Consider the following 119,173-nt stretch of genomic DNA (forward strand, 5'->3'; position numbering starts at 1 on the left):
GTTTTTGTTTTTTCTTCACTCCAAATATCTAGGTAGTTGTTTTAATACTGTTTATTGATTAAGTCTTCATTATTTACTGATCTGTTAGGTTATTTTTATCATAAATGAAATCTCCATGTGTATTTGGGTCTGTTTCTGGACTCTATATTGTTCTATTAAAAATACACTGATTTCTGAATCCATCAGATTCAGGAAAGTTTAGAAATAGCATGAAGGAATCACTTTTGGGGACTGAATGGTTCAGGGGGCCTTGGACACTCAGGGCTGCAATTTGGATTTAGTTCGTTGGTTTGCTCATGGAACCACTATTAACGTGTACGAACTTCGTAGGAACAAGTGTATTGAGAGTTTCGTTCGCCTGTGACAATGTCCATTTTAGCGAGAATGATAATCTGGAACACTGCATATATTGAATTCATTCAGTGGTTACTGGAAGGTGCTTTAATGAATGAAAAATTTGAGGGTGGCTAAAGGGAAAGAGTGATGTTGTGAGCTGAACTTAGCTGGGTGGTACCTGGCTCTGAAGTGCGATGGCTTCTGTGTTTGGACCAGTTGTAGAAAAATAAGCAGGTGGAGTGGTGAGTTACAGTTTCCACCATCTACAGCACTTGGGTGTTTTCCGTGCTGTGAATCTTTATATTTTTCCCCTTCAGTGTGAGTGGGATTACTTCCATTGGAGTTAGTCCAGAAAGTGCTATGTCAGTGGGAAGTGTGAGTCTAAAAGTTAGGGATACATCGAGCTTAACGTGTAACACAGTCCATTTAAAATGATCCTAGGGCTTCCCTGGTGGCGCAGTGGTTGAGGGTCCGCCTGCCGATGCAGGGGACGTGGGTTCGTGCCCCGGTCCGGGAGGATCCCACATGCTGCGGAGCGGCTGGGCCCGTGAGCCATGGCCGCTGAGCCTGCGCGTCCGGAGCCTGTGCTCTGCAACAGGAGAGGCCACAGCAGTGAGAGGCCCGCGTACCGAAAAAAAAAAGATCCTAGATCCTGGGTTCTTCATCTCCCCCAAATAGTGAGCAGGGCTGGAGTTCTTCTTCGTGACAAATTAATGCTTTCTGATGCCTGTAGCTCTGGACTGTAGGGCATATGCTCCGGTCAGGGAAGCGATGACCCCACATCACGGCGGGTCCAGCACTGCTTGTTGCCAGTCAGGTGGGGCAGAGGCTGCTTCCAGGAGGACGCACTTCAGTATTGAGGGCGAATCCAGAGGCACAGGTTCGCCTTCTTTCTAGGAGAATTCTGATTCCTCCTTTCCTCATGGAGTCCCAACCCGAACCCCAGCCTCCCATTTTCCTGGGCCGTCATCACTTCCAGGAGTTGCCCAGGAGGGGTGTGGACAGGCTGCCGCCTGCCTTCCAGTTCACGGCCTCTGCTCCTGCCCTGGGGGGCCAATCCACGTTCCCTCAGGCGCTGTGTCCCAGCCCCTCTGCCGCCAGCCTCTCCTCTGTCTTCAGGCTCACCTTCCCTCCCGTGAACCCTCACACGTGAATCCACGCACGTGACATGACTGGTGAAATTTCACGCGTGTGAAACAGGCTCATCGCTCTGTGACGGAACTCACTTTAGCTGGAATGTTAATTGCCCGTCATTCTCAAATATCACAGGATGGAAGACTTGCTTGGCTTAGTTTCAGATCAAACGTAGGGAGAGAACGATTCTCAGAGCACCTGAAAAGTGCCTGAGGAAAGAGCTGCTTCTCCTCTTGAACTAAACTGAATTTTGTCTGGAGTTGGGTGCAGTGTCCAGTCTGAGTTGTATAAGCCATGGAATTAGATGCAGGGAATGTGGTCGATGCTTGTCTTTTATTTTAGGAAATTCCTTGTAGCATTACTTTCAGAGGGAAGCAGATCCTGCCTTCTGAATAGAGGCGAAAAAGGCCAAGAACCTCTTTGGTAGCTTGGTCACGGGCAGGTGACCTAGTTCGACCAGCCTGGGGCCTGCGCCCTGGCCCTTGCCCAGCAGCCGCGATGGCAGTGACCTTGCAGGCGGCTGTGGGGAGCCGTGCCTGGCAGACTTCCCCGGCCCGCCTGATGTCCTGGTGTGATTTCGGCTGCGACCGCAGCTCTCCAGCTTCCTGAAAATCCTCGGTTAATTGGTACAACTCACCCCACCCCCCAGTTGTGCTCTTAGGTGCTGAGGGTTCAATGGACACACCCCTCACCTAATGCCTCGTCAGCCCAGGCCCGCCTACACCCTCTCTCTCATTTTTTAGCTCGAATTAATTCATTTTCCTCGGGCCCTCAACCCAGCTCCGAGCATTCTGCTGTTTATTGTGCCTTTTTGTTTCCAGGCCGACATCTTTTCAGGAAATCTCTTTTAGCTTGAATGCCCTGCGTGGAGCCCTGGCCGGAACCGCAGGTGTGGTGAGGTTGTCGGCATCAGAGCCGGGTCGGCAGACTGCAGGTGTGGACGACTAGGTCCTATCGAGTGAAGGTCATGAGCACACGACACCTCCCTGGCCTTGGCTCCCAGCGGCTCTGTGGGCCTGTGCAGGCCACGTAAGGAGCGGGGTGAGGGGCCAGCCAGCTGACGACGTGCAGGGCTCAGGGCCTGAAGGCCACACAGCAGACCCGACCTCAGTGACTAATGCAGGGGAGATGGAAGACACAGCCATGGGTGACAGAAGGGGCACCGGGAGGCGGTCCTCGGCTCTGGCCCCTGGAAGCTCCCTGGGGTGGGGACTGCTCTGTGTTCTTGGGCTCTGGGACCGAGTCACCATGCAGGGACGGACTCCCCAGGTGATGCCAAGGCTGTCTCATCTGTGTGCCAGGCGTGTTGTGTGTGATTTTATTCTAGCAAAATCTATTTCTTCTTTTGAAAAGGGGCCCTTTTTCCCACTCTTTATCGTCTTGATGTAGAGAGCAAATAGCATCTTCTCTGTCACTATTGAAACTTTTAATTTTGATTCTGGACTCTAGATCCTAAACCTAGAACTGAAGCTCTAGAAGCTTGCTACCCACCGTTGTCACTACTCTGTCCCCCTGTCGGGACTGCAGAGGACAGGAGCTGGCCCGGGGCCTCCAAGCAGGTGACGCTCAGTGATGCTGGAGGTGAGGGAGCCTTCTCTGTGACTGAGGGGGGTCCCTCTTGTTCATTTATTGATTGTTAGAGCTGAAATTTCCCGATGTGTGTGGATTTGTATTTGTTCATTTGTAAATTCCTTGACAACTCAGAACATCAAAATGGTGGCATTCATCCTGGGAATTTTTGGTAAATATTTGCTGATGGTGTTAACATGATATCAGGTGTCTAAAGCCAATTCAGCAAATGTTAATAATTAGATTTGCCAAAGACAACAGAAGTCTTAAGTGGGTTATGCTTTCAGCTTCTAAAAAGCCTTCAGACTATTACAGTGGTGATAATTTTGCTTGAAAATGGTGTATAATTTGTGTTAGAATATACAAATGTATATTAAAAGCACAGTACTGTTTTATGTGAACTTCCAAGTTTTCCCCGACTAAAAAGTAGTGCTTTGAGATGTTGGATAAGAGGGACAGGGGCTCATTATTTTTGTTTTAAAATCTGTGTTGTCTCTAGTTTACTCTTTCAAATGTCTATTAAAATGTATTACCTGTCTGCACTTATGTATGTTTTATATGCCAATTGTAAGGATGGATCAATGGATTTATGTGTCTAGCAGAAGGTCGGTTAGTTGGTTTTGAATGGTTTGCCAAGGTGACACTGTCAGTTTTATGACTTTTCATAGATGATGGATTCTGCTCCTGTGACAACGTCACGCACATAAAAATTCCAATCAAACGCCATAAAAAGCGCAGTTCCATGTGCCAGTTTAATTCTGTCGCAGAGCTGGCAATGCCATCTGTTTCAATCTAAGGTTAGCCCCAGTCCTGCCTCTGTAGCAGGTGATCACACAAACACCTAGTTTCCTAATACATGTAATATAATGAAAATATATAGCATAGAAAATAATGGATGTATAGCATAGGTCATTTCAATCTGAAAGTGTATTTATGTTGGTTGTAGTTGAGGCTGAGTGGGAGGTAGAGTGTAGCGTCCGTAATTCAGGATGGCGAGGGTCATGCTGGTCTCTTGTGCTGACAGTCTGTTGCCCCTCTACTGCTCGGTATCGGGTGGGTAAACACTGCTGTTAATTACGTGCTGCTCCTAAGGGGCAGATGTCTGTCCTTCTCGACTGCAGCTCTTCACCAAAAACGGAGTGGCCAAAGTGAATTGGTTGTGTTTAATTATTCTGGTCACGGGACACAGCAGGTGTCACAGCAAATCAGTCTCAGCTTGGTAATAGGTCGTTGAGAAGGCAGAAAACCGCAGACTAGAACAAATTGACCCATACCTGTCATAAAATCTCAGGTAATGACGGTTGGGTGGTTACATGTGGTGCAGCTGAAGTATATAGCGCAAGGCATCCACGCTGGGGGTCTCTAAATGGGTCAGAGGGTTCCAGCAGATACCCCACCCCCTTCTGCTGCTTTTAAGGGCTGTTGTTGCTGAATGGTCATAAAAAGAGTCTTGTCTGCTCTAACGCTAACCAACAAGACAGGACTATCAACGACTTGGTCCTGGCATCCGGCCTGCCAGCCAGCATTTAAAGGATGCTTGCTGCCGTGGCAACCCCGCTGGGCCTTATGTGTGTGAAAGTAGATGCAGCTGCTGGAGAAGGACCAGAGCCACCCAGCAGGGCAAAGAGTACCTACCGCCTGGTTCAAATGATGCCCTGCCAGCCTGGGCCACTGGGAAACTGGGTGGTGGACAGACCACCTGCAATAGCTAAATATGGGTGAGTGGCATTTTCCAAAGAAGGACATATTCTGGGAAGAATATGGGTTTAAAGAAATGGTATATTGTCATACTTTACAGGTAAATCTCATAAATTGGGATTCGGAAATTGTGAGAATTCAGACACAGGGCCAGGATGAATTTACCTTATAAATGAATGAGGAATAAACAGGTGATGAGGTTCAACAAGCTCTAAGGATAATTCTTAGCCAGTGTAGAGGGATATGCAGGTTTTTAAGTTTCTTCGATGTGCTGTATTGAGGATACAGGCTGAGCTGCTGAAATAAGAGATCCGAAAGTCTGGTGACTTAAGCAGGAGAGAAATCGTCTCTTTCTTCTTGATCAGTCCTGGTGGCTGGTTCAGGATGCTGGTTCAGGATGGCGAGGGTCATGCTGGTCTCTTGTGCTGACAGTCTGTTGCCCCTCTACTGCTCGGTATCGGGTGGGTAAACACTGCTGTTAATTACGTGCAGTGTTTACCCACCCGATATGTGTGTGATACAGGGTCAACACATTGCCTCTGCTTCCACCCCATTGGCCAGAACCAAGACCCCTGACCACCTCGACCAGCAGGGGTGGCGGGGCTCTTTTTCTGATGGTGAAGGGGAGCGTGGGTATCGTGGAGCGATGCTAGTTTCTCCCATAAGCACCTTTTGTGTTTCAACAAGGTCACTGCCGGACTATGAATTTGAAGACTGTGAGTTTATGGCTTGATTGGAGCTTTGACTTGATTTGTCCTTTCAGACTCTGGACTCGAAGGAGAGAGAAGCGAGCTTTAAGCTGGCTTGTGGAACCTCTTCAACTCAGATCCCTCACTTGTCAAACGTTGATAACACTGTCTGTCTCAGCGAGTTGTAACGGTTACACAGCACAAGTAACCTGAGAACACTGGGGTTCCTGCCTGTCATATGATAACTTCTGGGTAGGACTAAGTTTGTTCTTCCTCTCTAGGAGGACCGGTAGAGGTCATCTACTTCCCTGATGCTTCTGGAAAAACAAGTTGACTTGCTCAGCAGTTACTTTAACTTGCCTCATTGCACCAGGATTACACCACTTTACAATAAAGGTATTTTTAGTTCTCCAAATGCAAATTTTAAAATTCTGTGATGAACTAATGTTCACCCAGAGGCAACTCACACCATCATGACACATCTTCTGGCCCCATTGCACCCGTGCTAGAAAGAAGGGATAACAAAAAAGCAAGTTTCTTTGGGAAATGAGGTATGCACGCTGCCTTGTGGGAATCTGCAGTGGCAGCCGTGGCCTCGAAGCAGGCTTTGGGGGCCGTGAGCTGTAGTCTCCAGGCAGTGCAGACGTGCTTCTCCTGGCCGGTACCCTGGGGTCCCTGGGTCTTGAGCCCAGACCCTGTCAGGGAAGCTGCTGGTCCTGGGCAAGACCTCGGCACGTGCTGCTTTGAGGCAGGTGGGACTCCTGCTGGGGCATCGCATGCTGTGAAGTGTGAGGTGGCCAGTGGCACCCTGGGATGTGGCAGACAGGGTCCTGGGATAGGCAGCTCCAGAACTGGGTGGCATCGCTAAGTGACAAAGACACATCACAAGAACTGAAGTCGTGGGGTCGGAATCGATGAGCCTTCACTGGGAGGACCTGCCCTTTGGGAAGCCACCTTCTTTCCCATCTCTGCCTCCCCGGCCGGGGTCACACATGTGGGCTACCGGGTGGCTCCCCTGGTGCTTTGCTGGCTTCGCAGGGCTGTGGGAGGGGGTGGGGCCATGCATCCTGGCCTGGGCTTCCTGTAGCTTCCATGTGTGTTTCAGTTAAGGCACTGTCTGCCTCCTGGCACTTCGGCAGCAGTGCTGCCACCCCGGCTTTGGGAACCCCTCCCCCGGGTGTGGTTACTTTTCACTGGCGTCCTGATTGCCGTCTGGGGGGACGGCATCTGGAAATGCTCCCCTGCCTTCCACGTGGCACCTGTGTCTTTGCTGAGCTGATGCAGTGCCCACAGGTCCTACTGCTGCGGGGGCCCTGATGTCAGGCAGGGGGAGTCGGTGGCCTCTTGACGGGAGGCCTGTGGCGTCATGGGGGCTCCGGCTGGTCACCCTCTCTCCTGTCCAGAGCTGTCCTCACCAACAGCCTGTCTAGGAGATACTGAAGTTCCCCGGCAGAGCCAGTGTTGGCAGCACCAGTGGAGGGAGGCAAGGTCCGACGCTGAGAATCAAGTTTGATTTAAGGAGGTCTTTCTGAGCAGGAGGGAGTTGTCGTTGGGTAAGAATCACTGTCACGATGCAGGATGGGTGCAAACAGCAAGGCAAGGTTTTTGAGGGTTTCATAGAATCCTAGGGTGCAAACTGCCTGTGGATGCTTCCCGTTGAAGAGCTGGTGGGCCTTCTGGGAAGTTCCTGTCACAAAACAATCACCCCGTTTGTCCCAACAGGAAGAGTAAAGAAATGCTAATGCCACAGGGAACAGCCGAGTCCTGATGAACTGGCCGGGAGGGGGTTGGGCCTTCGCCCCGCCAGCTGCGTGCTAAGGCTATTCTCAGTTCTCGTCATAGCTCTTTGTCTTCTAATAAGTGATAGGTTTTTATTCATAAACGTAAATGGGAAGATGCCCATTTAAAAAGCAGTGTAGGGACTTCCCTGGTGGCTCAGTGGTTAAGAATCCACCTGCCAAAGCAGGGGACTTGGGTTCAAGCCCTGGTCCGGGAAGATCCCACATGCCGCGGAGCAACTAAGCCTGTGCGCCGCAACTCCTGAGCCCTCGTGCCACAACTACTGAGCTTGCGCTCCTAGAGCCCGTGCTCCGCAACAAGAGAAGCCACCGCAATGAGAAGCCCGCGCACTGGGACGAAGAGTAGCCCCCGCTCGCCGCAACTAGAGGAAGCCCACGCGCAGCAGCAGAGACCCGACACAGCCAAAAAAAAAAAAAGCAATGTAAACAGGCTCTGAAGACCAGTGGCAATGCTTTAGTAAGTCAACCCCTAGACCTGCTTTGGATGGAAACAGTTTTGCTTAAAATGATTTATTTTCCTTGAATATTGTGATTTTCTTTTTCAGTTGTGTGTGATAACTTTCCCTGTACAGGTATTACCAGCATATGAGGAGAAATGATTAACAGATGCGCAAATAATTTTCATATGCTTGAAAGCTACAAAGCAATGCGTTTGTTGCAGGAAATAAAGAGGACAGATGTAATAACTGAAATATTTATATATATATCTCAATCACTTAAAGAAGAAGTATTGCATTAAGTCAAATAATAATACCCGAGTGTTTATATGAAGCCAACCTATGACTGCCTAGGTTTCTACAAGGGCTGGTTCACACGAGGGCCAACTCCCCATCCGGGCTCCCAGGTGCATGCCAGGCTGGACCCTGGGTGGGTTTGGGAAAACTCCTGGGTCTCCACTACCCACACGTGCTCCAGGGAACCTCCCTTCCCAGCCCAAACCCGGTCTTTTAGTCTTTCCTGATGCTTCTGGGCCCTCACACCCCCCGGCAACGGTGACAGACCTCTGCACTGTCCGACTCAGTGCCAGGGTTTGCCGTCTTGCAGCCCCGGTTAGTTCTTTGTCCCGTGTCCACTGCCTTTGGTGCCCTCCCTTTTAGACCAGGGTCTTGTTTGCAAGAGAGATCTCCTCGTTAGCCCCCAGATTTCACCATGTGGACTCCCGTGGCATGCGTGGCCTGTGTCCTCCGCAACTGTACAGCGGTCCTGGGACCCCATGGTGCACGTTGGCCCATTTATCTTTTCCCATTTTAGTTCTCATTTTTATTTAGTGTGGAGTTGCCTCTCCTAGTTCCTCTTCTCATCCACACCTTTAGTTTTTTCTCTTTTTACTTCCTGTGTCATATTGTGAGGAAATTTGGAATAAGCAGAAAAGATTTCTGGGTGTCCCCAGTGGAAAACTATACATCATGTAAAGAGCAGCCTTCCAGGGTGTCTGATTCTAGGCCTTTCTTGTCCTTGGTCTGCTTTTTGCCTCTGTAAGTTATAGATAACTGATAGCGATGCAAAATAATTACAGTCTACAGACATGGAAAAAACATCTATTTGTGTGGTTAAAATGACCTCCCCCAGCATCAGGAAAAAAAGTCAGTTTCTTGTCCATTTGTAAATTCATTTCAACATTTAATTGGATCATTCCTTTAATCCATATAAATTTGTGCTTCTCTGACTTATGTGAATTGGTTGTAACACCTCACGAGCACTCTTATTAGTAATGAGGTTAATAAAGACTTTAACACATGTTCATTCTATATCTACAAGCCAGGATTTTGCCTATGGTAATTCTTCTTTAACATAACAAATATGTTGAAGAATCAAAAAATGACAAAGGTGCGCTGTGCTTCCTGGTTAACTAGTGACAAGAAAGGACCCTAGTAAGAGGAAGTTGGATGCAGAAGAACTAATTAATCCTAAAGGGTTCAAGACATGGGAAGTTTTTCTCTTAATACTGGAGACCTCATATATGGATAGCGGAAACGTAAGATGTGCAACTGCTGTGGAAAATGGAAATTTGGCTGTTCCTTAAAAAGTTATAGACAGAATTACCCTGTGACCCAGCGATTTCACTCCTAGGTATATACTGCAAACAGTGGAAAACAAGACCTCAAACAAATACTTGTAACGTGAATGTTCACAGCAGTGCTATTTACAACAACCGAAAATGGTGGAAACAACCCAAGTGTCCATCGGTGGAGGCTGGATAAACAAATTGTGGTTTAGACACAATGAAATATTATTCAGCCTTAAAAAGGAATGAAGTACTGATACACAGGACGATGTGACTGAACCTTGAAAACATGACGCTAAGGGAAAGAAGCCACTCACGAAAGATCACGTACTGTATGATTCCATTTGTATGAAATGTCCAGAATAGGTAAATCAATAGGGACACAGTAAATGTATGATTCAGAGGCTGTGGGGCCGAGAGAATGGTGAGTAATTGCTTAATGAGTATGGAGTTACTGGGGATGAAGAAAATGTTTTGGAACTCGATGGAGGTGGTGGTTGCATAACACTGTGAATGGACTGCGTGCCACTGAATTGTTCACTTTAAAATGATTAATTTTGGGTTATGCGAATTGCACCTCAACAGCAACAAAGATGAGCGTAGGCAACTTCCGTATCTGAAATAGTTTACATTTGAGTAATTAGGAGGGGGAGGGTTTAGCTCAGCAGTTTTAATGTTTTCCCACCAGAAACACATGACACCTAGGACACCGACAGTGGAGTTGACCCAGGAAGCACACTCCCACGAGTTCCCAGGTTCATGCAGTTTCCAACAAGTTTCCTATAATTCCACCTCGTCAGCTTTGGTAACGCTGATTCATACAGATCACACGAGCCATACCCCACGGAGGCAAGAATCTGTGATTTGGGTGATGGCCATTTAAAATTTAGATGATACGAAGGGGTCTGGGGAGAAAATGTTAGCGTAAAAAGTTACGTTTATGTAGAGAAGCTTAAAGAAGAATACAGAATTTGTACCCTGATCCCTGTACCTGGATCACACCTGTTCATACTTAAAAATAGATACAAGGAACGCTTTGTATAAGATTACAAAGTTCAAATGCGTCAGAAATGGACAGAATAAAATGTGCAGCCTTCCTAACCTTCGATCATCACTGTTAATGTGTCCTTGTGATTTTTTTTTTTTTTTTTTTTTTTTGTGGTACGTGGGCCTCTCACTGTTGTGGCCTCTCCCGCTGCAGAGCACAGGCTCCGGACGCGCAGGCTCAGCGGCCATGGCCCACGGGCCCAGCCGCTCCGCGGCACGTGGGCTCTTCCCGGACCGGGGCACGAACCCGTGTCCCCTGCATCAGCAGGCGGTCTCTCAACCACTGCACCACCAGGGAAGCCCCTTGTGATTTTTTTTTAAAGGAAATGTTTCAGGCTTGTGTGCTTGTGCTCACACACCCAGATTTTTTTTTTTTTTTTACTAAACGTGTCATTACAAATTTGTAAATGGATTTTTTCAATCAGTATATCTTGGAACGCTTTCCATTCGTATCGGCTTCTACAGATGGACTTTATTCTTTTGAATGGCTGTGTAATCGTCATGATGGTAATCAGCATTTATGAACATTTGCGGGATGCCGGCGCTGTTCTAAGTGCTGTGGCCGTGTTATCTCATTTAATCTTCACGACAGTCCTATGAGGCAGGCCCTCCTATTGCTCCTCTTTTACAGAGGAGGGAACAGAAGCACAGAGAGAACTAGGAAGAAACTTAAATTTCATGCGTCTGACCCCAGACCCACACTCTGACCACCCCCAGATTCTGCTCCCCTGTGCAGTTAGTTTGTGGGAAGGCGGGGGTTATCACTGCTTCTGGTTTACCCCTGACGGTTATTTTCTCTTCCTCCTTTGTTACAGCATCCCCTCGGATGTGTGTGCCTGTGTGTCTCACACTGCAGGCTATGACCTCTTGGGATCTCTGTTTTATTGGAGTTCTCTTCATGTTGTCCTGCAGTTAAAAGAGATAGGGAATAACTCAGAAGAGCAAAACAATTATGATTAAGGTTTGCAAAATTATCCCCAAGAGTGGCTATCAGATTTTGATCTTTTAGCCCAGAAAAGAGAGTGTGTATAATTTCTATAGCTTGGCGTGCATACAGAAAGAAATCTCGGAGACTCTTCTCTCCTGTAGGAGAGGCAGGTCCTGGTTGTCCCTGTGGGATGCCACATGGCAGAGAACCACACTGGGACTTTCTGGGTGTCCCCTGCCTGCCCTGCTACATGGTGAATGGGTCCCCAGGATAAAAGGCGGGGCCGAGGAAGCCCCTAATCCCTGGGCGCCTCGGCCCTTGCTGTTTATTTCTTCCTTTTCTTTGCTCTGGGTCATCGTGTCTCCCCAGCTGATGAGCTCCAGATTGAATTGTAGCTGGTAAGCCGGCCCACGGATCAGAGGGTGGGGCGCCGGGGCACTCTGTGAGTTCGTGGCATTATCAGATGCGGGGATATTGCGTAGAACAGTCGTGCACTGGGGATGCACATTTTGGCTTTTTCGGAGAAGGAGTGTTGCCAGCCAGCCTTTTGCTACTGTGTTGAGCAAGCATAACAGCGAGCCGGTTTGGATCTAGAGTCAAGATTAAACGTCATAGAAAACTCAAGCTCCAGCATGTTTTCCTTTGGTCAGCAGAACAGCAGGATGCTGCCGCTGGATGCTGCCGCTGGCTGTGTGTCCTGGCTGACCCTGTGTTTCTGGCCGCCAGCTACAGTTTGCCATTTAGATCCATTTAGCAGAAAAGGATCCCGTCTCATAAAAATGCAGGCTGGGCGTGTGCTGGGAGCTCATTCTTAAATATCCTAATCCTTTTCTGGGAGAGAGGCAGGCACACAAAATAGGAGACTGTGTAGGCGGATTTACCAGCGTGTTTTCATATGCGTCAGACGCTTGGGAAAGTCTCTTTTATGCCAGGTTGGGTAAGACACAGATTCGTGGGCAGGAAATCAGAGTTTGAAATTAGCTGCTCAGGTCACGTGGTCAGATCGCAATAGAGCAGACGTTTGTGCTCTGAGGGCAGAGAAGGTCTGCAATCCCTTTCCTCACCCCTGAAGGTGTCCAAACCACCAAGTGAAGAAACACACTTCCTTTGGTTCATCTGACCAAATTATTCTGTCAACTTTTGGCCTGGTTGCCTCAATCTAGCTTCAATCTTCCTGCCTGCTTGAGAGAGAATTTGGTGGGGGAGGCAGGGCAGTGTGTGATGGGTCCCCAGAGTCAGAACATGAACAGGGTCCAAATGGAAACCAGAAAGATGATTTCACTCCTGGAACAAGTCATCGTCTTTCCTAGACTTTCCTAGACAATGATTTTTTTCCTTGTTTCATTTTCTAATGAAGTCAATCAGTTGTCTTTTTGTAAAGCTAGAAGATAGAAGTGGACATCTCTGAACAAATTAGAGGCTGCACATGGCTTTCTGTCTCTTAGATTCTGAGTGCATGTGTAGCAATGCCTTTAGACCGTGATGCAGATGAAGTCCACCCAGGGTTAGCGAGTGGCCGAGGGATTGCTCCTGATGCTTTGGCTGGAGGCAGCCAGACGTTGCTGTTGGCCAGGCCCAGACATCAGGTGGCCTTGTCCAGGCTCTCTTTTGATGGGAGAGCAGCACGTTGTGAAGTTGTGGTTTGGCCGTAACTTCCAGCAAAAAAATAGCATGTGTGATGACGTGATGACAGAGTCAGGGGCGGAAGGAAAGGGGCATGGAGATGGTGCGATATGACCAGGGGTCAGCTGTAAAACCCTTACAGATGTTTCCTCCTGGGGGTCAAGCTTCGGATGGGCAGCCTCCTACCGTGCTGCTGGTGGCCATTGGGAGGTTCCAATGTGCACTTGAGACCCGGTTAAAAAAGTAAGAAAGATACATGGTGTCCCACGGAACCCAAAGCAGGAATGCAGCTGGGCCTCGGGAACGTAGGGGATGTACCAGAATCCCGTCTTTGGGCTGCTTGGCTTAACGTCCCTCTGCACAGCTGCTTCCGTTTTCCGATGCAGGGAGTTGAAAGGTGGCTGCCTCCAAGCCTCCACTTCGCACGGTGTGGCTGTAGCCTCAGAGGGCTTCATTCCTGTGTTTCCCAGCCTCTGTGTGTGTGTGTGCGTGTGTGTGGGTAGCGGGGCACACTGAAAGTCCTTTCCCCCAGCGCTGGCTTGTGTCGATTGTAAGTCTGTCTGTGACACCAGCGATGCTGGTTGGTTTAGCAGAAATGTGAAATCGGGGGCTTGGGGGCAGTTGCAGCTTACGCCAGCCTCAGCATCCAGGGATTTTCTGTATTTGGTGGCACAGTATTGAGAAGATCCTAATAGATCATTCTCTTAAAATTTCTATTTCTGATTGTATCTTATACATTGTATAGTATCTTAGTACATACAGTATTGCATGTGTGCCACTTGTAAATAGATATACACCTATCAGAGGATACACAGCTCATTTTCTGCAATGTGGGACTTGTCCTTTGTTCACATTACATGTAGGATGTTTACCCACAGTGTCTCTGGGAATATTCAGTGATTCATACAAGGGAACAGCTCCTATCGTAAGAAGCATAAACTGCATATTTTCTTTCTTGACCCTAAAATAAACTTCTTAAAGAGATTTATATCCACAGATCTAGAAGTATCCACAAGCAGAATTTCACAGTGTTGGTGCATGAAGTTCAAACACGTACTGATACCCTCCCATCAGCGTGAAGAGGGAGGTGACCTGCGCTGTGGGTTGTTATCAACGTATCTATACCTATTTACATAAAATTATGTTTTAATATAAAAATTAACCAAAGTTGTTCACTTAAAGGAAACAAACCGCCTGTTATTTCACTTTGACCTTTCTTAGCTCTGGACTTTTTCCTCCCTAACTTTTTTTTTGGAAAGAATTCTGTTTTTACTTTGCCCATATTTCTAGTTAAGATAAGTTATCTGTACCAACATGAAATAACTCTAACATTTTGTTGAATCTTTTTTAAAATTGCAAATTATTTTATTAGGTTCACGCAGCATATATTTGCATGATAAAAGCATTTTTATTTCTATGAAAACCTGACCAAGTTCTTTTTTAGCTTGCATCTTTTTTCTTCTTTGAGATGTAATTCACATATAACATTACATTAGTTTCAGGTGTACAACGTAATGATTTGACATTTGTATCTTGTGAAATGATCACCACAATAAGTCTAGTTAAGATCTATCACCTCACATAGTTACAATCTTTTTTTCTTGTGATGGGAACTTTTAAGGCCTACTCTCTTAGAACTTTTAAATATACAACACAGTATTGTTAACTCTGGTCCCCAAGCCATCTGCTGCATCCCCAGGACTTGTTTATCTCATAACCGGAAGTTTGTGCCTTTTGACCCCCTTTGTGCGTTTTGCTTTTGAAAGCCCTCCTGGCCTCGCACGCTGAGATTCTCTAAGGATTTGTTGACCTGGGACTGGAGATGGTTTCGTGTTTGGGAAAGAACGTACGGAGAGGCCGAGGCCTGGAATTGGCTGGACCTCCTTTCTGCCAGCAGTGTGCTATGACAGGCACTGGGCCTCAAGCTCTCCATCTGCGAAATGGGAATGATGACCTCACAGGGTCACCATGAAGGCCGAATGCAGTAATGAATGTGAGTGCTCGGCCAGCTGGAAAGCCTTCAGAATGCAGGTTGAGGTCAAGAAAGGCCATGGCTTCAGTTTCTCCTGAACTTCTGAGCAAGGGGTGCCAGAACATCATGGAAAGGGCATCGTGAGGGGCCAAGGAAACCCCATGGGCCTGAGCAGTCTTCCCCCGGGATGGGGGCATGTTGTCCTGGGCGTGATGCTCCTTCTGTGTCACGAAGGGGAAACTCCAGACCTTGAGGTCTGGCTCTGCGTCATGTCCCTGGGTGTGTCTCTCCTGCGCTTTCAGGAGAGGGTACATCCCACTGACTCGCCAGCGCCCGACACGGGGCCTGCTGTGTCTCAGACACGGGATGGATTAGCGAGCGGGAGAGAAATGCATCATCACACCTGTCGCAGGGTGGGGACGCGGGTGGTGTTTGTCAGGAGGCACTAGGGTAAAGGATGGAGGTCAAGAGCTCGGGCTTGGAAGCACAGACTGGGTTCAATTGCTGACCCTCCCTGGGCCTGTTTTCCCAACCGTGATGGGCCACAGTAGTACCTCTCTCAGAGATTTGGGCTGAAAATGAACGAGGTGATGCAGGTTAACGTGGAGTCTAGCTGAACAAAACGTCAACCGTCACCATCACCATCGTCACGTGACTAACACGGTCGGTGTCATTAACAGCTCATCAATCATCGTGATCCGGAACTTGGAAGCCCAGAAGCTCCATTTGTCCTGGAGCTTTGCCTTCTCTTCCCTTTTCCCTGAGTCATCACTTTCGTTGTAATTTTGGCTCAGCTGGGCCCGTGCACTTACTCTTTAGCTCAGGTTCACTGCGGCACCCTTGATCTTCACTGCCGTCGGCGGGAACGTGCTCCTGTCTGACAAGGTTTCAGATGAGTTTTCCATTCTGGCGGTGGCGGGTGGTTGCTGGTGTTTTTCAGACCAGAGCTGTGCCTCAGCATTAATGACGTGGCCTTGGCTGTGCAGTTGAGCATCCAGCCAGCAGCGGAGGGCGGATCTGCAGTCGTGTGCTTTCCTCTTTAACCTTCAGCTGGTCTTTGGCTGGGGAGCAGGGGGGGACACCGTGCAGGAATCAGAGGGCACGTATCCATGGCTTTACTGCTTATTGTCAGCAGTGCACTCACTCAGGCTGTTCCTGGGGAATTCATCCACGTGGTCCATCTTCATCTCCAGCCCCAGAAGCCACACCTGTCTTTTCTCCTTTGGACAATGAAAGTAAGAGGGTGGGGGCTTCCCTGGTGGCGCAGTGGTTGAGAGTCCGCCTGCCGATGCAGGGGACACGGGTTCGTGCCCCGGTCCGGGAGGATCCCACATGCCGCGGAGCGGCTGCTGGGCCCGTGAGCCATGGCCGCTGAGCCTGCGCGTCTGGAGCCTGTGCTCTGCAGCGGGAGAGGCCACAACAGTGAGAGGCCTGCGTACTGCAAAAAAAAAAAAAAAAAAAGTAAGAGGGTGCCCCATCTTTGACCCTGGAGGCTGAGCCCTGCTCAGAGGCTGCCAGGTAGGGGTTCTTCTGGCAGGGGCAGCTGTGATGCAGCTGTCCTTGCGTTTCCTGGACGAATGTCTTAAACTAAGTGTGATAGTTTAGCATTTATTCCCAAAGAGCGTAGATTGAAAATGTGGGGGGTAGTAATTTCCCTCGAGCTGGAAATTCCCGCTGCTGCCTTCTATGTGTGTTCTGTAAAGTCTCTGAAATGCTTGCAGAAGTGCCAGCTGACCGAAGGAACTTAAGCCATGAGAAAGTCATGCCAGTGTGATAGTTATGGGGATGGCTTTTCTCACACTCTGTAGGCCCAGCCCCGCCTCGGACACATTTCCTCCCTTTCATGCAAGTCCCTTTTCTGACACTAGTGTGGGAATCAAGCCTGGGGCTTGATAGAGTTGACTGTCATACGTATAGGACGATTCCTCACATGTCATGGGTCAAAAACTGTGGTTATTTCATGGGAACAGTGATAGAGTCAGGAAGGTAGGTTAGTTGTGAGCAGAAGCTAGTATCCCCAGCTTATCCGTACCATGCAGGTGCGTTGACTGTTTGCTCTTGTTTGCAGCCGACAAGGGGGCATGTGCATCCTGTGTAACCTAGTGTCGTGATTAAGGATCACAGCAGTTAACTGTCTACATCACACAGGATCTCGGCTTGGGGGTCAGCGAAGCATCGAGCATTAATTCAGATGAGCAAGTGGTCTGAGGATGCCAGCTGTCAGGCTTGTCAGAGTCGGGATGTAAGAATGGTCCCTTCCTAAAAAGGGGGTGGCACCCTACTCCCTTGAAAAAGCCCTGCCCCTTCCCCTGTAAACTAAAGCATCTGCCTTCCCATCTTTAGCCTCCCTCCTCCTCCCTTTATCTTTACCCTTTAAAATTAAATCCCTCTTGCCAGGTGGGCGAGAAGTCGATCTGTGAATTTAGTTCTCACTCCATTGTTCTTTGGCCACTGAATAAAGCTTGTGCTGTGTCAAAAACAAACAAACAAAAAATGGTTCCTTCTGTCCTCCCTGCACAACCCAACGTGAGCACCAGGCGAGCTCTCTATGTGGAGTCTTAGCTCTGACACGATAGACTGGCCACTGTTATCTGTGAAGATGCCCGGCACATAGTAGGTGCTCAATAAAAATGCAGCAGATGAGCGCAGCCTCCTAAATGCCTCTGTTTCCTGTTTTGGTTTCCCTCCCATCCTCTTAAAGTTCCACCCCTGGTGGGTATTGTTGGTTCCACTGCCCTTAGGACAAGTCCAGGCTCCAAAGGCTGGTGGAGAAGAAGGGAGGGGAGGAGGGCGAAACCTCCTCATCCGAGTTCTGGCGCCTTTGGGGTTCATGGCAGCCCCTCCCACCTGAAGGGTAAGTTCATGGTGTGGCCGTACCAGCCGATCCTAGGGATGGGCAGAGCGCCCTGATGGTCATTGGGTGCCAGGGCTCTGATGTGTCCATTTCCAGGACCGTGTCTGCTTCAGGAGCCCATTGGCTGGGGGCAGGGAGCTTGGTGAGAAAGGGGAGGCCACGTCTCGGTGTTTCATCACCTAACCTGGGGACTGACGTCCATCACTTTCGCCATTTTTCTACTTTTTAGGAGCAAGTCGTTAGGTCCAGGTCACGCACAGGTGACCAAATACCAGGAGTCAGGGATCACTGGGAACCACTTTAGAAGCTGCAATTATGGTCATTCTTTATCCTTACTTGCTAGATCTGCAACTCGGGAACAGTGAATATTGAGTGTTTTGTAAGAACACGACAGAATATAACAATAAAATCCCACATTGGTGCCGGGAGCCTATGCAGGCCAGGTGTCCCGTGGAGCCAGTGGGTTCCCCGCCAGGAACAGGGCAGCTCGTGTCTCTGCCGTTTGTCTGGTGACCTGTCTTGCCCAGTCACCAGCCCACACGTGCGTTGCTTGAGAGGAAACAAAGGTGGTAAAAGAACAGTTGGTTCCTTGGGCAGGAAGTGCGATTTAAGTAAAACACTGGGTTAAAAATTTTTTAAAACAGTTCAGATCACACCTTGTAAGACTCAGATACTCTGAAATTTCTGCTTAGCTGCAGAGTTTGTACATCAGGACAGAGTGCTCTCTGGAAACGCTGAGAAGCAGTGGGAGCTCTTATAAGAATAACGGAAGTGAAGGGGTGATGGAACTTGCCCTTCTTCCCCATTTAAGAAGTGTCTTCCTTCTTCTTTTCCTTCCTTAACTTGTCTGAGGAGTCAGGCAGGAGGAGGACTTCTTTCTGAACCGGGGCCGGGAGAGGGATGGGGCCTCTGCTGCTCACCTTTTCTCATGCCCAATACATGACCTTGGCCTCCCTAGAACCTCTAGGACGTTCCTTTGCCACCAGCAGGACTGAGAAGCCACCCCCTCTCTGGGGCCAGAGCACTTGATCACTGAAAGATTGCTAGACTTTGGAATCCTCCAGACCTGTCAACTCTGTAATAGCGAGAGGCAAATAAATTTAACAATAGTAGAAAGGGACGGCATTTATTTTTGGCTGCATTGGGTCTTCGTTGCTGCGTGCGGGCTTTCTCTAGTTGCGGCGAGTGGGGGCTACTCTTTGTTGCGGTGCACCGGCTTCTCATTGTGGTGGCTTCTCTTGTTGCAGAGCACAGGCTCTCGGCGCACTATCTCAATAGTTGTGGCTCACGGGCTTAGTTGCTCCGCAGCATGTGGGATCTTCTTGGACCAGGGATCGAACCCATGTCCCCTGCATTGGCAGGTGGATTCTTAACCACTGCGCTACCAGGGAAGTCCAGGACAGCATTTTAAAACAGTATAAATATTTTCTTACTAGAAACAGCTTTTTGGGGGTGGATGACATCCCAGAAGTGAGATCACTGTGCTTTTTAAACACCCATCCAAGAGTCAGAGAAGATTAGGGATCATCACCAGACAGGCTGCTCTAATTCCCTTCTCTGGAGGGACGCTTCCGAGATTTAAACTTGACCAGTGATAGGAGGAGACAAGGCGATGTGACTGAAGATCTTTCCACAGGCAATAGAAACAGAACCTGCAGAGAATCTAGATAATGGACTTATCAGACATCTTTAAAACACGTATGTTCATTACGTTCAAGGAAATAAAAGTCATGATTTCAAGCTTTGGCATGCAATCGAAAACTGCACAATAGAAATTTATTTATATCAGGAAATCAATAAATGGGTTCATCATCACATTAGGTACGTCTGTAGAAAGAACTGGAAGATAGGTTAGAATAATTCCAAATTGAAACTCGGACAAAAAGATGGAAAATAAAGAAAAGAATATAAAAGACATATATGGTAAGGGAAGAAAGTTTAATACAGGCACAGTTGGAGTCCCAGAAGGCGAGAAGAGGTATGATAGACCAGAGACGATGCTAGAAGAAGTGACAGTAGACATTTCTCCATAGAAAATGCCTGGCTGGGTGGCCGGAGCTTTAGTCACTGTCCTTATGACTGTTTGGCCCACTCCTGCTCCTATGAAAGGTTGGCATTATTGGCAATATTACTGGAGTCCAAATGCAGGAGACTGTGTTCCCCAAAGATCTCTTTACTCCTGGGGCGTTCTGCTTGGACTGCAGGCCTGGTTCACACTGGCTGGAACCCCCAGGTTGAAAGTAGAATGAATTTTCCTATGGAAACAATAGTACAAATGGATGTCGGGGTTTTCTGTTGTATAGTGCTATAGTGCAGGGGCAAGCTTGGGAAATAATCATTTATTTACAGCATTATGTCAACAGAAGAATACACACCTGAGTTTCAAGTGATGGGCCAACAAATGCAGTTTGGAACACAGCTGTCAGCCGTCCTGTTGACGTCTTGGGGTGGCCTGTGTGATCTCAGTCACTACGGTCTGTCTTTGATTCCTTTGAAAGTTTAGGTCTGATGTGTAAGTGATCTGACTTGCAGGAATCAGGACTTAATCTTGCCTCCCGTCCTCGTATCTTGCGGGCTGCACAGGCACGAGTAAGTCAATGAGGGCATGGACGCATGCCTTCTGGAGAGAGATGGTTTGGCCAGTGGGTATGGGGGAGGGGAAGTCTGAAGGTCGATGAAGCCTTTGCTGATTATAGGACTGCAGGCAAGTCACATAAACGTTTAGACCACAGCTTCCTAACATGGGAAATGTGGACAGTACATCTGTCCTCTGAAGGATTGTTGTGAGCACCCAGTGAGATAAAGGAAGTAGACGTGTGCCTATGTTCCTTGTTGAACCATCTGATCATCTCTCTTGGGGCTTTCAGCCTCCTCATTTTTGCTTATTTCTTCATATTCTCTAGCAGGATTTTTTTTACATTTCTCCTGGGCATTTTTTGCACCTGAGACATGGCACCTTATTCCCTCTGTGTGGACTTGAGATTGTGTTCGTATACATCTAGAGGATTGTGGACGTTTCCAAGCTGTGTTCACTCTTGTCCTTGGGACCTCAATCTAGATGCTTAAATTCATTTATGCTATTTGTATGCTTAAAATTCGGTCTGTAAGCAGTTTTTCCCATGAGAGTAAACAAAGTCTAGTGCCTCCCCACATGCCCGTCGCGTGCAGGGGTGTGTCCAGTGTCCTGGACAAGGCCTTCACTCCCCTGGGTCAGACTCCACCCTCCTCTCAGCTTCCCTCACTTTTGGGCTCAGAGGATCAAACTGTCAGCCACCCCGCGGTTCTGCCTGTTTCTCTCCACCCACAAGACCTGGCTGGCCTCTCTCATCCTCCTAAATTCCTAATTTAACTCCTTCTCGACACGTCAGACACTTAAGGCTTTTTAGAAATAATGTAACGCTTAAAGTCTAAACACTTAAATAAATGGTTGACTGAGTGAAACAAATCAACAAATAAATGTAAAAATCCTTGCTGGTTGGGTTCTGATTGCCAGACCAGAGACAGATGCTGGAGTTAGCATTTCCATAGTTCACATTATGTGCAAATAGTATTCTACCTCTTTGATGTTTTGATAGGTCTGAGATGAAAGCTTCACGAGTACCATCTATTAATTTAAAGTTATGTTTTAGGTGATTTCTAATTTTTATAAATAATACCTCAGTGAACCTTTTTTTTTTTTTTTTTGCGGTACGCGGGCCTCTCACTGTTGTGGCCTCTCCCGTTGCGGAGCACAGGCTCCGGACGCGCAGGCTCAGCGGCCATGGCTCATGGGCCCAGCCGCTCCGTGGCATGTGGGATCCTCCCGGACCGGGGCACGAACCCGTGTCCCCTGCATTGGCAGGCGGACTCTCAACCACTGCGCCACCAGGGAAGCCCTCAGTGAACTTTTTTTGTGCTCATTTTTTCCCCTTCTTTTAATTGCATTCTTAGGAATGGAATTCCTGAGTCTGTAGGTCTTGTTATCGTTTGCAGTTTCCTATCCATAAGAGGCATGTAGATTTATAATGTTATCAACAGTATACATTCCTTATTAGTTTCTCAACCTTACCGCCTGTAAAGATGTCTAGAGCGTCTGTAGAGCAGTGCTTCGTGAGTTTGGAGTGGAGTGGCTGGGAGGAGTGGGTGGAAGGTCGGGAGAAGGCAGCTGTCTGTCCTGGGAACCCACCTTGATCGGGCTTTAGTGATTCTCTGCGGAGCTGGGTTGAAAAGGTTCCTGAAATAACGTGTCCTGAGTTGATTTGTGACGTCTTCCATTAGAGCAGGATCACGTAGCTGTGATATAGCTGCCTAGGATTTCCCGTTCTCTATTCTGAGAGGTGGGAACCCTATCTGCAGCCTGTTGCCCTAGTCCAGGAGTGAATTAAGTGGCACCTAGAGATTTATGTGGCAGCAGCTGAAAGTTTGTGGTTCGTGATTCCAGATTTACACGTGATTAATAATGGGGACCGTTCAAACAGCAGAGAGTGTCATGGCAGAGTATGTGATTGTTCGCAGAGAATTGTTTTATTAGCCCCAAATAATAGCAATAACGTCTATGGGAGGAATATCCAGGAAGTAGCAGGAACCGATAGCTCGGCCTCAAAATGGCTCTGGTATCAACTGTACAAGTTAGAATACAAAGAAATCCTGTTTATCCCCCAGGGAGGATTGTACTAAATTTTATTCCTGCTTTGTGCAGTCAGAATTGGTTTTATTCTCGTGGGAGCGACCTAAATGTCCATCGACAGATGAATGGATAAAGAAGATGTGGTATATATCTACTATGGAATATTACTCAGCCATAAGAAGAATGAAATAATGCCATTTGCAGCAACATGGATGGACCTAGAGATTGTCATACTAAGTGAAGTAAACCAGGCAGACAAAGACAAATACATGATGTCGCTTATATGTGGAATCTAAAAAATATATATATACAAATGAGCTTATTTACAAAACAGAAATAGAGCCACAGACATAGAAAACAAACTTATGGTTACCAAAAGGGAAAGGCGGGGAGGGATAAATTAAGGGTTTGGAATTAACATATACACACTGCTGTATATAAAATAGATAAACAACAAAGACCTACTGTACAGCACAGGGAACTGTACTCAATATTTTGTAAGAAACTATAAGGGAAAAGAATTTGAACAAGAGTATACAGATATAGGTATAGATGTGTGTGTATGTATAACTGAATCACTGTGCTGTACACCTGAAACTAACGTGACATTATAAATCAACTATACTTCAGTTAAAAAAAAAATTGGTTCTATTCTAATGCCTCCCCGGTAGTTGGCAATATGTCCCCCTTTCGTTAAGGCAAAACCCAGTGGACGTATCTTTAGGACATGTGACTCTACTAAGGAAGGTAACTCTGGAAAGCAATAGTCAAAGCACTCCTTGTGGGTTCTAGAAATGGACTTTTTTTAAAAGAAATTTACATTTGACAGGGCGGTTGATTTAACCCCATGAGAGCCTTTAAGGATTTCACCGGGACTCAGAAAATTAGGTTCTGACTCTGCGGCCTGTTGTGTGACCTCAGAAGCCACGCAGCTTCCTCTTGTGCAGAACTAGAGGCTGGACAGGGCTGTGACAGTCTCCTCATCTCAGGAAGCGAACAAGCTTCCTTCCATCGGTGTCAAGTCCCCCGGAAGTAACGGGGCCATGGAGAGCCGTGAGCAGCCCGGGCCTCGCCCCTTCTCTTTCTCCTCTGCCTCCTTATCCACCCAGGATTTCCTGCTTCAGACCTTTGCCGTTTCCCGTGGGATAGTCATGACTTAGGGCGTGTTCCTCCTGTGTGTGTGTGTCATGGTCTGAATGAGGTCCTGCAGGAAAAGGAAGTCACCAAGCTGAGTGATTCATGAGAAGCGCCGGCATCCTGCCTGGCTCCTCTGCCATCCTCGAGCCGGGCCTTCCCCTCGTGGCTGGAGGGGGAACAGCAGGCACGGGAGGACGAGGTCCCCGGGTCATCACAAAGCCGTTGGCCCCGCAAGATGATTTAGGCCGTGCTTTGTAAGAATATTTTCCTTTCGGAGAGAAACTAAAACTTAGCCTCTCCTTTTGTCCTGTATTTCCTTCCTGTCAATTGTGTAAGAGAGAGATGTTGGGAGTTACACTGTAGAAAGAAAAGAAACACTGAGTGTATTTGTTGGAAGAATGAGCTTCAATCTAAATTTGAGCAGGCTGACTGCTTTAACTATGCAGGACCAGGGGTATTTTAGCTTGAATTATCCAGAGAAGATGATGAATAGAGATGAATAATTTGGAATTTTGGCTTTGGAATATTTCATCTTTAAGGGGATTTTAAGGGTTGGCCTCGCAGAACCCTAGGGCTGTTTGGAGGATTTGGAGCCAGTTTTGAGCTGAGCCCTTGCGTAGAGCAAATGGATGCACGCCAAAACATGCCCCCGGAGCAGAATCATGACCCCAAGGATGCACCCTGGAGCCCTGGAGCCAGCCCCTCCCTTAGAGGGCAAGCTCCCTGCTGCTGGGCGGAGGCTGTCAAGGGGCCGTCGTCCCAGCTGGGAAGGAGGGCGGCCTGGGTGGCAGCCAAGTTCTGCCGTGTCCAGTGTCTCCGGGGCTGCGAGGACCGCAGGATGGCAAGGGTGTGCTCATCCACGGGGGCTTTAAGAGCAGCTGAGATGGGAAGGAGGGCCTTGTGGTTTGGGGGGAGTGAGGAATATGAGCTGTGATCCCTCCCGAAGGTACAGCTCATAAATAGCAGCGGCATTGATTTGGAGTCAGAGGAGCTGATGTTTCCATTCTGTCCTCACCTCTCTGAGCTCCGCACAGCGTTGCCTACACTGCAGAGAGACAGTGCTTGGTGCGCTTTCCCTGGGGCTCGGGACCAGCGCAGGCCGCGTGCACCGGGAGCTGACGCCTTCTGGACACTGACTTTCTGATGAGGATCCTGAGCCCACAGCCCTCTCACCCCAGGTTTGCTGGAATGACCCCCTGAGTGTAGGAACGAAAGGGCATGCCCGTAGTTCAGACAGGCAGTGGTGTTTCAAATCTCATTTCATATTTCAGTGTCTAGAGAAAAACACCTTTATCTGAGTTTCAGCGTTTTCTCCTTGATCTGTAGGCTTTTAACGTTATTTATTTATTTATTTTTCGGCACGCGGGCCTCTCCCGTTGCGAAGCACAGGCTCCGGACACGCAGGCTCAGCGGCCATGGCTCACGGGCCCAGCCGCTCCGCGGCATGTGGGATCTTCCTGGACCGGGGCACGAACCCGTGTCCCCTGCATCGGCAGGCGAACTCTCAACCACCGCGCCACCGGGGAAGCCCTAACGTTATATTTTTAAGAGAAGTGTATCCGTATGTTTTTTCCTTCTTGGGCTAAATGTGTCTCGTTTCCCTTTCACTATCCATCTCGAGTCTACGTGATGCCCTCAGAGCAGGGCAACAGGACTTTTCAGCGCACCCTGCGGCCGCTCTCAAAGCACAGCTGCTGGCAGCTGGGGCAGTTGCTTTGCTCTCCTTCCCCTGCTTTCTGGAAAATCTCTCGACTTCACCTTGTAACTCTTCCTTTGAAATTTCCACTTCTACCATCGGATTTTTAATTTCTGAGGGGTCCCTCTTAACTTTCTGAATGATCTGCTAAAATTGCATCCTGCACTTTTTTTTGTGGGTATAAGTGTCTGGTATTTCTTAGCTGAGCCTTTCTTTTTAAAAGATTAAAATGCATTCCCAAAGCTTTGTTTGCACGGGGGCTTGTGGGTGGGTGCACACGTGGCCTGTAGTTGGGGGACACCACATATCAAGGGTCTGCAGGGTTTTCCTCTTCCCCAGAGGGGCACCCTCGCCTCTTCCATCTGGGGTCCCACAGGCCAGGGCAGTAGCCCCGGGGCCCCCTGAGTTGCATGTGGAGTCCCGAGCCAGCCGGTCGCTGATACACAGTTCCTGGAGAGTCAGCCTCCTGGGTCCTCATGGAATGTCCCTCCCCTGGTTATGTGCCTGGGGCGCCCAGGGTGTTATTTTGTGCAGCTTTTCACCTGATTCTGATTCCAGCGTCACCCTCCAGCTCTTGATACCTTCAGGGAATGTGGGCGTGGACTGACTTGCTCTCCTCCCTGCAGGCCCTTTGGCTCCAGTGACACCCCCTCCCCCAACACTGCTTCTCGCTGTCATCACTGGTCTGATGGTTGTCTCTTCTCCCATCTCTTTGACCTTGTGAATTTGTGTTTTGTATTCCTTGAACCTATTGACCAAGTGTTTTGGAAGGGACTGCAGAAAAACGCATGTGTCCTAGTTCCAGTGTGTAACTGGACCCCTATCCTAATCAGCTTTAAAGAATTATTTAACAGAGAAAGAGCTGAGATGCGACCTTTATATAATTGAGCAAAACTGGAGGTTCTTATGCAGCCATCAGATTCTAGAGAGAAAATGTTAGAAATGCAATAATTAGAATTCATCATTTTTACAGGGCGATACCTAGAAAAATAGGTTACATCTTTTTAGAGTGCTAAAGTTTTGAACAAAATCAATTCTATTTCTAGCAAAACAATGTGATGCATTGCCATATGTCTTAGACCCCTCCAAAAATTTCCAAATTTCTGGAAATAAATGTACTGTGAACATACCAATTCTAGGTTAGTTACCGTGTATAGATGGGACATGTTTCTTAAACTCATTTTTACCATACTTCTTTTCATTTTATGAAAGCAATACGATTTCATTGTTGAAATGCTGGTATGAAATAGAGGAAAATATCCCCCTTCCCACCAACTGGAAGTAAGCTCCTGTGTCCTGGGTTCTGTTTAGACTCGGTCAGAATCGGCGGCTTTGATCTTCACGGCTGTGTTCTCTTCCTCTTCCAGGACACCGGTGTTGGGAAATCGAGCATCGTGTGTCGCTTTGTCCAGGATCACTTTGACCACAACATCAGCCCAACCATTGGGTGAGTTCTCATCTGTTCTTCTAATTCACCTTTCCTCCTTTCTAAGCGCTCAGAGAGGTCATTCTGTGTCTGAGCCTTCAAGTGGTTTCATCCCAGCCAGTGAGAACCAATCCCAACTGTAAAGACTTGGACAGAAATTCAGGGACCTTTTAGGCAGTGTGTCCAGTCTTACTGTCCCTGTCAATCCCCTCCATCCCCCCAACCAGCCTCCTCACACTGCAGCCTAAGGCCATTTCCTTGATCTCCAAGAGCGTTATTCTGCAAATCATGCTGGCTTTATTTCCAGATGGAAGTCGAGACTTGGGGCAAATCCCTGAGGGTTCTGCTTTGGGTTCTGCTTTGACTTCGCCTGCGGGGAAACTGGGAACGCATCCACTCACTGCAGAGCTGTCTGCACAGCCTGTGGGCAGATTGATTTTCCTTTCCTGGCTTAATCCAATGTCAGCATCTCCTTTCTAACGCTTGGGAGGCGAGGGGAGGATTGCTCACCCCAGACCCCGACCTTGGAATGTAGGAGCGTTTTCCTGTTCCATTTTCCCCTTTCCTTACGGACGCCTTTGCCAGATGCGCTTTTGCTGTGCGGTTTTGCAGGTGCCTGATATTTCACTGTCGTAGAACTTGGCCTGGCTTAGTTTTCTCCCTGAAGACAGCATGCTCTCTGCAGAGAGCAAGGTTTGGTCTTCCTCAGCAGAGAAACAATGTGTGTATAAATTTGGGGAACTGGGTAGGATTGATGAGGACAGGGCGATGGTCTCCATCAGCCGTAAGTGGAGAAAATTCATGGCGGGCACACAGCAAACTTCTGACTCACAACAAGTGAGTCCTCTGGGAGTCCACCTCCCTCCCACTGTGATCGCTGTGCTGGGGAAAGACCGAAGGCTGTGAAAGGGCAGCGTTTCAGCAGCAAAAGTTCATCCTTATTGTCCTGTGACTCATAAGAAACCCTGGCTGCTGTTCAGGCAGATTGTCGGCGTCCTGAACAGACGTGTGTGTGCACCTCCCTTTCTATTTCGACCTTTACAAGGAAATTGTGTTAGCTTCTCCGCCAGACTTTGCTTCCCGCAGGGAACGAAGTCAGTTCAGCATTGCTCACTCTCATGGCTCAAGAAGGCAGCTAGAGGGAAGAGACGATGCCTGCGAGTCTGAAGTCGTAAGCTAGCAAGGAGGCTGAAAAAAAACCCCAAACAACCAAAAGACCAGTGGTTGCCAGTCTTCATTTCACATAGTGATATAGTCTTTCTCCTAGTGGCAGGAAATCAGGGACAGAGAGGGGTGTGTGCATGTGTGCATGTACGCGCGTGTGTGTGCAGTGTGTCTGCACATATAGGTATATACGTACATATATATATGATACTCATTACTACTGTGACTAGAGCTGTTCCTCACGGGCTTACTGTGTACCAAGGTGGGGATTTCACACCTATCATTTCCTCATTTGACCCTACAACAGCCCGTAGATTATGCAGAATAGATTTGGGACCTGTTTCACAGGTGAGCAAACTAGGTCTCAGATTTACCCGCCTCTTATCTGTAAAGTGAAGGGGTTGGCCTGGATTTTTTTTTTTTTTTTCCCCAGTTAGTAAAGTCTAAGATTTTAAAGGCACACACTTAGTTTTCTAAGCCTGAGAACTTGTTACGGGCAGAGTTGCTGTATTATTTATCCCATTGCCTAGAATATATTGAAAAATGAATGAAAGTCTGCTTACATCAAAGTAGAAACAAAACCAAAAATAAGTACTGAGACAAAATATTGATATAGCTGTCCACATAAAATTTAAAAAAGCGTTTTTGGAAAAAATCCATAAGCCAAGTTAAAGGGCAAAGATTTAACTGGAAGAATATTTTTTAAAATATACTGTTACAAAAGGTTGGTGTAAAATACTCAAAAAGTACATAAGAAAGGGATGAACATCCCAACTGAAAAGTGGGAAAAGGTCACGAACTAAAGATTCACAAAAGCAAAACAAGTGAACAGTGAACACTAAAATGATGTCCAGACTTATGATAACTATAACAAAAACAGGAATGAGATACCATTTTCTATGTGTCATCCTGAAAGATTTGAAAGATTCTTGGTTGGGGAAAAGGTCATCTCATACACTGCGGTGGGCATACAGGTTGGTACAACCCACCGTTTGGTGAACGTAGCAACGTGGAGAATATATGCTTCTAAGAATTAAGTCCAAAGAATAGTGTACAAGGACACAAAGGTTTAGGTACAACAATATTCATGTAACTATTGTCATAATAGTGAAAAATAGGTGATGAAGATGAACTTACGTCCATAACATGGTATGTAATATGCAGTCCCTTTAGATAATGATGTTGATCTATATTCATAGAAATTGAAAGATGTCCACAATATGTAAAGTGGAGGAAAAACAAAATTTATGTATCACCAGTTTGGGGGTAAAAGTTGTGAAAAGATCATACCAACTTATTAGCAGTGATTGTGGCTAGGTAGTGAAATTACAGTTGATTTTACTTTCCTGCTTTATTTTCATTTTTTGAATTTCTTTTTTGTGAAATACTTATATTGCTTTTATAATGAGAAAAGTAGTAAAGATATTTTTATTTTTGGAATATATTTGCTCTGACTGGTAATCTGGGATGTATAGTTTAAGAACCCTTAAAGAAATGAAATGTCATGGGGCAGATGCGATATTGATCATAATAGGTCATATCACTTAGAAAAATACTTAGAATTTCCACTTAATACAATTGTATGTTGATAATTACAACTATTAACCTTGGTGTGTGTGTATGTTGTGGGAACAGTATGGGAATTGCAGGGCCGAATACCTTTCTCCCTGGGACTTCTGTAGTTTGCCTCTTAGTCTTGGGGGAAAGGAGTGGAAATTGAGGAAATATTACTGGGCTGAGTGCTGAGTGGTTGGTCGCAGGGCTGGACTCTGCACCGGACCAGGAGGGCCTGCGGGGTCCATGAAAGTGAGAGACGCCCTGACATGTTTCCCCTGCAGACTCCGGTGTGCATCTCCTAAGGAGAACATGAGGAGGATACCATTATTGTACCTAGAAAGTTAGTTCGATTCAATGATAATATCTGACATGTAGTCTAAATTTAAATTTCTCCAGTTGTCCTCAAAATGTCTTTTGAAGCGCTTTTCCTCCTAATCCAGGGTCTCCAGGGTCCAGTCTCGGTCCATACAGTGCATTTGGTTGTTTTGTCTCTTTCTCTTAATCTAGAACAATTCCCCTGCCTTTTGTTTTGTTTGCTTTTCATGACACTGACTTATTCCGAGCGTTCAGGCCGTTGTCTGGTAGAATGTTCCCCATTCCAGATTTGCCCGATTGCTTCCTCATGATTAAATTCAGATTAAACATTTTTGCCTGGAATGCTGCCCAGGTGATGCGTGTACTAATCCCATCACATCAGGAGGCTCCTCGTGTCTGGCTGTCACAGGATTGGAGAGGCTTGCTATTTTTTAATGAATGGGAAGCTTTATCCAGTACAAGGATTTTTACATCTTTCCTGAGCACAAAGAAAAAGCTTTAAGAGGAACTATGCAAAAAAGAAAATACCAAGTGTTTCGTTATCTACTGAGGATTTCAAATCCTTCCTTTTTCTTGGCGAAAGCAAATGTTTCTTAAGCTACCCATCTTTATCCCTGCGCTTAGGCAAGCAGGATGGGAATGAGATACAGTATTCTAATCATTGCTACCAGTGCTGGATTCATAGAGCAGGGAGTATACGCCACTGTTTGCACCTCTGCAGGGCCCACACTGTCAAATGCCCGAATACCAGCTGCTTTTTCACTCTTCACTGTGGTGATAATATGTTTTTAAAATCTAAGGTTTTATTTTCTTTCCTGATTTCAGGCATAATATCTTAGAACAATTGAAGATAAATGTTTTGGAAACAGTGTTTTGAATGCATTCTTTGCCTTCTCCCCCGCTAAACCCCCCTTGTACTAACAGAAAATGCAGAATATTTTTTTTGGTCACAGGACTCCACAGCCCTTCTTTCCTCTCCGTGACCCCTGAGAGGAGAGCTTCTGGAGTCCTGCAGAGGCTCCACCTTCACTTGCCGGAAACAGGAGTCTTCGTGAAGGTTGTAGGGGTGATTGGTAACGTGGAGATGTCGGTTTTCTTTTTCAGGGCATCTTTTATGACCAAAACAGTGCCTTGTGGAAATGAACTTCATAAATTCCTCATCTGGGACACTGCTGGTCAGGAACGGGTAAGAACGTGCTGCTACTGGCTTTCTAGGGAAAATCCTGGGGGGAAAAAATGCCAGCGACCAACCGTTTCTTTGTATTTGGCAAGACTACTGGTTGCTAGTGATAGAAACCCAGCTTGACATAATTTAAGCAAAAAAGGAAATGTACTCTTCAGCTATGAGAAAAAGAAGGGGGCAAAATCATCTTTGGGTGAGGCTGAGTTCCATTCCCGCCAACGTGCTGTCCAGGGCGTCCGTCTCTATTCAGTTTTCTTGGCTTGCTTACCTTTATTTTATTTATTTTTAATTAATGTTTTTGGCTGCACTGGGTCTTCATTGTTGCGTGCGGGCTTTCTCTAGTGGCGAGCAGGGGCTACTCTTCATTGCGGTGCGAGGGCTTCTCGTTGCAGTGGCTTCTCTTGCTGCAGAGCACGGGCTCTAGGTGCGCAGGCTTCAGTAGTTGTGGCGCACGGGCTTCCTTGCTCCGCGGCATGTGGGATCTTCCCAGAGCAGGGCTCGAACCCGTGTCCCCTGCATTGGCAGGCGGATTCTTAACCACTGCGCCACCAGGGAAGTCCTTGGCTTGCTTACCTTTAAATTGACTTCATTTTTAGGCTGACCCACCAGCTTCCCTTCCACGAGGGTGGCAAGGAGGCCTCATCAGCAACCCCAGGAAGCAGGCGCCTCTTCCCAGACCTGCCCCTGGGGTCCTCCTCCACCTGGTCATGTGCTCGGGGGCTGTGGCACCCCTGCTGGTGGGGCCAGGCAGTACACTTACCCGTGGAGGTGAGGGCTACGTTCAGCTGCGCCTGAACCCTGCTGGCTGGGAGCCGGACGGGCTTTGTTCCCTGAGGAAAGTCTGGGTTCTCTTGCTTGGAAACAGGGCAATGGACATTGGGTTACCAGAAACAGCCGATGACTGCTTTCTTATTCCTGATTCTTTTTCTTTGCTGAAGATATTTATGGAGAAGATTACTCAAGAACCTCACATCTTTAGATGTTAAAAAGTGACATAACAAACACCAGCAGACTGTCTAGAACGGAGAATGTGTGTAGTAAGTAGAGCGTATGTTATCAAAGTTGAGAGGGGTGGCCAGGAGAAGTGAACACAGCGGTAACCGATACTTCAAAACTCGTCTTCAACGAGAGTTTTCAGCCTGATCAAAACTTTCACCAGAGCTTGTGATCGTGGAGTGACAGGTTGAACTTCCCCTGATCTGGTCCCAGCTCAGACGTCACCTTCTCTGCCCACCCTGCCTAGAATGTCAGCACTTCCTCCCCGCCCTCCCCACCCCATTTTTCTCCATAGCCCTTACCAGCCTCTAATACACCACTGAATTCACTTATCGATTCTGTGGACCGTCTCCCTCTCAAAGAAAGAGAATCCGGGGTTCAGGATAATCCATCATTTTTCATCATCAGCTCCTAACAAATCAAGCGTGTGTTTATATAATTTTCATTTTCTATAAATCCACTCTTAAAATGAACATTCCAGCGTTTGTAGATTAAGGTGTTTCAGAGATTTTCTTTTAATTGGGACGAATCTTCTGTCCTACAATGCTAACCTCATTAGAATGTCTTCTATTTCTCTCTGGAATTGAGAGTGCAGATATGCACGTATGAAGCTGCTGCCTGGGGCCCCTCTTTCTCTCTGTTTCCTGAAGTGAGGGGGATGGATTCCAGGGGAAATGTCTTCTTAGGGACCTCTTCTGCATGTACTTGTGTGTTCTCTGTAGTAGATCTGCTAGTTTTTTGTTTTGGGAGTTTGAGGGGTTGTTATTTAAACTTAAGCAGTGAGGTTTTCTTGCTCCCCTTTTTACTTTTGCCCATGAAATAGTTGCTTTTGCAGCTGCTTTTATTGAGTGTAATAAGTCAATTTTACGTAGATCTGGCAGCACTGTGGCTTCTACCGCCGGCTGCCGTGTCCTGAGGGCTTGTTGTGCTCCAGCCCTGTGCTGAGTGCCTTCTGTGCACCAATGCATTTAGCCTGCTCACAACACTCTGAGCTGGGGACTGTCTTTATCTCCATTTACAGGGGAGGTCACCCAGGCACAGAGAGGTTAAGTAACTTTCTCAAGATCACACAGCTAATAAGGTGTAAAGCTGAAATTTGAATCCAGCAGTCTGGGTCCTGTGCTTTATAGTTCTGTTATGATAGAAAAATCATACAAAACCATACAGTTGAAAGTGAAATTATCCAAAATCCCAACCCCCACATATTTCCACTGTTGACATTAGGTGACCATCCTTCAGATAGCTCACTGTGTGTGCTGATAATTTCATATCAATGGGATCATGAGTCTTTATAATCTGCCGTTTTCACTTGATAATAGTGTCCTTAAAGGGAGATTTCTGTATAATCTAAACAGGACATTTGACATTTACTTACTTATTCCAATAAAATATTCAAGGGGTCGATTGCTTTTGATGAAATTTGGCTCTAAAGTGACTCTTTTAGTTTGGAGTCTGGCCCACTTAGCATCTCAAAGCAACATAGCAATAAAATTTTTTTCATATGACTGTATTTTTAATTCTTCTAATTGCTTTTCTAAAATTTGACTCTTAGAGGTTATAGACACCTGTGACTATATTACTGTGCCTATAATTTGAAAAGTGTTAGCCTTGTAAGTGCAAGGCACACCTCCGTACTAGTGATTTTCTTTATACTTCAGGGAAGAGGGATGGGGTTTGGGTGGTAACTTCAGGTGAATCCAGTTTGTGGAGAGCGAGTGAGCCGTATCCACCCGGACTCTTGGTTGTCCGATCCCTCTGACCCTCGAAGGGCTGGTGTGTGACTCCCGGCTGACCTTGTCTGTGGTCCCCCTGTGCGGTCCCCTGTCTCTCAAGGATGGCAGTCTTTCAGTCGTTTCGGCAGCTCGTTGCGGGACTTAATCGTGCTCGTAATGACGTTCCCTCGTGTTTGAGCTAAAAATAAATTCCTTGCTGTTGCTGGTGCAGAGTGCTGTTGGTTCTCTCATTAATTGCTGGAGTCCAGTGCGTTTTATTTTTCCTCCTTATCTTCATAGAAATCTGCTGCTGTTCTCCTTAGTTTTCACAACGCTAAACAAACCCAGTCTCTTTGGATTTATGAGTTGACAATATCAAGACAGATTTCTGTGTCCTCAAGGAGGGAGACTGCTGAGTGCAGTGCTTTGCATATGTTAATTTCTCAAAATTAGAGCAAGTCTGTGTCTGCCTGGCACACATGGCACTTCCGTCGATGCGCTACTTCCTGCCGGTACTAATCCTGCATTATACGTGTGGCACAGATTCGTACTCTTGAAAGTTTATTTTTCCCTCTGGGCACTGAAGATGTAAAGGGATCCCGGTTCTCCTGTCCTTGTATAAGAGTGCATTCATTCTTTTTTTGTTTTAAATTTTATTGAAGTATAGTTGATTTACAGTGTTGTGTTGATTTCTGCTGTATAGCAAAGTGACTCACTTATACATATGTATATTCTTTTCCATTACAGTTTATCACAGGATATTGAATATAGGTCCCTGTGCTGTACAGTAGGACCTTGTTGTTTATCCATCCTATATATAAGAGTTTGCCTCTGCTAATCCCAAACTCCCAGTCCTTCCCTGCCCACCCCCCATTGGCAACCACAAGTCTGTTCTCTCTGTCTGTGAGTGTGTTTCTGTTCCATAGATATGTTCATTTGTGTCGTACTTTAGATTTCACATATAAGTGATATCATGTGGTATTTGGCTTTCTCTTTCTGACTTGATTTAGTATGATCATCTCTAGGTCCATCCATGTTGCTGCAAATGGCATTATTTCATTCTTTTTTGTGGCTGAATAATATTCCATTGTATATATGTACCACATCTTCTTTATCCATTCCTCTGTTGATGGACATTTAGGTTGTTTCCATGTCTTGGCTATTGTGAATAGTGCTGCTATGAACATAGGGGTGCATGTATCTTTTCAAACTAGAGTTTTGTCTGGGTGTAAGAGTGCATTCTTTCTTGATATGTTGTCTTAATTTTGCTTTTAGTTCAGCCATATATGATGGGCATCCTCTAGTTCTTTCAATGGCAAATGGTAATCCACTGAGTGCCTCTGTAAGAAAAATGGTTTAAAAGAAATGTAACCATTTCCAATTGATTGTTGAATCCAATTTGTTAACAGATTACCATTTTCCAGATTTGTGCATTTACTTTGCTGCTCCCCAGAGGGGTGTTGCGAGGGAAGAGTGCCCGTGTTGGAGCTCGGTGGGAGCTTTTGGGGTTTCCACCCTGCCCTGTTCACATGGGTGCTGGTTTCCGCTCCATGCTGATCTGTGAGGAGGACCAGCGGTAGGTGAGCAAAGCCCCTAGAAGGATGCACTCAGGAGCTGCAGCTCAGGGAGAACCCCGGGAAGAGAAAGGAACTTATCTGCCCAGGTCTGTCGTCCCATCGTCAGAATTTGTGAGGGCAGATGAGACTTCTGTCCCACGGTATCAACACATCATTCCTTCCCTCCGAGTGTCCTTTGTTTTTTCACTTAAACTGGGGACCAGCATATCCTCATTGCTATTAAATATCACAATGTGAGATGCAACCTTCACTTTCTAGATGTGTGCTTCTAGATCCTTCTGTGCCTGCTTTAAAACACAATCACAATCTATAGAATAACGCCATTGAAAATGTCAGTATCTTGGGAAAATGTCAGGCTTCCTTCTCTTGGTCTGATCCATCAGAGCAGCATTATTTTAAGAATCTAACCTGGAAAAATATTAGCATCATCTTATTCTTTTTTAAAAAATTAATTAATTAATTAAATTTATTTTTGGCTGTGTTGGGTCTTTGTTGCTGCACGTGGGCTTTCTCTAGTTGCGGCGAGCGGGGGCTACTCTTTGTTGCGGTGCGCAGGCTTCTCATTGTGGTGGCTTCTCTTGTTGCAGAGCACGGGCTCTAGGTGTGCAGGCTTCAGTAGTTGTGGCACGCGGGCTTCAGTAGTTGTGGCTCGCGGGCTCTAAGTGCACAGGCTCAGTAGTTGTGGCGCACGGGCTTAGTTCCTCCACGGCATGTGGGATCTTCCCGGACCAGAGCTCGAACCCGTGTCCCCTGCATTGGCAGGCGGGTTCTTAACCACTGCGCCACCAGGGAAGCCCTCATCTTATTCTTTTGTTTCATTTGGTTAGAGTCAGTGTTATAGCTGTCTGTCTTTCCTAGTAGACTGCCTGAGCCGTAACGGTTGCATTTGTGTAATTTTGGTTTCAAATGAACCACAGTCACAGGCTCCACAAAGGCAAGTTGATGATTCCGTTATTAGCATAAAAACTCTCCAGTCCTCTGCAAACATCTGAAGTTGGATAGACTGGCTTCTGAAATCAAGCTCATTGTTTTATGCTTTTTAAGGATGAAATTGAAGAACACACATACAGACTGAAAAATAGCCTCCCCTCAAATCCCCCAGCCCTCGGCTAATTTCAGTCTCTAGGTTTTCCTAAGCTGGACATTTCATATAAATGGACTCATGCAGTCTGTGGGTTTTCTGACTGTCTTCTTTCACTGAGCATAATGTCATCAAGGTTCATCTGTGTTGTAGCTGGGTCAGTACTTCCTCCTTACGGCTGTTTATGTTCCATCGTATGGATTACTACATTTTGTTTATCCATCCATCAGTCGATGGACGTTTGGGTTGTTTACACTTTTTGGCTTTTATGAATAAATAATGCTGTGAACATTCTTGTACAAGGCTTTGTGCAGATGCATTTTAAAAAATCTCTTGGGTATGTATCTAGGGGTGAAATTGGTTGTGACTCTTAAGTTTAGCATTCTGAGGAGCTGCCAAGCTGTTTTCCAAAGTGGTTGCACCGTTTTATATTCCTACCAGCAATGCATGAGGTTCCCGTCTCTCCACATTTTCTCCAACACTTGTCTTTGCCTAACTCAGGGTCACTGGATTTACTCCTGTATGTTCGTCTGAGAGTTTTATAGTCTTAGTTCTTACATTTAGCTCTCTGATCATTTGTTGTTACTTTTTGTGTATCTTGGTAAGAAGGGAATTCAGCTTCATTCTTTGTATGTCAGTATCATACACACAATTGAGAAGACTATTCTTTGCCCAGTTAGTTGTCTTGGCACCTCTGTTGAAGATCAGTTGGCCACACGTGTGAGGGTTTAATTCCTGACTCTCAGTCCTATTCCTTTGATCTAAAATTTTCCTGTCGCTTTGTAGTAAGCTTTGGAATTGGGAAGTATGAGTCCTCCAACTTTGTATTTCTTTTTCAAGGTTCTTTTGGCTCTTCTGGGTCCCTTGCATTTGCACATGAATTGTAGGATCAGCTTGTAAATGTTCATCAAAAAAACTCCAGTTAGGATTTTGATAGGGATTGTATTGAATCCATAGTGAATTTGAGGTTGCCTACTCCTTAAGCCTTTAAATTATAAGTGATAAGTGAGTTTCACGCTGTCTTCCATCTTTTTGGAGATTACTCGTGATTTGGAAGTGCAGTCTTGACCTCACAGTAGTACCTAAAGAAAAAAATGTTGAATAAAGTATTAAACTTTTAAAATGTTTAAATGTGGTCCCTGTAGTAAATTCATGTAGTACCATAAACAAGGTCATATTTGTGAAGTTATCACTTACAATGTACCAAACCATTATTAGACTTGAAATTTATGCTGTTTGACTAAATATATTTTTTTAAAAGAAGGAATCAGTCGTCAAAGTAGTAGTATTTGCAGCTGATTTAGTTTTATTTCAGCAATATTATCTAACCCAAGACCAGACTTTATGACTTAATACATACTGCTAATGATAATGCGATAATATTCTGAAACCCATTGATTCAAAAGGCTTATGGTCACTTTCCTAGTAAGCGCACAGACTTTTTTTTTCCCCCAATTGTGAGAGATTTAAAAGATTCCAGAAAAGATATACTAAAGAGCTATATTGGCACCACCCGGGTTTGTTTAATCTTTACCTGCCCCTTCTGTCGGGGGTTTTCCTTGAGCCCCGGGTGCCTGAAGAAGGAAAAGCCACTGAGGCCCCAGGAGCTGACGGCTTCATGGGTGCAGTTGTGAAGACTTGGGTGCCCGGGCTGGTTAGCGGTACTGCTCGTTCCCCTACTGCGGCTGAATTCTGCCAGCACCTACCAGTGTCCCATCATTTGGAAACTTAGGTGATTGGAGGTCGGGTGCTGGGATGCAGCTGGGAATGCCGTGGCCTCACTGCTGGGTCTGAATGGGTCCTTGAGAAGGAAAAGAGAACTGAAGACAGCAAGTATCTGAGGTCAAGTTCAGGCTCGTTTACAAACATCAAAAGAAACCTGTCTGCTCTCGTTCCTTCTTTCTCAGGGCCCTGGAGTCCATGGTCAGGAAAGTGGTTCACTATTCATAGGCTGCAGCTACAGTAAGAGGAAATTTTGACCTTCAGGAATCCTTGAAGAAAGAGGCCTCTTACAGGCTCCAAATGAGCTGCTCTTTGTTTTCTCCCCCGCTCGCCTTGCAGCCCCTGGAAAGAGAGGCCCAGCACCCAGCGCGGAGCACACACTTGGAGCACTGCTGGGGGCGCTCCACCCTGGGGCGCCTCCTCGCAAACTTCCATGGGGGTCTCCCTTCAGTGGGAGGAGATAGAGTACATGCACCCCCCTCCCCCAGAGAACAGTGCTGTCACAGTGTGAATCGAGGTCCGAATAAGGGAACTACCCCCTCGCTCCATCACCCACCAAGAACGCTCCCAGGAAGGAAAACTGGATGAAGGTTTTGTGGGAAGAAGACAGCTTAGAAACCTGCAGATGTGCTGTGTGCTATTAATATGAGATCAACAGCTGTCGACGGGGCCGGGTCACAGCAGCTCCTCTTATTTATTTATTTATTTTTATTTTTATTTTTTAAAATTTTTATTGGAGTAGAGTTGATTTAAAATGTTGTGTTAGTTTCTATTGTACTGCAAAGTGAATGAGTTATACATATACATAGATCCACTCTTTTTTAGATTCTTTTCCCATATAGGCCATTACAAAGCGTTGAGTAGAGTTCCCTGTGCTATACAGTAGGTTCTCATTAGTTATCTGTTTTATATATGGTAGTGTTTATATGTCAATCCCAGTCTTCCAATTTGTCCCTCCCCTCCGCTTTCCCTCCCTGGTAACCATAAGTTTGTTTTCTACACCTGTGACTCTATGTTTTATAAATAAGATGGTTTGTACCATTTTTTTGAGTTTCCACATATAAGGACTATCACGTGATACCTGTCTTTGTCTTGACTGACTTCACTCTCTATGACAGTCTCTAGGTCCATCCACATTACTGCACATGACATTATTTCATTCTTTTTTAGCAGCTCCTCTTAGAAGAAGCCCCAGGAGTCTCCTTTAGTTAAAAGTGGTCCAGCCCAAGAGGGGCAGTTATCTGGCGGCAGAAACTACAGGAAAAGAGCCTGACAGTGGTGTGGGAGAGGGGACAGAGCTAGCTGCTCATAGACCTGGTCCCCAGGGTTGTTCAGTGTGTGGGTGTTGGTGTCATTTAGGAAAATAGGACTTTAGGTGCAGAATTGCCCTCCTGTGTGTCGGAGATGCTGCTGACAGGAGAGCAAGAGGAAGGACACGTCCATGTACAAAATAATAAATCCTTCGGGAAACACTGTAAACGTCTCTGCCCTCGGCCAGTGGGATGGGACACTGTAAGTGGGGAAGGGGATGGGGAGTGGGGATCCAGGAGTGGGGGGCGGGAGTCTCAGCCCTGAGCTGGTCTGAAAGGGACCCAGCCCCTTGCCCTCTGCATCCTCCCCATCATGACAGACGCCACTATCTTCCTTTGTTCCCCAGAGGGCATCTCCCTGTCCTGTGGAGGGATGTGACTCCTCTAGATGAAGATGCTTCGATAGCTGCGCTTTTACTGTGTGTATCTAGTCTGGGATGTGACACCCTAAGTGGCTTCTAATTGTGGGGATGGTCTGTGCCGCTTGGGTTGAGGCCAGTTTCCCTCTGTGACTCTGAAGCAACCTGGGGCAGAGAGCAGGTCGTGTCTACACGGGGACAGAGGAGTGTCCTCTGAGAGGGACCTCACCCTGTGTGCCTTTATCTCCAGAACAGCCCCTCTGGAGGCAGCGCTTCCACCCTCCACTCCAAGGAAAATGTGCACTTTGGAGGACGGGGATTTGTCTGTCTTCTTCACCTTCTCTGTTTCCTGTGGCTTCAAACAACCCGGGCTCACGCTCTCACAGGTCCGGGCAGGTTCCTTCGCAGAGGCTCTGGGGAGAATCTGTTTCCTGGCCTTTTACAGAGTCCGCCCACAGTCTTTGGTTTGTGGCTTCTTCGTCCATCTTCGAAGCCAGCAGCAGAGCATCTTCAAGTTTCTCTGACTCTCCTGCCTCCCTCTTCCATGTGAGAGGACCCTTGTGATGACACTGGGCTCACCTGGTAGCCCAGGGTAATTGTCCATCCCAGGATCAGCTGGCCAGGAACCCAGTGCCCGTCGCTGTGCACCGTAACATCACCACAGGTCCAGGGATTAGGTGGAAACCTTTGGGGGCTGTTATCCTACCTACCAGCCCTGAGTCTCCATGGCTTAGAACGGTCCCTGTCACGTGTCGGGTGTCCAGGTGATAGCTGATGAACGAATGAGTAAAGTTAGTGCCAACCCGTATCTTCATCTCTGTAAGCAATGCTTCATTTCAGAGAATCAGCTGATGAGTGGAAAAAGCGTGGAATTTGGGGTCAGAAGACCTGTGTTCAAGGTCTTTTAAGAGCAGTGTGTCTGTGGGCAATTTACGTAATCACCCGGAGCCTCAGCTTTCTCATCTGTAAAATGGGAACACCCACACACACACCCCATCCCCCTGTCTAGCCTGCCTGCACAGGGTTACTGGCTCATCCTGTGGGTTCAGTCTCTGAATGTTTGTTGAGTTCCTGCTGCTGCCCAGATAGGGGGTCACCGACGGTTCTCGGAGGAGGTGGCAGCTGAGAAATGTGTGAATGAAGGAGGGGGCGAGTCATGTGGGTGTGGGTGGAGGAGGGTCCCGCTGGGGGAAAAACCTGGGACTCCTTGTGGCTGTAGGTTCAGGCCTGGTGCCCCAGCGATGAGGGCCTTAGACACCACAGTCCAGGGGGTGGATTTTATGCTAAGTTAGACAGATGTTGAACAGGAAGGTGACACAATTTGACTTATATTTGAAGAAAAGTCCTTATGCTTTACAGTTAACATGATATGATGTCAAGTGTTTGCTGCATTGGACTCCAGTGGTGGGGGTGGGCTGGGTGGTAAGGGGGGGCGGATATTAGGGGCCGCGGGTCAGGGGTGCTGAGTCTGGGGGATAAGAGCACCGACGTGCTTTATACTCTGCTCTCTTCTTGTGTGTGTGTTTGAAAATTTCCACGATAAAAAGTTAAAAATAGATTCGACAGTGTATGTAAACAAATATCACAACCCAGCAGTAAAAGATAGCATCCCCCAGCCCCCGCTGTGCAGCCAGCGTGGAGGCCACGGCCACATCTAAATGCACTGATGGAAGCTTTGGGACAGTGGGTCACGGGAGGCCGACCTGGGCTCAGGAAGGCGATTGCACGGGGTGGGGGCAGGTGGGGCAGGTTTCCCCGTGGCTGCATCGAGGGCCAGCTTTGCTGGCACCGGGGTGGCCGGCACCTGTAAGTGCGGGGTCGCCAGCTCGGGTACGATCCCGGGTGATGCTCTGTGGTCCCACTCCGCGGGGGACTCGCCTCCACGATGGGACATTGAAGCTCAGAGGGCCGAGGACGCAGAGCCTGGAGGAGAGAGGGGGAGACGTGACCCCATCACCGCTTTTCCTCTGATGATTTAGGGGCAAGTGGGGCACACGTGGTTCTGCACTTATAGGACCGCTCCCCACCCCCTCGCGCCAGCCAACTGGACTGAGAGCCGAGGGTCCCCGTGGTTGGGTTTTTCATGGGTGGGAGAAACGTGAATTGCTACAGCGCTTTGAAACCTCGACTTCTGTCTTACACATTATTCTAGGGATCAGAATAGGCCAGCTCACGACCTTGTCTTTTAAAACACACTGATCCTCTTCCCCTTACTCCCGCGCCGACACCGTTTTTGTGGAAAGACATTTGGATTTGGTCATATCATTTTCCGCTACAGAAGGTTTGCACGCACCTTGTCAGGTGACCCTAAACCGCAGCTTCCTCCTGGGACTTTTGCTTTAACCCTTTGATCTCCGAATGCAGAGGAAGCCCTTTGACATTAACTGGCACATTAAAAGAAAAAAGAAAGCAGAGGGGGAAAAAAATCCCCTCTCATTGCAAAAGTAGTGTATCTTCTTAAAAAATTAAAAAAAAATAATTAGGAAATATGGAAACAAGTGATGGTTTGCCTATAATGGCATTATTCAGAAATAACCATTATAATAGGCTTTTCTGTTAAACTTTACGTGTTATCGGATTTTAGGGCATCTGAGTAGGCATATTAAATAGGCCGCTGCTTTTCTGTGGAGAGAGAGGGTCTGTGTAAAACTTAGAAACGCTCTTCTGAATGACACAGAAAGTACATTCAGTAGTGGTTTTTCCATTCAACTTCTGCCAGCTGAGAATGTCGGAATGTCAGGAATTTTCCTCTACCACTTCCCTCTTTGTTTGAATCCTGAGGGACCTCGGGATGTATTTTGGCTTCTGCCCTTGAGTGTGCGTGGCCCTGGTGTTCTGGGGGAGGGTGAGAATTTCTGCTCGAGCGCTGGCCCCCGAGACAGACCAGCACTGGCTCCCAGGCTGCGTGGAAGCTTCTCACCAGGGACAGAGCGTTCTCTGAAAATCCTAAAACAACCAATCCCTGAAGTTCCAGGACCCGATGCCATAGCCCTCTGGCTTGGGTTACTCATCTGGGGAGAGAGAGCCCAGCTGGGGCCTATCCTTGTTTGGAAATTTCGTGTATTTTCCACCACTGCTCATCCTTGATGTGCAGAATTTTGCTGCTTTGGAATTTATGTCACCACCAACCTGCGTGTAAGGAATTTTGCCTGAAGCAGACTGGGTGGTCTAAAGGATTAGGTTTCCTGGAGTAACACTTTCTGCCTGTGTGCTGAGTGTGTGTGTGTGTGTGTGTGTGTGTGTGTGTGTGTGTGTGTGTAGGCACACAAAGGATGCTGTGGGATGGGAAGAAGGGAGCTTTGTTTTGCTGGTATGGCAAGAGCAGGGCAGGGGAAGGAGGTTCCACGCAGAGCCTGTCTCACCTTGAACCGTGAGTGTCCTCACAGAGCTGGGAAAGCCTGAGCTGTCACCACCCACGCCCCACCACCGCCACCCCCAAACCGGTACAGAGCCAGACGCAGGTCAACACACTGTCTTGGGTCTTCATCCTGTGCCCCTAATGTGGGTCCTCAGGACACTCACTAGGTCCCTAGATGTTAATAAATATTACTTGAAAAAAGGTAAAAAGTAAATTAAAAATTCTGAGTTAAGAGCAAAATAAATAGGTTCCTTTACTACAGACATTTTCAGAGCCTTTCATGTACTAATAAAACTCTGTAAACCTCCAGGGGAACATTGTAATATGTAGAGTTTCTCAAACGTACATGACCAAGAAACCTTTTTCCCAAAAAGTACTTCAACGGCACAGAGTTCTGCAGAAAACCCTTCCCTGGGAAATCCTAAGCCATCTTGCCTCACGTGCCATTTCAGATTTTTCAGAAACTTGAGTGTAATTGCTGCCCAGTATTCCATCATACGGCTAAGCCAAAGTGACGTTTCCCGTCCCCGATGGTTAGACACTGAGGTTGATTACAGTTTTTCAGCGTTACTGATGATTCTAGAATGAATTCTGGTTTCTTTGAGGCCACCTCTGATCATCCCCTTCAGAAGTGGAATTGTTGAGTCAGAGCATATGAATGTTTCAAGACTTTTTGAAGAATTGTAATTTTATTGGAGTATAGCTGATTTTACAATGTTATGTTAGTTTCAAGTGTACAACAAAGTGATTCAGCTGTACATATACATATTTTCAATCTTTTTTAGATTCTTTTCTCATGTAGGTTATCACAGAATATTGGGGAGAGTTGCCTGTGCTATACAGTAGGTCCTTGTTGGTTATCTGTCTTATACATGGTAGTGTGTATGTGTTCATCCCAAGCTCCTGATTTATCCTGCCCCCGCCCCAACATTTCCCCTTTGGTAACCATAAGTTTGTTTTCTCTGTCTGTCTGTTTCTGTTTAGTAAATAAGTTCATTTGTATCCTTTTTAAAAATTAGATTACACATATGAGTGATGTCCTATGATATTTGTCTCTGTCTGACTTTCTTCACTTAGTATGTTGATCTCTAGGTCCATCCATGTTGCTACAAATGGCATTGTTTTATTCTTCTTTATGGCTGAGTAATATTCCACTGTATATATGTACCACATCTTCTTTATCCACTCCTCTGTTGATGGACATTTAGGTAAGACTTTCTAAATACATTGTCCAGATGCTTTCCAGAAAGGTCATGCCCACTTACCATTTTGCCCATTGCTGGAAGTGGGAGCAGCACTTTGCACCTGTGAACGCTGAGGGTCTTAGAAGCTCAGAGAAGGCCATTCCCTTGCCCTTACCCTGTAGACATCCAACAATTACAAACAGTCACACACATGGACATAAACAGCCTCTTCTTTTTTTTTTTTTTTTTTTTTTGCAGTACACGGGCCTCTCACTGATGTGGCCTCTCCCGTTGCGGAGCACAGGCTCCGGACATGCAGGCTCAGCGGCCATGGCTCACGGGCCCAGCCGCTCTGCGGCATGTGGGATCTTCCCGGACCGGGGCACAAACCCGCATCCCCTGCATCGGCAGGTGGACTCTCAACCACTGCGCCACCAGGGAAGCCCAAACGGCCTCTTCTTTTGAGGGACAGATTGACTGTTGACAATGCCTGTGCTTCTTCTAAACAAATGTCACCTGAGAATTATCTGAACACTTTAATTTGGCATTCTTGATGTTTTGTTGGATAGTTAGGGAAGAAGGGATTTTGAATTGGCACCTATTGTGCTGATTTTCAAATAACCTTTCAAGGTGAGATTTTTAAAAAAGCTTTGTCAACCTCCTGTGATTGAGAACTTTGTTTCTAGAAGAATCTTTTACAAGAGTGTTTCATCAGTCTTAATTCCAACCCCACGGAAATGGAATGATGTCATATTGAGTGTTGAGGCTGATTGTGGCTTTTGTTTTATATTTGTAGGGGAAAAGTATACACATTGTAGGCCAGACATGATTTATCTTTTTGTCCTCCACAAACATTATCCTTTGGCCAACGCATTACTGGGTTTTGGAACTGAGACACGAACTTTAACTCATTAAAACCCCCAGGTCCCTGGTAATAAAGTTTAAGTGGCTTCATCAACAGATTTATTTCAAAATGAATCCATTTGGAGGAAGGAAAGAGCAAGTAATGCATTATATACAAAGCTCTAGTAAATAATTCATGCGACCTGCACAGTAGTGACCGTTTCAGATTTACTTCACGGTGTTACGGCTGAAAACGAATTCTGTCTTAGAAAATCCACGATTGGATCCTCTTTGTGTATACATTTTGTACTGACTCTCCTGCTTCGAGTGTGTAAGTGGACCATTCTTAGACGGAGGCTATTTTGGAAAAATAGACATTTTATATAATTGGGCTAAAAGGACACTTTCTATGTATTCCTTTCCATTAGCAAAGCAGGAATGTTTTAAAAAATACATGGCTTTTTTCTCCTTTATGGCAGGAATTCTGATTTTGGTTTCTGTATCTGGAATGGGTTGCCAAAGGATGGACTGAAAATAGATTTTTGATGCCTGACAAGGACAACAAACACAGAGCTGGGCAGCCAGTGCCTATGGAAAGGCTCTGTCCTCAGTGACTCCTGGTCAGCGGCCATGGTCCTCCAGCTGGGAACTCCTGGATCTATCCTGAGCTCCATCCAACCCATTCCCTTTTCCGAAAGCCACACAGGAGCAGGGCAGTTTCTCATCAAGGTGGAGACTTGCACGAGGGCCGTGGGGCTGGGGTGGGTGGCCTGCTTCTTTGCACACTCTGGTGAGGCCACACTAGCATCCTGCAGTAGAAGGAATCCTCGGCTTTGGGTGTGCTTCCAATTTCCAAAGAGGATCATTTCACCTTGGCCAGTGTTGATTCAATGAAAAGTATTGAACGGGAAGTAAAAATGAACGATGGTTTTGTTGTTTGCCAGAAAAACATCAGGATCCGAACTTTCTCTCCCTGCTACCCCCTCCCCCCGACTCCCCAGTAAATATGGCTACTTTTTTTTTTTTTTTGCGGTACGCGGGCCTCTCACTGTTGTGGCCCCTCCCGTTGCGGAGCACAGGCTCTGGACGCGCAGGCTCAGCAGCCATGGCTCACGGGCCCAGCCGCTCCGCGGCATGTGGGATCTTCCCGGACCAGGGCACGAACCCGTGTCCCCTGCATCGGCAGGCGGACTCTCAACCACTGCGCCACCGGGGCTGCTTTTTATTTTTATTTCTTTTTCTCTTTTAAAATTTTATTTTTATTTTATATTGGAGTGTAGTTGATTTACAATGTTGTGTTAGTTTCAGGTGTACAGCAAAGTGATTCAGTTGTACATATGCATATATCCATTCTTTTTCAGATTCTTTTCCCACATAGTTTATTACAGAATATGGAGTAGAGTTCCCTGTGCTGTACAGTAGGTCCTTGTTGATTGTCTGTTCTATATATAATAGTGTATATATGTTAATCCCAAATTCCTAATTTATCCCTTCCCCCCACCTTTCCCCTTTGGTAACCATAAGTTTGTTTTCTATGTCTGTGAGTCTATTTCTGTTTTGTAAGTAAGTTCATTTGTATCATTCTTTTAGATTACACATATAAGTGATATCATATGATATTTGTCTTTGTCTGATTTACATCCACTCAGTATGATAATCTCTAGATCCCTCCATGTTGCTGAAAACTATTTCATTATTTTTTATGGCTGAAATATGGCTGCTTTTAGAAAATTTAAAAATCATTTAAAAATCATCATAAAAATTTATACAGTACAGACTCTTATGAGGAAAAGGTACACGTGATGAGAAATCCCACTGTTAACATTTTGAGAAACCTTCTGTTATGCTTATACACATGGACCCACCCAGACACGTTTTACCCAAAATTATATTATGCTGCGTCTGCTGCTCTGAGACTGTTGTTTTCATTTAATGGTATGTCAAGGATATCTTCTATAAATAAAAATCCTCACCATCATTTTAATGGTTATGGCATTTCCGTGATATACATACAATGTTAATGAATTCTCTATGATGAACCTTTGGGTTGTTTTGAATATTTTTCTCCCATTTACCACATAGGGATGAGGATCTTTGTGTGACGATCACAGAAATGGAACTTTGGGGTCAAACGATATGCACATTTCAACTTTTTGTTATATGTTACCAACAGTAGCTTTGAAAGAAGATCTCTTTTTTTTTTTTAAATAAAAATTGTATATGTTTAAGGTGTACAACATGATGATTTGATGTATGTATACGTAGTGAAATGATTACTGCAGTCAAGCTAATTAGCATATTTTCTCTTCACATAGTTACCCTTTTTAAGTGGTGAGAACATGTGAAATCTATTCTCTTGGCAAATTTCCACGTTCAAGTATTATCAACCACAGTCATCACGCTGTATATTCCATCTCTAGACTTACCCACATAGCTGCAACCTCGTCCCCTTTGATCAGTGTGTTCCCAGCCACCCCTACCCAGCGCCCTCAGTTCCTGCTAACCACCACTCTTTTCTTTGCTTCTATGTACTTAACTTTTTAAAAAAATTGATGTATAATTGTCATACCACATTATGTTAGTTTCAGGTTTACAACACAGTGATTCGGTGTTTGTATGTATTGTGAAATGATCACCACAAACAGTCTAGTTCACATCCTAGGTGACATTCGTCACTGCACAGTTACAATTCTTTTTTCTTGTGATGAGAACTTTTAAGATCTTTTCTCTTAGGAACTTTCAAATATACAATACAGTATTATCAACTATAGTCACTATGCTATTGATTCCCTCCCCTGCCTTATTTATTTTATACTTGGAAGTTGGTACCTTTTTTTTTTATATAAATTTATTTATTTTATTTATTTATTTTTGGCTGCGTTGGGTCTTTGTTGCTGTGTGGGGCTTTCTGTAGTCGCGGAGAGTGGGGGCTACTCTTTGTTGTGGTGCGCGGGCTTCTCATTGCGGTGGCTTCTCTTGTTACAGAGCACGGGCTCTAGGCACGCGGGCTTCAGTAGTTGTGGCTCGTGGGCTCTAGAGCTCAGGCTCAGTAGTTGTGGCGCACGGGCCTAGTTGCTCCGCGGCACGTGGGATCTTCCCAGACCAGGGCTCAAACCCATGTCCCCTGCATTGGCGGGGAAGCCCGGAAGTTGGTACCTTTTGACCACCTTCACCTATTATGCCCACCCCTACCCACGGCCTCTGGCAACCTCCAGTCTGCTCTCTGTATCTGTGAATTCAGTTTTTGTTTTTAGATCCACATGGAAGTGAGATAATATGGTATTTATCTTTCTCAGACTGACTTACTTCACTTAGCATGATGCCCTCAAGTTCCCTCCATGGTATTGCAAATGGCAAGATTTCATTCTTTTTTATGGCTGAATAATATTCCTGTGTGTGTGTGTGGTGTGTTTATATATGTGTGTGGTGTGTGTGTATATGTGAGTGTGTATGCGTGTGTGTGTGTGTATCGTATCTTATTGATGATCCATTTATCAGTTGATGGACACTGGTAGTTTTTCCATGTCTTGGCTTTTGTAAATAATGCTGTTGTGTACATGAGGGCGAATATATCTTTTCAAGTCAGTGTTTTTGTTTTCTTCGGATAAATATCCAGAAAAGAAATTGCTGGACCATTTAGTAGTTCTATTTTTAATCTTTTGAGCAACCTCCATACTGTTTTCCATAGTGGCTACACCAATTTACATTCCAGACAACAACGTATGAGGGTACCCTTTTCTCCATATCCCCGCCAACACTTGTTATTTCTTGTCTTTTTAATAATACCTGTTCTAACAGGTGCGAGGTGATATCTTATGTGGTTTTGATTTGCAGTTCCCTGATGGTTAGTGGTGTTGAGCATCTTTCCATAAACAGGTCTTAAAATACCTTCCTGTGTAGTGTATGAGTGCCTCCTGCCCCAAACCCACACCAACCCTGGATATGATCAATCTTTTTAATACTTAATAAATTAATGAATACCCTATCATTGCTTTTATTTTTATTTCTTTTATTATCATTGAACATATTTTTAAATATTTATTGGCAATTTATTACTCTTCCTCTGTGATTTATCCATCTATATATATCCTTTGTTCATTTTTCTATTGAGCTATCTTTTTCTTATTGTCTTTCAAAACACCTCCGTGATATATGCTTCAGATATATTCAAATATATTTAAAGATATATTCTTCAAAATATACATAAAATCTGTATGTATCCCCAGGATAAGTATCTGTCCTGCTTGGGGATGAATGATTCTCATGACCAGCAACACTTGCTCTGTTCACATTTGGAAGGAAGCTCATCTCTCTAACCATTTGTTGTGAATTTGTGGGACGGCAGCCTTCCAGACCCGAGGGCGGGGGCCGAGATGCCCTTGCTGCAGTGCTCTTCCTTAGCAGCCAGGCCCGGGTGGTGTGATTTGTGCCAGTCTTGTCTTTTCCTTCCCCTGGCAAACATCTTATCGCTGTATCATCCTGATGAGATTGCCCTGGGTCCACCGTATTAGATAAGTGATGAGCGGGAGAGAAAAGAAACTTCATAGGATAGCAACATTGAAAGTAACGTTTATTTTTGGCTTTTCCCAAGAATGAATCTCATGGTTTATAAACTACAAGGGAATGTGCCGTTGAGGAGGAAAATTTATCATCTGATCTGAATTCTGGGGAAATTCTAGGGATCCTATAGGGATGATGTAGGGTGATAATTTTATGTTTAATTTGGGGTTGCATAAAGTATGTTCACTTTGGCCTAAAACTATCCATTGTTCCTGAACAGTTTCATTCACTGGCTCCCATGTACTATCGTGGATCCGCAGCAGCTGTCATAGTGTATGATATTACCAAACAGGTAAGAAGGTCCCCTTTAGAATTTAGGTGCCATTTATGGTGATCCCCCTAGAAAGACCAAGGCAGAGACATCAGTGAGTCTCAGCAGCAGCCTGGGGTGAGATTCCGCAGTATGCTGGTTGGGGTGAGTGAACACCAAATTTTGAGTTTCTCTCATGTATATGTAGCTAAGCCTTTCAAATCTACCTGCTAACTTAAATAAACAACAATGATCATTCCCTTTTAAAATTGACTCTTTGTAAGGGCAAGGTTATGCCTGCTAATACTGGTCTCCAGAATGTCAGATTTTTAGGAAAAGGAAAATTACTTTTAAATTTTGCATGTTTGATGGTTATAGACACTTATTTCCTATTAGTGTTTCAATCATACAACTTGAAACGCCAAGGATGATGTTTATATATGTATAGTGTGTCTGCGTGCATATGGGATGAATGTATTTTTAGTTATCATTTTGAGGACCCAAGATACCCATCAATGAAGAACGGCAGTGGTCTGCTGGCATTTCCCCCACTCCTGGAACTCAGCGTTGAGGACCTGCTTAACTGAACTTAGTTAACTGCTTTAACTAATTCAATGCTGTGACCATCCGTGAGTTCCTGACCACTGCTTCCTAAATGGGGCGGCTACCTTGGCTGTTTCCTGGAGGTCATTGTGAGAGAAGAGCAGTTAGGAAAATAGGACTCTAAAGCGTGCGTTTATGCGCGCGCGTGCGTGTGTGTGTACGTATGTATATATTTTTTCTTTTCTGATTAAGCATGAACATTGGTTCAGTCCTATAGCTTTGTCTCACTCAAGTTGAGGTAAGGCTAACATCAATGTTATTTATAAAAGAAAATGACTAATATGATTATCTTAACTTCAAGTTTCCATTTTAGAAGGGGAACTTTTTACAGGCTCTGTAAGTATAACTTAGCTAATATTAAATTTTGTGCCAAGGCTGGGGTAGTATGTTAACCTTTGTGTGCCCCCTGAAGATATTTTTCTTCATTAAATTATATTGGGTTTGTATTTCTACATGGTTCAGATATTACACTGATGGGTCTTTCCCAAGATTGATTTACACTCTTGGTTTAGGATTCATTTCATACCTTGAAGAAATGGGTGAAAGAACTGAAAGAACATGGTCCAGAAAACATTGTGATGGCTATCGCTGGAAACAAGTGCGACCTCTCAGATATTAGGTAAGATGCATTTAAAAAATGTCTATGCAGTTCAAGTCCTCCATCCTGAATGTCTGTGCGTAAAAGGCTGTCACAACTGTGTGGTTAAGTCTGTTCTCAGTGTCATAATCTAATTTATGTCATTCACTTGTGATCAAGGTGGTATTTATTCAACCAGAGTAGAATTGAGGGAAAAATAATAGGGAGATGCACATTTGAGGGAGCACCCACTCATGAATATTTAAATCAAATCTCCTGTACAGAGTACAGTTACACCCCTGAATCTAGATGTCTTTGGGCTGAATGGTTTTAATATTTTTTTAATTCATTCATTCATTTATTTACTTGGCCATGCCGCATGGCTTTTGCAAGATCTTAGTTCCCTAACCAGGGATCGAACCCGTGCCCCCTGCAGTAGAAGCTTGGAGCCCTAACCTCCGGACCGCCAGGGAATTCCCTTATTATTGTTTATTGTTACCTTTTCTGTTGTTTCTGTCATTATTTCTACTATTACCATTTTAGTAACATTTTCATATGGTGAGGAGGGTTAGAATTCTTCACATTTAACACAGCATCCCTGTTTGTTTTAGTTCTAGACTTTAACTTAAGGATGTAGCCAGGTCTATATGATCTCACTGTTTTGTTCTAAGATCTGAATTTGATGCATCGTATGTGAACATTTTGGCTTCCCCCAGAGACACTGGGTGTTGAACTTCCTCTGCCAGGAGAGAGATTTGTAGGGACCCAGTCTGCCTAGACTAAAGCTGTGATGATAGCTTTATCTAGCCTGATAAGCTAACTATTTTTACTAAATAAAACTGAAATAAAAAAGAAAACAATGAATTTGTGTTGTCTTCATCCCCTGGTTAATTTAATTCTCAGCAATTCGAGTAGTTGATTTTCGTAAAGACAATGACACATGCTTCAGGTTTTGCTAATCCAAACCTGATGAAACCAAAGTGTAATGAACAACAGGAAAGATCTTGCAAAAGCCCTTAAGATGGCCTTTGCCAAATTGCTCTGTTTCTTTGGGATTTCAGAAGCTTTATATCACATTGCACCAGGTTGGTTTATAATAACAGCCATAACCACCACTTACTTGTTTGTCTTTCTGGGGGCTGGACAGATCTTTAAACTCCCCAGCCTTAGTTCAGATCTCTGCCTTCTGCCCTGTAATCCTGAAACAGCTTGCTTGTCCAGAATTCCCAGAAGAATGGTTTAACTTTTGTCATGGGAAGGAGGTGGGCTGGGTGGGTGGAGGCAGCCTTTGCTGAGAGAAAGCCTTTGCTCTCACCTGACACCATCGAATTGTGATAAAGGTGTGACTTCCAGTGAACTAAGCCTTGTGTGTCGTGGGAGAAGGAATGGATGACAATTTAAGCAGAAAACGATTTAAACGTGAATGGAATTAGTTAGGACTCTTGACTATAGGGGATTGAAACTCAATTGAAACTAATTTCAGGAAAAAGGGGAATTTATTGGAAGGTACTAGGATCCACATGGTAAAAAAAACAGGGGTGCCTTTAGCTCTGGTATTTGATATGTTCCAGCTTTGGTTTCTAGAAAGATCCTGGCCTGGCGCTCTCTTTGTTTCTACATTGCCATAAAAGGATTGCCACACGTCATGAGAAAGCATTTGTGGCCAAGGGAGGGGATGTGGGCGGGACAGATGATTTCTCCCGCCAGTAGTCACAAGAATGGGAGGGTGGGTGGTTTTGAAGAGGGGCAGTTCCTGGAAAAGTCCAACCTGATGTCTGTGACATGTTGGTTTGGCCGCTGGCACCGAAGTCACACCGTTTCTCAGGGTGGAATTCACTGTTCTGCATTCTCCTCGGCAGACATTCTGCTTTGTCTGCTTATCTATACTCCATCCCCAAAGGGAGATGATCCAGTGCTACTTCCAGCTTCCAGTGTGACATCATGGGGTCACTGTCCCATGAGCCCACGCCCCCTGGTTTGGCCTCAGTGGGTCCGAATGTAGCTTCTCCAGCTCCCGTGGTTGTGGTTTAAAGGGTGGAATGTGGATCTCTTGTTAGATACAAAACTCTCTTAGATTTTTCTCTTAAATTCTCCTTGCTATTGAATCAAGGACCTAACTCCCTTTGAGATTCTCCTTCAAACCTCTGATTAACTCAACAAGAAAACCCAGTTTGATGCTAGTAAATTTAAAAAAGCATTTAATATATTTTATTGAGATAATTGACAAACCATAAGACCCATCTGTTTTAAGCATGCAGTTCAATGAATTTTGTGTATGTATAGAGTTGTCTAGTCAGCCTCACATCTCATTTCAGAACATCTCCACTCTGCAAACAAGCGTCATGCTCATTTACAGCCACTTCCAATTTCCACCTCCTTCCCACCTCTAGCAACCACTAATCTACCTTTCTGTCTTTATTAATTTGCCTTTTGTGGACATTTTGTATAAATGAAATCATACAAACGTGGTCTTCTGTGCCTGGCTTCTTTCACTCAGCATACTTCCAAGGTCCATCCATGTTGAAGTTTGTATCAGTTACTTCATTCATTTTCATGGCTGACTGTTATTCCGTTGTGTGGATATACCACATTTTATTTTTTCATTCACCAGTTGAAATTCAAGTTGTTTCCACCTTTTGGCTATTATGAAAAGTGCTGCTGTGAATAATCATGTACAAATTATTTTTTTTCTTTTGGTATGCGGGCTTCTCACTGTTGTGGCCTCTCCCGTTGCGGAGCACAGGCTCCGGACGTGCAGGCTCAGCGGCCATGGCTCACGGGCCCAGCCGCTCTGTGGCGTGTGGGATCTTCCTGGACCAGGGCACGAACCCGTGTCCCCTGCATCGGCAGGCGGACTCTCAACCACTGCGCCACCAGGGAAGCCCCGTGTACAAATTTTATACGGACATATGTTTTCATTTCTCCTGGGTGTATACGTAGGAGTAAAATTTGGGGGTCATTTGGTAACTCGGTATTTAATAATTTGAGGAACTGCCAAACCTTAAAAAAAAGGGAAAAAAAAAAGAACTTCAACCCTAGCCTCACACCTTATATAAAAATTACTCTAAAATGAATCATAGACTTTAATGTAAAATGTAAAACTCTTAGAAACTTTTAGAAAAGATCTAAGAGAAGATCTTGAGAATCTGGAGTTAGGCAAAGAGTTCTTAGACTTGATAGCAAAATCCCAGTGTATCTAAGGAAAAATTGATCAATTGGACCTCTTCAAAATTAAAAACATTTGCTCTGTGAAAGCCCACGTGAAGAGGATGAAAGACAACATACAGACTGGGAGCAAATATTTGCAAACCAAACATCTGACAAAGGAGTAGCATGTAGGCTACATAAAGAACTCTGAAGATTTAATAAAGTCTAATAAGTTGTTTAATAAAGTCTCATTTTAAAATGGGCAAAAGAGATGAGCAGACATTTCACCCAAGAGAATATCAAGGTGTTGAGCAAAGCCCTGTAAAGATGCTGAATGTCATAATCAGACCATCAGAATGGCTAGAATAAGAAGGAGGGATGACGACCAGTGCGGGTGAGGGTGGGGAAGAGCTGGATCCTTCGTACATCGCTGACGTGAGCATAAAACCCTGGAAAACACTTTGGCGATTTCTTTAAAAACTAAATATAAAATTACCATACGCCCCAGCAATCACACTCTTGGGCATTTATCCCAGAGAAATGAAAACTTACGTTCACAGAAAACCTGCAAATGAAAGTTAATGGAAACATTTTTTTAAAAACAATTATTTATTTATTTACATTTGATTGCACTGGGTCTTAGTTGAGGCATGTGTGCTCCTTAGTTGCGGCATGCGAACTCTTAGTTGCGGCATGCGTGTGGGATCTAGTTCCCTGACTAGGGATCAAACCCATGTCCCCTGCATCGGAAGGCAGATTCATAACCACTGCGCCACCAGGGAAGTCCCCACAGAAACCTTATTTGTGATGGAATCGGCCCTGATGTCCTTCAGTGGGCACACCAGGGTGCATCACACTGTGGAATACTACTCAGCAGTGAAAAGGAACAAAACGGGTACAAGCAACCCGGACAAACCTCCAGGGAAATACGCTGAGTGAATAAAGCCAGTACCGAGGGTTTCATGTTGTATGATTCCACTTATATAACTTTGGGGAATGAAACCATTTTAGAATTAGAGGGAGATTAGTGGTTATGGTCGGGGTGAGGTGGGCGGAGGGGCGGGGGAAGGACAGCATGGACATAAACGGGCAGCACGAGGCATCCTTGTGATGCTGGAAACGTCCACCTCTCTGTGGGGAGGACACGAACCTACACGAGTGATAATACACACACACAAGCACCAGTAAAGCCAGGGGAATCTGAACAACATGGAGTGTATTGGTGTCAGTGTCCTGGGTATGATGTTACAGTTTTGCAGAATGGTGCCATTTGGGGAAACAGGGCAAAGCGTACAAGGAGTCTCTCAGTATTTTTTCTTGTAACTGCGTGTGAATCCACAGCTACCCCAGTACAAATTTCAGTCAACAAAGTTGGATTTAGATAAAAATAATAAGTAAATATTAGGCAGTGGTGTGTGTGTGCGGACATGTATATGTGCACATATACATGCATATTATGTATATTATATATGATTAACTCAAGTTTTGTAAACACACTGAGCCAAAGGATGACTTTAACCACACCCCCGCCACACCCACTGTACAGAAGAAAAACGGGAACTCTATTAAAAACTCCTGTTTAGGAAAGCGGAGAAGGGGAAGCCTGGTGGATTGGTCCTTGCCCAGAGGATAAACTTTCTCCCGCTAGACAGAAATAGTCTGGTAAATGATAGGCCTGCGAGCCTAATGACACCTGCTGTTGACTCCTTTCCATGGCAGTGGAATTGCGTTCTTGGCCAACCAATCCAGCTGCTCCAGATTCCGCCTGCCGGTACGATTTTTCTGGGGAGTTAGCCAAGTCTCTCCACCCCAGACCTTATTTAGAGCTTGACCTTCTTTTACTCTAATCTAAAATACTTTGCTCTTCTGTAATTGCCACAAGACTATAGTTTCTTTTTCACTGGGGGTTGGAGAAGGATAGTATGTAGATTTGGTGTGTGTGTGTAGCAGGAGCCGGGCTCACCTAACAGACTTTGGTTGTGTAAGCTTGTAAATCCTTGAGCAGAGCTAGGCCTGGCGTAGTTTGAAAGTGCCTGGACTTGAAATGGGATTAACTCCCTGAACTTGACTCAGCCACTGGAGGCTTGTGTGCAGAAGTGCTTCGCAGGGGAGATGCCGATCATGGGGTCAGTGGGTTTCACATCCACCAATATTCCAGAAGAGGGTAGAAGGGTCTGACCACACCCCAGCATGAAAGGCCCTCACGGGCATCTGATCAGAGGAACTCAGGACTTCCAGTTTGGATTTTTTTTTTAAGGCTCCTGATCTTTCTGAGAGATTTTCCTGAATATCTTGAAGAATTCTAGACAGAATCTCCTCGGGCTCAGATTATTGTGGAGTTGGAGTGATGTGTGGTCTCTCTGAACCCAGGCGAGGAAGCAAACTGGAGTTGGTGATACTGTGTGTGAGAAGACTGTCCCCGGCTTGTGCACAGCAGGTGCTCCGGGGACATCCCTTCCCTGCTTTCCTGCCCCCTCCCTCCCCAGTGAGGACGGGCCTTGGGGAGAAGTGTGTGTGACTCCTGATGGGGCCTAGGGGATGGGGCACCTCCCTTCTCCTTACCATCTACTGATGCTGGAAGGGGGCGTTGCAAATTGGGGACATTTTAGGAACATACATAGTTGAAATAAAATCAGAGAGCCTGCGCTGAACTGACTGTGCAGGGCCTGAGGTGGCCGGCTGGAGGAGCGCAGCCAGCTTGGAGCCCGGACAGTGACCATTTGCTGACATGTGCTGAGCAGGGCGGGTCCCAGGCTTCTGAACTAGTAACACGAGGCCTCGGGCTAATTCCAGGTGCCTCTGATGAGGGCACATTTGGCCTGGGGTCTAGAGGGAAAAGAAACCTTCTTCTCAGAAAGTCTGGAGAGCCTGCCAGAGACTGCACAGCCTTGTCCTGGGCCTGGTGGGAAATTTTGGGCAAACAAGTCTTGAAAAGAAAAAAAAGAAATAGATCACCTTGCTTTAGGAGTTTTAAAAGTTCCGTGAACATAAGAATCGCTTAGCACACTTGTTAAAATTCAGATTCCAGGATTCAGTTCCGTAGATTCTGATTCAATAGGGCAGGAGCAGGCTGGGGACAAATACAGTTTGTAAAGCAGTTCTTTTACAAGTGGTCCAAGGGCCATACTCGCAAAAGCATTGCCTTAGGTGATAGGAGTTGATGCGAGGGAAGAGGAACGGGGTCCTGGAACCTGGCTGGGCTTCTGACTGCAGGCCACACCTGCCTGGGCCTCCCTGCTGCCCTTCGGAGCTCACGGAGGCTGGAAACAGTGGTCCAGCATCATTCAGGATACGGAGGAAGCACCACTGACCCACCATCTTGTCCCCTTCAGAAGCAGCTCCAGTTCTCTGCCCCATTTTCTGCATCTCACAATGATAGTCATCAGGAGAAAAGGTGCGACTGTGGGCTGGTTTGCCTCCATCTGATTAATATCAGATGCCGCTGGACCAGCATCTTGCACCCAGCCCCCTCCTGGATGCTGGGACTCCCCCAGATCCAGCCTGTACTTGGTTGCCTTGGCTTGGGCCAGGAATTAGGATCACCTTGCTTGAGTGCTTTCATGTGATGCACTGCAGGTATTTCAGGAACCATCTGCTTTAATCAATGATGGGGGGAAGGATCCTCCAGGTGTTGAGGTTAGAGGAAGAAGAGGTTCCCTATCCCACCCCTGACACTTCAGCCAGAATCCCCCCTTCACTTTTCCCCGTCAGCCTTTCAAGCAGCCTTGATCTGTAGCCATCATAATAAGTAATTTATTGGAGAAATTACGCCCACCCCACCCCTACCTCATAGCAGGTTCCAGTTCTGTTTCCTTGGCTTTTCTTTTACCGATTTTGGACTCTTGACTCTGTACACAACCCCCCCTGTGACCTCTCCAGATTAGGAACTCTTCCTGCCTTTCTTGATCACTTAGACATTGGCCTTCCTCTAATGGGTTCCAGCTTAGGGGTCTCCTGACATCCTTAGGGCTGTGAACGAATCAGAAAGGGTGAAGGAGTGATGGTGTAGAAGTGCTGATAGGAGAGAGCCTTTGAGGCCTGATTTATTTTATCTTGCCTGTGGTAGCAGATGGAAGTTACCCACCGAAAGTAGTGGTGGAGTCTGGGGCTTGGAGAGGTGGTGGGTGATGACCTGGGGATGCCCAAGGTTCCTCCCTTCCCCCACTAAATACAACCCAGGAGATGATCAGGGATGGAATCCTGAGGAATGGAATCAGGGTCTCTGAGATCTTACAGCAACACTTCTGGTGTCTCCAAGAGAAACACTGTGAGACATTGGTTGGGCTGCTGCCGATGAGTCAAGACTTTTCTCCTGGAGTAGAGGTCGTCTTCCAAGAACAGAGCAGCTGGGGTAGAAGTGAAACTAGGCTGGGGGACGAGGAAGGCGATTTATTCTACCAGTTTTCAGTTATTCAATTAGCAAATAACTTTTGGTAGTTCTGTGTGGAGCAAAGTACTATGGGAAGTACAAGAAAAGAGAAGAAAATATTTTCTTAGAGCTATTTATTTCTATTTGGGGAGCCAAGAGGGATATACAGGGGGAGGAAAATATCTAATGAGTAATACAAGACTATGTTTTTTTTTTTTTTTTTTTTGTGGTACGCAGGCCTCTCACTGTTGTGGCCTCTCCCGTTGCGGAGCACAGGCTCCGGACGCGCAGGCTCAGCGGCCATGGCTCACGGGCCCAGCCGCTCCGCGGCATGTGGGATCTTCCCGGACCGGGGCACGAACCCGTGTCCCCTGCATCGGCAGGCAGACTCTCAACCACTGCGCCACCAGGGAAGCCCCCAAGACTATGTTTAATAAAGTTCCAAAGTTAAGGTGCAGGAAGGACAAAGGGATTCAGGAAAGGGAAAGTCTGTCGTTGCAGACGGTGATTTGGAAAGGCTCATGGATAAAATGTGTCACAGGCTGGGCTGTTCAGGATGAGTCGGGTAGGAGGAAATTCCAGGAAGGGAAGATCATGGACAAAGGCATGGGCGTGGGAGGGCCTTTGACAGGTGTCATGGCAGGGTGGGGGGGGATATCAAGAGTATCTACCTGATCGTCTGCCCTCAGGAATGGGGAGAAGATGGGTGTGTGGTGAGTGGCTTAAAAGTATGCCGAGTGTCTGGGCTCAGTGGGCAGGGCCAGGATGGTAAACCCCCCGAGGTCCTGCCTCCAACTTCTGTCTCTCATCCCCAGGCTCCATTGCCCATCAGTCATGGCTCTGTCTTCTCCTGAGCCTCTGTGGTCTCAGGCTTCTTAACATAGAGCTGCATGTAGTCACCACCAGCTAAAGCAATGGAACCTATCTGCCAACACCACGGTAGGTGTGGGAGCCTCTCTGGATTCTTCAGCAAGTAAGGCTTCTTGCAATTTCCTGTGTCATCTAGAGCGGGAAACCAGGGTGAGAGCTGGATATTGCAGGCTCAGTGCCCGCTGTGCAGCTTCCTGAAACACATGCCAACCCAGCCAGAAATCATCAGGTACCAGTGGTTTCAAGTTTTGGGGAGGAAGTTGAGGTCTTCAGTAGATGAAAAATATATTTGGAAATAAATATTGTTTTACTAAGAATACATGAATTGCTTTCACTTCTTACGTGTGACTCCAAAACTCATTCCATTCTTGACAGTGGGCCAAAAATGGGTATAAGAGTTTGTTTAAAATTATACAAACCAAATAACAGAACTTGAGATGTTAGATGATAAAAATCCAGTTTATTCCAAATACTAAAAAGCAAAAAAGCCAACGAACATCAAAAGCCACTACTGTGCAAGGTGTGGAAATATCATGGCAAGTATTAAAACACACCCAGGGACTTCCCTGGCAGTCCAGGGGTTAGGACTCAGAGCTTTCACTGCCGTGGCCCTGGGTTCAATTCCTGGTCGGGGAACTAAGATCCCACAAGCCACGCGACACAGCATAAACAAACAAACAAACAAGTAAATGAATGAATGAATGAATAATACATCCAGCATTTTCCTTACATGAGATGAGGAAGCAGAGTAGTCTGCGTTGTTAAAATGTGAGTTTTGTGCCCTGAGATGCACCTTCGCGTGTTTCTACCTTCTTCTGATGCTGTGCAGTGGCTGAGCCTGCATCTACTGCTATTATCCAAGTGGGAGGGAAGGAACTGAAGACTGACCTCCCCAGAGAGGGATCTGGAATTGCTCTGTTTCAGTTATCAAGTATTCTTAATGAAGAATCTATAAAACACTTACGTATATCTTAAAGAATAATATGAATTTGAACAGCTCTGTACCTACTCAATCACATCCCCTTCTCCCCATCCAGAAGTAACTGCTGCTCTGACTTTTGTGATAACCATCACTTTTTTTCTTTGTACTTTGCCACCCATGTTTGCATATCTAAACAATAGATTTAGGTTTGCCTGTTTTTGAACTTTATGTAAATGGAATAACCCTGAGTGTATTATATGATGGTTTGTCTCTTACCTCAACATGCCTGGGAGATTTCATCACAATGAATGTTAGCTGTACCTTGTCCCGTTTCCACAGCTGTACACTTTTTTTTTTTTAAGGCAGTCTTAATACACTTTATTTACTTTTTAATTTTTATTTACAAATTTATTTATTTATTTTTGGCTGCGTTGGGTCTTCATTGCTGCGCGCGGGCTTTCTCTAGTTGCAGCGAGCGGGGGCTACTCTTCGTTGCAGTGCACGGGTTTCTCATTGTGGTAGCTTCTCTTGTTGCGGAGCACGGGCTCTTAGGCACGCGGGCTCAGTAATTGTGGCTCTCAGGCTGTAGAGCATAGGTTCAGTAGCTGTGGCACACAGGCTTTGTTGGTCCGCAGCATGTGGGATCTTCCCGGACCAGGGCTCAAACCTGTGTCCCCTGCACTGGCAGGTGGATTCCTAACCACTGCGCCACCAGGGAAGTCCCGTGCACAGTTCTATTTGATAAGTGCAACACAACTTATCTATCCATCCTACAGGTGATGGGTATTTGTGTTATTTCTGCCTTGTTATTATGAACATTGCTTCTTGAACATTTCTTGCATATCTCATAGTGCCACGTGTTAGCATTCCTTTAGGTTCAGGTGTGTAAGAGTCTAATTGCTGAGTCACAGGGTGGGCGCAAGCTCAGTTTTACTAGGTGATGCCAATGTTTTCCAAGGAGGACACCGGTAGTGCAGGAGACTTCCTGTTACTCAATGCCCTTAGTGCTGTAAGACGCCAGGGCGTGGAGAGAGATCTGATAAGAATTTCAGTTTGCGTTTCCCCAGTTACCAGGGAAGTTGGCATGTTTTTATTTATTGGCCATTCAAGTTTCGTCTTGTGTGGAGAGCCTGTTCAAGACTTTGCCACCGTTTGGTATATTTACCTTCATCTTGTTTATTCATCTGTCTATCTATCTATCTATCTATCTAATTTGATGGTATGTGTTGAAATATCTTCTCAAATTTATGTCTTGTATTTTCACTCTTTATATATACTTTAAAATTTTTATTTATTTATTCATTTTTGGCTGTGTTGGGTCTTCGTCGCCGTGCGCAGGTTTTCTCTTTTGCGGCGAGTGGGGGCTACTCTTCGTTGTAGCACGCAGGCTTATCATTGCTGTGGCCTCTCTTGCTGCGGAGCACGGGCTCTAGGCACACAGGCTTCATTAGTTATGGCACGTGGGCTCTAGAGCTCAGGCTCAGTAGCCGTGGTGCACGACTTAGTTGCTCCGTGGCGTGTGGGATCTTCCTGGACCAGGGCTGGAACCCGTGTCCCCTGCATTGGCAGGCAGATTCTTAACCACTGCGCCACCAGGGAAGTCCTCTCTTTATATTTTTACAGCATCAGAAGCCTGTAATTCCTACCTAAGAGAATTTATCAAGTTTTTCCTTTATGTTTTTTTGGGGGGAATGGTCGAGGGAGGGTGAATCATTTAAGAAATCTTTCTGCACCCCCGAGATCATGAAGATATTCCACTGTGTTGATTATCTTTTAAAAACTTTACAGTTTTGTTTTCCTGTCTGTCTTTAAGTCACTTGGCACTGATTTTATGTGTGCTGCCTAGTTTCTCCTATGTGGATATCCAGTCGTCTCAGCACTCTTGGTTGTAAAGTCCATTCTAGCCCCGCTGAAATTCCACCTCAGTCGTGTATCACGTGTCCTGGGTGCACAGGTCTGTTTCTAGGGCTCTCTGTTCTGTTTCACAAGCCGACTTACCTATCCTCATACCTATACTACACTGACTTAATTATCACAGCTTTCTCATGAATCTTGATAAATGGTCTTGGACTTCTGATATGATCTGGAATCTCTGTAAGCGATATTTGTTGGCCCCAGGGAAGGTTTCCTGAGGGTGTAGGGTGTGGGTGTGGGTGTGTGTGTTGTGGTCTGGTGGAGATTAGGAGAGTGTTGGGGCGCAAATCTACATGTGTGTGTTGGGGAGTGTTTATTTTTATGGCCGATTTAAAAAATATTTAAATAAACTTTAGTTTAGAATAGTTTTATATTTACAGAAAAGTTGCAAAGATAGTATGGAGTTCCCATATACCCCATATCCAGTTTTCCCTGTTGTTAACATCTTACATTAATTACTGTGGTACATTTGTCACAGCTAAGAAACCTACATTATACTTTATTATACTTTGTATAATACTTTATTATTAACTGAAGTCCATACTTTACTCAGATTTCATTACTTTTCCCATAATATCCCTTTTTTATTATAGGATCCCACCCAGAATATCATATTACATCTAGTTGCCATGCCTCTTTAGGATCCTTTGGGCTGGGACAATTTCTCAGACTTCCTTTGTTTTTGATGACCTTGACAGTTTTTAGTACCAGTCAGATATTTTGGGGACTGTCTCTCAATTGGGGTTTGCCTGATGTGTTTCTCGTGATTAGACTGAGGGTTTGTATCTTGGGGAGGAAGGCCACAGGGGTGAAGTGCTCTTTTCATTACTTTATTATTAAGCATAGCAGGGGTTCATGTTATCAACATGATTTGTCATCCCTGATGATACTGACCTTGATCACCTGGCTGAGGTGGTGACTGTAAAGTTACCCTCCCCGGCCTTGCTTACCATGCTGTTTGGAAGGCAGCCCCTGTTCCCAGCCCTCACTCAAGGGGTAAGGATTGTCCTCCACTGCCTCGAGGGAGGAGTCCCTACATAAATTATTTGTAATTCTTCTGCTGATGAAATTTGTCTCACCCCCATTTTATTTATTCAGTCATTTACTTATATCAGTGTGGACTTATGGATATTTATTTTATACTTTAAGTTATAATGCAGTATTGTATCATTTAATTTGTTACCCAAATTGCTCCCACTTTGGCCGCTGGGAGCTCTTTCTTTTGGCACCTGTGTCCCTTTAACATGTACGCATCATTTTGGGTTTTGAGTACTTCCTTACTTTCTGACACAATAAGATGTTTCAGGCCCATCTTGGATGGCTTAGGCTACAACCCTAGACTCAGCCATTTCTCCAAGCAGCCCTCATTCCTTTTACTGGAGAAGGGTATTTAGAAACCAAGATCTGGGCTGAGTGTGCTCGTTGCTACTGGGGTGTCATTGAGTCTAGGCCCTCTGGGTGAACAGAGCTGGGAAGTATATGTATGTATGCTAACAGGAGTATACATACACACATATCTATAATTATTTCTGTAAGTATCCATTTGTATCTATATTAAGATAAACATAAGTTCATATTGATAACTCTGACTTTAATCCAGAACCATAGGGATCATTGTAACCTTCTTTACAGGGCGGGGGAGGGCTGTTTCAAAAAATTCTCAACTGATGTATGATTAAACAGAGGGATAAGCGTTTGTTGCTGGAGATTTTCTTAGAAGATATAACAATCTTTCCCCTTTCACTTTACATATTGCCCAGACCTTTAGGAGTTCAAAATGTGACTTCTGTGAAGAAATACAGCTATGTCAGTGGTTACTTTCAAATGGCACGATATTTACTTATCTTTATATACTGTTCACTTAGGCGGTGGATTGAAAACAAGTTTAACTGTCATCACCATTATCATCCTTGTCAACCTGAATTGAATGCTTACTGTGTGCCAGATACTATTATAAGTAGTTTAACTGAATCTTCACAGCCCAGTGAGTTACAGTCATTCTCCCATCTTATCAATAAGGAAACAGAGGCATGGAGACTGAAGAGCTTGCCCAGGTCCTGTGGCTGAGAAGGTGTAGGGCCCAGCTTTAAACCCAGGTAGTCTGTCCCAGAGCCGATGTTTGTTCTATGTTCCTCTCCTAAGAAGTACGAACAGGATCCAAGAGGGAAAATAATTTCTGATCTACCGAGAGAAAATAAATGGTAGCTGATTTGATTCTGCTCAGAGAATTTGGAGCTAATGATTTTTTCCAATGGTTTCTCTGGCCTCTTGGGACTAGCCTACATTTCTGTCTGGAGAAGGGGTATTTGGAAGCAGAGGTAATGGCCAGGCCCCCATCGGGAACCTGTGTTTTCTGCTCAGTCCTCATTCGTTTCAAATTCTGACATTTTCCATGAGAAACAGTCCATCTAAGTCTGTGGCAGGAACCTGACACTGCTTGTTTGAACCTGACACCAGGAATTTGGCCCCAGGTTAATAACATTTGCAGACACATTAATAAGCAGGCTCGGCCCCCTGGGAACAGAAATCCTTCCCAGGGTACACATGCCAAGTGCTTTAACTGTAAGCGCTTAGATCATCGTAAAGAGTTATTGTCCAATCAGATATTTATTGAGAAGGTAGTAATTCTTTTTTTTTTTTTAAAGTTCATTTAAGTTTTAGTTCCACCTGGCAGATAAACCAATCTGAGGGTCTAAAAGAACTGGCATTTTGAACAGAGATTTTGCTGATTTAATTATTGCTAACATGGTTGCCTCCTCTGGGTGCTACACAAATATCTTGGATATTTAGAGAAAATACGAGCTGGTAGGAGCACAGTAAGCCCTGATTATGCATTTCAGTGGCTGCTTGAGGGAGCTGGGGAGACGGAGACCACTTCATGACACACAACAGCCTTTGCAAACAGCCTGCAGCCTTCCTCTGATGGGCTTTGGTGGCATGTATTGCTTTTGGCTAGAATGCCTTAAACACATGGGAGGGTTTTGACAAAAATAATGCCAGCAGACATTCAACAGCCTCTCCTGCTCACAACGCCTTGGTGCGTCCTCATGGCCAGCTTAGTTGGTTGCTTCAGTTTGACCTTGGCTGGAAGGGGGCTGTGGTTGGAGGAGAGAGTAAAATTACAGGGCAAACATTTTTCAGTGAAATGGTAACTGTCGTATCCCAGGAGCCTGGCAGAAGATAAAATGCTTGGTTATTGCTGGTATGGTATTTTAGAAATATAATATACACGCTAGAACACACCAGAAACACCAGAAGTTTTCTGTTGGGAAGAGCTCACGAGGCCACTATTCTTTTATCACTTATAAAATGGTGCCTGGTGAATGTATACTTTATTATGTCCTACGTATAGTCATCTTAATACAGATTTCCAAACTCTGGACTTGATAGTGTCAGATTATGAATTGGATAGACTGCAGAAATATCAAACTCAATATTTTACAGTCTACCTTCTAAAAGAGTTGTTTTCAAGCTATAGAAAGCATAAGAAATGGTCGTGAAGTTGCTAAAATGCCTATTTCTGGGTTATGCCCACTAAACATTCGGCTTCAGTAGGTCTGGGGGAGAGGGGTATTCATTTCTAACAAGGCCTGAATAATCATGGGCTAGGAGGTCTGTAGAACACATCTGAGACTGATGCCCTACAAGATGCATGCGGCATCCTCTGAAGACATCTAGAGAAGCTTAGTGATGGTTGTTAATGTGACAGAGAGAAGTGCGGGAAGCTTGGATGTATGTCGTTTTGTCTCTTTGTTTTTAGCATCAAAGCGTCTTGTTTTTTGACATATGTGTTTAATTTTCTGGGAAAATGAGGACTTTTGTGTACCTGCTCCAAGATACCTGAAAAGTTCTTAGGAGACATGGCTGCTATGCATTTACCCATGAAGTCTGGAATCACATGGTTACCCTGCGAGCAGTGTTTGAGCCCTCCTCTGTCTCCACATGCTAGCATGGCAGATAATAAACGTTTTCATCTTGGCCAGTATGATGCATGAATGATGTGATCCTCATTTTCATGTGAATTTCTTTAATTGCAAGCAGGATTAGGAAAACCAAGATTATCTACTGAGAACTGTTCTTTACCTATATACAAGAACTATGCTTGGGCTTCCCTGGTGGCGCAGTGGTTAAGAATTCACCTGTCAATGCAGGGGACACGGGTTAGAGCCCTGGTCCAGGAAGATCCCACATGCCACGGAGCAAATAAGCCCGTGCGCCACAAATACTGAGCCTGCGCTCTAGATCCCGTGAGCCACAAATACTGAGCCCGAGTGCCACAACTACTGAAGCCCGCACATAGAGCCCGTGCTCCACAGCAAGAGAAGCCACCCAATGAGAAGCCCGCGCACCGCAACGAAGAGTAGCCCCCGCTTACCGCAACTAGAGAAAGCCCGCATGCAGCAGCAAAGACCCAACGCAGCCAAAAATTAAAAATAAATTTTAGAAAAAGAACTATTCTTTACCTATATCAATTAGAAAATCAAGTAGAAGTTAAAACCCTCTTTATAAGTAACAATGTAAATGAGTAATAGACTGTTTTGGTGTGTGTGTCATTTTTAAAATCTGAAATATTGTAATTCCTAGGAATGAATTCAGCAAGAATTGAGCGAGACCTATATCGATGAATGTTACAGTTCTAGGATAGGACAAAAAAGGTACTTTTTCCTTGGATAGGAAAACTGAGTAGTAGTGTAGAAATGTCAGTTTGCTCTAAGTTAATGAAGACTTCTGTGCACCTGCATCAGGAATCCACTGAGCTTCCAGGCAAATTACCGCAGATAATTTAAAGTTGCATTTTTAAAAGGTTTTTACAAAATGATCGTAAAATTCACCTAGAAAAACAAACAGGCAAAAATAGTATTGGAAGGACTAATCTCAGCACGTATTGAAATATATTTTAGTGATTTAGTGATAAAACAATACAGCATTGTCAGGGAACTAGACAGAAAATCAATGAACAGACTACAGAATCAAGACATAGGGTGAAATACATAGGGATATTTAGTATATGATATTTAAATAAGTCCAAAAAAGGGGGATAATTCAATACATGGTTTTGGGATAATTAGGGGAAAAAATGAGAGAAAATAAATTCAGAGTGGATCAAGGATTTAACTGTAAAGCAACAAAACCATAGAAGTTAGAGAAAGCAGTGGAATCTTTAAAATAATCTTGGAATTGGAATGAACTGTTTTAATCATGATACAAAACTCAGAAGTCAAGGAAGAAAGTGATCAATAAGTCTGACTACATGAAAACTCCTGTGTGGAAAAAATGCCATACACAATGTCTAAATACAAATGCTAAGCTGAAAAAAAAGTGGAAAATATATTACAAAAGGCTAGGTTCCTTAGTATGCAAAGAGCGCTTGCAAATAAATTTTTAAAAATCCAAACAATTGAAACCGAAGTGTGCAGAGAACATGGGTAAGAATATTACAGAACAAGAAATATCCGTGGCTTATGAAAAGTTGTGCACAAACTTTGAATAAAAGTTACTCAGAATTAATGTCAGATTTTTCTCATGGAGTTAGGACTTTGAACTATGATGTAATTTTACTCTTGGGGTGATTTATGGTGGTTAGTGTATTTAATGATGTATCCTGTGTCCCCCGTTCTTCTGTGGAATAGCGATGACTGGCCTGGGAGCCTTCCTGGGCCGTAAAATGAGGGGCCTGAGTCAAATAAATGTACACAGGCTCTGAGGCAGTTTGAGCCTCCTACTTACTTGTTTCCTCCACTTGCTTCATTTCCTCTATGTTTTTGGCATTCTCTAAGAAAGTGGTGACATCTTTGTAAAGATGTATTAAGTAAACACCTTCTATGTACCGGGTATAGTTTTCAGCACTTTATTATATCAACTTACGTTACATTTATATTTTTTATATAAAGTAATTTGTTTATTTTTGGCTGCGTTGGGTCTTCATTGCTGCACATAGGCTTTCCCTAGTTGCGGGGAGCGGGGTCTACTCTTCATTGTGGTGCACAGGCTTCTCATTGCAGTGGCTTCTCTTGTGGCAGAGTATGGGCTCTAGGTGCGCGGGCTCAGTAGTTGTGGTGCGCAGGGTTAGTAGTTGTGGCTCGTGGGCTCTAGAGCGCAGGCTCAGTAGTTGTGGCCCAGGGGCTTAGTTGCTCCGCAGTTTGTGGGATCTTCCTGGACCAGGGATCCAGCCCATGTCCCCTGTATTGGCAGGCAGATTCTTAACCACTTTGCCACCAGGGAAGTCCCTACGTTACATTTAAAATGGTAAAGCGGAGGCCCCGAACCAAGGTGGCGGAGTAGAAGGACGTGCTCTCACTCCCTCTTGCGAGAACACCACAATCACAACTAACTGCTGAACTGTCATCGACAGGAAGACACTGGAACTCGCCAAAAAGATGCTCCACGTCCAAAGACAAAGGAGAAGCCGCAATGAGACGGCAGGAGGGGCGCAATCACAATAAAAGCAAATCCCATAACTGCTGGATGGGTGACTCACAGACTGGAGAACACTTATACCACAGAAGTCCACCCACTGGAGTGAAGGTTCTGAGCCCCACCTCAGGCTTCTGAAGCTGGAGGTCCGGCAACGGGAGGAGGAATTCCTAGAGAATCAGACTTTGAAGCCTAGCGGGATTTGACTGCAGGACTCTGACAGGACTGGGGGAAACAGAGACTGCGCTCTTGGAGGCACACACAAAGTAGTGTGCGCATCGGGACCCAGGGGAGACGGAACCAGACCTAGCTGCTAGTGTTGGAGGATCTCCTGCAGAGGCGGGGGGTGGCTGTGGCTCACCGTGAGGACAAGGACACTGGCAGCAGAAGTTCTAGGAAGTACTTCTTGGCATGAGCCCTCCCAGAGTCTGCCATTAGCCCCACCAAATAGCCCAGGTAGGCTCCAGTGTTGGGTTGCCTCAGGCCAAAGAACCAACAGGGAGGGAACCCAGCCCCACCCATCAGCAATCAAACAGATTAAAGTTTTACTGAGCTCTGCCCACCAGAGCAACAGTCAACTCTACCCACCACCAGTCCCACCCATCAGGAAACTTGCACAAGCCTCTTAGATAGCCTCATCCACCATAGGGCAGACAGCAGAAGCAAGAAGAACTACAGTCCTGCAGCCTGTGAAACAAAAACCACATTCACAGAAAGATAGACAAGATGAAAAGGCAGAGGGCTATGTACCAGATGAAGGAACAAAATACAACACCAGAAAAACAACTAAATGAAGTGGAGATAGGCAACCTTCCAGAAAAAGAATTCACAATAATGATAGTGAAGATGATCCAGGACCTCGGAAAAAGAATGGAGGCAAAGATCGAGAAGATGCAAGAAATGTTTAACAAAGACCTAGAAGAATTAAGGAACGAGCAAACAGAGATGAACAATACAATAACTGAAATGAAAACTACACTGTTAGAAATCAATAGCAGAATAACTGAGGCAGAAGAACGGATAAGTGACCTGGAAGACAGAATGGTGGAATTCACTGTTGTGGAACAGAATAAAGAAAAAAGAATGAAAAGCAATGAAGACAGCCTAAGAGACCTCTGGGACAACATTAAACGTTATAGGGGTCCCAGAAGGAGAAGAGAGAGAGAAAGGACCCGAGGAAATATTTGAAGAGATTATAGTCGAAAACTTCCCTAACATGGGAAAGGAAATAGCCACCCAAGTCCAGGAAGCGCAGAGAGTCCCATACAGGATAAACCCAAGGAGAAACACACCAAGACACATAGTAATCAAACTGGCAAAAATTAAAAACAAAGAAAAATTATTGAAAGCAGCAAGGGAAAAATGACAAATAGCATACAAGGGAACTCCCATAAGGTTAACAGCTGATTTCTCAGCAGAAACTCTGCAAGCCAGAAGGGAGTGGCATGATATACTTAAAGTGATGAAAGAGAAGAAACTACAACCAGAATTACTCTCCCAGCAAGGATCTCATTCAGATTTGATGGAGAAATCAGAAGCTTTACAGACAAGCAAAAGCTAAGAGAATTCAGCACCACCAAACCAGCTCTACAACAAACACTAAAGGAACTTCTCTAAGTGGGAAACACAAGAGAAGAAAAGGACCTACAAAAACAAACCCAAAACAATTAATAAAATGGTCATAGGAACATACATATTGATAATTACCTTAAACGTGAATGGATTAAATGCTCCAACCAAAAGACATACATTTGCTGAATGGATACAAAAACAAGACCCATATATATGCTGTCTACAAGAGACCCACTTCAGACCTAGGGACACATACGAATGAAAGTGAGGGGATGGAAAAAGATATTCCATGCAAATGGAAATCAAAAGAAAGCTAGAGTAGCAATACTCATATCAGAGAAAATAGACTTTAAAATAAAGAATATTACAAGAGACGAGGAAGGACACTACATAATGATCAAGGGGTCAATCCAAGAAGAAGATATAACAATTATAAATATATATGTACCCAACATAGGAGCACCTCAATACATAAGGCAACTGCTAACAGCTATAAAAGAGGAAATCGACAGTAACACGATAATAGTGGGGGACTTTAACACCTCACTTAAACCAATGGACAGATCATCCAAAGTGAAAATAAATAAGGAAACAGAAGCTTTAAATGACACAATAGACCAGATAGATTTAATTGGTATTTATAGGACATTCCATCCAAAAACAGCAGATTACACTTTCTTCTCAAGTGCACATGGAACATTCTCCAGGATAGATCACATCTTGGGTCACAAATCAAGCCTTAGTAAATTTAAGAAAATTGAAATCATATCAAGCCTCTTTTCTGACCACAACGCAATGAGATTAGAAATGAATTACAGGGAAAACGTAAAAATCACAAACACATGGAAGCTAAACAATACGTTACTAAGTAACCAAGAGATCACTGGAGAAATCAAAGAGGAAATCAAAAAATACCTAGAAACAAATGACAATGAAAACATGACGATCCAAAACCCATGGGATGCAGCAAAAGCAGTTCTAAGAGGGAAGTTTATAGCAATACAAGCCTACCTCAAGAAACAAGAAAGATCTCAAATAAACAATCTAACCTTACACCTAAAGGAACTAGAGAAAGAAGAACAAACAAAACTCAAAGTTAGCAGAAGGAAAGAAATCATAAAGATCAGAGCAGAAATAAATGAAATACAAACGAAGAAAACAGTAGCAAAGATCAATAAAACTAAAAGCTGGTTCTTTGAGAAGATAAACAAAATTGATAAACCATTAGCCAGACTCATCAAGAAAAAGAGGAAGAGGACTCAAATCAATAAAATTAGAAATGAAAAGGGAGAAGTTACAACAGACACCGCAGAAATACAAAGCATCCTAAGAGACTACTACAAGCAACTCTATGCCAATAAAATGGACAACCTGGAAGAAACGGACAAATTCTTAGAAAAGTATAACCTTCCAAGACTGAACCAGGAAGAAATAGAAAATATGAACAGACCAATCACAAGCAATTAAATTGAAACTGTGATTAAAAATCTTCCAACAAACAAAAGTTCAGGACGAGATGGCTTCACAGGTGTATTCTATCAAACATTTAGAGAAGAGCTAACACCCATCCTTCTCAAACTCTTCCAAAAAATTGCGGAGGAAGGAACACTCCCAAACTCATTCTATGAGGCCACCATCACCCTGATACCAAAACCAGACAAAGATACTACAAAAAAAAAAAAATTACAGATCAATATCACTGATGAATATAGATGCAAAAATCCTCAACAAAATACTAGCAAACAGAATCCAACAACACATTAAAAGGATCATACACCATGATCAAGTGGGATTTATCCCAGGGATGCAAGGATTCTTCAATATATGCAAATCAATCAGTGTGATACACCATATTAACAAATTGAAGAATAAAAACCATATGATCATCTCAATAGATGCAGAAAATGCTTTTGACAAAATTCAACACCCATTTATGATAAAAACTCTTCAGAAAGTGGGCATTGAGGCAACCTACCTCAACATAATAAAGGACGTATACAACAAACCCACAGCAAACATCATTCTCAATGGTGAAAAACTGAAAGCATTTCCTGTAAGATCAGGAACAAGACAAGGATGTCCACTCTCACCATCATTATTCAACATAGTTTTGGAATTCCTAGCCACGGCAATCAGAGAAGAAAAAGAAATAAAAGGAATCCAAGTTGGAAAAGAAGTAAAACTGTCACTGTTTGCAGATGACATGATACTATACATAGAGAATCCTAAAGATGCCACCAGAAAACTACTAGAGCTAATCAATGAATTTAGTAAAGTTGCAGGATACAAAATTAATGCACAGAAATCTCTTGCATTCCTATACACTAAAAACAAAAGACCAGAAAGAGAAATTAAGGAAACAATCCCATTCACCATTGCAACAAAAAGAATAAAATACCTAGGAATAAACCTACCTAGGGAGACAAAAGACCTGTATGCAGAAAACTATAAGACACTGATGAAAGAAATTAAAGATGATAACAACAGATGGAGAGATAAACTGTGTTCTTGGATTGGAAGAATCAATATTGTGAAAATGACTATACTACCCAAAGCAATCTACAGATTCAGTGCAATCCCTATCAAATTACCAATGGCATTTTTTATAGAACTAGAACAAAAAAATCTTAAAATTTTTATGGAGACACAAAAGACCCCGAATAGCCAAAGCAGTCTTGAGGGAAGAAAGCGGAGCTGGAGGAATCAGACTCTCTGACTTCAGACTATACTACAACTTACAGTAATCAAGACAATATGGTAGTGGCACAAAAACAGAAATATAGATCAATGGAACAAGATAGAAAGCCCAGAGATAAACCCACGCATATGGTCAACTAATCTATGACAAAGGAGGCAAGGATATGCAGTGGAGAAAAGACAGTCTCTTCCATAAGTGGTGCTGGGAAAACTGGACTGCTGCATGTAAAAGAATGAAATTAGAACACTCCCTAACACCATACACAAAAACAAACTCAAAATGGATTAGAGACCTAAACGTAAGACCAGACACTATAAAACTCTTAGAGGAAAACATAGGAAGAACACTCTTTGACATAAACCACAGCAAGATCTTTTTAGATCCATCTCCTAGAGAAATGGAAATAATAACAAAAATAAACAAATGGGACCTAATGAAGCTTCAAAGCTTTTGCACAGCAAAGGAAACCATAAACAAGATGAAAAGACAACCCTCAGAATGGGAGAAAATATTTACAAATGAATCACTGGACAAAGGGTTAATTTCCAAAATATGTAAACAGCTCATGCAGCTCAATATTAAAACAACAAACAACGCAATCCAAAAATGGGCAGAAGACCTAAATAGACATTTCTCCAAGGAAGACATACAGATGGCCAAGAAGCACATGAAAAGCTGCTCAACATCACTAATCATTAGAGAAATGCACATCAAAACTACAGTGAGGTATCACCTCACACCAGTTAGAACGGGCATCATCAGAAAATCTACAAACAACAAATGCTGGAGGGGGTGTGGAGAAAAGGGACCCCTCTTGCACTGTTGGTGGGAATGTAAATTGATACAGCCACTTTGGAGAACAGTATGGAGGTTCCTTAAAAACTAAAAATAGAGTTACCATACCACCTAGCAATCCCACTACTGGGCATATACCCAGAGAAAACCATAATTCAAAGAGACACATGCACCGCAATGTTCATTGCAGCACTGTTTACAATAGCCAGGTCATGGAAGCAACCTAAATGCCCATTGACAGGCAAATAGATAAAGAAGATGTGGTACATATATACAATGGAATATTACTCGGCCATAAAAAGGAGCGAAATTGGGTCATTTGTTGAGACGTGGATGGATCTAGGGACTGTCATACAGAGTGAAGTAAGTCAGAAAGAGAAAAACAAATATCGTATATTAACGCATATATGTGGAACTTAGAAAAATGGTACAGATGAACCGGTTTTCAGGTCAGAAATAGGCACACAGATGTAGAGAACAAACGTATAGACACCAAGGGGGGAAAGCCGCGGGGGGTGGGGTGGCGGTGTGATGAATTGGGTGATTGGGATTGACATGTATACACTGATGTGTATCAAATTGATGACTAATAAGAACCTGCTTATAAAATAATAAAGTCAAAAATAAGTAAAATAAAATAAAATGGTAAAGCGTTCGCCCATCTGGCAGCACGGGGGCTAAGCCCTGAGCGAGGGAGACATGATGAGGCTGTTTTACTGAAGGAGAACATTTTACTTCTGTGAGCCGCACGTTGAGCTACCTTCCTCGCATTGGCCACTGACTAGGACACCTGTCATTCGGAGATTCTGAACGAGAATTCACTGCCACAGTACTGCTCTTCTGCACGGGAGGCCCAGTGGAGCTCACCTGTCTCCGTTGACTTTCAGGAGGGACACAGGAGGTGAGCTTGCCAGTGAACCCCTAGGTGCAGAGTGCTATTCTGCCCTGGCCTGCAGGTGGGATGCACCTCCTGACAGGTGGGGCCCAGGAGCTCCTTCTTGGGATCCCTGACCTCCTCTCCCCCTGCCATCCGTGGAGGAGGCTCATGGGGAATTAAATAGCCCTGGGGTTGGAATGAGTCAGCTGCCGTGTTGCTGGGTTACACCCACCAACAACAAAACACGGACCCTCACTGGGCGGCACAGCCTGTTGAGAAATCCGGAGCCACAAGAATGCTGTTTCCTGCCCTCCTGCCCCACAGGGAGCCTCCCAGGGCTGTGGGCTCTGCCTGAGTCCCAGACACATACCGTCCACGCTGCGTGGACCCCGTTGAAATATAACACCTGATTACCGTCCGAGCCTGGGGCTGGGAGGAGATGCCCCCTTTCCTGTGTTTTCAGCCCTAAGCCTCCCTCCTGGCCCTTTCAGACGGCTGGGTGAGTCTTCGCCCCCCAGGACTTTTCTAGTTGTCCTTGTCAGCACTCCCCATCCTTCCTCCGAAGACCCCATGGTCCCTCTACCTCAGTCCTCCTCTCTGCTGAAGGCCAGTGGGGGTGACTGTCACTCAGTCATTCAGTGGGTACTTACCAATCACCTTCTAGGTGCCTGGCACTGCTAGGATCCTGGCCCCTTAAAAACAAAACGTGATCCTGATCGTAAGAGATCCACAGCCCGTTAGGGAGACAGAATCTCACCAGGATGATGGCAGCCCCCAGGCTGCTCTCGAGGAGGGGGTGCTGCACGGAGCTCTCCAGGAGGCCACGTGTGGAAGGGGGTGGGGAGGGGTGGACCAGAGCGGGTGCAAGGTCCAGAAACAGACGTGAGCACAGCAAGGTCCTAGAGCGGCTGTCCCGTCGGGCATGAACGGGGAGGACTCAGGCAGGAAGCCTCGTCCTGCCAAGGCGCTAGGTTTCATGGGTTGGAAGACATGGAAGAATTCTATTCACGGGAATACTTGATGGATCTGTAGTTTTGAAAGATCCCCACGGTGGGCCTGGGGGTGATACATTGCAGGAGGCTGGAGGACCAGTTAGAGACAACAGCAGAAACCTGAGTGATGGAGACTAGGGCCTGATCACTTCAGGCTGAGAGGGGAGGGGACGCCTTGTAGGCACCTCCAGGGCTTTTGGCCTAGGAAACAGCAGGTTTACAGGGAGAGCCGCCGGTTTGTGGCTGAAAGGCGGTGAGTATAAATAGAGAAGTGATGGTTTCCAAGCCCATTTGCTTTCCACGCGGCTGTGAGCCCTCTGAGGCTGTAACCGCATGCCCAACACAGGCCAGTCTGCTGGAGGCAGCCTCCCATCCCAGATCCTGACCCGTGATGCTTTCACCAGCACCCCCGCCCCGCTGTCACCCAGCTCTGCACGCTCATCCTGACTCCGTTTCTTCTTATGGTCCCTGGAAGTTGGTGTTTTTCTCCGTGGTCTCCAGGGTGACTTCTGGGAGTCCTGACTTTGTGTATGTAGCTTCATCTTGAGAGTCTGAAAATACTCTTTCCCATCAAAATTGACTAGCTGTGTGTTTATACCTTGGCTTGGGCGGACTCGTTTCAGTTTACCTGTTTAAGGCCTATCACAGCGCCCAGCCTATGGCAGACATTCGGTAAATATTCATTGAAAGAAATGAAGGAAAGTCATGGATGCCATGTCTCCTGTGATGGTGATTACAGAAGACCGGTTGATGCTGGCACCTTCCAGTCTCCCCGGGCTGTGTGTGGCCTCCCCCGAGACACAGCTGGGGGGTTCCAAGGTCACCGGATGGTCACACATCTACCGGGGGCCCCGAGGAAGCAGCCACTCACCTCCCCAGGGTTCTCCTTTCAGATTGTAGCTGTACCATTTGTTCCAGTGACAATTCTTGGACACCAACCAGGTGTCCCGCAGCTCAGCGCATTTCTGATGCTGACTGACCCACAGTTAACACCGACCCCATGGGTCATGAACTCGGTCCCACGAGACTACCCGCCCCTTCAGACGCCAGCTCAGGTCTTGGTTATCCCCAAGTCACCCACGCTTCTGCGCAGCAGACGACACATTCTGGGGGTCCATGACTGGCCCGCCCAGGTTCAATGATTCACTAGAACAGACAGACCTCAAGAAAGCACTAGGCTTATGGTTCATTTTTATAAAGGGTACAACTCAAGACCAGGCAAATGGAAGAGACACGTAAGACAAGGTTTGGGGGGTAGGGAGGGGCTGTTATGTGGAGCTCTAATGCCCTCTCTGGGCACCCCACCCTCCCAGCACCTCCGTGTGTTCACCAACCCGTAGCTCCCCACGCCTTGTGTTCAAGGCTTTTTATTGAGCTGTCATTACTTGGTCGTGACTGATTAAATCTCCAGCCCCCCGCCCAAGGTTGGGAGTAGGGCTGAAAGTTCCCCCTCCTCTACTCAGCTGGGCAACCAGCTCCGGTCCTGCAGCCACTTCTGACACGGCCCCACCCCCCATCAGAAACTCAGGTGTGGTCTCCTGGGGGCTCTTAATGAATAACAAAGACGCGCCGACCACTGGGGAAACTCCGTGGGCTTCAGGAGTTCTGCACCAAGAACCAGGGACAAAGACATATTTTGTGTGATATCACCGTGGTGAGACACACTTTCTCAGACCCAGGAGTGGGTGGTCCTTCTAATCTCAGGTCATTTAAGAGGAGCGGGACTTGCCTGGCCTCCAGACTCCTGGCATGAGAACCTGTTCTACAGGACGGGCTGCACCTGGCCCTGCCTCCGCCCCTCCTCCAGTGTGCTGCAGTTTGGGGTTCTTTCTTTGTCTGTAAAGATTGAAGGAACAATTTCTGGAATGTGGGTGCCTGTTTGCTCGTTGTGACAGGAGCAAAGGGGGCAGAGCCAGAGGGCCCTGCGTTGGCCCCTGTCTCTGCCCTGAGTCACTGTGTCACCTTGGCAAGTCATTTGTTTAACGAGACCCGTTTCGAAACCTGGGGGAGATCTGAGGACGCGCTTCTCTTCTCTCTGCATTTCGGGGCCCAGCGTTGTTGTCTCTGAGAGAACTAACCCTTCTCGGAGGTTTACTGTGGTCCTCGGGATGGATAGGTGGTATTGCATTGCAAGTGACTTTGTTCCCACCGTAACCCTGGCAGAAACTTTTCTGCTCGTCTTCGTCCAGTGAGGGGGCTGATGAGAGGGGAGTTAAGAACGCAGGGGAGGTGTCGCTGCAGCTTCCTTGGTTGCCAGATGGGCCCCTACCCCAGGGAGAGATGAGCAGACACAGCCCGTCTTATCTGCTCCACCTTTGGGCAGAGAGGAGCCCCACCCTTCAATTTGTGGTTTGATAAAGACTGCCCGGAAGACAGAAGAAATAGGGTGACTTGCCAAACAGAACCTAGACAAGCCCTCTTCTGAAATATTTCAACTGTAAAATTCACCGCCACCAAAAAACTGAAAACTTATTTTTAATAGCTGAGAGGCCCGGGGCTTGTCTGTTAGAAAACAAGAAAGAGGGTAGCTTCAGGAGGGCCATTTCGCCCGGTGCATCTTTGGTGAGAATGATAACGCAAGTACAGATTCCAGCTGACACGGCTCAGGAGGCCTCTTTTCTCCTGGGACCACCGTCTTGAAGGTGGCAGTGGGACCCTTTCCCAGGAAGTGCCTGAAAAGTCCTCCTCTCATATGATTTGGGATCTGGAGAGAATTTAAATGCCAGGTAGAAGTTGCCCAGTAACTTTTTTTAAAATATACATTTATTTTATTTCTGGCTGCACTGGGTCTTTGTTGCTGCGTGCGGGCTTTCTCTAGTTGCGGCGGGCGGGGGCTCCTCTTTGTTGCGGTGCGCGAGCTTCTCATTGTGGTGGCTTCTATTGTTGTGGAGCACGGGCTCTAGGCACGTGGGCTCAATAGTTGTGGTGCATGGCTTAGTCGCTCCGCGGCATATGAGATCTTCCTGGACCAGGGCTCGAACCCACGTGCCCTGCATTGGCAGGAGGATTCTTAAACACTGCGCCACCAGGGAAGCCCTTCCCGGTAACTTTATGCACCAGTTGAAACCATCGATGAGGCCTGTAGAAGAACTGCCCTCCCAGTTTTGATTTTCCCTGCCCTCTGCCCTTTCCCTGTAGCATCCCCCTAGCCCAGCCCTGCATTCTCTTGCCTGCAGCACTGGAGGAGCTGGCGAACTCTCCCCTGCCTCCCCGTCTAGTCCCTTTTGTGCCCCTGTTTCCCTAGGATGTGGAGCTGATCCTGTCGCTGGCCCTCCGTGACCACTAGGTGCCCACCTGCCCATCCACGATCCCTGCTGGACCCTCTCAGCCCCATCACTGACTTTCTCTGTACTCAGACCCCACGTCCTTCATTGTCAACCCTCCATTGTACCCAAGGCAGTGCTGGCTGGGTGCAGAGTTGACTTTCCATGGCACCGGGGATGGGGGAATGAGGGCACTCCCCACCTGGGGGGCCTTTGTCAGGCTGCTGTATCACAGGCCCTGGTCCATGTTCTCACTGCCGCTCGTGGCCACACTTCAGTGACCTCCTCCAAGGCACCTGCCTGGGTTCTGTTGATTAAATGCCTGGCTCTCCACCCCGCTACTCCTGAGCACTTTGCTGTCCACACAGATATGACAATGTTGTTCCTTCGCGTGTCCGTGGGTGTGTGTGTCTTCGCTCTCAAGTGTAGATTCCAAAAGGCAGGGACTAGGGTTTTCTCTACACCTGAAAGAAAGGCTGGCATACAACAGCACTCACTAAATATTGGTTGAATACATCAGTAAACTTCTGGAGAACAGGCACTGTGTCTTTTTAAATGTTTGGATCCACCGCAGTATATTCACATGAAAAGTACATCAGTAAATGTCTTTTTAGATTATTCATCTAAATGTGCCCTTGGAGTTGTGAACATGCTCACTGCCAAACTTCCAGATCATGTCACATATTTTCTCTGATTTATAAAAGGCGATATATGGAAATCCTTAGAAAAGCATGTATGCATGCATGCGCACATACACAAATTTTTAAAAATATTGAGTCATTATTAAGGGAAAAAATTTTGGAATCGATCCTAACTCCGAAAGCTGGCCTTACTCCTAAAGCCTTTTCCTACTGTTCTGGAGTTCTTTCCTTCGGTGGGACCGGGGACAGTAGTTTATCTCCATGGATGCCAGAGAGCAGGTTTTAAACTTGAAAAAGCCTCACCCATCTTAGGTTTCCAGTACTTGCTGAGCAACCGAGTTATTATTCTGCAGGACCACAAGGGAGCTGTTTGCACGTGAGCTTTTTCTTTGCGCTGTCGGGTTATTTATCCTGTACAAACGAGCATTCATCTCTGTCTGGGTTTGCCCTCTTTTCCAGGGAGGTGCCCTTGAAGGATGCTAAGGAGTACGCAGAGTCCATTGGTGCTGTTGTGGTTGAGACCAGTGCAAAGAATGCAATTAATATCGAAGAGCTCTTTCAAGGAATCAGTGAGTACCTGATTTGTGTTTTCCACATAGCTTGCATTTTTATGCTCTGGGAGTCAGAGGATAAAAACCAGGGAACTCCAGAGGAGAGCATTTCCTCTGTGTGAATTTGGTCCGATGCCACAGATACTAAACCCTGCAGTTCTGCCCTGGTTACCGCAGACCCACACAGTGCATCCTCCTTCTCCATCTCCACGAGTCTGTGGTTTCACCTGCCGAGTCTGGGTTTCGTGAATCAAAATGAAATAATCCTGTTGAAAAATAAAATGTATTTTAATCAAAGAATTATGTATTTTATAGCATTTTATGTTAGTATGTCCAGGGGAGGAGAAAGAAAATAGAGAGTGATAAAGGTATAGAAAACCAAAATCACTCATGAAACTGAATGACTCTGGGCAAACGAAATAAGAGAAGCTTTTAGTCATTTCTTTTGCCTGGTGATTGTCGGCAAGAAGTGGTGTCTCTATCCCATGTGACCTGAAGTTGGGAAGTGGGTGTGGAAAACTTTTCCTCATTTCTGATGAGTTGTTTTTTTTTTAATTGAAGTATAGTTGATTTACAATGTCGTGTTAGATTCAGGTATACAGCAAAGTCATTCAGTTATACGTGTGTGTGTGTATATATATATACTTCTTTTCAGATTCTTTTCTCTTACAGGTTATTACAAGATATTAAGCACAGTTCCCTGTGCTATACAGTAGGTCCTTATTGGTTATCTATTTTATAGATAGTAGTGTGTATATGTCAATCCCAAACTCCTAATTTATCCCTCCCCTTTCCCCTTTGGTGACCATAAGTTTGTTTTCTATGTCTGTGAGCTGTTTCTGTTTTGTAAATAAATTCATTTGTATTTTTTTTTTTTACACTCCACGTGTAAGAAGTGATATCATATGGTATTTGTCGTTCTCTGCCTGGCTTACTTCACTCAGCGTGATCATCTCTGGGTCCATCTGATCAGTCACTGATGGAAGCTGGTGGCTCTTGTCTTTGTCCCCAGTCCTGGGTCATGTTTGCTTCCCTATCTTTATGTTGGTCTCACGAATAACCTTTATCTGTGGCTGTTCCCCAGCCGACGGCCAGCTTGAACCTTCACAGCTTCCTTGGTAACAGCTTTTCCATCCTGGATCCCCCCAGAGAGCGACCTGCCGGTGGCTGTCTCGAGAAACTGTGTCCTGAGATGCCCTCGGAGCGTGTGCCTAGCCAGGTGCAGGGAGCCAAAGTCCTGGGGTGCCCGTCTCAGGAAAGCCGAACCCCAGAACAGTTGGCTGGGCTGCAGGCAATTCCAGAAGGGAATTCCAGAAGGGAAACTGATGTTTTGGTCTCCGTGCGGCCTGCAGTCCCTGTTGGCGAACCTCTCAGAGGCAGAGGGGCTGTGCTTCCCAGGACAGATTTGATTTCCTTTCCGCTGGTTTTGGTTTGTTACTTCAGACTCTGAGAACCCACAGCAGGGAATATTCTGCTTGTTTCTCTTGGCTTGAAGGAGACTTCACCGCACATGAGGAGCTCTGACCTGGGTTACTTACAGGGCCCAGGAACACGCGAAAGAAGCAGTGGAGCTCTCTGCAGCCCTGGTCCCACTTGTTCGCCGGGGTCCACATCCACTTCCTTTCCTTCCTCCTTCAGAAGGATTTGTATTCCTGCTGCGGTTTCACCCTCAAAACAATAGTGTTGTTCTCTGAGCTCTCGGGTCTCGGAGGTCGGACTCCCGCGCGCCAGGGCTGTAGTTTTACGTTGGAAACCCCACATCCTCAGACTCCTGGTCCTGCCCGAAATTGGGCCGTGGGTGCAGGGCTGCGCCGTGTGAGTCTGGGTGATGTCTAAGAGGGTTTGGATTGAGCTCATTCCGCTAACCTCATATTTCTTCAAACTCTGTCTTTTCTGGGGACGTTCAGCTTTCCTGGTACGTCAGTCTAGTTGTACAGCTGGTAAACATTTTGTTTTTATGAATATGTATTAGTGGTTTTAATTAATGCAGCAGGAGAGCTACTGACAACTGTGACATTCACAGCCGTCCCTGTGCAGCTCCTGGTATTTTCCAGAGCCCTCTCCCCCACATCCACGCAGCTCTGTGTACCTGAAATTCACCTTGGGATTTCTGCACGAGCTTGGGGACCTTCCGAGGTTTCTTCAAAGTCATGCTTTTGATATAAAATGACATGAGGACTTCAAGGAAGAAAACAAGCCTAAGCCCAAGCACTAGTCTCTCAACTCAAAAGCTAATCCCTTTGCTCTGTTCGGCCAGTATAAATCCCTTCATGCATATGAGGTCTTTATGGATCAAAGTGATGGAGACTTTGCATAAGGAATTCCTGAGAGCCTGGTGGTCTGCTTCATTTAATAAAAAAAAAAAAAAAAGTTTTGCTTATAGCACTGGGTAATCATGGCTTCAAATCATTAATTCATAGAGAAGCCATTGAATTCTTGTATCTCCTCATCTTCCACATCAAATAAACAGTTGTTTGTTTCTGTTTCATTAGACTTGGGTTAGAGTTACCGTAGCAAAGAAGCCTGTGGATACCCAGACAGTGCCGAGATGTCCGTCCATATTTATAATGTGGACCCTGGTGCCTCCCTGGCCTCTGTTCCTTCAGGTACATGTCTCCAGAGTGAGGTGTTGTCACCCACTTACAGGTTAACTTAAAACACAGTACTGAGCGCACCTAGATACATTACAGCAGACACCTCGTTCATTTTCCTGCCCCCTGTTCCAACTTGTATTACATACGCTCCTCCCTGAACTCAAAATAGGTCAAGATACTGCTGACACCTGTGCCCCCCAGAACAGGGTTGCAGAGACAACATGCCCGGGAGAGAGCAGTCACAGAAAACCATGCAGGAGGAGTGAGAAGAAAAGCCGTTAAAGAGGTATGTTTAAGCAAAATTGATCCGTACGGACTCAGAGCAAGAGACCAGCGTTTCCCTTTTACATTCCCAGAAGGCCCGTAAGCCAGAAATGAGACAACTGTGTTTTGGGAACATAAGTTAATATATTTCGTAACTGGAAATTGTTAGCAAAATACTGTTTTCAGACTGAAGCTGCCCTGTAAAGTGTTTGTGCTGCCCTTTGGGGTGGTCTATGCACACTCCGTTCTCTGGTTGGCATCCTTCCGGTGCCCTTTTCCACCGCTCACTTTTGGACCCGCTTTACCCAACGGTGTGTGGCTAATGTTCTTTCGTGCATCTCCATTCGGGGTTGTTCTTTTTTTTCAGCCGCACCACGTGGCATGTGGGATCTTAATTCCCCAACCAGGGATCAGGCCCAAACCCCCTGCATTGTAAATGCAGAGTCTTAACCACTGGACTGCCAGGGAAGTCCCATGGGGTTGTTCTTATTTTTTTTCCTGGGTTTTTAGACCTTTAGTTTGAACACTAACGTTTTCCTTTTTGAGTTAAAACATAGGAAGGATTCTTAGCCAAGAAAATTATTGTCCATTGGGTTTTTAAGTCGGTGTGTGGAAACACAGAGAATACTCGATTGCTGTCCCAAACCTGTATGGTCTTCCCTATGAAACTACTCTGCCCATCTCAGTCACCTTGAGAGGCAGGTGAGGAGCCCTGACAGCAGTAAAGGCTTCATCCTTGCTCCCTCCTTCGTACATTCGCTCTCTCCTGCCCCACCCTGCATGAGGTGCCCCTCCCTTCCTCCCCACAGATGTTAATTCCCTGGAATCTCCTTCCTTCGTGAAGTCTCATGCATGGCTCTCCCCTTTGACTTGAGGTTACTATGGTCTCTGCTCCATCACTCTGACACTTGGACATATGCTTTCTCTGAGTGATTCTCCAAGGGTTCCAGGTATGCGTTTCTTCTTCTGGTGAGCTGTAAGTCCTCTGGGAGCTGATCTCATTCTGGCACATTCCCCATAAAGATGAGGCTAGGAAATAAGAGCGTGTCCGATTGAGGTTTTTGAATCTGGACCTTCCAGCTCATCTCATGCTGTTCCAGGAGATAATATTTCAGTGGATTCACTAGATCAAGTGAAATGTGTCACTTTTCTATGGGTACTTAAGTTGGCTAGCACCAGGCCATGCTGGACACCAGGGACAGCCTGGGGAACAAAACAGACTGACGGTCGAGTGGGGAGACAGGCTGTGGGTACAGTCAAGTGGGTGCGTAATTACACATCGTAGTCAAGGCTGAGAAGCAAAAGTACAAGGACCGTGGGGACAGTTACAGGTGGGGACTTTAGATTGGCTGGGGAAGATCTCCCCAGGGAGATGGTTTTAGGCTAGACCCAAAAAATGAGAAGAAGGCAGAGAGCTCACGAACAGCAGTCAGGCCAAGTGGACACGGTGTGTGAGTTCCTGAGGCAGGAAGTGGTGGAGCCTTTAAGGAAGACAAAGGAGGTGGGTGGGCTGCAGGGTGGGAGCTCAGGAACCACATTGGGTGGGGAGGGGAAGGGGGTGTTAGAGACTGAGCCAGATGCTTGCAGGCCTTATAGTGGGAAGATACACCCTGGAGAATGTGTCTGGAGGAGGAAGATGCTGTTGTGGTCCTCTAGGAGAGAGGCCTTGATGAGGAGGAAAAACGTGGATGTGAATTTCAGAAGTCTTTTGGGAGTAGAACCAGGAACACTGGGTAGTGGTCCGAATGGGGAACAAGGAACAGCATGGTCCTGAGATGCACCCCAGGCTCCCTCCCCTGGAAGGAGGAAAGTGAGCACAGGAGCAAGTCCTCTGAGGCTGGATTTGCTAAGAGCCTGGCAGACTGGATTCTGGAGCGTGGGGAACACAAGGTTTGCTTTGTGGATTTCAACTCAAATCCCCTACCCTTTAAAAAGAATCTCTCCCTGAGGGCAAAAAGACGGGCTGCAGGCTCAACAGAAACATGTCTGGATTGGGGCAGGACCTAGGCTGGACAGCTGTGCTTCTGCTCAGCTAACTTGAATACTGACTAGAGAACACAGGGTTTGTCCTGAACATCACATCTGGAGATGAAACTGAGCTTTTGTTTGTTGTTAGTTTGAGAACAAGGTGAGAACTATTTGTTTTTTTTTTAAAGTGAATGTAATTAGAGGTACAAGTGTATGAGTTTGGAAAAATTAGAATAGGGTGTTAACATGAAAGACAGGAAGTTAAGGCTTACGGGCAGTGATCGTGTCTTGTCTGCAATCATGTTGCACAGAGTGTTAGCTGTTTTACGTCCACTGGATTTTGAAATTCTCTAGGTGGACGCTTTTGGTTTGGAGCAGGTTAAAGAAAGTTTAAAACAAAACAAAACATATGCACATCTTATAATAGTACAGCAGACTGTCAAATGAAGGTAAGTTTAGCCTTTGTGGGACAAGGAAAGGACAAAGACAAAGCCTGTCCACTTTCTTAACCCCTCAAAAGTTCATTTACCAAATGCAATGATAGGAGACCTCTGCAAAAGAATGTAGTTTCAGAATGTGGGTAAGTTGGGTCTCAAAAGCCCTAAACATGCATATCTTTTATCCCAGTGATTCTAAAGAAGAAATTGACCAGGCGTGCAAAATGTAGTAATGATGTTTCACATAGAGCAAATTGTCATTCTGCGCCATTGTTCCAATTGCTCACATATATACTAGCTCATTAATGCACCGTTTGTCTTGTGAAATAGGCACTGTTATCATCCCTATTTTACATCTGAGGAAGCTGAGGTGTGGAGAGGTTTGTGATTTGCTCCAGGTCGCAGAGGGTCAGGATTAGAAGCCAGGCAGCAGGGCTCCAGAACCCAGGCTCTCAACTGCGAGTCTGTATCACTTCTCATTGCAGATGGCAGCTTATGGTAACATTATTCATGATGGTGAAAAACAGGAAATGACTTAACTGTGCAACACTTGGGAAATAATTTTTTAAAAATCATGGGACACCGGTATAAACTAGTGATTAAAAATGAGTTTGTAAATCTGTCTTTAGTGACATAAAAAGATAAATTGTTGAGTGTGAAACCAAAGTTATAGAGCAGTTTGTATAATATCCTGATTTTATAAAATATGAACCATATAATATATAATAGTAAATATATTCTTCTGGGCAAATATTGGGAAGATACACACACATTAAAACGTCAACAGTGGTTGTTGCATGGCGGTGAGATTGCAGGGAACTTAACAAAAGACTTTATTACAGGAAAATTTAAACATATACACCAGTAAACTGAATTACATAATGAACCGTCATGTACGGTCGTCACCTGCTGTCCTTGGAGGATTGCTTAGGACCCCAGCGAGGATCCTCAAGTCCCTTATATAAAAGGGTGTAGTATTTGTATATAACCAAGCACATCCTGCCATATACTTTCAATAATCTCTAGATTACAAATAATACCTAAGACAATGTCAGTGCTATGCAAATAGTTGTAAATACAATGTAAATGCTATTCAAATAGTTGCCAATGTGGCAAATTCAACTTTTACTTTTCGGAACTTTCTGGAATTTTTTTTTTCTCGAATATTTTCAGTCTGCGGTGAGTTGAATCTGCGGATACAGAACCTGCAGACATAGAGGGCAGACTGTACTCATAACCAAGCTGGTTTCATCCCTACCCCCCACTCCCCCCGACCCCCCGCCTGTATTATTTCGAAGGGAATTCCAGACATCATTTCATCTGTAAATATTCTCAGCATGTAACTTTTTTTTTTACATAGAACAATGACATGCTCACATTAATACTCATAATGCTATAATCATATTAATATCATCAAACATCCAGTGTTCAGATTTTCAGTGGTTCATAATGATCATAAATGGTCTCTTTGTTTGCATGTTATAGTTTGTTTGGATCAGGTTGCAAATAAGCTCCACACACAGTGGATAAAATTGATAAAATTAGCTGGTGTGTCTTTTAAGCCCCTCCTTAGCAGTAGGTTCCCTCCTTGCAATTTCTTTATGCGAGCAGTTAGGTCAGTTGTCCTGATCCGAGTTGAAAACACAATGGAGTTTGCTGAGTTCCATTTTAGTACCAAGTGGTATTCCGTAACATGAGTAAAAATTTGTTAGTCCATTCACCTAAACATTTGGGTTGTTTTCAGGTTTTGGCAATTAATTACAGGCAAGGCTGTGATGAGCTTTCGTGTACAAGTCTGTGTGGGTAAATACCTAGAAGTGGCGCAACTGGCTTATCTCACAGCTAATGGTTCACACTCTAAGGGTCCCCCAGACTGTGTTCCAAAGCAGTTTTAACATTTTACATTCCCACCACCAATACAGGAGAGCTCCAGTAGCTCCAGCTCCTTGCCAGCACGTGGAATGATCAGTTGATAAAATTTCAGTCATTCGAATGGGAATATAGCGGTCTCTCCTTGTGGTTTTGACGTCCATCTTCCTAACGACAGATTATGTTGAGTGCCTTTTCGTGTTCTTATTCGCAATCCTTGTGTCTTCTTTGGGGAAGTGTCTGTTCAACTTTTGCCCGTTTTGTATTGAGTTGTTTTCTTATTATTGGGTTCTAAAGATTATTTACATAGTTTGGATACATGTTCTTTATCAGATAATTGTCTTTCAAATATTTTCTCCCAGGCTGTGGCTTGCGTTTTCACTTTCTTGACAACGTCTTTGGAAGAGCAGAAGTTTTTCATTTTGATGAAGCCTAGCTTATTAGATTTGTTCTTTGTGGCCTGTGTTTTTTCTTTTTGCGTCTTATAATTTTTAAATGTTAAACTAAAAGATTAAAAGGGATCTATCCACACAATGGAATATTTTCCAGCCATAAGAGGAAATGAGCTATCAGGCCATGAAAAGACACGGGAGAATGTTAAATGCATATTTACTAAGTGAAGGAAGCCAGTCTGAAAAGGCTACATATTATATGATTCCAACTATATGACGCTCTGGAAAAGGCACAACTATGGGGACAGTAAAACGATCCGTGGTTGCCAGGGGCTGGCAGTGAAACTATTCTGTGTGATACTGTGATGGTGGCTACATGTCATTATACATTTCTCAAAACCCATTGAATGTACAGCGCTAAGAGTGAGCCCTCGCGGAAACCATGGACTTCACTTAACGATCAGTAATGGCTCATCACTTGTAATAAATGTTCCACACTCCTGCCAGACGTTAAAATAGAGGAAATCGGGAGTTAGGAGGAGGAGTGTATGGGAACTCTCTGAACTTTATGCTCAACTTCTTCTGTAAACCTAAAGCTACCTCCCTTCCCCAAAATATAGTCTATTAATTAAAAAAATAAATAGAAGGAAACGATGCCTTTGAAAGGTAAGGAAGCCTGATGATCTTAGAGTAACTTAAGCCCCTCCGTGCTGAAGACGTTTGGCATTTTGGACTAACGGCCAGTGGTGATCTGCCCCCTCCCTTCCTCCTCTGCTGGGGCATCACTGTTCCCGCGGCTCCTAGACTTGAACTTCAGTTTTCCTCCCCCGTCTCTTTACCCTCCCACATCCAATCAATTGTCACGTCTGCCAGGTGTCTTCCTACAGTTCTCATTCCAGCCCTGTTTTCTGCTTCTCTCCACTGCACCCAAATTAAGGCTCTCGTTATCCCTGACCTAGATTTTCTGCCAGCCTCCGGCTGAATCCGCTTCCTGAATCCTAAGCCATGCTGGTCCTGCACAGAATGTTAGCACCTTCCGAGGTCTAGACTCTAATGTTCCAGGTCATCTCATAATCCCAATATTGTCTTCTTTACGACGGCAAAAGGACGGTTAAGAGGATGACCTCGAGTGTCATGCATGTGTCGCCTGCCCCACTCTGTATTTCTACGGCAGGGTCCCGTGATTGTGAGCACCGCAGTGGGCCATAGAGACCCCTCTCTAAATGGAGAGGCGTGGAGGTCATGATCCAGGGCAAAGACTGCCAAGTCCTAGTAAACTTGGTCTCTGGGTGATTCAGAAAATCAGGATCAAGAAATGGAAGTGACAGGGCAAGTACCAGCACCTCTAACACCAAGGAAACAAAGCTGAGCCTCATAAATCCTGGGACTGGGATAAGAGAGAAGAATGCAAACAGCGACTTGTCAGCGAGGACTCCAGGCCTGTGCAGAAAGCGGCCAGTCGCCACACAGGGCGAGAAGACAGCTGCAGCTGAGGCTGTTGTGTGTAAAAGCGTTACAGCCCCAGTCCAGAGCCGTGATACAGCTGATAGGCTTGGAGTTTGTTTTCTCACATACTGAATTCTTGAGGAATCATTTATTAAAGCCTGCTTTTTCTCTGGGCTATCAACTTTCAGGAAAATGGAACTCCAAAAAAAAAAAAAGTCTTTTAACTTTTCCCAAGCAGAATCTTACACAATCCAAACCTTATTAAAATAAACACCCTGCCATAGGATTTATACTCCAGAACGAGCTCTTTGGAGGTTGTGTACTCAGAGGACGTTTTATAAGAGCAGAAACATGCAGTGATGTTTCTTTCAGACGTTTGCGTGTATATTTTTGTCCAATTCTGTGTCCATGTAATTAATACTGATTCAACAGTGTTCCAAGGTGATCACCTTGGTACCAAACGCTATGGCATTTTCCAGAACTATGCTATTGTGTAAGTGCATTGAAGCTTTGAGTAAGTTCCAAATAACTCAGACCACAAGATCCGAGTTCTTGGTGTGTTTTCACAGCGCTGGTGGCTTCCTGCACTTTTTAAGGTGCTTGCGTCGTTGTTAGGGCCCGGCTTTCCTTTCTCTGCCTGAAAATGGAAGCACTTCCTTTCTTCTTACTGTTTGAAGCTGGCACGTGCGGGCCCCTCCCCGGCTGAGTGTTTAGGAGAAGAGCAGGATGGGCCCCATCCTAGTAACTGAACCCTAAGCATCCACTGTGCGGAGGGGGAGGCAGGGGTTGATACGTAGCTGTATCCAGAGCCTGGGATGCTGGGGACCCGCCCATTGTCCTGGGCTCCTGGCACATTAGCCACAGCGTCTGTGATGCGTGGTGGTTGTCAGGCTACTTCCCGTGTTCTTTTTGTAGGTGAGGAAAGGCCGTCTTGGAGAGAGCAGATAGCATGTCTGAATTCACTCACCTGGAACAGTCTCACTCAGATCTCAAAACTCTTTCCACCAGATGAGAAACACAAAGTCTAAGGAAACTGCAGTAATTCTTTTTTTTTTTTAAGGAGTTACTGAAGAAACTTTATTCACAGAACAAGTGTGAAAATATCTTTTTATTGGTATTAAAAGGGAATTTTAAGGCTGTAATACCAGCTCTTTATTCCTTAAAGGGAAGCAGTTACTATAATGATGTACTTGGAGCCACACGGCTAGTTAGCACCTTCCCCCTTCATTGGGGAACCATGAAATCTATTATGTTCCCCCAGGAGGGCAGTTTTCAATGAGAAATTGCTACATCTGTAAAGAACATTTTCCAATTGACCATGATGACAAGATTTTATCCACATCTACACGATGATGACAAAATTGGACATGACTAAAAGGTTTGAGCAGCCCAATTCTCAGGAAAAAAAACCTAGAAACAAATGTCATGATACCCATAAAAATGCCTTGATGTGTCACAGGACACCAATCTAAGCCTTTAATTCACATTCCAGTGCAGATGGCCTCAAAGGTGTTTTGTTTTTGTTTTGTTTTGTTTTGTTTGCGGTACACGGGCCTCTCACTGTTGTGGCCTCTCCCGTTGCGGAGCACAGGCTCTGGACGCGCAGGCGCAGCGGCCATGGCTCACGGGCCCAGCCGCTCTGCGGCATGTGGGATCTTCCCGGACCGGGACACGAACCCGCGTCCTCTGCATCGGCAGGCGGACTCTCAACCACTGCGCCACCAGGGGAAACCCTCAAAGGTGTTTTGGATCAACGTTTTTTTTTTTTTACATCTTTATTGGAGTATAATTGCTTTACAATGGTGTGTTAGTTTCTGCTTCATAACAAAGTGAATCAGTTATACATATGTGCCCATATCTCTTCCCTCTTGCGTCTCCCTCCCTCCCACCCTCCCTATCCCACCCCTCCGGGCGGTCACAAAGCACTGAGCTGTGGATCAGCGGTTTTTAATTTTTTTTTTTTTTTTTTAGCAGAACAGCCCTTTTCTCAAAATTTTACATGGAACCCAAATATGTAAACAAACTGCAGTCATTCTGTCTCGGAGAAATATTTTGTTCTATTCAGTGAGATTTGGGATATTCTGAAGATAAACAGAACCTGGCTTCTCTCAGAAGCCGAGTCTGACACTGATTCAGAAACGTTGCTCACAGTTTAAAACAAATAAGAGGGGCGTCTTCTTGGGGGGCTGCCTCGAGTGTTACCTAATCTTGCTCCCAGACCTTGTCCCCCTGACCGTCTGCTGAGGAGAGAAGTGAGGGCCAGGGAAGAGGAGGAGGAATGGGGACAAAGGAGGTGCTGATGGGATGGGATGGGCCACTCCGGCATTACCCTTTCTAGCTCTTCACTCCAAGTCACTTTTGTGACTTCAATCTTCTGGATGAGCTTTTTCTATATTTGAGGTACTTTTCCTAGGAAAAAACTTATGAAACTTTATGACACTTGGTGTGTAGAATCGGTCACATAGAGGAGGGCATACCGCTTAATGCTATTTTGCTAACTTCAGAGTTAACAACTTAAGAATACCATGAGGTTGATGGGAGTGTAGGATACTGATCTTGACGTAGTCAAAACTAATCGGTAAACAGTACTTGACTAGTTAACTAGGGCAGCGGCATGCACCGGTCAGAGTTACAATTTTGTCCCAAAATATTGCAGATGCAAAAGCCCCTATTACAGCTCCTAACACTCGCAGGAGGCACCCGAAATGTTAATTTAAACAACTTAAGTAATTGTACGTGGAATCTAAAATATGACACAAATGAACTTACCTACGAAACAGACTCACAGATGGAGAGAACAGACTTGTGGTTTCCAAGGGGTTGGGGGAGGGAGGGGGAAGGACTGGGAGTTTGGGATGAGCAGAGGCAAACTATTATATATAGGGTGGATAAACAACAAGGTCCTACTGTATAGCACAGGGACCTATATTCAATATCCAGCGATAAACCATTATGGAAAAGAATATGAAAAAGAATGTATATATATGTATGTATGACTGCATCACTTTGCTGTACAGCAGAAGTTAACACAAGATTGTAAATCAACTATACTTCAAATAAAGAAATAAATAACACCAGTAATGCTGTAACTTGACACTGCCGTCCCTCCACAACACATCAGTTTCTCTGGAGGGGTATGGAACACTTGAGCGGGAAGATCTGACCTAAATATATCAGAGTACTGGTAGTCACTGGGAACTTTCCCCTCTATTTATCACTTAAGATTGACAAAGTAGGAGAGGCATTTTGTTTCCTTCCCTTTTCTTATGACTAATAAAACAGACACAGCGTGTCCAGGACAGGGAAGTACATACTTGCTTCTGGATTAGGACAGAACTGTTTGGAGGATGGCCTGCGGCAGCTTTGTACAGCTTTGTGGAGGACACAAATTGGCAGAAGCAGTAGCTGCAGAAATCCCTCCAGCCTTCATGTCTGCCCCGTAAGCGGATAAGAGCTCTACCACGAATTTTGAATTTTGGGTAATTGCCAATGGCCTTAATCTTTATGCTTGAGCTTCCATGAGTGGCCATACCACCCAATCTACACAATGCATTAATACCTGTGAAATTGACGATTTCCACCCTTGTGAAAATGCACCTCTTCCAGGGCGTTTTGACTCTCTTTATGGTCCTTAGGGCATCCACTTGCATGGAAGGGCTTTGTCTTGGAACTAATTTCCCTTCCATCTCTAATTACTGGTTACCTAGTAACTGATGCCCTAATTAGCTGATTTTTTTAAATCCCTGTTTTAGAGCTCGTGTTTCATGCCTTTTCCATGGGGGTTAGAAAAGTAGCATCAAGAGCTATGGTGGTAGAGTGGGAGGGACACAGGCTTTGGGATCCATCAGAAAGTCAAGATGTAGGTTATAATCAGAGAGCCACCTGTGCCCCTTGGTATTGACCTTCAGGTGTAGCCTAAGTTCTCCAGTTAATAGTAAAATGGTGATCATAACAGTCATTTCACAGCTTCACAGGACCCAGTGAAGATGTGCCTGTGAAAATCTTTTAACTGTGAGGTTCTACACAAATGTTTGTTATTTCCATATTCCATTCCTTTTTAGAAGACAGCTTTATTGAGACAAAACTCACATACTATACATTTCACCAAAATGTACAATTCAGTGTTTTTTATGTGCACCCATCAGCACAGCTTTAGGATTTCTTTATCATCTCCAAAAAAAAAAAAAACCCCACAAAAAACAAAACACATACTCTTTAACTACAACACCCTATCCCCCTCCACTGCCTGTTTAATTTTTACTTTGGATTTGTTAGCAGAGACTCTCAGCTAATTCTCTAAATTAAAACAAGATTACTTGTGAATGACACTTAAGATACTGTTTCCTGTGAAGAATGTCTCCAAAGGCTTTCCAGTTAATGCTCTAAGTGCGTTGGCAGGATGAGGGACGGGAGCTCAGTGTTAATACGTGATGTTACTGGGACCATCACAATTCCCAAGCCAGGTCTGTTTTTAGAAGCACAAAGATGAGGCCTCACTAGGAGCTGAGAAGGGGCTCATTCCGGTGGTGGATGCGGGGGGGAAGGCTGGGAGGAACCAGTGGCTGCTGTTTGTGCAGAGAAGAGGGATGCCGGCTCTGGAGCAGGGCTTCCACCTCCGGGGAAATACTTATGATCAGAAAGCTACTTTTCCCTTTCCTTAACTTTCTATGCTTGAGCTTGACTTCATACAGCTGAGGGAGAGGGGGAAAGAGCTAGTACCACAGCCCCTCTGCCTCATGTGCGACCTGCACATGACTGGAGAAGTGGAAGCGGGCTGGGGTTGGCTGGGAACAGGAACTCAACCTTGGCCTCCGTTCCTTCCAGGTCGCCAGATCCCACCGTTGGACCCCCATGAAAACGGAAACAATGGAACAATCAAACTGAAGCCAACCTCGCAGGCCGGCCGGCGGTGCTGCTGACCTGGGGCTGGGGTCCCCTGTGCTTGAAGAGGTCGGAGCTCCCCTCCCCGTGTGCTGCTGCGGGGGCCTCCCACCCTCGGTGGCCTGGCCCCTGGCTCAGAGGGAGGTGAGACCCGCAGGGAACGGAGCAGGGAACATCCCTGGAAAAGGATTCTTCAAAACTCTGGGAAAAACCACCACACTGCCAGGAAAGGGCCTTTGGTGCGTGAAATTCACTCGGAGGGAATGGATTTAGGTATTAATTATAGTTGAGTTTTTTGTTAAAAGCCTCAAATTATTCTTAAATTTGTACAGAAGTCTTACTGGCTTATGTGTGTGAGATTCTAAACTGGTGTTCCACTCTGATTTCCTACGTTTCTAACCAAATTTCAGGAACTTCTTCAGTGCCATTGCCTTAATTACTCAACCAACCTCCACTGAAAGGTTCATGGAATTTCCCTTTCAGTGGAGTGTAATTGGACCATCTGCTATAGACTTGCGCTGTTATGAAAGTGGAGAAAGATGTATTAGGAAGTTTTATCTACATCTGTGACGTTTACTTAATGAACATTTTTCTAAGTTTTGGTCATATAAACCAGCCAACCAAATCTGACTACAATATATCATGTCATTCTGGGATTTGGAGGGCCGGTTTGGAAGTCATTGGAGTCACTACTGTGTAAACTGTAGCAAACGCAGGGTATAAATATTATTCCAGAGACCACCTGGTTTGCATCACCTCCACAGTAATAAATTCCCACTCTCCTAGGGAAGTTTCACACAGAGTATTATTTTACTAAGAGAGTTTGTCATAGTGTCATATCCGGGGAACAAATTACCTGGAGGATGTTTGAATCTAAATTGTAGGGCAAACTTCGAATAATATCAATGAATAATAGGTTACAGGAAAGCCAGCCAGAGGAAGTACCAGCACATTAAGATTCTAGACCCCGCAAAACTGCAAGATCAGAGAAAGTCTTGAAGAAGATGCCAAGCTTTGGGGCTGTGGGTATTAAGGCTAACCAGAGGGCCAACCCTGGAATGCCAGTTGGCTGAGAACAAACTTCAGTGAACCCTCCCTTTTCAGATTTCCTGTCTGCTCAATTAATTAAAGATGTCTGAATCCAATGGAAGGAAAAGGGAAGAAGGCATGGAAAGGAGGAAAAGCCGTCCCCATTGAAAATTCAAATCCTGTTTCCATTCTAACTTGCATAGAAACCTGGGATCAAGAAGCAGTTGGTTTCCTACGAGGGCTCATGTTGGGAGGTGATTCTTGGAGGATATTCAGATCGGTGCCTTTTTTGGGGGTGAGATGTGGTTGATCACGTAGTATGGCATCAGGGCCAGCTGGTACCTTCAGGGCTCAACAAACATTAATTGGAAACCTGCAGTGTAAAAATCAGGGAAGAGATCATAAGCTGAGTAAAACCCTCGAACTTTCAGTAACTGTGCTTGAGTCCTGCCAGGCTCTGCCCCTGAGCCCTGGATGGGCGGGGACGCTGAGTCTGCCACCCAAAAAAGCGAGAGTCCTTGAGAGACCAGGGCCGAGTTCACACTTCTTCACGTGGACTGCAATCAAGAAAGCAGGTCGAAATCTCAGATTTAGGGTTTTTAAACTCGAGAATGTGTTGTCAGTTTGATGTTCTTACTGCTTCCTCCAGCTTGCAAGAGTAACTTGACAATCTTAGGACACGAACGCTGGAAACACTTATTTTTGGTTCAGGAGTGCCTCGTAGCTCTCTCAGACGGGTTCCTCAAAAACTGTTAGCAGTTGGCACGTGGACGTCTTGGCAGGGCCTTTGCAGGGTTTTTTAGGGTTTTCTTCACCTTGTCACTTTTATGGGCTACTGTGATTCTGCTTGCAGGCCAAGCGATTATCTTGCCTCTTTCCGAAGTTAAAAAAAAATGTGGGTTGCAAATTCAAATGACCTAATTCCAGGTGTAATGTAGGCTTATTTTGGAATCTTTCATCATCCAGCTGTCCCCGAGGACCTGGGCTTGTCTCTAGACAAGGTTGCCTAGCTAAGGAGGTACGCAGCCCAGCAAGTCTTCGGTGCTCGCATCTTGCATAAAACAGCCGGTCTTAACCAGCTGGGTACCCACCCAGAAGCCCATGAGGGTGGGAACCACTCTTTTGCCTTCCTGTATGGCCTTAACTATTCAAGCCATCAGGGGACAATGTGTCTATAGTCAGTCCTTGGAGCAATTGGTAGAAAGAGTAGATGGCACTTGGGCACACACACGTTCACAGGAACACGGCGTCTTCCCTGAAGATAGGTGCTCGAGCCTTGTCCGCAAGGAGGCTTTCGGATCTTCCTTTATTTTGCCTTGAGAGTACTTTCTGGCTGTTCTAATCTTTGAACTATAACCACACAATATCATGTAAAGGCCTGGAAATTACTGTTGCTCCAAAATGTCAAGCAGCATCCTTTGCCCAGTTTCCCCAAATGTGCTCTTTTCCTCTGTTTTCCTTCCTCTCCTGTGTGGTACCCGTGTGTATATGTGTAAATATGATTTCATATTTGTTATGCCGACATGTGATCCATTTCACTGGCTGAGTCTGGCTCGTGACTCTGTGTCATGTAACGCAGGCACGGGCTCTCAGAGGGATTATTTCCCGGTGGGAATCTCTAAAATGGCAGTGGGGTCATGCAAACATTCTACCTACGCACATAATTGACCTGCCATTTTCATAGTGGAAAGTGGTACATCGGGGCGCTAAAGATGACTTCCCTTGCAAACCATAGACGGCTGAAGACCTAAAGCCAACATTTAGCCAAGCAAAGGGTTGGGACCCACCGAGGACCGAGGGAGGCTCGGGTGACCAAAGTATGCCCCCTGAGATCAAGGAACGTGGCCTGTGATGGCTGAAACTGGCTCCCCTCAGGGGCCCTGCTTCTCCCTGCTCTGCCATGCTCATTGCAACTTGAAGAAAGAGTGGGCTCATAAATAAAAGGACTCCAAGCCTCATTCAGACCTATTAGGTTCTGGTTTAACCATGAAACCAGACCCAGTGATCCATTGTCACCGCTCAGTTGTGTAAACTGCTCCCTTTCTCGTGTTTTTGTAAAGGGCTTCTGTCTGGGCTGGACCCAGTTCTCACGTATAGAAGACGCTGCTGCAGACATTAGGACCTCTCCACCTTATATTCTGTAGTAAAGCATTGCCCTCCACATCGTCCAATTTTATCTGTTATTTTTGGTTTAACGCACACTGATTCATACTAATAAATATTTTAAGTTTTACCAACTTTGTCTTTTTCTTATTATAATGTTCGGATGAATAATTGTTTTAAGTAGCTTGCTGGCTGTGGGAGGGTTTGGAAGGTCAATCTCTCTAAGCTTCCGTTTCCTCACATATCAAATGCAGAAAATAATTCATATGCACACATTCCCAATTCTGGAATCCCAAAAGCTTTGGAAGGGACTTTTTCTTAAGTTTGATATGGACTCATTTGGCCGTAAAACCAGACCTGAACTGATGTGATGCTATTTATAGCTACTTATCCAACCAGGAGGGGGTGAGGGGGGAATGTCTGCACATTCGGTTGCAGAATTCCTGCTCTTTGCTTGTAGGATTCGATCCCTGACTCTGCTGCATGTTCTGTAATAGATGCACCATATTACTGTTATAAATTCCAGACAAAATTCCGAATTCTGAAAACATCTGCCCCCAAGGTGTCATACAAGGTATGATATCCACCATATAAAGCTGTAGCATCTACCCTGCAGGTGTGTGTCCTCAGGATTCAAGGAGAACATGCGTGTGAAGAGGGCTGCCCACGGGGGCTCCGGGCAGCCAGGAGGGCCCTGTGTACACAGACGTCAACACCCTCAGTGCCTCCTGAGTGGGCTTTACGGGTTTCACTGGACAGAAAGTACCTCTTTTGGTCCCGGCACGGAGCAGGTGCTCGTAAACGAGAGCAAACACGAATTTAGCAACCTGCTTTGCTCTAGCTATTGTCCCAGGTGTTTTACATCATATGACCTCATTCTATTTTCACAACCCCCTTTATCAGGCAGATACTATTATCCTCTCCATTCTACAGATGAGGAAACCGAGGCCCAGGAGGTTAGTAAGTCGCCTACGACCATAGACTGGTAAGAGAGGCAGAAGTCAAATGCTAGCTTCTGTTATCTTCTCCTGTCTTTTTTAATTAAAAAATTTAACTTTTGGGGCTTCCCTGGTGGCACAGTGGTTGAGAGTCCGCCTGCCGATGCAGGGGACACGGGTTCGTGCCCCGGTCTGGGAGGATCCCACATGCCGCGGAGCGGCTGGGCCCGTGCCATGGGCGCTGAGCCTGCGCGTCCGGAGCCTGTGCTCCACGACGGGAGAGGCCACAGCAGTGAGAGGCCCGTGTACCACAGGGAAAGAAAAGAAAAAAAATTAACTTTTTTTTGTTAATAAACTTTTTTTAATTTTTGGCTGTGTCGGGTCTTCATTGCTGCATGCGGGCTTTCTCTAGTTGCAGTGAGCGGGGGCTACTCTTCATTGAGGTGCGCAGGCTTCTCATAGTGGTGGCTTCTCTTGTTGCGGAGCATGGGCTCTAGGCCCACGGGCTTCAGTAGTTGTGGCACGCAGGCTCACTAGTTGTGGCTCGCGGGCTCTAGAGCACAGGCTCAGTAGTTGTGGCGCGGGCTTAGTTGCTCCGTGGCATGTGGGATCTTTCCAGACCAGGGCTTGCACCTGTGTCCCCTGCACTGGCAGGCGGATTTTTAACCACTGTGCCACCAGGGAAGTTCCAAATTTAACTTTTTAAATTAAAGTATAATTAACACATCACAGTTTCAAATGTACAATAATGACTCCATATTTGTATATCTTGGGAAATGATCACCCACAATAAGTCTAGTTAACATCTGTCACCTCACATAGTTACAATTTTTTTTCTTGTGCTGAGAACTTTTAAGATCTACTGTCTTAGCAACGTTCAAATATGCAACATGGTGTTATTAATTATCATCACCACACTGTCCGTTCTATCCCCAGGACTCATATTCTAACTGGAAGTTTGTACCTTGGACGACTTTCTATTTTCCCCTTTCTTTACTCTCATTATAAGGACTGTAAAAATAAAAGAATGAAGGAAAGGAAATCCACATTCACCGAATGCTTCCCATGAGCTAAATCCTTTCAAACTGTATCTCATTTTATCCAGAACATGAATCTGAGAAGGATGCACGATTGTTCTCACTTGTGCAGGAGGACCACAGAGGGTTCAGCTGGCCTTCTGAGGTCTGCTTAGTTGGGGAGCAGGACAGCCCCCCACCATGCTGAGGCCAGGCTACCACTCTTGCATCTCAGGAGGAGGTGCTGGTCGGGGACCCAAGGGTTAAGCATCTCAGGCTGGCAGAGCTGAATCACGATCAACGGGATTTCACTCAACTATTACCTGATCCCAACTGCGGGTGTGCTGACCCTCCACCCACTGCGCAGACTGCTTCGTGTATCTTTTCCTTGTCCCTGACTTTGACATTGACCCCATCATTCAGCCGGGACTCAAGTTCTTCACTGGCTTTTTTTTTTTTTTTTTTTTCAGTACGCGGGCCTCTCACCGTTGTGGCCTCTCCCGTTGCGGAGCGCAGGCTCCGGACGCGCAGGCTCAGCGGCCATGGCTCACGGGCCCAGCCGCTCCGCGGCATGTGGGATCTTCCCGGACCGGGGCACGAGCCCGTGTCCCCTGCATCGGCAGGTGGACTCTCAACCACTGCGCCACCAGGGAAGCCCTCCACTGGCTTTTTGAAATGGCTTCTGGATCAGCGTCTGACAAGTCTGACTTTACAGGGCCTGAGGCACTGAATTCCTTCAGAGAACCCAGTCCCCAAACCCTGTCCCCAAGTGGGCCCGGATGACCCAAGCGTGGCTAGTGTTCTCTGCTCGCCTTTACCTTGAGTTTTCTCCGGATTTGTACCTATTCTCTCCTTTTTTGCTCCTTCAGAAAAGGATCCCAACTCACTTCTAAAGCATGTCCCAAGCTTTTTTTTTTTTTTTTTGCTTCCATCTTAAAATTCCCTCTGCACTGTTTTCTCCTCTTGTTCACTTACACATATGCATAAATTGTCACTAGGTTTGATAAACTACTGTCCTTCTCCTTTTCCCCATCAAGCTACCCTCTCTTTCCTTCACACTAATTGAATTCTTAAAGGAGAACCGTGACCTTCTATTCACTCCTCACCTGAATTTAGGTACCTAATTGCCCCACCACTGCCCTCTTTCTTCTCACTCCCCCCACTTCCCCAAGGGCACCCGAGGCTGTTGACTTACCACCGGATGCTCCTTCTCTGGCCTCTGGCCTGGGCTCCAAGGCTCTCCTGGCTCCTCCCCCTTTACACATACCTGCTCAAATGCAGGTGCTTCCTGCAAATCCGTGCTCCTAACCCTCCTCCATTGATACCCCTTCCTAATGATCGCCTGCAATCTCAGGATTTCAACTGTCACCTCTGGGTGTTTGTCTTCCACATGGTGGTCTGGCCTGACTTTTCTCCGGAGATCAGACCTTGATCTCCAGCTGCCAGGTGGATGTCCTGCCTCGGGTACGATGCCCCTCTGGGCACGCAGGCCCCGTTCCCCTGTTACCTGTGTGTCTCATGCACTGCTTTCTCCCAGCTGCCCAGGCTCCACGTTCGAGATTCAATTTCAGCTCCTCTCAAGCATTTATCAAACAAAGTAAATTTTATGTCTGGAATTTCTCCAACCCTGAACCCTCTTTCCACTGTCCCAGTTGAGACTTTCAATATGTTCTCTCTCAACTATGCGATCGTTTCTTAACAGATCTCTTTGAATTCTGCCTTTGGCCCTCAGATCTATGGTTGAATAAATGGTAACAGTGAATCTGCTAAAATGCATATCAGATCATGTTTCCTCAAAACTTTCTGGGACACCCATTGCAAATTAAATAAAATTCCAGCTCTGTCACCTGTGGTGACAAATCCCCCCCTCATCTGGGCCCAGCCTCCTTCTCTGCCACCAGTGGCTGGGGCCCCTGCTCCTGACCACCTGCCCTGCGTGTTTGCTATCCTCCAAAAGGAGGTCGCAGCCCCCCTGGCAGGCCAGTTCTGCGGCATTGTTCCTATTTCTGGGAATCATTCCTGGACACCTCACCCAAAGCAGCCTTTCCAGCTACTTTCTGATTAGACAGATCTTTCTATGCCTAAAATAGCTGATTGTTTCACTGACAGAACCACGACTGACATAAGGGTTCATGAGCAATTTGGGGATGAGCTTGTGCTGAAGGTAAAAAAAATACGTTTTAGGACAAGTTGAGTGAAAATTATTCAGCAGCATCAATATTTCAAGTTGCCTCGAATCCATCTGAATTTCAGAATCAAGAGTAGAAATAATTGGAAAAACCCTGCCGAACCTAAAACACAACTCAGATCCCCAAGTATGAATGTCACGGGGTCACAGATTTCCTCATTTTTATTAAGATGTGCAGATATAATGAGACTTTAAAATTTTCCTACAAGGCGTCTACTCTTCCCCATGAGCCTGACCTCAGAGGGATTTTGGGAGGGACGGTGAGGAGAAGGGGCATGGAATTCAATCTCTGCCCATTTGTGGCATTTCAGTCTAAGGAACATGGTTTTATTCTGGAGGCAGCTCAGTCTTCCTGATTCCTGCCCTCTCCATAATATGTGGGTGCACAAGGCTGTGTGGATGAGCTGTCCCTGGGCCCTCTACCTCTTGCTGAGTCCCCATGTGAAGTGGCTGGTCTGGCCTGGTCCCTGAACTGGGAACTGCTAAGGACGGTAGATCCTGTCTAGGGCTGGGGCCCCGTGCTGTCACCCACTGTTCGAGCCTGTGCCTCTGTTCCTTGCCTCTGACCGCAGATCCACCTCTACTGTGGCTTCTTTGTTCTTCCTTGAGCTTCTACTGGTTCTCTGGTCTTAGAACACTCACGGCCCCACCCCAGGGTGTGAGGACTTCCTGATCCCTGGCCCAAGAATCTGCCTGTGACCCATGCTGCCATGTGGACGTGGGCCCTCCCTGCTCTTCCAGATGGAGCAGGAGGCAAATCCTCCCCTGCTTCCAGCTTTCCTCTGAACACATTTAATCTGTGTCCGTGCTGAGGTTTCTACCTGGAGATGGGACACAGGTACTGTTCTCTTGGTTCTTGGTCTACACGGATGGGGGTGATGTTTTCACTTCTGCCTCTTCTCAGTTAGGGAACCCCTTTGTGTCGTAATCTCTCTTCCCAGTGTCCAAACCGGACATCTGACCAGCACACAGGACTTTGCAGAAGAGGGTAACATGGTTAAGAGGATGTTGATGGTTACGGTGGGTGAGTCATAAAGAGAAAGCAGGAGCTGGGGATCCTAGAGGGAGAGGGCAGGAGAGGTGATCTCAAGTTACCCACCCTGGCCAGGGCATCCGGCAAGCAGCCCAGCCCAGCCCAGTGTTCCGAGTATGGGCTCGGAAGCTGCCCCACCATGAGCTCTGAGACCTTGAGCGGGTCACATAACTTCTCTAAGACTCAGTTTTCTCACTTGTAAAGTGGGGGTCATAATGGGACTTACCTCAGTGCTGTGTTGTGTCGCAGGAAATAATGGCTGTGAATTCATTTCAGGCACTGGGCACAGCCTCACGCACAGAGCAGCCCCCAAACCCAGGCTGTCATGACACTGTCGAGGAGGACCCTTGTGAGAACAAAGAGGGCAAACCGGCTGTGAGCACCACCCGGATACAAGTTGTTACTCCTTGTATGACGTTCAGTTGGAAAAGGTTGCAGGGGATGCCCTCGCTGGCACTGTGAGGCATCTGTGAAGTAGGGGTGGGTTGCGACAAGGACCGGAAATGGAAAGTGATGAAGCTGGAGCCCCGGAAGAATCGGAAAAGAGGCCAGTCAGTCAGGCAGACATGAATGAAGGTGAGGCTACAGGTAAGGGGGAGGGAAGGGGGACCTATGCGCTAAGGGGGTTGGCTGCAGTGTCGCACTAAGCAGACAAAGTTGTAGTTAAACAAAAAACCCACATGAAGATGACATGTAATCGATGCTGCTTGGCCTTCTGCTGAATCTGATTATGGAAGTGAATACATCTGTTATAAGACTACCTTCACGAGCTCTGAGAATGACACCCGTCTTCCTTGGAGTAGATGATCAGAATTATTTTGTTTCTTCTTTGGCATTTTTATTTTTTTACCCTTTTCTTCAGAAAGTCCATCATTACAGGTTCTATCCAGCCATGTGACACTCCTGGTCCCAGCACACACCCCGGAGGCCTTTGTCCATGAGGTCAGCAACGTTCAACACGTACCTGCGGAGCGGTCTGAAGTCCTACAGGCCATGGACACACTCCCACCTGAGCAGGGCAGTGACACCCTCAGCTCCCCAGCCCAAAGTGTCCCCCCCAAGCAGGCTGACACCCCCAATTCCCCAACCCAAACCATTCTGCCCGATCAGGCTGACACCCTCAATTTCCCAGAAGAAACCATCCCACCAAAAGAGGGTGACATTCTCAATTTCCCAGCCAAAATCATTCCCCCCAAGCAGGCTGACACCCCCAATTTCCCAGCCAAAATCATCCCACCCAATTCCCCAACCCAAATCATCCCACCCAAGCAGGCTGACTCCCCCAAATTCCCAGAAACAATCATCCCACTCAAGCAGGCTGACACCCCCAACTCCCCAGCCGAAATCATTTCACCAAAGCAGGGTGACACCCCCAGTTCCCCACTCAAAACCGTCCTGTGCAAGCAGGCTGACATCCCCAATTCCTCAGAAAAAAATACCTTGCCCAAGCAGGGCAATACCCCCAATTTTCCAGCAAAATTCATTTTGCCCGGGCAGGGCCACACCCACAAGCTCTCAGCCAAAACCATTCTATCCAAGCAGTGTGACACCCCAAAGTTCTCAGCCGAAACCGTTCTGCCCAAGGAGGGTGACACCCCCAAGTCCTTAGAAGACACCATCCAGCCAATAGAAGGCAACCTGCAGTCAGCAGATGAGGCCATGGAGGTCCTGGAGGAGGATCTGGTGAAGGTGATCCTGAGCAAGGAAGACTTCGAGGTGGCGCTGAAGGAAGCCGGGGAGAGACTGGTTGCTGTGGACTTCTCGGCCACGTGGTGCAGGCCTTGCAGGTCAATCAAGCCCCTTTTCCGGTCCCTGTCCACGAAGCACAAGGATGTGGTGTTCCTGGAAGTGGACGCTGATGAGGGTGAGGGGCTGGCGAAAGACTGCAATATCGTTTGCATCCCAACCTTTCAGTTTTATAAAAAAGAAGAAAAGGTGGGCGAATTTTCTGGTGCCCTTAAGGAAAAACTCGAGACATTCATTACCGCATTAAAGTGATCGTGTGTTCCAAAAGCATTAGGAACAGTCGGCTGTTCATAGCTTGTGATTTTTTATTTACAAAAAAAGATGAGGGGTAACAAAAGTGTGTGTCCAAGTGGTACCTGCATGTGAGTCGGAAACAGTAGCTCAACCCTTTCCCCAAAGCAGTCAAAGCCCTAATGCCTGTTGTGACTGTGTTCTTGTTGATGGGACAGTGTGATATTAGAATTTCCTTTGGTGGAGATATTGGAAGTCCAGTTGTCCCCTATTTTTTAATCTTGATGTTTTTTTTTTTCACTCACTCTTGAAAATTCAGCTCGTGTAATCCTAGTGGCAACGCTGGAAATTTAGACAGTTTTTCTGTAGAAGGACATGTTTTAATGACGAGTGGAAATTTCTGATGTTCACATACCTTTGGGATATCTGATAAGAAAGTAAAGAATTTGAAGGATTCACATATATCTAACCTCCTTCATGTGCGGGAAGTGCTATGGAGGCCTCAGGAAATGTCACGGGCTCCACAAACATCTAGGGGATTCTTTGGTATCAGAGCTGAGACCAAGGCCATGTTTCCAGATTTCAAGTTCAGGCTTCTTTCTACTGATCCAGGCTCACAAAATCTGAGACAGCTCAAAACTTCTGGTTTTCTCAGACCAAGAGATTTATGGTTCAAGTTTAAATTAGTGTGATCCTTGGTGCCATTATGACATCAGCAACCTAGTAGCAGAGTTCCTGCTTTGTCATCCTGGTAACTGGGTTTCTGATACCTGTTCTCAGATGTCTCAGAGTGTGTGTGTGTATACACATATATATTGCATATATATGCATATATTTAATATATACAGTTTGGTGAGTTTGGACATACGCATACACACGTGATACCATCACCACCATTGAGGTAATAAACCTACCCATCATCTGTTTCCACAACTTGCCCTGTGTGTCCCTTACCTTGGTGTGTGTGTGTTAAGAACACTTTGCATGAGATCTACCCTCTTAACACATTTTAAGTGTACTATAGCATATTAACTACAGACACTATACTGTCCAGCAAATCTCTAGAACGTATTCATCCTGGATAACTAATTTTATACCCACTGAACGACAACCCTGCATTTCCCCCCATTCCCTGTCAGCCACTGTCTTATCTTCTGCTGATCTAGAATGTTTTAAAGAATTTGAGGGCTTCCCTGGTGGCGCAGTGGTTGAGAGTCCGCCTGCCGATGCAGGGGACACGGGTTCGTGACCCGGTCCGGGAGGATCCCGCATGCCGCGGAGCAGCTGGGCCCGTGAGCCATGGGCGCTGAGCCTGCGCGTCCGGAGCCTGTGCTCCGCAACGGGAGAGGCCACAACAGTGAGAGGCCCGCGTATCATACACACACAGACACACACACAATATATATGTGTATATATATGGCTTCCCTGGTGGCGCAGTGGTTGAGAGTCCGCCTGCCGATGTATGGGACACGGGTTTGTGCCCCGGTCCAGGAAGATCCCACGTGCCGCGGAGCAGCTGGGCCCGTGAGCCATGGCCGCTGAGCCTGCGCACCCGGAGCCTGTGCTCCGCAACGGGAGAGGCCACGGCAGTGAGAGGCCCGCGTAGCGCAAAAACAAAACAAAACAAAAGAAAACAAACAAAAACCATTCCAGTTGGGCAGCGCCAAACCGTGAATGGTTAGGGGGGCTCGGCCGACAAGAGCTGGGGAAAGACTGACACGGAGAAGGTGGGGAAGCAAAGCAAGGGAATGGTTGGACTGCTGCAGCCTGAAGCCTGGTTGGCTGTGATCCTCAGGTTTCAATTTCCTTGCCTTGAGGCATCTCAGGCTTTGGTTCTGGTTGGCTTGCAGAGGCCACCGAAGCCCTGGAGCCACTTCTGTCTAATGGGCTCCTTGTTCAGTTGCTCAACAAGGGCTACAGGCCGGAGTCCTCCTGGAGCCGGCTGTGGGGTCTGGGTTACATGCCTCCTAAGGGTCTGGCTAGACGGAGGGCCTTCCTTCCCCCAGGCAATGCTTATAAGGCATACGGGGACCAGGAAAGCAGGACTCTGCTCTTCCAAATTCACTCAGAAATGAAAAATGGAAACAAGAGAATAAAAAGGTCCAAATACGAAGAACAGGATGATCCCTGTTTTACTTGAAAATGGAATAAAAAGCATAAAGTGTTGTCATTGGCTCTCTCTGTATGCATATTTTTTCTTTCATTCTACTTTTTCCCGCTTACTTATAATAGAAGAAAAACAAACAAACAATTATAGAGTACTTTGGAGACCCCAGTTGCTTAGAAACTGCTGGGAAATACAAAATTTGGAAGGACAAAGCAAAGGGGAGTGAGCACACTGGCCCAAGGTCATGGATGCTCTGGTGGAATCTTTGAACGCTGAATTTAACTGCAGGTTCTGTGTTCCAGTTGTGCATTCTGGGCCTTCCCGGCTTTACAGGACAGATGGTCGTAGAGACTAAATCAGTAGCAGTTCTTCTTTTGGAGATGAACTGCCTTGGTGATCTTGGGTGCCGTGGGGTAGGTGATATATTAACTTTTTGGTGGCAAGTGACGGAAACCCAACTCAAACCTGCTCCAGCAAAAATGGAGGGAGTACTGGATCTTGAAAGTGGAGATTCTAGGGGGACAAACTGCTTCAGGTGGGTGTGGGCGTTCAAACAACAGCATCAGGACCTGCTGTTCTCCACCTCTTGGCTCTGCTGCTCGTGTTGCTTTTAGCATCGCTTGCTTCGCTGGCTTGTGAACACAGATAAAAAGTGAGCCTGTTACCTAATAACTCAAATCAAAGTCCCCGGGAAGAGTTTGACTGTCTAGTCATATGCCGATCCCTGCACCATCCTGAGTACTTGGGGGAGAACTTGCAGGTCTGGGTCAGTGCCATGAAAGCATCAAAGCTAAGCAGGACCACCACGGGGGCAGGGGGAGGAGGGAAGAGGTGCTGGGCAGACTAGCGTGTCTTCTGCAGGGGATGGCGATGACGTTGGACACACTGCCTTGGACCAAGGGCTACGCCAAGAATGTGGTCAGCATCACTCAATTCCCAACCTGATAAGAAGATGCTGTGCACTTACCCAGTGCCTTTCAAACACCCCTTCTCATTTCATTGTAATCCAGTCTGATTTCCTTAAGTCTGTATCTACAGGACTTAGAAATCAATACACTCTGTGCCTTATTCAAATGACAAATTATCTTATGGTAACACTTGAGTTTCGCCAAAGATGGCATACGGAATATGAATCCAAAGACAGCATGAAACACTTAGCAACTAGATACTCAGAAAGATGCAAAGGATATGAACAAGGTAAGACAGTTTTGGGGTCTGAGTGATGCTTTAGAAATTTATTTTTCTGTAAGTATGAGCAATTTGATTTCATAGTGGGGATCTATACAGACTGTTCCTTAGATGCTCAACACGTTTGTCTTTTTGAGGCAGAAATGTTCAAATAAATTATACTTAGCAAATATGGAAAAGATGTGGTATGTTGTTGCTTAGAGAATTCCATTGTGATCTGGGGCAGGTTTTTAAGATCTTGCAAGGGAACTATGAAATGGTACATTCTATGGAGATAGAAGTTAACTAAAAAACGAGATAAACCAAAAAGTACAGGGAGAAGATGGCTGCAAATTCTGAAATAATCGTGACTCTTTAATCAGGAGATCCTTTAACACCCGTGGTAAAAAGTGTCAACCAGGGCAACAATGACACACACTGGGATGGGCATAGCATGGATCCAGGTAAAGCCTCACGGTTTAGGAAAATCAGGATTTTTTCAAACTCTAGAATGGAAAAACATGATTGACGTGAATATGAAAAAATGGAAAGCGGTACACATGAAGTTAAGGTCGGTAAAAAGGCAGTGATTGAAACGGAAGAAGGTGAATTGTGAAAACAAAGAAAATGTGATCATTCTGTCGCCTATTGATAGGAAGTGTAGTGCTTTTGTGCTCACATGTTGAGTCATCTTCTTTTAGGTTAAGATGGCGACTTCAAGCAAGAGTGAGACCTGGCGTGGGAAGCTCGGAGAGGAGCAGGGTCGTTCTGGCATCGAAGGCGTCTGTGGACTTGACTGCTGCTTTCACTAAGCACCCCGGGGGGTCTCTGGCTTTCGGAGACCACTTACTGGTGGGGCTTGAGGAGGGTGGACAGAAGGGCTGCTTCTCTCTCCGTGCCCCTTGTTCTTTGAAAGGCAAAGCTAAATGCAGGTCTAATGACTCATAGATCAATATCTTTCAGGGACATTAGGACAACTTGGAGGAAATCACCAGTCAGCTAATGATTCTCAGTACAGAAATGTCAGAAGAGGCTAGCCGCCTCCCTGAGACGGCTTTAAAGAAGATTTCCTTTAAATCATGCCAGTTAACAAGGGCCAGGCTATAGTGTGTTGTCATGCTCTCACGGACAAACAAATGACTGGAACTGGAGCAGCCTCTCAGTGAAACGATTCAACATTAGTGGATTTGAGTGAGCTCCTCCCCGTGTTCATCCCCTTAAGTAATTTGATCTCTCCCTCTGAGGGTGAAATCACTCGTATGATAAAGATGATTACTTTCAAATAATCTCTGCTTTTGCATCTGAGGTTTTTAAAAAAGCATTTACAAAGCCAAATTATAATCCCACTTTATTTTGGATTGCTACATTCATATATGTCTATAGATGTAAAAATGCTAAAATAAAATGGGTAGATGTATATGTTGCATACCAGCAGCCACTGTGTCTCCTCTTCAAGCTCCATCCATGGTACCGATTCTTTCCTTGTGTGCTTTGAAAAGAAGATTTACTATGTGTGGTTCAGACACTAAACATGTTTATAGTTGATATTCAGGTTGAAGGCAGAAAGATGGGTGCATACGTCAGAAATGAGCTCTATTCAGAACTGACAGAGAAACTGTTTCGAATGAGGTGAATATTTGGAAACCACAGGCCGTCCTCTGGGAAAACTGTTTACAGGTACATGGGATACCAAAAACTCCTGTTTCTAATTAAAATTAATAAATTGATTTCTAATTCTCAGGATTCTTCTCTACCTCATTGACTTGCTTAAATGTGAGATCCTGATAACCCTTGTTTATTCTCTTGGATGGAGATTTGATGCCTTTCCAACAATTCAAGTGAAGCACATCCAAACGTCCCCTCTCCAGGAGGGAAGAGTTGAGCTGACCAGCAGGGGCATGGAGAGTTCCTGCAGGTCAAGGGCAAGCAGAGGTCTCTCATCTCAGGCAGTAGAGGATGCCAACAAGCTGAAAATGAAGCAGTGAAGATGAGACCCAAGAAACCGGGAGGGGACTGCAGAAGTTTCTGAAGCCATAAGAGTGATCTGTGGGTAAAAAAGTCAGAACCTGGTTACCGGACATGGGAACAAGATGTGCTCAGGGAAGATGACGGAGCAAGGGGTGGGAAGTGGAGGAGGTTGTCACCTGGGACAACCAGGGATGAGTGGGGCACAGGTATGGTGCAGAGGTGGGTCACCCTGGTTTCAAGGGCTGTAGTCAGGGTGGACAAGACCTTGGCATTTGAGTGCTGCCCTGGCTATTGCACTTACACTTACGATTTCTTAAGTAGATCATGGGGCTACACCAGAAATCTGAAGTTGTATTGCTTATGAAAAATTGAGAAACTGGATGGCTGTAACTAGATTATGTTTACCAATCTCACTCTAAATTAAGTAATAGGATGGGGTGGCCAAAAAGTCCATCTGAAATACAAGATGTTTAATCCTGTAATGGGGTTTGCTGTCTTTGCTGTCCCTTGATTAAAGACAAAGCATAGTTTACATATATATATATATATATATATATATATATATATATATATATGTTTGTATATTCTTTTCCATTATGGTTTACCACAGAATATCAAATATAGTTCCCTGTGCTATACAGTAGGACATTGTTATTTATCCATCGTATATATAATAGTTTGCATCTGCTAATCCTAAACTACCAACCCTTCCCTCCCTCCCCTCCCCTCCCCCTTGGCAACAACACGTTTGTTCTCTATGTCTGAGAGTCTGTTTCGTAGATAAGTTCATTTGTGTCATATTTTAGATTCCACATATAACTGATATCATATGGAGTTTGTCTTTCTCTGTCTGACTTACTTCACTTAGTATGATAATCTCTAGGTCCATCCATATTGCTGCAAATGACATTATTTTATTCTTTTTTATGGCTGAGTAGTATTCCATTGTATATATATACCACATCTTCTTTATCCATTCGGAAAGATGACCTATAAGTGTTTGTTAACACATTCATTGGAAGGCAAACAAGGCTATAGGAAAATAGGAGATTGCAAGGTGGTGTTCGAACAGAAGGCATTTCTGGGACTCCACCCTGGATGGGTGAAAGCGTACGTGCGGGAACAGAGGAGCAGTTAGCCGAGGGGAGCTGCCCCAATAAAAAGCCATGTTCCTGTGCTCAGTTCAGAATCCACTGGTGGAAGAGATGGCTAAGTCCCCAGGAGGAAGGAAAGAAACACTGTGCGACTCCCTCAGGACTGCCCAGAGGGACCTCTGGCCATTGACTCGGGTCACTATACGATGGGGAGAAGGAAGTACCCGGACTTTCCTAGGGCTGTTGGGCCAGTCTCAGCTGACATGGATACCGGAGATCTGAAATGCCACCTGTGTGTGCCCCTCAGCCTTTCCTCACCTCAGAGTCCTGGCTTAAGGGTGCCTTACAGTCGGCCCCTTATGGCCACACATCCACCTGACAGTCATTTTCCTGGGCCATGAGTGTGTAACTGTCATCTCATGGTTTCATAAAAGAGAATGTACAATCAGGGACAAAGCGTCATTTACTACAGTGCTAACATGCAGTAATTTATATGTAAATATAAATTCTGGAATTCATGTGCTCATTTCCACGATTACTAGGTCGTCTGGGCAGGCACAGTCCAATTTCACCTTAATGTATTTCTTCTGAAACTGAACCAAACTAGTAAGATGCATGAGTGATAAACCACACATTATCCAGGCTGTACTTTATATAGAACTATAGAAACTTAAAGGACGAGCCATTCACATTAAAATCCATAGCTCGCATCTGAATTGTGATTTCATTTCCATTCTTTAGCTTGACAGTTCTTCAAAATTCATGATTCTCCTGATCTTCGGCCAGATTAAACATAGGAATAAGTATATCCCGTTGCCACGTGTTCGTTTTATTTGTCTGAGCTTGTCAAATCACCTGGGCCAGGACAAAGGGGAAGAAGCAGCCTGGCTGACGGCTCAGCCTGCTTGCTGAATCTCGCTTGTCCTGAAGGTGAAACCGGCCAGAGCAGGGGATGGATGCTGCAGTGGAGCCTGGATGTGTGTGTCACGTGTCTTTGCCAGCAGGCTCCAGCCCTGGGGGTCAGTCACGTAAAGGGAGGTGGGGGGAAGTAAATAGCGTGTGAAAAAGATAAGCCATGCGTGTGTGTTTTCAAGGGTTCCAGTAGTTTTTTAAAATCACATCTGTAAGGAAGTAAAATCTTGTGAACCACTGAGGCTAGGATAAATTAAATTCCTCAGAGCCTTTTTTAAAAAATTGAAATATAGTTGATTTACAATGTTGTGTTAATTTCTGCTGTACAGCAAAGTGATTCAGTTATACATATATATGCATTCTATTTGAAATATAGTTGATTTACAATGTTGTGTTAATTTCTGCTGTACAGCAAAGTGATTCAGTTATACATATATATGCATTCTCTTTTGAAATATTCTTTTCCATTTTGGTGTATCATAGAATATTGAATATAGCTCCCTGTGCTATAGAGTAGGATCTTGTTTATCCATTCTATATATAATAGTTTGCATCTGTCTCAGAGCCTTTTAATTCCAAAGAGATCCTCCATCTGAGGAAGCAGCTCAGTGAGTTTCCATGATATAGCCATGTAATTGCATTGGACTAAAATTAAATCTACATACTTGGCTTCAACTGCTAATAAACCTATAACAAATAGACAATGGCTAGAGCCATGGTACCAAGTAAAATGCTAAGGACATTTACAGTGTTGGATGCTTCCTCTATCACGTTGTGCTATGAACTTGGTGTACATGTTTCATGGTACAAACTCTCCAGGTGAGTGAGTCCGTGGGGGTCAGTGGGGTCCGGCCATACCTCCACACTGACTTGAATGAACCGTGACTCTAGGGTCCCCACCCACCTCGCAGCTGCTCTGGTTGTGGTGAGTGAACACATCACATCCATGTTTAGAATGAACTTTTCAGGTTCCTGATCGGTGACTGCTCAGGCCCCGCTAGGCTGGGTTTGTACTTAATCCTGGGGTCACCCAGCCTTCATTCGGGCTATAGGCATAAACCACTCTTTGAGGACTACAGGTCCTTATTTATATCTGCATTAAAAGGTGACCCCCCCAAACGCATTCATATTCCTATTTTTTAATCTCATGACTAAGAACTTAATATGCTGATGAGATATAGTCCAGACTTAGGCAACAGCACAAAGTCCAACAGGAGAACTGAAGAGAACTCCTTTGGGAGTAATTCTTTGCCAGATTGTTCTACTGAGTCTCCAGCGGTGACAGTTCAATTTTTTTTGATCTATTATTTTCTTTAGATAAAGTTATGATTCTAGTTATCCCAAGCTATATAACCTCTAAAAAGGGAGCCAGAAATGGACATTCATGCCTGCCTAAGAATGAGCAATTATGAAGTTAATAACAGCAATGTTGACATTTACTGGGCATTACGAGTGCCAGGTATTGTGCTCAACCATTTACAAGTATCACCTCATTGAATTTTCACAACCCTGGGAGGTAACTCGTTGTCGTATCCCCTTAGAAGTGAAAGGCCAGGAATTGAACCCAGATTGGAGTGAGCCTAAGCTCAGATCCCCAATATTGTTTAAAATGGCCAGGAAAAGTGAGGTAAAAAAGAGCCCTTGAGGGCTTCCCTGGTGGCGCAGTGGTTGAGAGTCCGCCTGCCGATGCAGGGGACACGGGTTCGTGCCCCAGTCTGGGAAGATCCCACATGCCGCGGAGCGGCTGGGCCCGTGAGCCATGGCCGCTGAGCCTGCGTGTCCGGAGCCTGTGCTCCGCAGCGGGAGAGGCCACAACAGTGAGAGGCCCGCGTAACGCATAAAAAAAAAAAAAAAAAAAAAAAAAAAAAAAAAAAAAAGAGCCCTTGAGACAGCAGACAACCAGAACACTGTTACAGATGGAAATGATTAACCATGTGTGCTACACAAAACCAATGCTTTTATTCTTTTATTTTATTGGGGTAAAATATGCCGAACACGAAAATTACCATTTTAACCATTTTTAAGTGCACAGTTCAGCGGCATTAAGTACATTCACATTGCTGTACCACCGTCACCATCTTCATCTTCAGAACTTCTTCACCTTCTCAAATGAAACCCTGCACCCATTAAACACTAACTCCCCCTCCCCCTCCCCCAGCCCCTGGCCACCACCATCCTACTCTGTCTCTATGAATTTGACTACTTTAGGTCCCTCATATATTACAGTAAATGGAATCATACAGTATTTGCTTTTTTTTTTTTTTTTTTCTTTTTTGGCCACACGGCTTGTGGGATCTTAGTTTCCCGACCAGGGATTGAACCCCGGCCCTTGGCAGTGAAAGCACCGAGTCCTAACCACTGGACTGCCAGGGATTCCCAAGAATCATACAGTATTTGTTCTTTTGTGTCTGGCCTCTTTCACTTAGCATAATGTCTTCAAGATTCGTTTGCATTGTAGCATGTGTTAGAATTTCCTTTTCAAAGCTGAGTAATGTTCTGTTGTATGTGTATACCATATTTTGCTTATCCATGCTTCCAACTTTTTTGTTCTTAAGAAAAAACAAAAACGCTTTAGGAAAATAAATTAAACGTTCTAGTAGAAAATCTTAGAAAGGTGAGTGTGTGTGTGTGTGTGTGTGTGTGTGTTTACCTGGCCATAAAAAAATGCCATGATCTTGAAGTGGTCAGATATATTTGAGGCACTTCCTAGCTCTCCCAGAGTTAATTTTTTTCAGCTCCTACTCGTAACGCACGTCACGCATTGGATGATGCTTGCTTAAGTCCATTTAGACCATCAACCTCTTCAGTACTGAAATCAAGTATTGGTTTCCTTTGTGTCTGCCCGAGCCTGTGCGATAGAGCACTTTGTCCCAAACGTGATATCAAGTAACAATTGGAATAAATGAATACAAAGAAACCAAGGCTCATTATTTTCAGAAAACCCTAGAAAACTCTCTTTTGTTTATGAAGTATCTCATTAAGAAGATGACATTTGGTTGTGGATTTAAATGTCCAACAACTTATATAAACGTATGGCTGATATTTCAAAGGTGATATCAAATTGTGGGATCTATCATACAACAATCATTTAGTAAAAGCTTACTATTTGCCAAGCACCATGCTGAACACTTTGTACTCATAAGCAATATTAAATAGAAGTTGGACTGTTGCCATTTTATAGATAAGGTCATGAGTTTAATTGCATAACAGGGCAAAAAGTGATGAAGCCTGGATTTCAGTCTGCTGATGAAAAAATTTGTGCTCTCCGCCCAGTGTCTACTCCAGGTTTTGATAGGTTCAGAGACTAGAAGGGGTCAGATAAGGTCAGATGTGGATTTATTGCTCATAGGCATCCTTGGATTTCTTCTTGATTGGTTTCCTTTAGGAATAACTGTATTTGTGGGAGAAAACACATTATTAACTGCAAAGAATCTGGTGCTTTACAGGTGCTCTGATCTTTGTAATCTAGAGAAAGAAAATGGAATAAGCAGGAGGAGAAGGTGCATTCAATGAACAAGGATGGATTTAGGAAAGTGTACAATTTTTGAGACCAAAACTATTGACCCAAACAATCCAAGGATACTTATACATGCCCCTCCTTCAGTTGCTGGTGTGAAGAGCGTCTAGCACTTGGTGAGGCTACAGGAGATGGACACTCTCATAAGTTCCTGGTGGAAGTGGGAACGGCTGCAACCCTTTGGATAAAATGTGTGCAATATATATCGAAATAGGAAATAGCCTTGATCTAGTGGTCCCATCACTGGGCATCTCCCTGCAGAAATAAAAGCATCCTATGATAAGGATGCGTGTATAAGGACGTTTATTGCAGTGCTGTTTGTTGTGATAAAAGTCTAGATCAATTTACACGTTCATCAATAAGGGGACAAATGGTACCATAGTAGGGTAATCTAATCTATGGATTCAGCTATTAAAAGACTGAGTTAGATCTTTGCCAATTGACCTGATATCCATAATATACTGTCAGGTGAATAAAGCAACTGCATATGGTTTTACATATTTTACAAGAATTCTTATGAAAAAACGCAAAAGCCAAATAGCTATGTTTTCGTAAGTATGGATAAAGTTGAGGAGTGGTACACAACCCGGGCAGTTAGCATTGGTCACTCCAAGTGGAGTGAAAATTGGGAGGTATAGGAGGAAACTTTATTCATATGCCTTTGGGTTGTGTCACTTGTTACAATAATCACACATTGCTTTTACAGAATAACAGATTGAGAAAACATTCTTCAAATGATTTTTCATAAACAAAGATTATTCCTCTTATAGTTTTAACTGCTTTACATAGTCACACAAAGAAAAAGTCCCGGGATAAGTTTTTTTCTAACTCTTCTTCCAGCCTTGATTTTATCTGGTGAAGCTTCCACCTGCCTGCTCTTGGAATCTCTATTTCTCAGGGAAGTCTGACAAATACGCTACAACAAGCACCCCCATCGTACCACACTTCCATGAGCACTGCATCCCTGTGATGCTTCCCGACCTCCTGCATGTTTCAGGTGGTTGTCACTCTCTACCAATCTATGTGTTTTAGAAAGACCCCATGGTGTGCAGTAACTGTGTTTCGTTCCCGTTGTAGCCCCAGCGTCCCCCTTTTACTCCGTGGGGTGGATGGCTTCCCGTCCTCACCTTACAGGACCGCTGAGCAGATTGCTACACCACTGACCTCCTTCTTGGTCCGCTCCTGGCTTCCCTGACGCCTCCCTCTCTGCAGCCCTCTATTATCACAGGCAGGAAGCAACGCAACAGGGGGAATTAGGCGCTTAAACGGTCTGGGGAGGGGAGGAGGGACGGGCTTTCCAGGAATGACTCCCAGGGCCAGACCGAGCCTCTCCACAGGGCAGCTGCTCCCTCCCATGCTGCACGCCCTACCTCTGACCCAGGGATCTGGAAGCTGCTCTCGAGCAGAAGCCGCTGCTCCTGCTGACCCTGAAACAACTTACCGCCTCTGGATACAGGAAGTTAGTGACTGGGTGCTGGAACGCTGCTGCAGAAAGCTTCCAGGTTCCCGGATGCCTCGGCAGAAAACAGACAGGGGAAGAAAGCCGGCCTCCGTCTCACTTTTAAATGTCCCAGGAGTGTAACTCACTGGTCGAACTTATTCCAAGAACAGAATCCTACTTGCAAAGGAGCTATTTCACGTTTGTCTCTCTTGCTTGGATGTAAGCCTATAAGGGCAGAGACCATGTTTACTGGCTCACCACTGAATCACCCATCACATGCCGGGCACAGCAATCATTTAACATTTAACAATGATAAGGTAACAGTGCTGGAACGAGGCACTATTCTAAGCTCTTCGTGTGTATTAACTCATTTAATTCTCACAACAAACCTCGGTTGTAGGTAAAATTATTATTATTTTTGCCAAACGCATAAGAGATAATCTGTGCAAAGGTGAAAATTATTCATGATTCAAGTAGGCTGAAGTAATATTCAAGGACTTCATACCTCTTAGACTCATGAAAACTTGGGAGTTAGAGAGTATATGCTTGAGTATATTTTTTGCTAATAACTTATTAAGGGATCTTTAAGTAGCCACATCAATCAATGTAAAAAAAGCAATGAACATTGGGCCGCTGTTTCTCCATTCCAAACAATAGATGTCAATTACATTTAAAATTGTTGCCTTAATGACTTTTGGGTGTCATTTTTCGTGGCTTTGGGAAGAGCAAAAATGCACAGAGTAGAAAATTGTGCAACTTCCCTCCCCCACCTTCCTCCCCCCTCTATTTACTGACATAAGATGCTCTCACCTGTGTTTTCATTTCCATATTTAACAACAAAAGTAACACTTGCTGTTATAAGGTTGTCCTGAGTAGCTGTGTTGTTTGTAAAGTTCTTGGAACTGTTAGAAGAAAGGTATTAATACCAAAGCACAAACCACTTAAATAGTGCACTATTGAATGAGGGTATGCTGTGCTCTAAAATAGTAATAGGCGAATTATTCCAAAGAAGTTTCATGTATTCTTAGACCACCGGATCTGTAGATTCTTATAAGTTTAGACTCTATGCCATTTTTGAAGCGATACTGTAAAGAGAAAAAGTGAAATGGGCAGAGGTTTCTGAATGATATAGATGTGGAAACTGGAATACATCCAATTTCGGCTTCCTCCTGAACTCACGGTGAACACGCCAACATTGCCCCGCAGGGAAGAGGCTGGCAAAGCCCTCAGCATGCTAGGCCCGCTAACTGGGGCTCCCAGTTAGCTTGCTGGGAAGACAAGCGTCCATCTAGCCGTGGAGGAGCCAGTCCAGCCAGGCTAACTTGCCCATGGATAGGAGTTCTTAGGCAAGTAAAAAAAAAGGAGTTTGTGACAGCTTTATGGTTGTCTGTTCACGACTAAACATACGTGGGAGCAAATCCCTTGAAGGGATTGTCAACCTCAGCTTTTTGTTTTTAACCTTAAGGCCTCTTTTGGTAAACATAGAATTTGTGTATTCTTTAATGAGAACTGAAATTTTAGGATAATTTTGTGAATAAAAGGAACTCAAAGGAGACGTAAATTTAGAATAAGCTTTTCAAACTATGTAATAACCTCTTCCATCCTCCGAGGTCTTCCATTGCTCTCCTTTGGCACAGTCTGGTACGAATGCTAGGTTGGCTGTTCTGGAGAGCTATTCCCAGCTGGGGTCCGATGGCTGGACTGCTGTGAGAACGTAGACTTTGTGCCCGCGCCTAGGCCATGGTTCCATTTGTCTCATTTGTTTTCTAGACCCACTGGGCTGCTCCGTCATGGCAGCAGCATCAATTTGTCCTTTGTTTCGTGGTGCTTCCTAGGGATTTGAATTTGAGCAGCACTGTAACGGTTTATTTACGGCACATTCATTTTTTATCACGTTCTTGTCCCCTATTACCCTGGCAATCCGTTAAAGATTGGTCAGCAACTTTGCTGTTGGGATTTTTCTCCTTCGACTCAGTTTACTCCAGGCTACCGTAAATGCTGCAGCTGGAATTCGTTGCCAACACGTGAACGTGACACTGTTTTGGTTTGGGCTTATCATTATCAATCAAAACTGAAGAACAGATACGGTAACAAATATTGTAGATTTTGACTTTTATTTCCAGTTTGATAACGTGTGCCTCGTCAGATCCCCAACTACGCGTCTGCTTCTTAAAGGAGGCGTGTTTCCTCTTCGGCTTTTGCATTACTGGAGACAATTCAGGAAGGAGGAGAGCTTGGACTGGAGACCCACAGAATTTAGTTCTACCGACGGAGGGATGGGTAGAATTAGGGAGCACGCTGACAGATCCACGCATGTTTTCCACAAGGCATCTTCTATATTTCTAATCAGGTGAACCTCGGGTCAGTCTCCAGAAGCTGTTTTTCTTTTTTAGCGCAAACGAGACACCCGCTGGGAACCAAAATGAGTGTTGGCGCGCCCCACCCCAGTCGACCCTTCTCCTTCCCGCCCGCTCACAGCCGTTACTACAACTCCCAGCAAGCACCGCGCAGCACCACAGGGGACCAGCTCCGGCGGAGGCCCCGCCCCGCGCGGAGCATGCTGGGAGTTGTAGTCAACAAAAAAAAGCCTGACCGCTCCTCCTTCTGCTATTAGGCATTCCCGCTTGAGAGATGGTAATTCGCTGCCGTAGCGGGTTCTCCAGTCTCGCAACCCTAACTACGGCTAAACGGGACCGAGGATTGCGCCTTTTCGCCCTGCCGTGCGCGCCGCATCCGTGCCCCAGAGCTGAGCTCCACCCCGTCGACACCCGCTCCCTTGACAGCTGGGCTGGGCTCGGAGCGCGGCGGGCCGGGGGTGCGCAGGCGCAGCAGCCGGCCGCGCGGGGCGGTATGGAGGGCGGGCCGGGCGCGAGGCCTCGCAGCGGCCGGGGCGCGCACGTAGGCACGCAGAGGCGTCACGTGGGGCGCCGAGGATCG

The 119,173-nt window shown here is 45.5% G+C and overlaps 2 protein-coding genes across 2 annotated transcripts; both read left to right on the forward strand.

The window, feature by feature from the left end:
- The first annotated feature begins 24,040 nt into the window (after nt 1–24,040).
- On the forward strand, nt 24,041–93,784 carry RAB31 (RAB31, member RAS oncogene family). The gene is made up of 7 exons (XM_065889475.1): nt 24,041–24,238; nt 26,461–26,540; nt 30,660–30,741; nt 49,661–49,732; nt 50,806–50,912; nt 79,804–79,913; nt 93,690–93,784. The coding sequence occupies exons 1-7, from the start codon at nt 24,041–24,043 to the stop codon at nt 93,782–93,784; spliced, it is 744 nt and encodes a 247-aa protein (XP_065745547.1).
- An 8,772-nt stretch (nt 93,785–102,556) lies between these two features.
- On the forward strand, nt 102,557–104,051 carry TXNDC2 (thioredoxin domain containing 2). Its single transcript, XM_065889476.1, has 2 exons — nt 102,557–102,641; nt 102,967–104,051. The coding sequence occupies exons 1-2, from the start codon at nt 102,557–102,559 to the stop codon at nt 104,049–104,051; spliced, it is 1,170 nt and encodes a 389-aa protein (XP_065745548.1).
- The last annotated feature ends 15,122 nt before the right edge of the window (nt 104,052–119,173 follow it).

Source organism: Phocoena phocoena, chromosome 13, assembly GCF_963924675.1.
Source record: "Phocoena phocoena chromosome 13, mPhoPho1.1, whole genome shotgun sequence".
Lineage (NCBI taxonomy): Eukaryota > Metazoa > Chordata > Mammalia > Artiodactyla > Phocoenidae > Phocoena > Phocoena phocoena.

What these genes read in the sequence shown, in the direction of transcription:
- RAB31 (XM_065889475.1), top strand. Translation starts at nt 24,041, where the DNA reads ATGCCCCCGGAGCAGAATCATGACCCCAAGGATGCACCCTGGAGCCCT. An exon ending in GCTGCGAGGACCGCAGGATG is followed by an intron (nt 24,239 to 26,460) that starts GCAAGGGTGTGC and finishes TTCCTCTTCCAG; the next exon opens with GACACCGGTGTTGGGAAATC. An exon ending in TGTATGATATTACCAAACAG is followed by an intron (nt 49,733 to 50,805) that starts GTAAGAAGGTCC and finishes CTCTTGGTTTAG; the next exon opens with GATTCATTTCATACCTTGAA.
- TXNDC2 (XM_065889476.1), top strand. Translation starts at nt 102,557, where the DNA reads ATGGAAAGTGATGAAGCTGGAGCCCCGGAAGAATCGGAAAAGAGGCCA. An exon ending in GAATGAAGGTGAGGCTACAG is followed by an intron (nt 102,642 to 102,966) that starts GTAAGGGGGAGG and finishes TCCTGGTCCCAG; the next exon opens with CACACACCCCGGAGGCCTTT.